The following is a 121,497-nucleotide window of genomic DNA, read 5'->3' as shown; positions in this document are numbered from 1 at the left end:
CATTCAGCAATTAATACCAACATTTACAATTAATACCAACATTTACAATTAATACCAACATTTACAATTAATACCAACATTTTGCAATTAATATCAACATTTTGCAATTAATATCAACATTTTGCAATTAATACCAACATTTTGCAATTAATATCAACATTTTGCAATTAATACCAACATTTTGCAATTAATATCAACATTTGCAATTTATACCAATATTTTGCAATTAATACCAACATTTGCAATTAATACCAATATTTTGCAATTTATACCAACATTTACAATTAATACCAACATTTACAATTAATACCAACATTTTGCAATTAATACCAACATTTGCAATTAATACCAATATTTTGCAATTTATACCAACATTTTGCAATTTATACCAATATTTTGCAATTTATACCAACATTTTGCAATTAATACCAACATTTTGCAATTTATACCAACATTTACAATTAATACCAACATTTACAATTAATACCAACATTTTGCAATTAATACCAACATTTACAATTAATACCAACATTTACAATTAATACCAACATTTTGCAATTAATACCAACATTTGCAATTAATACCAATATTTTGCAATTTATACCAACATTTTGCAATTTATACCAATATTTTGCATTTTTTACCAACATTTTGCAATTTATGTCAACATTTTGCAATTGATACCAACATTTACAATTTATACCTTTTGCAATTAATACCAACATTTTGCAATTAATACCAACATTTTGCAATTAATATCAACATTTTGCAATTAATATCAACATTTTGCAATTAATATCAACATTTTGCAATTTATACCAACATTTTGCAATTAATACCAATATTTTGCAATTTATACCAACATTTTGCAATTTATACCAACATTTTGCAATTAATACCAACATTTTGCAATTAATACCAATATTTTGCAATTTATACCAACATTTTGCAATTAATACCAATATTTTGCAATTTATACCAACATTTTGCAATTAATACTAACATTTACAATTAATACCAACATTTTGCAATTGATACCAACATTTACAATTAATACCAACATTTTGCAATTAATACCAACATTTTGCAATTAATACCAATATTTTGCACTTTATACCAACATTTTGCAATTAATATCAACATTTTGCAATTGATACCAACATTTACAATTTATACCTTATACCAACATTTTGCAATTAATACCAACATTTTGCAATTAATACCAATATTTTGCACTTTATACCAACATTTTGCAATTAATATCAACATTTTGCAATTTATACCAACATTTTGCAATTAATACCAACATTTACAATTTATACCAACATTTTGCAATGGATACCAAAATTTGAAATATTCAGCAAATTTTTCCTGTGTATTTGTTTGTATATTGATTTTCTTCTTTCCTTTCTACTCTTGTGCCCACAAAACAAAATGTGATCAATGGAAACTGTGTCGATAAGATATCCTTATGATTTGTATTTTACTGAAACGTGTATACGAGCCCAATCTTACTTCCAGATAAGCCGTATGACGGAATTTTATATCACATTCAAGAAAATTTTACCAGGTAAAAATAAGTTGTGATTTTTTCACTCATTTTTGACCAATCAGAAGTGAAAGTGAAAAATATCAATTTTCCCATAGCACAATTGCAGGCTTCATTAACAACTCATTTCCTAGATATATCATGTAATGGTAGGAAAGTCTCACTTTAATGTAGAGTGAAGAGGATGAAGAGGATGTACAGTGAAGAGGATGTAGAGTAAAGAGGATGTAAAGAGAAGAGGATGTAGAGTGAAGAGGATGTAGAGGATGTAGAGTGAAGAGGATGTAGAGTGAAGAGGATGTAGAGTAAAGAGGATGTAGAGTGAAGAGGATGCAGAGTAAAGAGGATATAGAGGATGTAGAGTGAAGAGGATGCAGAGTAAAGAGGATGTAGAGGATGTAGAGTGAAGAGGATGTAGAGTAAAGAGGATGTAGGGTGAAGAGGATGTAGAGTAAAAAGGATGTAGAGTAAAGAGGATGTAGAGTGAAGAGGATGTAGAGGATGTAGAGTAAAGAGGATGTAGAGTGAAGAGAATGTAGGGGATGTAGAGTGAAGAGGATGTAGAGTGAAGAGGATGTAGAGTAAAGAGGATATAGAGGATGTAGAGTGAAGAGGATGTAGAGTGAAGAGGATGTAGAGTAAAGAGGATATAGAGGATGTAGAGTGAAGAGGATGCAGAGTAAAGAGGATGTAGAGGAGGTAGAGTGAAGAGGATGTAGAGGATGTAGAGTGAAGAGGATGTAGAGGATGTAGAGTGAAGAGGATGTAGAGGATGTAGAGTAAAGAGGATGTAGAGTGAAGAGGATGCAGAGTAAAGAGGATATAGAGGATGTAGAGTGAAGAGGATGCAGAGTAAAGAGGATGTAGAGGATGTAGAGTGAAGAGGATGTAGAGTATGTAGAGTAAAGAGGATGTAGAGTGAAGAGGATGTAGAGTAAAAAGGATGTAGAGTAAAGAGGATGTAGAGTGAAGAGGATATAGAGGATGTAGAGTAAAGTGGATGTAGAGTGAAGAGGATGAAGAGGATGTAGAGGATGTAGAATGAAGAGGATGTAGAGTAAAGAGGATGTAGAGTAAAGAGGATGTAGAGGATGCAGAGTAAAGAGGATGTAGAGGATGTAGAGTGAAGACGATGTAGAGTGAAGACGATATAGAGGATGTAGAGTGAAGAGGATGTAGAAGAAGTAGAGTGAAGAGGATGCAGAGTAAAGAGGATGTAGAGTGAAGAGGATGCAGAGTAAAGAGGATGTAGAGGATGTAGAGTGAAGAGGATGTAGAGTGAAGAGGATGTAGAGGATGTAGAGTGAAGAGGATGTAGAGTAAAGAGGATGTAGAGTGAAGAGGATGAAGAGGATTTATAATAAAGAGGATGTAGAGGATGTAGAGTAAAGAGGATGTAGAGAGGATGTAGAGTGAAGAGGATGTAGAGGATGTAGAGTAAAGAGGATATAGAGTGAAGAGGATGTAGAGTGAAGAGGATGTAGAGTGAAGAGGATGTAGAGTGAAGAGGATGTAGAGGATGAAGAGTGAAGAGGATGAAGAGTAAAGAGGATATAGAGTGAAGAGGATGTAAAGAGAAGAGGATGTAGAGGATATAGAGTGAAGAGGATGTAGAGTAAAGAGGATGCAGAGGATGTAGAGTGAAGAGGATGTAGAGGATGTAGAGTAAACAGAATGTAGAGTGAAGAGGATGCAGAGGATGTAGAGTGAAGAGGATGTAGAGTGAAGAGGATGTATTGTAAAGAGGTTATAGAGTGAACAGGATGTAGAGTGAAGAGGATGTAGAGTGAAGAGGATGTAGAGTAAAGAGGATGCAGAGTAAAGAATATATAGAGGATGTAGAGTGAAGAGGATGCAGAGTAAAGAGGATGTAGAGTGAAGAGGATGTAGAGGATGTAGAGTAAAGAGGATGTAGAGTGAAGAGGATGTAGAGTAAAAAGGATGTAGAGTAAAGAGGATGTAGAGTAAAGAGGATGTAGAGTGAAGAGGATGTAGAAGATGTAGAGTAAAGAGGATGTAGAGTGAAGAGGATGTAGAGGATGTAGAGTGAAGAGGATGTAGAGGATGTAGAGTAAAGAGGATGTAGAGTAAAGAGGATGAAGAGGATTTATAATAAAGAGGATGTAGAGGATTTAGAGTGAAGAGGATGTAGAGGATGTAGAGTAAAGAGGATGTAGAGTAAAGAGGATGTAGAGAGGATGTAGAGTGAAGAGGATGTAGAGGATGTAGAGTAAAGAGGATATAGAGTGAAGAGGATGTAGAGTGAAGAGGATGTAGAGTGAAGAGGATATAGAGTGAAGAGGATGTAGAGGATGAAGAGTGAAGAGGATGAAGAGTGAAGAGGATGTAGAGTGAAGAGGATGTAGAGGATGTAGAGTAAAGAGGATATAGAGTGAAGAGGATATAGAGTGAAGAGGATGTAGAGTGAAGAGGATGTAGAGTAAAGAGGATGTAGAGTGAAGAGGATGTAGAGTGAAGAGGATGTAGAGGATGTAGAGTAAAGAGGATGTAGAGTAAAGAGGATGTAGAGGATGTAGAGTGAAGAGGATGTAGAGTGAAGAGGATGTAAAGAGGATGTAGAGGATGTAAAGAGGATGTAGAGGATGTAGAGTGAAGAGGATGAAGAGGATGTAGAGTGAAGAGGATGCAGAGTAAAGAGGATGTAGAGTGAAGAGGATGTAGAGTAAACAGTATGTAGAGTGAAGAGGATGCAGAGTAAAGATGATGTATGGTAAAGAGGATGTAGAGGATGTAGAGTGAAGAGGATGTAAAGAGAAGAGGATGTAGAGGATATAGAGTGAAGAGGATGTAGAGTAAAGAGGATGCAGAGGATGTAGAGTGAAGAGGATGTAGAGGATGTAGAGTAAACAGAATGTAGAGTGAAGAGGATACAGAGGATGTAGAGTGAAGAGGATGTAGAGTGAAGAGGATGTATTGTAAAGAGGTTATAGAGTGAACAGGATGTAGAGTGAAGAGGATGTAGAGTAAAGAGGATGTAGAGTGAAGAGGATGTAGAGTAAAGAGGATGCAGAGTAAAGAGGATATAGAGGATGTAGAGTGAAGAGGATGCAGAGTAAAGAGGATGTAGAGGATGTAGAGTGAAGAGGATGTAGAGGATGTAGAGTAAAGAGGATGTAGAGTGAAGAGGGTGTAGAGTAAAAAGGATGTAGAGTAAAGAGGATGTAGAGTAAAGAGGATGTAGAGTGAAGAGGATGTAGAGGATGTAGAGTAAAGAGGATGTAGAGTAAAGAGGATGAAGAGGATGTAGAGTAAAGAGGATGTAGAGGATGTAGAGTGAAGAGGATGTAGAGTAAAGAGGATGTAGAGTAAAGAGGATGTAGAGGATGCAGAGTAAAGAGGATGTAGAGGATGTAGAGTGAAGACGATGTAGAGTGAAGACGATGTAGAGGATGTAGAGTGAAGAGGATGTAGAAGAAGAAGAGTGAAAAGGATGCAGAGTAAAGAGGATGTAGAGGATGTAGAGTGAAGAGGATGCAGAGTAAAGAGGATGTAGAGGATGTAGAGTGAAGAGGATGCAGAGTAAAGAGGATGTAGAGTGAAGAGGATGTAGAGTGAAGAGGATATAGAGGATATAGAGTGAAGAGGATGTAGAGGATGTAGAGTAAAGAGGATTTAGAGTGAGGAGGGTATAGAGTGAAGAGGATGTAGAGTGAAGAGGATGTAGAGTGAAGAGGATGTAGAGTTAAGAGGATATAGAGTACTGTGGATTCATTTATTTTCGTTGGGTTCAATTTTCGTTGTTTCTACAAATTAGACAGTTTCGTGGACTCATAAATTCGTGGATTTTTGATTCTGTGGGAAAAAAATAAAAACGTTAGAATTTTCTCTTTTTGCTTCCAGTCAAATTTTTTTCTGTTTGTATTAAGGCTATGTTCACAGGAATTAACACTAATGACAAGAATAAAAGAACGTTTTTTTTTCAAGATGGCGTCCTGTGTTTTTATAACGCTGTTTACAACAGTCTCGCATTAATATCAAACCACAAATCAGTATATATCCTGGCGTGTAATCAATCGGTAATTATCAGAAACAATTGTTTTCAGTGGATAAACATTGTGTGCTGATCAGTCGGTGTACCGCAGTCATATGAAAACACCACGCGTATCGATGGGACCATGTGTGTAAACAGGTGTGTAAACAAGATCTGCATTATTAATAATTATTGTGAACCTGTAGTCGGATAGAAATACGGATCCAATCTTCAATCGACAGGATGGTCCGATCAAGCCTAGTGTCCACAGTGTCGCTAACGACTGCGATCCCATCATACTTAGCATCACAATGGGTACTTACCCTTTGTTATGTTTAATAATATATAATTATATATCGTTGACACCAATTTAGCGTATCCATGTCGAGCCTCAGACTACCCGACTCCCGACTAATTACGGGGCTTCTGTCATTACCGGTGGACGTTTCCGGTGTCGGCAAAGATTACTTGGTCAAATTTCAAAATTACTTTAGTAAGTAGTTCATATTTCGTTGTGTTTTTAAATTCGTGGATTTGCTCATCCACGAAAACAACGAAAATTGGACCCCCACGAAATAAAATGAATCCACAGTAAAGAGGATGTAGAGGATGTAGAGTAAAGAGGATGTAGAATGAAGAGGATGTAGAGTGAAGAGGATATAGAGTGAAGAGGATGTAGAGTAAAGAGGATGTAGAGGATGCAGAGTAAAGAGGATGTAGAGGATGTAGAGTGAAGAGGATGTAGAATGAAGAGGATGTAGAGTGTAGAGGATGTAGAGTAAAGAGGATGTAGAGGATGCAGAGTAAAGAGGATGTAGAGGATGTAGAGTGAAGAGGATGTAGAGGATGTAGAGTGAAGAGGATGCAGAGTAAAGAGGATGTAGAGTGAAGAGGATGTAGAGTAAACAGTATGTAGAGTGAAGAGGATGCAGAGTAAAGAGGATGTATGGTAAAGAGGATGTAGAGGATGTAGAGTGAAGAGGATGTAAAGAGAAGAGGATGTAGAGGATATAGAGTGAAGAGGATGTAGAGTAAAGAGGATGCAGAGGATGTAGAGTGAAGAGGATGTTGGGGATGTAGAGTAAACAGAATGTAGAGTGAAGAGGATGCAGAGGATGTAGAATGAAGAGGATGTAGAGTGAAGAGGATATAGAGTGAAGAGGATGTATTGTAAAGAGGTTATAGAGTGAACAGGATGTAGAGTGAACAGGATGTAGAGTAAAGAGAATGTAGAGGATGTAGAGTGAAGAGGATGTAGAGTGAAGAGGATGTAGAGTGAAGATGATGTAGAGGTTGTAGAGTGAAGAGGATGTAGAGGATGTAGAGTGAAGAGGATGTAGAGTGAAGAGGATGTAGAGGATGTAGAGTAAAGAGGATGTAGAATGAAGAGGATGTAGAGTGAAGAGGATGCAGAGTGAAGAGGATGTAGAGTAAAGAGGATGTAGAGGATGTAGAGTGAAGAGGATGTAGAGTAAAGAGGATGTAGAGATGTAGAGGATGTAGAGTGTAGAGTGAATGTAGAGGATGTAGAGTGAAGAGGATGTAGAGGAGGATGTAGAGAGGAGGATGTAGAGATGTAGAGTAAAGAGGATGTAGAGGATGTAGAGTGAAGAGGATGTAGAGTGAAGAGGATGTAGAGGATGTAGAGTGAAGAGGATGTAGAGGATGTAGAGTGAAGAGGATGTAGAGTAAAGAGGATGTAGAGTGAAGAGGATGTAGAGTGAAGAGGATGTAGAGTGAAGAGGATGTATTTTAAAGAGGTTATAGAGTGAACAGGATGTAGAGTGAAGAGGATGTAGAGTAAAGAGGATGTAGAGTGAAGAGGATGTAGAGGATGTAGAGTGAAGAGGATGTAGAGTGAAGAGGATGTAGAGTGAAGAGGATGTAGAGTGAAGAGGATGTAGAGTTAAGAGGATATAGAGTAAAGAGGATGTAGAGGATGTAGAGTAAAGAGGATGTAGAATGAAGAGGATGTAGAGTAAAGAGGATGTAGAGTGAAGAGGATGTAGAGTGAAGAGGATATAGAGTGAAGAGGATGTAGAGGATGTAGAGTAAAGAGGATGTAGAGTAAAGAGGATGTAGAATGAAGAGGATGTAGAGTGAAGAGGATGTAGAGTAAAGAGGATGTAGAGGATGCAGAGTAAAGAGGATGTAGAGGATGTAGAGTGAAGAGGATGTAGATGATGTAGAGTGAAGAGGATGCAGAGTAAAGAGGATGTAGAGTGTAGAGTGAAGAGGATGTAGAGTAAACAGTATGTAGAGTGAAGAGGATGCAGAGTAAAGAGGATGTATGGTAAAGAGGATGTAGAGGATGTAGAGTGAAGAGGATGTAAAGAGAAGAGGATGTAGAGGATATAGAGTGAAGAGGATGTAGAGTAAAGAGGATGCAGAGGATGTAGAGTGAAGAGGATGTAGGGGATGTAGAGTAAACAGAATGTAGAGTGAAGAGGATGCAGAGGATGTAGAGTGAAGAGGATGTAGAGTGAAGAGGATATAGAGTGAAGAGGATGCAGAGTAAAGAGGATGTATTGTAAAGAGGTTATAGAGTGAACAGTATGTAGAGTGAACAGGATGTAGAGTGAACAGGATGTAGAGTGAACAGGATGTAGAGTAAAGAGAATGTAGAGGATGTAGAGTGAAGAGGATGTAGAGGATGTAGAGTGAAGAGGATGTAGAGTAAAGAGGATGTAGAGTGAAGAGGATGCAGAGTAAAGAGGATGTAGAGTGAAGAGGATGCAGAGTAAAGAGGATGTAGAGGATGTAGAGTGAAGAGGATGTAGAGTAAAGAGGATGTAGAGTGAAGAGGATTTAGAGTAAAGAGGATGTAGAGTAAAGAGGATGTAGAGTGAAGAGGATGCAGAGTAAAGAGGATGTAGAGTGAAGAGGATTTAGAGTAAAGAGGATGTAGAGGATGTAGAGTGAAGAGGATGTAGAGGATGTAGAATAAAGAGGATATAGAGGATGTAGAGTAAAGAGGATGTAGAGTAAAGAGGATGTAGAGTAAAGAGGATGTAGAGGATGTAGAATGAAGAGGATGTAGAGTGAAGAGGATGTAGAGTGAAGAGGATGTAGAGTAAAGAGGATGTAGAGTGAAGAGGATGTAGAGTGAAGAGGATGTAGAGGATGTAGAGTGAAGAGGATGAAGAGTGAAGAGGATGTAGAGGATGTAGAGTAAAGAGGATGTAGAGTGAAGAGGATGTAGAGTAAAGAGGATGTAGAGTGAAGAGGATGTAGAGTAAAGAGGATGTAGAGGATGTAGAGTGAAGAGGATGTAGAGTGAAGAGGATGTAAAGAGAAGAGGATGTAGAGGATGAAGAGTGAAGAGGATGTAGAGTGAAGAGGATATAGAGTAAAGAGGATGTAGAGTAAACAGTTTACTTTAGAGAAAATCTGGCTGCAATCATACAAGTGTTTAAAAGAGTTGCATTTACTTACCTGATGTTAAATAATTAGATGAAGTGAGGCTCAGTTGTGATATATATGGCAGAGTAATGATGATAGAACACATGTGTCTGATGTCAAACTGTTATCAACTGTTAACTGTCATATTTTATGGAGTGGAAAATCTTTATTTTTTTTTATTTATTTTCTTGTTCTTGGCATGAAAAAAAAAACATTTTCAAGCTTACTCCATGAAATATAACAGTTACGGTCGTACTCTATGTTAGAATGTAATTGTGTTGGTTTCAATGCAGTAGGCTCATTATATTATAAACATATCAATTATTTTCGATATTTGATTTTTCCAGATCTGGAACAAATGGCTGTTGACCAGTACAATTGTGACGAAGAGATCAGCGGTGTTCCTATGCCTCATCTCAGTTTTGTTATAAGGTACTTACTCCAACCTTGTTACATCACTGAAAATACTGACATACCTTCATATGAGAGTTTAGTGGATCACAATAAAGCAAATGTGGTGTTCTTAGGTAGTGGTGCCGACCATCTTAGCGGGGTCCTGAAGAACTACAACGACAACACGGAGACGACTGAAGCATTCCCTTTGCCTGTGGTAGTAGGAATTACAAACACTGTGTTGGTTTTTGATGAATCCTATCAAGGGAGTGGTTCGATGAATTTTAGATTGGATACTAAAGATTGTCATCCGGGCTACACCAGATTGATTCCGATTCATCCGCCCACTTGGGAGAAAACTGGGCTTCGGTGGTCTGAAAATGGTGTTCCATGGTTAAAACATATTTCAATGGGGTGGCAACTTGAGAAAATGGTCCGTGCAGCAGCTGGATTCCAGTGTGATAGCCTCCCCGCCGACTCCATGGAATGGATCACACGTGAACGGAATTCATCCTGGCCACCTCCATCACTAATGCAATCCGCTATTCAGAACAGCTGCATAGTTGTATCCAAAGCGCATCCGAAAAGTCCGCTCAAAGACGTGGAATGGCAATTTGTATTCCATGACGCAGAACAATGTCTCATCACAAGCCTTTCAACATCCCAGAGATATTGTTTCAGAGTTTTTAAAGTACTGGTTGATACATATACAAAGAAACTGGCTACAAAATTGAAAACGGTTCACCTGAAATCTGTGATGTTTTATGCTTGTGAAAAGATAAGTGCCCTGACATGGGCAGAAAATTGTGGCGGATGTATCATGTATCTGATCAGCAAACTCCAATCCCATGTATCTGAAAAGTGTTTAATGAACTACTTTATTTGTGGCAACAATATGGTTGACCATTACTCTGATGAATCTCTGGAAGCTCTAGCACAATGCCTTTGCGACATAAGAACTTTCCCGATACCGACCGTGGTATTTCTAGCAGAATCACACGGAATCCATCAAACACACATGCTTCAGCCTGTGATAGACAATATTCCTACTTTTAAGCATGACAAGGACTTGGAAAAAACGAGGAAGGAAGCATTTGTACCAAGCATCATTTTACTGGCTAAATCATACCTCATGTGTAACTGCAAGAAAGTCGTAGGAAACATGTTTCAGTTGGCGTTTGAGGAGAGTCGGCTGTCAAGCATGAACAATTCATCTCAAATGCATAGACCTTCTTTTAAGGAATTTGTCTTGGATGTCTTAAGTAAGGAAAAGTTTACGACCAGGAGTGATTTTGCAAATATTCTAGATGAACAATTCAACTTAAACTTAAAGGCCTCGATACAACAATATCATGATGTTGTGACTGTCAGAGATATCGTTGAGCCGAACTATGCTGGACCAGTTGCAGACGTTCCAATAGACAAAGGTATCCTTCATTGTTCGCTCTCTCAGATGAAAACTCTGGATGACTTAGCATATCCTCTCTTTCAGGCTGGGAAATTTGTTGATGCCGCTACAATTCTCCGATACGGAATCGCAAAAGTCAAAAAAGCTAAATCTGAAATCATAGATGTTAGTGATATAGACGATCCCCAGACAAAAGCCAATGTTCAGAGACAGAATGCAGTGAAGATAGAGAAAGTTGAAAAGCAGCAACACATCATGTATTTCCATTTGACGATGTGTGGTTTTACCGCATAATAGTATGCCACCAATGAACTGTTGATGAACTTGGAAATTTTAGTTCATCTTAATTCCCATGAATGTTTTACATCTTTTTTATCAATTTCATTAAAAGTAAAAGTGAGATAGACTTTACTGTAATTAAAAAAAAATGAAATTTTGATAAAAAAATTAACCTGCACAAGCATAATATTTAATTGGTTTGTGCCATTAAGATAAGTGTTATGGTTCACTCCATTGTGAAGTATTTTCTGTATATCAATGCAGTGTTAAAGTATGTAAGATAAAGTATGGTACATATTTGTTATGAATATAAATACAGTCGATCTTCGTTATTTCAAACTTGAAGGCCCTGTTAGATTAGAATTATTTTATCACTGCTGCTGAATTTCATACTTATCATTGGAACTTACTTTAACAAATACTGGGATAACGAGAAGTTTTCCCAAAGTGATGCTGGCTTTGAGATAACGAGGATCGACATTACTTGGAAATAAACAATCAAAAATACACTTGTCAAACTCTGGTGGTCCTTCACCTTACAAGTGTCGCTGTCTAATTAATGTTAATGAATCTAGTCAGGATATTAACACTATGCAGACATACAAGCACAGATGATGAAAGCATCACTATATATAATCAAACAAGTTTTTTTTTATTGTTATAAATTATTGTCCTGGCTGTATATTTGTAGTTAAATAGCCACATTTTTATCACCACACTGTAGATTGTTTTATCTCACATTCTTACTGAGTGATGATAAAAAATGTGCAAGCAACTGTTCAACCCGAGAAATCTGCCATTAAAATAGAAACTTTTTGCATTTAGATTCAGTTTACTGGTTACTAGGAACAGAACCATGAACTAATGTTGTTTCCGACGTTAAAATAGAAACTTTTTGCATTTAGATTCAGTTTACTGGTTACTAGGAACAGAACCATGAACTAATGTTGTTTCCGACGTTAAAATAGAAACTTTTTGCATTTAGATTCAGTTTACTGGTTACTAGGAACAGAACCATGAACTAATGTTGTTTCCGACGTTAAAATAGAAACTTTTTGCATTTAGATTCAGTTTACTGGTTACTAGGAACAGAACCATGAACTAATGTTGTTTCTGACGTTAAAATAGAAACTTTTTGCATTTAGATTCAGTTTACTGGTTACTAGGAACAGAACCATGAACTAATGTTGTTTCCGACGTTAAAATAGAAACTTTTTGCATTTAGATTCAGTTTACTGGTTACTAGAAACAGAACCATGAACTAATGTTGTTTCCGACGTTAAAATAGAAACTTTTTGCATTTAGATTCAGTTTACTGGTTACTAGGAACAGAACCATGAACTAATGTTGTTTCCGACGTTAAAATAGAAACTTTTTGCATTTAGATTCAGTTTACTGGTTACTAGGAACAGAACCATGAACTAATGTTGTTTCCGACATTGGTGCCCCATCCCAAAATTTTAAAGAATTTTTATTGATTTTTTTTTACGGCTTTTAAGAATGTTTAATCATTGAAATGTTATGTTAAAAGTTTTATCAGCAAAAATCATAGAGAAAATTTGATTTGTATTTACATAGGTACAGATTTACTGGGTTTAAATTGTATAAACAACAGTGGAATCTATGAGACTGCTATTTTAATAGTGATCAGCACTGACGTCACAAAGACTACTCCCAATGTACTGGGATTTTATATATGTAACTACATCAAACTGCTTTAGTGTCTAGATTTATGCCGTGTTTCTTATTTTACGTTTTTATATCAATTCTCACTTTTTTAACACTGGGGCATCCTTGATACTCCAGGAGATACGATCACTATCACTATCTGCACCCCTGGAACCATCCTTAATACTCCAGGGATTATGCTCACTATCACTCTGTGTACCCCTGGAACCATCTTCGATACTCCAGGGGTTATGCTCACTATCACTCTCTGTACCCCTGGAACCATCTTCGATACTCCAGGGGTTATGCTCACTATCACTCTCTGTACCCCTGGAACCATCTTCGATATTCCAGGGGTTATGCTCACTATCACTCTCTGTACCCTTGAACCATCCTCGATACTACAGGGGTTACACTCACTATCACTCTCTGCACCCCTGGAACCATCTTCGATACTCCAGGGGTTATGCTCACTATCACTCTCTGTACCCCTGGAACCATCTTCGATACTCCAGGGGTTATGCTCACTATCACTCTCTGTACCCCTGGAACCATCTTCGATACTCCAGGGGTTATGCTCACTATCACTCTCTGTACCCCTGGAACCATCTTCGATATTCCAGGGGTGTCACTCTGTGTACCTCTGATAATAAGTAATTAAGAGTTGACACATTTCTTTCAGATGTGTTAACCTGTAAGTTAATTTTCTGATGTACCAAACTGACTTGTCTCTAACAGAAATTGTTTTAAGACAAGAAATTTATTTGATTTCTTTATCCCAGTGATTTTCATGATTTTTGTTTGTTTAATCTTTGAAATATCTAAACTACTATCATAGGTTATTTTGAACATCATTACGACATAATTCATGTCATATCCTGTTTACACATGGTCAGATCATACATGACACATCCTTGTAATCAGCTGATGGTTTGCTGTGTAATTTATACATCCATTACTCTCTATAGGCTTCATAATTCTCTGCAACTTCGTGTACTGGCTCTTAAGTTGGGTGCTGCTCTTTTGTAAAAGGAGAGTATCAGGCTGGTGTTGGCCAGTTTTTTTCCAGGGTCTCACATATCTACGTGGGGAGGGGAAAAATTTACAATAGTTTATATAGTTAAACTAGATTTTTGAGCATAAATTGTTTAATATTTTAAACAGGAATATTTAAGGAAAATTTTTTTTTAGACTTTACTGTAATTTTAATAGAAAAATTGAATTTTTTTTTTAGCATAACATGTTGGCTATTTCCCACTGGAAATAACTGTATAAGAATTATCAGTATAGGATGACAGTTTTGATGGAATGCATGTCTTGACACTGTCTATATTCAATGTCACAATTTCTGTTTCATGACACTTGATAACTATCCTTTAACCTTTATATTCAATGTTGCTTATCTCAAGTGACCGTCAAGGCCGCTAATCTATTTGAATTTTATTTTCTTCTTTTAGCAAATAAAGCTGCTTTATAATCATATATATTTTTTGGGCTAAAATTTCATTGTTTTCCAAAAAAATATATGTATATTCATTTGCACTTGTTTTCATGGTTTACAAAATCCACTTGTACAATATCTCATGTCAACTCACCTGTTTATGATTTCTTGGAAATTGAAATTCCTTAATTTTACCCTCTTATCAAAATATTTGTGTTTGTCCAGTGTTAACGTGTTTGCTGTATTGACTAAATGTTGACTTTGGCGAAAGCAAAATACAGTGGAAGCATCCCTAAAAAGTAGTAATGAGAACATTTTGCTAAGGCTGATGCCAGTAAGCTTTCCGATAATTTATTGCACTTGTTAACCTGCCACCTTCTGGAATCGCTGTAAAGAATATAAAAATGTCCTTGTGACTGTCTTATTGATGTGTGAGTGTTGTTGTTGATATATTCTACTGTACTTGAGTAAATATGACTTTCTAACAATGTTGGAATAATGATTTGAATTACAAGGGAACATTAGTATTGTCAATATCAAATATTCAATTATATAAATAATCTAGATTATATTGACATCACTGTTCCCATCTCATTGAATAAGTTGCCAAGGTTTGGGTTTATTATAGGCTTTTGTGTCGTAACTGAGCAAAAGAGTATGGCATGACTGTTACTGAGGGTAGGAACTGTGGGATAAGGTTCTGAAAACGAGACAGGAAACTACATAAACGTCTTTATACCTGAAAACCTACATGAAGAAGATGTCTTTTACAAGTTGCCTAAACATTATCTATTTATCAAACATGTAAGGAGGTAAGGGACTATTATGGTTGATATGGTAACCTGGAGGTAAGAGATTGTTCTGGTTGGTATGGTAACCTGGAGGTAAGAGATTGTTCTGGTTGGTATGATTACCTGGAGGTAAGAGATTGTTCTGGTTGGTATGGTAACCTGGAGGTAAGAGATTGTTCTGGTTGGTATGGTAACCTGGAGATAAGAGATTGTTCTGGTTGGTATGGTAACCTGGAGGTAAGAGATTGTTCTGGTTGATATTGTAACCTGGAGGTAAGAGATTGTTCTGGTTGGTATGGTAACCTGGAGGTAAGAGATTGTTCTGGTTGGTATGGTAACCTGGAGGTAAGAGATTGTTCTGGTTGGTATGGTTACCTGGAGGTAAGAGATTGTTCTGGTTGGTATGGTAACCTGGAGGTAAGAGATTGTTCTGGTTGGTATGGTAACCTGGAGATAAGAGATTGTTCTGGTTGGTATGGTTACCTGGAGGTAAGAGATTGTTCTGGTTGGTATGGTTACCTGTATGGCTTTTGTTTTCTCTTTTCCAAAGACATTGATACATTGAATGTAAATTGAAAATGTTCCCACAAAACGCACATTTTCTCAAGGATTATGAAAATATCACAAAATATTTTAGCCATTCATAATATGATTTGATATTATACAAAACAATATACATATGCCATATTATCAAGGCAAGGTATATTTGTACAGGTGTGGTCTAGCTTTTAGAGTAAACTTTGTGCTTTGTGAGAAAATATGCTTTTATCAATGCTGTTTCAGGTCTTATACAACGATTATAAAATAAATCATATTTTTGTAATTATTTTTCTATAATACATGTTTCTATGATGAAAACAAAAAATTTGATATCATTATACACCATTTCATGTGATAAAATGTTTATTGTTAATTCAATTATGATTATATTTTTGTAATCCAATTTTTTTATTTTTTGTTGTTAATCAATGTGTATCACTACTTTGCATTTCATTGTGATAGGTCAGCAAACTTCATAGAAATCTAGTCCCGTGTATAAGTCCCATTTGGGGCCTCATTTTTAATTGATTTGAATTTCAGCCATATTTTTTTCATGTGACATTTCTTTCTGGATACTTCCACTAAACTTGTGGATGTCCACATCATCTAGATCAAAACCTGAATTCAATAAATCTAGGTCAGTAATAAGAACAAGAGAAACATTTACCTGAATACCACTGACAATGTACAAGGATAATAAGACCAGGTGTTCCATAAGAATATGCATCGTATGCTTCATCAACGACTCAGGCCATGTAGATATAGGTAAATCCTAACTGATACAGGTAAATCTAGGTATATTTACTGATACAGGTAAATCTAGGTAAATCCTTACTGATACATGCAATAGCTTATAAACTTATCAAATTTTGTGCCATTTAAACTCATTCTGAATATTCTAAAATACAAAATATGGAACAAGGGAAGTTTAAGATCTCTTGTGTGATCAGTTCAACGATTGGCTTCTTGACTTCTGAAGAAATTGAGTTTATTTGTCTTTATTAAAATTTTGTTATGAAAACAAATTATTTGAGTAATGCAAATTATAAATTCAGACATCATATTTAAGATCTCAAAGGACTAGGGTGGTTCTATTCTCAATCCTACTTTGTTTACTCAACACTTAAGCTTTTGTCTACATTTATTCATAAATCATTATTAATCAGCATTGTTAATTATTCTACATTAATTTAGTTGATATCCATGTACTAAGTCTCTCCTTCTTTATTCAGTGATCATACTTATGGATCAGGATTTTTGTAACAGCTTTACGTTTTGCTGAGTAAATGTTGATAAAAAAAATGTTACAACACAATTTGTTTTGATATTCTACAGTTTGTATAGATATATATAGAATCATGTACATACACAAATACGTCTTTAAATGAAGTGGAATCTTAAAATCGGAATATCGACGTATACATGGTATAAGGAAAGCACAGGAAGGGACACCAACCTTGTCCATACTATTGAAGACAATGGGAATTTAGTTTGTGTTGGTTTCATTGTATTCTTAGTTATTATATCAAAATATGAAATTTATGTTCGGTACCTTAATTTGATGACGTGTTGTAAAAATGTTGATATCAGAATGGTGAGTCCACTAATTGAAACAGGAGAACAATTTGACATCAGATAGGTGTTTTTATAACTGAATAATACATTTGGTTTGTATGATATTTGATAATAATGGTCATTGTACATATGCTACACGTACCCTCAAATTGCGGAATTTATTCTTTGAAAAATAAATGCCACTACTTCTAGCTCAAATGTGAGGAATATTTTGCACACAGTACGCACAGCATGTTATTCAACCAACTGGAGTTTCTTTTTACTTGTCCCCCGTTACCAAAAATAAATAGAAAGTTAATCCTTCAACAATTATATACATATATGGGCCAGCCGCTGAGCCCTTAAAGGATAGCCAATGAAAAACAGAGAAAATGGGGAAATTCTATGACAAAATGGGGAAATTCTCTGACAAAATGAGGAAATTCTGTGACAAAATGAGGAAATTTTCTGACAAAATGAGGAAATTCTGTGACAAAATGAGGAAATTCTCTGACAAAATGATGACATTCTCTGACAAAATGAGGAAATTTTGTGACAAAATTAGGAAATTCTCTGACAAAATGAGGAAATTCTCTGACAAAATGAGGAAATTTTGTGACAAAATGAGGAAATTCTCTGACAAAATTAGGAAATTCTGTGACGAAATGAGGAAATTCTGTGACAAAATCAGGAAATTCTGTGACAAAATGAGGAAATTCTCTGACAAAATGGTGAAATTCTCTGACAAAATAAGGAAATTCTGTGACAAAATGAGAAAATTCTCTGACAAAATGAGGAAATTTTCTGACAAAATGAGGAAATTCTGTGACAAAATGAGGAAATTCTCTGACAAAATGATGACATTCTCTGACAAAATGAGGAAATTTTGTGACAAAATTAGGAAATTCTCTGACAAAATGAGGAAATTCTCTGACAAAATGAGGAAATTTTGTGACAAAATGAGGAAATTCTCTGACAAAATTAGGAAATTCTGTGACGAAATGAGGAAATTCTGTGACAAAATCAGGAAATTCTGTGACAAAATGAGGAAATTCTCTGACAAAATGGTGAAATTCTCTGACAAAATAAGGAAATTCTGTGACAAAATGAGAAAATTCTCTGACAAAATGAGGAAATTTTGTGACAAAATGAGGAAATTCTCTGACAAAATGAGGAAATTTTGTGACAAAATGAGGAAATTCTCTGACAAAATGAGGAAATTTTGTGACAAAATGAGGAAATTCTCTGACAAAATGAGGAAATTTTGTGACAAAATGAGGAAATTCTCTGACAAAATGAGGAAATTCTGTGACAAAATGAGGAAATTCTCTAACAAAATGGGGAAATTCTGTGACAAAATGAGGAAATTCTCTGACAAAATGGGGAAATTCTCTGACAAAATGAGGAAATTCTGTGACAAAATTCTGTGACAAAATGGGGAAATTCTCTGACAAAATGAGGAAATTTTCTGATAAAATGAGGAAATTCTCTGACAAAATGGGGAAATTCTGTGACAAATTTAGGAAATTCTCTGACAAAATGAGGAAATTCTCTGACAAAATGAGGAAATTCTCTGACAAACTGAGGAAATTCTGTGACAAAATGGGGAAATTCTGTGACACCGATTGTGTTGACACTTCTCAACATTTTCCCACTCTTTGCCATGATTCCACTTCGTGACAAAATTTTATAACAGTGGTAATTATTTCATTAATACTAACATGTTAACCGTTGAACCTGCTTTCTTGGATTATTTTTTAAGAATTACTTGGTAAAACAACTGTTTCAGACTCTAATATGCACCATTGTGTATAATTTTAAAATCACTTGTCAGAAAATTCTGGGTATAGCTGTGAAATATTTGATTTCTGTCTTGGTGTCCCTTTAAATGTAGAATACATATAACAATGCATCAGACAACTCGTTAAGTTCCAGCCATCATCCGCCTGAGATACAAGTATACAGAAAAACACACTTTAAACTGAACTTTTAAGTATGTTACACTATAGGACTGAACAAGATTTGTTATCATTTTATCACATGTTCTGTTTAATATCTGTCAAGTTTTTTTACGACTACACCTGGCCCCTGGGATCATGAAACGGACTCATATCTAAGACTGAAATTTGGACTCAAGATTTTAGTTTTATCATGATACCCAATCTAAGTCTATTTTAAGACTTGAGTCAGAAAACTTTAAAGTTAAGTGCAAACATATGTTTGTTTCATGGTCCTAGGGCCTGACATTAATCAAGAGAGTACTGGCGAACTGCTGCTCACAGGTAAGATTGTTTTTTTTTTTTATTATTTGTTTGGGACTTTGCCGCAAGAGTTAGCAGCCAGTATCATTTTTAGACCACCTTCATTATACATACGGTGGACTTTTCAAATCACCCTAGGTCTGTGTTATATCCGTCCATTCCTTCATCTGCCTGCCTGTTCTGAAACAATTCTCGTTATTACTATTCACAGAACAAAGTAAATAATCATTCCAAAATTTCTTCCTAAAGTTTCTCTTGGATCTTAGTTGCGAGTGTTCAATTTTGAGACTAACCAGAAAATTAGAATGACTGACAGGCAGCCATATTGGATAAGAAAGTTGTTACTGACGTTTTCCAAGAAGTCATGTTGGAATCATTCCCTTCTCTTCTTAAGAATCGATCCCACAATCAAATATGCACAATCAGGAACCGAATAGCATATGCGATAGCAAGGATTGTTTAAACAAATATTTTGAGAAGTTAGAGAGTTCTCCTTGGTCCTCAGTTGTATATGATTGATTTGATTGATATTCAAGTCACCCTTCACTCTATTTATGAAATTTGAAAAAGATCAACCAAGTGCTTCTCAAAATATTAATCTACACAATCATAGCTATCGCTGTTTCTGGAAATCACTGGATAGACATTTCTCAAACTATATGTGTATGTAGATTCTAATTGTTGGTATTTTGACTGTGAGGTCAATTTGAAAGAAGAGGAGGAGGTAAAGATTCCATCTTATAAAGACATAATCAAGGTCATGCAATCAAGGTCATGCAATGGTGGTTGCCAAGATCACCTAGGATCGTTTATCTGCAGTAGGATTGCTTTGAAGTAGTCAGTGGCTACCGTAACAGCCATTGAAACACCGAAAAGAGGTACATCCATGCTGTCACAAGCGATTCCTGGTTAACCATCTTTCTCAAGAACACAACGGGACGATCCCTGATCTCAGCATTACAAGAAAGACATCCTGACCCGAGAAGGGAATGAAGACTGCGAGACATACCTCGGATCTTTACCTGATGATACAAATCTGATGTTCTATATGCTGAGCACATGGAAATCAAACGAATCAGAAAGATTTTATAAATGACTAGCGATATTCTAACACCAGAGGTATTTACAATAAGGGATAAAATGATCACCTGTACAAAGGTTCTTAGTGTGCTTGTTACTAAATATGGGCTTATTGTCACAGAAGTGGGATGATTTTTTTAGGCACTTTTTGTAATGCTAAAATCAAACACCCTGAAGATCAGAGTATAATGAACTATCAGTGTCATGAACTCCACATATCTCATTACATATCATTTCTAATGTACAGTAACATTTACAACAAGGATTTAAAACACATCATATTTTAGCATTATTTGCTTTATATCCGAGGATGATACAGGCCCTCTGGTCCTATTGTACTGTCGATGAAATTTACAATTCAACCAATATATGATGTTTTTGTTGTGTAATTTTATTCAAAGATAATTTAATTATCACAAAATAGGTACAAAATATAGTTGTATTATGATTTCAACAAATGCATCCACAACAGGTTACTTGATAGCTGGTATATGCATGTAATGATGTAAGCAGATGCAGCATAAATTTGATAAGGATCAAAGATCTTCATTGAAAACAACCTCTTTAACTACAGCACAACAATCAAGAGGCATAAGGGGCCTGCAATGCTCTCCTGGCTAATTCAGTCATTCATTCATTTAACAAAGAATTTCAAATATGACAAATAATTTCCGAAATACTTTCCAGTTGGGTTACAGCCTTGTGATCAAACAGAAATCATATTCACTATTCATAAAATTCCTTGTAAGGAAGGAGGATGTTCAAGAATGTACATTTCCCCAATTTGGTTCCATCCTTCAAGCACCTCTAGGGATGGAGATCCATTTCTAAATCCAATTTTAGCAAATTAATCCTAATCATAGTATAATTGTTTTTATGACACTGCTGAGAAATCTAAAGAACTAAAGAATTCATTTTATCACAGAGTATCAGCACAGAAGAGAGCCTCTAAGATGTATTGGGTATTCTGACTGCAAGAAAATCATATCTTTGGGATATTAGAACAGAATAAGTTTGTGTATTTTGTATCTGAAAAGGAGAAACTCACATATTGGGAGTATCTGAACTCAGAAGACACACAATTACCAGATAGTTATAGATTCTGTAAGGAATTACAGGAAACTGTGTAATATTGGAGGTAGGAGGTGTTGCATCCAAAATGAAGAAACTCACATCTTTGGGGGTATCTGACAAGTAAAATAACCCTAATGTATCATACATTTAGGAAGGAGGAGAGAGTTTTGCATATTTAGGTATTGGGTTCTTCAAAATCCAAAATGGCTGCCTGTTGGCCATTTTGTTTCACATTTAATGCGATAACAAGTAGAGGGTATTGCATATTAGTTATTAGATTCTTCTGCAGTCAAAATCCAAAATGGCTGTCTGTTGGCCATTTTGTTTCACAATCAATGTGATAACAATCTTTAGATATTAAAATCCAAAATGGCTGCCTGTTGGCCATTTTGTTTCACAATCAATGTGATAACACTCTTTAGATATCAAAATCCAAAATGGCTGCCTGTTGGCCATTTTGTTTCACATTTAATGCGATAACAAGTAGAGGGTATTGCATATTAGTTATTAGATTCTTCTGCAGTCAAAATCCAAAATGGCTGCCTGTTGGCCATTTTGTTTCACAATCAATGTGATAACAATCTTTAGATATTAAAATCCAAAATGGCTGCCTGTTGGCCATTTTGTTTCACAATCAATGTGATAACACTCTTTAGATATCAAAACCCAAAATGGCTGCCTGTTGGCCATTTTGTTTCACAATCAATGTGATAACACTCTTTAGATATCAAAATCCAAAATGGCTAAGTGTCAGTTGTTTCTCACCGATTAGAATCAAAATTGAGCAGACAAATCTATAGGGATCTTTCACTCACTTTTACATTTACACATTCACTTATCACCCAGTTACAACCAGTCTATTTGAAAATGTTCATTCATTTGTCCAAAAGCCAATAATTATTGAAATGAAGAGACAATGAATTAAGTTATTCAAAGTTTTTCATTTTTCAGTTGACTGGAAATTATTGACACTCTCTTTTGTGTGTGTATACACATTTTCCTTTTATTTTATTTCACGATTTTCAAATTTCAATTCTTAAAAATATTTTTCAAAAATACATCAATCATATCAATGTTCATTCAAGGATTTCTAATGTCTACAAAGAATTTGTGTATCTTAGTATCATGATACAAAGCAAAAGTGAAGTAGGCAACAGAAAGCACACTATCAACTACGTTATTATTGCCGTCATCTTGATCATTCCTAATTGACGCCCTCTGCCTGGAAGTTGTTTAATTTGGTGGTGATATGGTTTTCCTGGCGAGAGCTAGATCACCAGAATTACATTTCACTTGTGTTTATGAACTGGTGTCAATGTCTACATGCATAACAGATATTTTCAGAGATTTTTTATCGTTGTAGAAAAGTTCATTGGGGATTTAATTTTGTTATAAAATCCTTTGAGAATATTGCTTACTATACAGGATTATGGGGCTAAGAAAATAATTTTTAACAGACAAAACAAGCCATGGCCACTTCTAATACAATCAGAAGCCATTAACCCATATATACCACAGTTAAACAGAAAACTCATTAAATACTATTTTCCTACTTCAGGAAACCCTCATTCCTACTCTGAAGTGACCCAAGACCAAGCCCCCATCCCTGAACGTGTTGCAGATTAAATCTCCATTCTGGTTTTCAGTAATATGTACTGCTGCTGTCCAGGTATGGAGACCTGGTACTCTCACTTGGAATACTATTTCGTTTGGCTTCTGCCATCTGGGCTCTTTCAGTGAGTCCCATTTGTGTTAATGAATTCACAAGTTTTGTGTAGGCATGTCTAGTGTTAATGATCTCACACAAGTTTTCAAACTCTGGTATGAGATCCTGGAATATCCAAAGCTGATTCAGACGATTGTATACGATAAACAACTGATTGAAAACCCTTAAAGCATTACTGTCCGTGTAATCATCTTCATCTTCATCGGTAAATGGCTGTCTGTTGTTGGGGAAATACTGACGCTGACCTTGAGTGTTACCAAGTGCAAATCGTTGTCGTTTCTCACGATAACGGTCCAAATTGTACAAGAGAAATGGCAGACATTTTTGGGTGTGGTATGTGTTATAAAGATGAGCGGCCATATCCGAGCAGAAACGACAAAGTTTATGTGCCATTACCGCAGGAATGAGTGTGCCAACTAGTGTTTGGGCTACATCCTTACCCACCAGTTCCTCTAGTGCCACTGGCTGCATGTTCATGCTGAGATCAGCACAGAGGGTGGTGTGAAGCTGTTGATCAACGTTGAGATAGAACCACCATTGATTCTCCACGGGACAGCCATCGGTAGCTTGTGTGAGGAAAGCCGTAAAAGGGAGAGCATCCTCACAAGTACTTATAGCCAAACGTTCCTCGTATGCCTCCTGTAGTAGCTCCAAAGCCTGCTTGTAAGAATATGTATGGATGTTGTATTTGGCGATGTCAATAGAGATAGGGACAAGGGCTTCTAATACAGATCTCCGTGCACTGTGATGTTCATGGAAAACATTGATATCATTCGTGACCAACGTAAGGATTCTTTCTGCATTATAGATACGGTTTTTCTGACCAATCTTTAATAGATTGCTCAATGGATCATTTCTCAAGGTCATTATCTTCTGCAGGATTTGTTTGTGCTGGTCCTCATCAAAATGATCTATAAGATTGTTTGTTGACAGGAAGTAGTCAGGCACATTTCTTTCTTGAATGCAAGTAAACAGAGCATCAAGCAAATAGAACACACAAGAACCTGGACGTGTCATCCAAATGTCACACGGCAACTGTTCACAAGCATAAAAGAATATGCTTTTGAGGTGGACTGATGTAATGAGGTCATCTTCAGTGAATTCCTGACTGCACAATGCCTTGAACACAAGGAAAATGTATCGCTGATCCTGGCTCAGTGCCTCTTGTGCAAGCAATTTCTCGGCAACACCAAAACAGGCATGGAATTCAATGTCTGGATTTTTACTCTTAGGATGTGGAAAACACTCAAAATGATATCCGCCAGAAACAATGTTATCTATGATTTTTTGGGGCGGCCAATTGGCTTTTCTATGGCGTGTCTTCCATTCTTCAGCAACAGCTGGCCAAAATGGTGCCACAATGGCCATGGAAATTTTGTTGAAAAAAGACACAAGGGAAGGGTTTTGGCTAGCACTGTAGTCTTTCTCCTCTTTACTCATGTTGAATGCTTTCTTGAAGTTTGAATGATGACTAGGGAGGTAACAGGTAACAGCTCCCGCACCTGAGGAGGACATCCCCCACTGACTGGGGTAACGGGTCAATAGTCGAGCATATCCCGGGTGGACATCTTTAGTCTCTATCAATGCATCCATCTCCCCGACATCACTGTGATCGCTGGGGTATGCAATACAGGTGTTTGGCATCACCAGCCCTGTTACATCTACCCATTCAGATCCTTTGTCATACTCAGTTCTCTCCCTTTCATTGAGATAAGGAGCATATAACCCTTCTGCTGCGTCCCCAATCAAAACCATAGATGACGATACATCAATCCCATAGTGTTTCCTAATGGTATTCAACTGGCCTTCTTCCATCATCATCTCGGCGTTTGCCACCATAGAGTCGGCACTCTGGAGAGTGGTTGCATTTGGAACAAACTTCTTCATTACGTAGGATAAATGGACAACTGGTATCTCACTCCAGGGGTCAAAGTAATTCTCCTCAAACATCTCCCGTTTAGAAGGATCTGGAATGATAAAGGATAAATTTATGATGATGGGATTAACTTATTCGGATTAATTTTGGAAAACTTGTTCCTCATGTATCTTTTCCCTTTCTTTTAAAATTGGAGACGGGGTCAATGGGTACAGTTTGTACAGTGGATATTCCATTATGTGGTGGAAAAAAAATAAAACAACATCGCTACTGTGGGGGGGACATAATCCCATGAGTGTGCTCTGTGGCACTGACGTCTGAGGTTCAATTCCCAGAAGGTTTGGGGTCACCTGCCGAACCATGTGGGTTTCCCAGGGTACTCCAGTTCCCTCGTACAGGAAGACCCCTTGCATGCTTACATCCAGGCCAACAAGAGTGCTTGATATTATTTTTAAAACTTGTTTCATAATTGTTGCGACCTAAATAAAGTTTATTTACTTATTATCAAATATCAGAATTATTTCACTGTCCAGGAGCATTGTACATTATCTTCTCAAGCTTGACACTCCTATACAAGGAACCATTCTCATCTCAAAACTAAGGCTGAAGTTTCAGATTTGTTTTTGCAAAATCAATATGCAGTTTGTTGTCTAGAAAAGTCCACATAACATACTGAAAATTGACATTGTAAACACCTTACCATCAAAGTTTGGTAGATTTGGTGAAGTCTGAAAGACATCCAACGATCTGAAGTTTTCATCATCGCTCTCAATATCATCGTCTGCAACAGAAAGACACATGTATGTCTATGAGTGATCTCCCTTTATCAAAATACACAAAATATTGTATAATGTATTTACCTCATATATGGCATGGTTTGTGAGATTTGTGATCCTCCAAAGAGATTTTGGCCTCCATAAAGATACGGCTGCATGAGGCAGTTATTTTAAGCAATATCTTGAATTAATTTCTATATACTTGAGTTATCTTTGAAAAAAATATTTCCTTGCTAATGACTGAAATCGATTTCATATCCACAGTTTATGCAAACCTGAGTCCCATTTACCCGAGGATGCTTCAGACCAAATTTGGATAAAATCCTGTCATTCATACTGAAAAAAAGGACTCGTGTGATGGATGTTTGGACATATCATCAATAAATGAGAGACAGCCTTCAACATCACACTTACCATTATGCAGTTGCTTGGCTAGATCTGATGGTCGGAGACTAACATAGTGGAACTCTCCTACATGACCCAGAAACAGGCAGTCAGACTTGTCCGTTTTGTCAGCAGGGGTCTGCTTATGTTCAATAACTGTCCAGTCTCGCTCTGTATCATGATGAATGACCTGTATATTTCTTTTCGTCACCTGAAAATTAATTTGATGACTATATTGAAGTCAGCACAATCAAAACCTGAAGACAGGAATCTGAACTTGAATGTTAAAACAAAACAGCTTTATCAAAAATCAGAAAACACAGGCCCTGGTATCTCGTGAACAATGTACACATTTACCCCACAATCACCAATCAATATATACTGAAAATCCATTGGTTGAATTTGAGACATATTGATTCATTGAACAATAATGAAAAGCAATTTCAACCAATCACGCTCCTTCTTTACTTTGTCAACTGATTTCCTAAAAGAGAGGTTTATATTTTACAATAGTATTCACTACTCTCATGTAAATTAGCTACCTGTTAGGTTAATCAGACAATCATAAAGTATAAAGTTTTAACCAATCAGATCTAGAGTTTAATGTTGTATCACCATAGTAACCAATAAGTATATTCTACATATGACTAAAGTAAGAGGCATGATTAGGTAAACCAATGAAATCAAATAGCTCAAGAATGAAAGGAATTTTGCTGAACACCTGTGTATAGTGACAGGTTACCACAGCAACCAAAATTCCACGGCAACTGATTTTCTGCAAGATGTCTCCATTGAATTAGCTATAATCTCAAAACACTACTAAAAATCTTCATATAATTAAGACATTTTTCTAAACAATTTCAACCAATCAAAATCACCCCTGTGTGTTATTTATGAAAATTGTCTTCAAGTTGGTAATATCAATATAACACAACCAGTAGAAGTATTCGTTTGTAGTCTTCTTAAGGTTATAATTTGTGTAACAAAGGTATAAATAGATTGTAGAAAAAAAGTTACCGACACACAAGATAACCACAATATACTGGTATTGTAGTAAATTAGGCTATAATGCTTTGTTTAACACTCAGTCATAGATGTGCAAGGGTCTGTACCTCATTTGTCCCTGTTTAGTACCAGCCCACTGTTAATGAGTAGAATCAGACTGTCACAAAGCTAAAATTGACCACAGAACATTAGTTTCATTTTAATCTGTTTACCATCTTGTCACAAAACTTTTGACCTTAATATACGTAGGATTATAGTACAGCTGAAAAAAGTTGGTTCTCACCATCTCATACACTATGTAGGCCAGTGCTAGTTTGATTCACACTAGTCATTTGTCTGATGAAGGTGACCGTGTAGTCATCAAAACGTCAAACTTTAATCTGTTACTGGTTGTGTTATAAGAACTTTCATTCTATTCCGGTATGTTGTTGTGGTAAGTGATCAGAAAATATTTTCGATACATTAAGACACAATTTCTTAATGACTTTCTAAATTTGAATGAAAATCAGTTGACATTTACAAAGTTACAGTCATTTCTCACAAAACCCATGTTAAGTGACTTGTTACCATAACATCCACACTGGTAACCATAACAACCAAACAGTTTCAGATGAGAATGATGCTTTACACATATCTAAACTTTAGTGACTAGGATTTGGGTAAACCTTAAAGTGTTATTAATTTTACAACTAGACCAATGTCGAGGAAGGGCCCCGCATAATACCTACCCCTTATGATTGAGTTTCTTAATATTAAGAAATGTATGGACAGGTGTCAAGTATTGAAAGCAACTTCATCAAAATCCAATGAAAATGGACAGATATATGGATCGACGGACAGGGAAACGGACGGACAGACAGACGGACAGGGTGAACATTGAACTCGAATGAGGGGCTTATGTACCAAGTATCACAAAGCAAGTTTTAAAGAAATCCCAAATCATTCCTTCAGAAGATATTCTCTGTAAAACATTCAGCCAATCAGATTGCAGCAGCCTCATTAAATATGCGCGGAATTTGGCGAACATCGAACTTGAGCAAGGGACTTATGTACCAAGTATCATAAGCAAGTTTCATCGAAATCTCATCATTCCTTCTCAAGATATCGTGCGGAAAGCGAAACGGACAGACAGACAGACAGACAGACGGACAGATGGACAAGGTGATTACTATAGGGCACCCGCATCGCAATGCGGGGCCCTAACTAAACACAAAATTGATAGGCTAGCCTATGGCTTGGGTGGTCATCAGAATATTATTCCTTCATAATCGTGAACACCTAATACACGGAGAAGGCCTAGTCGTGAATGGGTCACGGGAATTTTCGTCCTGCGAATTTTCGTACTACTATTATATGATATAGAATAGAATTATTAGAATTTATAGAATAGGTTATGTGTGTATGTTGTGTGTATAAAGTGTATCTGGTTTTTAGACCTTCCAGCAGACGATGTTGTTTACTTATTAATTTTGCGATCGTAAAATAACAATAAGATCACCAGTCTTGATTTGTAAACACAGTTTACAGTGTAGATATGTCATCTAAACTCATAATCACAACTGTACCAGGCTAGGTAATTAGCACCTCTGTGGCTTGAAAAAACAAAAGTGACACCTGTGAGGCAACATGCCTGTCGGCTAACAACTAACATGTACCAGTACTTGGGTAAAAACCAGTCAAATAATTGTATAAACTTCTAAAATATCAAATTTTTATTATCAACACAGCGGAGGGTGTTATAATTGGTTGTTGACACCCTATCTATATATATCCATAGTGCTATGAAAATTCCCCTCGGACGAAAATTCTTCGGTACGAAAATTCCCGATACCTCGTGAATGTATGCATAGTCTTGCACAAACGCGATTTCCCGACGTCAGAAATTGTTGATCATACTTAAAGATAGTCAAATTAGTCCAAAACCACACCCAATTTTATTTTGTTTCTTTGAAACGACGATTCACTGTTCGACTACTTTCACGACTACTGGTGAGACCCAGTGAAGTACGTGCCAATCTATGTTGCCCAAGCGATCGTCACTTTCCGAAGAGTTATTTTCCTCCTCACTGGATACATCATCTTGTAATTCCGGTTCAAATCGGTAGGGCTGGATTCGTCTTCAGAAATATCATCCACACCATAATCAGACTCCTCAAAACAAATGCTCAAATCGCTCTCAGTTGCGGTGTCATTGTCACTGTCAGTCATGTTGACTGCCATTTCTGTTGAACTTATGACGTCACGAGTAGAAGCGTCTCGATTCCGCGGAAATGACGATTATGCTGATTAGGTCTGAGCGGACAGGTGAAAATCAACAACTTTGAGCTTTACTAACTCGACACTGGGGCGACAGAATTTGACGGGGTTTTCGTTATTATTTTTTTTACGGCATTCTTAACATTACATCTAAATATAAAATTACACTCAGGGTACACTTTAAGGATCTGCCCAGCAATTTAAAATTTATCGGATGGTAATTGCTATAACATCAGAACAGTATTACCTAAAACACAAATGTTACCTGTGACACCAATGTTACCTGTGACAAAAATGTTACCTAAAACACAATTGTTACCTGTGACACCAATGTTACCTGTGACACAAATGTTACCTCTGACACAAATTTTACCTCTGACACAAATATTACTTTTGATACAAATGTACCTGTGACACAAATGTTACCTTTGACACATATGCTACCTATAACACAAATGCTACCTATAACACAAATGTTACCTGTATCACAAATGTTGCCTCTGACACAAATATTACTTTTGACACAAATGTAACCTTTGACACAATTGTTACCTGTGACACAAACATTACCTGTGACACAAATGTTACCTGTGACACAAATGTTACCTGTGATACAAATGTTACTTTAGACACAAATGTAACCTTTGACACAAATGTAACCTGCGACAAAAATGTTACCTCTGACACAAGTGTTACCTATAACACAATTGTTTCCTGTGACACAAACGGTACATGCGTTGTAAATGGTACCTGTGACACAAATGTTACCTGTGACACTAACATTACATGCGTTACAATTGTTACATATAACACAATTGTTACCTGTGATATCGCCTGGAGTACCATATGATCACCCCACTCTCCATCCTGACTCATCCTTGTGAGATATTCATCCCAAGTTTCCCCATCTAAAAATAGTGCATAGGGGGTACCATCCTCACTTTTAGGGTTTTCTCGTAGGTAGTTAAGGCACTCAAATCTTAGAGATCTTGGACTAAAGGAGAAATCTTTTTTTAGCTCTAGCTGATCCACAATGGCAGCAAACATGCAATTTCCATCAGGAATCACATTACGAATTTCGAATCCTTCATTTCCTGCCGTGAGGATCATTTCTCTCAGGAACTTCATAAAGCTTCCTTCGCAGTCCCTCCTACCACACCCTGTAGGTAAAAATAATCAGGTGATAATCAGTAGGGAAACATCAACATTGGTTGGGATATATTTGAACATCATTATAAATTGCTGTTAAAGTCGACAATATTTGTTTTTACATTGGCTAAAATTTTTGCACTTTTACCACAAGCTTGAATCAAAAAGTTATTTTTTTTAAAGAAAAATATTGAAACAAATTGCAGTATTCTCTCTCTCTTTTTTTTGTGATTTAATTAAATCCTAGAAAATAACAAAATAAAATACCCCTCAAAAATTTAACAGCAGTTTAATTTATTCACATACTAATTACTTTCTTGATAAAAGATAAATTGATCGGTATGTGGTCAAAATATCATCATATTAAAAAGATTTATAGAACAACTACCTGAGCAAGCATGAGCAAAATCTTTTCTATTCTGCTTTCCAGATCGCTTTTGTGAAACCCCAGAAGACTTAGTTCCTCTCCCTGTCTTACCACCAGCATCTGATAATTCTGCAGAATTAAATGCCCTGTCTTCATGCACAGGTATGACAGATTCATCAACTTAAAAAAGAAACAAAAAAAAAACTTAATTCTATTAACAATACCTCATTTTATGTTAATCTATCAATATATCTGATGATAAAATTTACCAAATATTCATTTTTCTTATTTGCGAAACATTATATCATCCTTTACTAATCCCAGTGTCAACACAATTTACCGCTATGGATGAGGTCAGGATATTACAGTACAATGAAAAATTTGAAGTATGTGTTGGTCTAGCAACAGAATATTAATGGGCTGGCTTATTATCAGCCATGGGCTTATTACAGGATAAATATTGATCAGGGGTATATAACTTTGATATTGTCACAATAGCGAATCATCTTATCACTCATGCAGTAGATATAATTTCCTACGTCTCTTCATCAGCCCGTCTTTGGTGCTAACCTAATAAAGTAAGCCTCCTTTAATGATATCACTGTACAAATACAATGTCATGGCTACATTTCAGAGCATTGTCTTCAGGTTATTAATGACAATAGAATAAAGTTCTTAGAACACAACCAGTAGAAGATTATAGTGTGACGTTTCTATGACTACACGGTCACCTTCATCTTATAACACAACCCGTAGAAGATTAGGGTGTGATGTTTCAATGACTACATGGTCACCTTCATCTTATAACACAACCAGTAGAAGATTAGGGTGTGATGTTTCTATGACTACACGGTAACCTTCATCTTATAACACAACCAGTAGAAGATTAGGGTGTGATGTTTCTATGACTACACGGTAACCTTCATCTTATAACACAACCAGTAGAAGATTAGGGTGTGATGTTTCAATGACTACATGGTCACCTTCATCTTATAACACAACCAGTAGAAGATTAGGGTGTGATGTTTCTATGACTACATGGTCACCTTCATCTTATAACACAACCAGTAGAAGATTAGAGTGTGATGTTTCTATGACTACACGGTAACCTTCATCTTATAACACAACCCGTAGAAGATTATAGTGTGACGTTTCTATGACTACACGGTCACCTTCATCTTATAACACAACCCGTAGAAGATTAGGGTGTGATGTTTCAATGACTATATGGTCACCTTCATCTTATAACACAACCCGTAGAAGATTAGGGTGTGATGTTTCAATGACTATATGGTCACCTTCATCTTATAACACAACCAGTAGAAGATTAGGGTGTGATCTTTCTATGACTACACGGTAACCTTCATCTTATAACACAACCAGTAGAAGATTATAGTGTGACGTTTCTATGACTACACGGTCACCTTCATCTTATAACACAACCCGTAGAAGATTAGGGTGTGATGTTTCAATGACTATATGGTCACCTTCATCTTATAACACAACCCGGTTAGGGTGTGATGTTTACTATATGGTCACCTTCATCTTATAACACAACCAGTAGAAGATTAGGGTGTGATGTTTCTATGACTACACGGTAACCTTCATCTTATAACACAACCAGTAGAAGATTATAGTGTGACGTTTCTATGACTACACGGTCACCTTCATCTTATAACACAACCCGTAGAAGATTAGGGTGTGATGTTTCAATGACTATATGGTCACCTTCATCTTATAACACAACCCGTAGAAGATTAGGGTGTGATGTTTCAATGACTATATGGTCACCTTCATCTTATAACACAACCAGTAGAAGATTAGGGTGTGATGTTTCTATGACTACACGGTAACCTTCATCTTATTACACAACCAGTAGAAGATTATAGTGTGACGTTTCTATGACTACACGGTCACCTTCATATTATAACACAACCCGTAGAAGATTAGGGTGTGATGTTTCTATGACTACACGGTCACCTTCATATTATAACACAACCAGTAGAAGATTAGAGTGTGACGTTTCAATGACTACACGGTCACCTTCATCTTATAACACAACCCGTAGAAGATTATAGTGTGATGTTTCAATGATTACACGGTCACCTTCATCTTATAACACAACCCGTAGAAGATTATAGTGTGATGTTTCAATGATTACACGGTCACCTTCATCTTATAACTCAACCAGTAGAAGATTATAGTGTGACGTTTCTATGACTACACGGTCACCTTCATATTATAACACAACCCGTAGAAGATTAGGGTGTGATGTTTCTTACACGGTCACCTTCATATTATAACACAACAAGTATAAGATTAGAGTGTGACGTTTCAATGACTACACGGTCACCTTCATCTTATAACACAACCCGTAGAAGATTATAGTGTGATGTTTCAATGATTACACGGTCACCTTCATCTTATAACACAACCCGTAGAAGATTATAGTGTGATGTTTCAATGATTACACGGTCACCTTCATCATATAACACAACCAGTAGAAGATTATAGTGTGACGTTTCAATGAATACACGGTCACCTTCATCTTATAACACAACCAGTAGAAGATTAGGGTGTGATGTTTCAATGACTACATGGTCACATTCATCTTATAACACAACCAGTAGAAGATTAGGGTGTGATGTTTCAATGACTACATGGTCACCTTCATCTTATAACACAACCAGTAGAAGATTAGGGTGTGATGTTTAAATGACTACACGGTCACCTTCATCTTATAACACAACCAGTAGAAGATTATAGTGTGACGTTTCAATGAATACACGGTCACCTTCATCTTATAACACAACCAGTAGAAGATTAGGGTGTGATGTTTAAATGACTACATGGTCACCTTCATCTTATAACACAACCAGTAGAAGATTAGGGTGTGATGTTTAAATGACTACATGGTCACCTTCATCTTATAACACAACCAGTAGAAGATTAGGGTGTGATGTTTAAATGACTACATGGTCACCTTCATCTTATAACACAACCAGTAGAAGATTAGGGTGTGATGTTTCTATGACTACATGGTCACCTTCATCTTATAACACAACCAGTAGAAGATTAGGGTGTGATGTTTCTATGACTACATGGTCACCTTCATCCTATAACACAACCAGTAGAAAATTAGAGTATGACGTTTCCATGACTACAGGGTCACCTACATCTTATAACACAACCCGTAGAAGATTAGGGTGTGATGTTTCTATGACTACATGGTGACCTACATCTTATAACACAACCAGTAGAAGATTAGGGTGTGATGTTTCTATGACTACATGGTGACCTACATCTTATAACACAACCAGTAGAAGATTAGGGTGTGATGTTTCAATGACTACATGGTGACCTACATCTTATAACACAACCAGTAGAAGATTAGGGTGTGATGTTTCAATGACTACATGGTGACCTACATCTTATAACACAACCAGTAGAAGATTAGGGTGTGATGTTTCTATGACTACATGGTCACCTTCATCTTATAACACAACCAGTAGAAGATTAGGGTGTGATGTTTCTATGACTACATGGTGACCTACATCAGACAAAGGACCAGCATGAAGGAGAGAGAGTTTAAGAGAATTTCCCTGATTTGAATTTACCCCTCCTGTGGTTTGGGGACAGAAGGATTTTAAAGAATTCATTCTATTTCCCCTATTTAGCCTTTCTCCACATGCCCCTGGGGGCCTGAAACCAACCATTCATACAAGTCCCATTCATTCAAGGATACTTCTGATAAAAGGCTGTACAGAATCCAAACATCCCTGCTGCAAGACCTTAAGGCCATAATAGTGGACTTAAAGCCTATAAGATAATCAACAGATTCACTTAAGAATGCTTCAGACCAAATTTAGACAAAACCAATCATTCCTACTGAAGAAGGACTTCCTTACCACCCCGCCCCAGTGTATCTAGTGTTTTATCTTACCATTAAAATTCTGGGATCCAGAATTCTGGAAAGTGTTTGTTCTTCCTGTCTGACCATTAAAGTTACTTCCATAGCGTCTAACAGGGTTAGATTCAGGATGAGAAATGCCAGGATTCTTTTCCCGCGAAGGGTTAGTAAAATGTTCATATGATCCTAATCCGGAAAAATCTCCACTGGAAAAGTCATTTGGTATTCCTGCTGAAAAGTTGTCTAGAATTGCCATGTTAGAATCGTCAGGTTCCCGATTTGAGAGTGAATGTGGTATGCTTTCCTTCACATCATGAGGCTTGGTATCGCTTGAACGCACTGTTGAATCACCACTTGAATTTTCCTCAGAACCAAAAGCTGTATCTCCTTCCCCAACAATCAGAATGTCACGATAGCGGATCTGTTGAGTGAAACGAGTAGTGCCATGTCCCTCTTGCTGCTGAGTCACCTGTCCAGGTTCTGCTATTCTAACAACGGCCATTCGCATTCCTGACCTGTGTGCAGATTGAGTCTTCTGCAACTGTTTGAGACCCATTAACCCTCCTAACACTGAATCTAAAAGATGCTTCTGTTCATTGTATTCTGAAACATCAATGAAAGTAAAATTCATGCCTATCTTTCATTTTTAAAAAAAAACCAATTTGCATAGATGTGACAAAATACATGAGAAAATTACAAAACACAATTTTTTTTCTATCTGCCTTTCCAAGTTATCAGTGAAACTGAATGCTGAAACATTTAACCGAGGGCAATAACTCTGTAATTAAGGGGTTGTGGGCTCTGATTTGGGTACACTGCACATGGTCTTAGCATGACCAGTGTATACAGTACGTTTCATGTAGCTTACTTAACTGTTTGAAAAGTTATGCTCTGGACACTTAAGGACAGATGGAAAGAAAGATGGCCTAACAAAGTGACAAATGTATGCTCCAGTGAAATATTCATTTATTATACATGTGACATTGTTCATAGACATTTGACATATTTTTTATTAATCATGTAATATTGTTTAATAGACATGTGACATTGTTTAATAGTCATGTGACATTGTTTATTAGTCATGTGACATTGTTTATTTGTCATGTGACTTTGTTTATTAGTCATGTGACATTGTTTATTTGACATGTGACATTGTTTATTTGTCTTGTGACATTGTTTATTTGACATGTGACATTGTTTAATAGTCATGTGACATTGTTTATTTGTCATGTGACATTGTTTATTAGTTGTATGCCATATTGTTTATTATATTGTTTTTAGATGTATTACATTGTTTTAGTTGAATAACATACTGTTTATTTAGCTGTATAACATATTATCCATTATTTGTGTGACATGCTGTTTTTAGTCATATGACATAGTTTTTTATAGTCATATGACATAATGTTTTAGTATCCTGTATTGTTATTACTAACCTTTCAATCCTAGATTATCATACTCCACTTCCTCTAAATCATCATCAATGTCATTTTCATCCACGAAATTCATCAAGGTCTGATTAGAACTGCCCTCTGCTGATGATAAATTTGACAAGGCAGTTGATGACCTTGATGTTGCGATATTCGTTTGATTCTTTTTAAGATCTGTTTTTTCTGATTTGTCAGAGCTGCTGGTCATTTCCCTCTTCTTTAATATTTCAGTCTCCTCGTCAACATTATGTACACAAGAATCTTCTAAAAGTTTGTTTTCTTTCTGATATGTGACTGATCTACCCAATATCTCTTTCCTTTCTGAGACTCCGTTATCTAGTGTAGATACAGTTTCCTCAGGGTTGACATCTGTAGTTTTGTCAGTCAAGTTAAGATTAACATACTCCAGATTTCCTTGAGTGGATGTTTCAGTCAGTGTTGATATTTTTGCTTGCTTACCTATATTTGGTTGTTGCTGACTGTTTCTTGGCACTATTAGTTTTTCAGATCTATTTACTGTCGCTAGACTATCACCTTGATCTGCGGTACTGAGCTTGTCACCTTGATCTGCGGTACTGAGCTTGTCACCTTGATCTGCGGTACTGAGCTTGTCACCTTGATCTGCGGTACTGAGCTTGTCACCTTGATCTGCGGTACTGAGCTTGTCACCTTGATCTGCGGTACTGAGCTTGTCACCTTGATCTGTGGTACTGAGCTTGTCACCTTGATCTGTGGTACTGAGCTTGTCACCTTGTCCTTTACTGCTGAGCTTGTCACCTTGACCTGTGGTGATGAGTGTGTCACCTTGACCTGTGGTGCTGAGCTTGTCATCTTCACTTGAGGTCATTGTTTCTTTCTTGTTATCATGACCTCTATCTGCTATGGTCTGTATTTTCACAGAATGACTCATGTCCATTGTTGTGGCATGTGAATCCATGTGACCATTATTGTGTGATGTCCTTAATTTCTGCCCTTGACCACTGTCGAAAGTCTCTCCATTCTGACCTCTGATACCTTTTTCTTGACTTTCTGTTTCTAAAGAATCTACAGCTGTCTTATCCAACCTTTTTGAATCTAACAACTTTGCACCTGTCACCTTTGACATATTATTTGCATATACAGCATCAGTTAGGCCATCTGTACTTTTTGAGTCAACGACTTCCTGTATTAATACTGGTGAGTTAACTTCACTGTGATTTTCATATGAAATGATACCTTCATCGTCTATTGGAGTGGTATTTTCCTCAACACCTACAAACAAAAGTCAACATAGAAAGCTAAATTGTAATATCTAAACAATTAAATAGCATATTCACAATGTATAGCCTATTTAAATGACACTGGGTATGTTAGCAAATGCCTCATACTTTCTTTTAAAGATAATATACATACAGCAGATTGAAGTTCTCACAGGAGAGTGGTATCCCTTGGGTACCACAGGGAAGAGTTGTCTCGCCTTGAATCATATTTGCATACAAACTTATCACAAGGGAGATTTTCTCCTTTATATGTTATTATGCATTATTGTCAGTATATGCTCTGGAGGAGATGTATCCCTTGATCTTTTTCTACTCATAAACTGATAAAGGGAAGATTTGTCTCCCCTGACATGTTTTTAAAAATTACTGACACTCTATGCACAGACTGAGTTGTCTTCCCTTGAAATATAATGGCCAATAAACTTATCACAGGAAAGATTTTTCTCCCTTGATATATCATCATACATTACTGACACTCTATGGACTTAGAGAGCTCTATCCCTTGAGCTTTATTTACTGACAAACTTATCAAAGGGACAATTTGTCTCCCCTGATATGTTGTCATACATTACTGACATGCTACACACAAGGAAAAGTATGCTTCCTTTAAAGCTGTAACCAAAACCATAATGAGAAACAAATCTCATTCATACAGTTGTCTCCCCCTACTTTACAGCATGAAACTCACTTTTAAATACTGTATAATAATTTACAATGTGACAGTTGTCTCCCCTTTGGTTGGTAACCAAATACTTACTCATACTAAATAATAGTTTACACAGTGGACAGTTATCTCCCCTTGACTTTTTGGTATCGTTCCCCATAAAGAGCAGCTTTTCTTGCATCTCTGCACAGGAAACACACAACACCTAAAACAAGATAAATAACAACATGAGAAAATCAGACAACTTCTTTTCCTTTGTAAATGTACTTTATCATTTAACAACAATTATGAAACAGACTATACCGACATTATATCAGTCAATCCTGTTGGCCCAGATGGATGCCTGATGGAATAGATTTTAATGTCAAAGCAAATCAGACAAATTAGGAATCAAACCTCAGTATTCTAATTTTCTATATTAAATGTTATCTATCATCCTGTTCTCCTGTGTAACAAGGACTTCTCAAAATGTACCCTCAACCCATTTACACTGATAGAAAAGATGCCAGCAACAAACGTTCAGGATATCGTCAGTGAATATGAAACCGATTTAGCCAATTTCATCACTTTTAAACCCCCTATTAGTTTCAACCCCCACCCCCATGATTTTAAATCATCATTGGCTGACACTACCAAAAGTTTTAAATATGCTCATTAGTTTGTGAGGGGATGTTTCTCTGTATATCACTTTTCATGTATCAGATCACCTGACGTTATGAAGACTACAATTAGCAGAAAACTAAGTTTTAAATTCATAATGAATCACTGTGGTAGTGTCCCCAACTCACCTTATTTTGTTCATACCACCTGCTTAAATTGGGGAAAATAAATTTCTTTTCTTTTGATCCATATTTTATTTTAAACTTTCACAATCAATTGTTGGATCTGATACAGTCAAAAAATTGTTCAAACTAAAGTAATAGATCTATGTTAGAATTCATTATTCCTCATAAAGTATTATCCTTGATGACCCGTTTAAAACACCCTGACCTCGAAAGTAAAGGGTTACGACTAGAAACTTGATAATTTAAGGTTAACAACACTGCTATGGTACATAACGATATCCATATAATGGATATGTCCAACCACATGAGTTTTCCCTGGGTACTCTGGTTCCCTCCCAGTTAGATCCCTTCCACACTTCCATCTGGGTTAACAAGAGTATCAAAATAAAATAAGGTGGAAAAACTTGTTTCATAAATGTTGTGAAATAAAATAAAATTTGAATATCAATCTTCCTCTTTATAGTTCGGTTGGTTTTTCTGTATGAAGTGTGATTGTATTATAATTTATAGATGTCTGAGGATGGGATTGAAGTATGGTGAAGGGATGCACCTCCCTTAGAATTTTGGTTTTGAGAAAATCCCAGATCACCCAATAACTAATACTAATTTCTTGTTTTTAAAATCAGATTTTTAAAATTTTCTTTTCAAGTTTTTGTTCTCATAGATCTTGCAAATAGTATTTAGTGGTGAGTGTAATATGATGCTGATGATAAAGATCACTAATGGTTTTAAATTACTGAGAATCTTCCTGACTCGGCTTCATCAAATGTTTTACATATTTACCTTGTTACACACACTACAGGAGTGTTGATCCTGTTCCACAAGGTTTGCTGCACCACAAACTTTACATGTGTCCATGCTGGTCTTTGGAGTAAGGTACAGCTGTTTAGTAGTGAAGACAGTCTCCGGTAAATCAGTTGCTATTGACCTCTGTGACCCCATCAACCTCTGACCCTAGTAGGGCCAGGAAATAGAAATATTCAAACAACCATATTTCTGTAAAGAAAGAAATGCAAAAATAATATCTATTCATTATCAGGCTGTGGCTATGTCCTTATCTTTACAATAATCTTAACTTTCAACTTTTATTTTGATTCTATCACCTCCAGGATAACAATGCATTTATTAGTCAGCAAAGTTTCCATTTTGCTTTGTGATGATTTAATAGAATTAGCAAGATGTTTTGATGTTTAAAATTGACAAACAATCAACAATATTGCTGCCAAAGTCATAAGTGTTTAAAATGTTCTCATCAAAATAGCTGATTTCAGTTTCCATGATACAAAAATTGTTTGCTCATGTTGTACTAGAAGTTATACTTAGTGAAGAGATCAGCCTCATAACTGACTGAAGGTATGGAGTAACTGTCTGGCAGACATGTGTATATACTTTGTATATAAATTTTATCGGGACTTTCACATTTGCTATTGATAACAACTACATGTATACTGAGATGTTGTTATTTATTGCTAGATGTACAAGGGTATAATTGTAGTAATTCTCTTTCAGAGTATCATGGTGGGGACAAGTAATCAATTTCTGTTGGGGAAATCATCCGAAGTTGTGCATTTGTAAAAATAAAACAAAAAACATGTATTGTTTACTGTAAGACCCTGCCGTATTTTATTCCCGTTAGAATGGTAACATTACATATCTTAACTGCAACTGATTCATATCATTTGTAAAGGAAAACAACAGTAATGTTAACTTAAATATTCCAAAGTGAAACCGAAAGTAGGTAGTTGTTCAACATCCTCGTCTTATTTCAATAAATAGAAACACTATCAATGGGAAGAATTCAGTCTCAGTTAAACGGAAATATGCTATTTGAATTGTGACAACACATGGACAACCTTAACCCTTAGTCTGAGGTCCGACATATATATCCTGTACACATTTTCCTCAGTTTGCGGAATGTATTTATTTTTGTAATCAAACTTAAAGTAACTCGACCGGTCAAGTCAAATCATACTTACATTACATGTGAGTCATTTTGATGCTGATATGACAAAACACCAACATGACCCTCCATGATTGTCGTCCACTTGTTATACGGCCGTAGGCAAAAACTCAGAGAATACTATGACAAACATTTTTACCAGTCATGAAGAAATTTCCTTGTTGGAAAACCTAACTAGGGGACATAACTCTTACCTTCTGTTCACTTCGGGGACGTCTCAAAACCAAATTTATGTGTTGATCAATGTTTTGGTTTCGGAATGTATTTTATTTCAATAGATTAAATTGTGAATCATTACATATGTATGATAGATCAATATTTTTTTTTACCTCATTTTTTTCTGTGAATGACAAGTCAAAATTCAAGTAGGCATACAAGGAATAGATAAAACACTTGCACATTAAGACATTTTTATCTCAGTATTTTGCACTTCATGCAAGACGTACATTGTATCTCATCTATATTGAACATTTTTAACCATTACTATGGTGATCTGATCCTATTTTGTCGTTCTGTATACAGTTACTATGGTGATTTGATCCTATTCTGTCGTTCTGTATACAGTTGCTATGGTGATCTGATCCTATTCAGTTGTTCTGTATACAGTTGCTATGGTGATCTGATCCTATTCTGTCGTTCTGTATACAGTTGCTATGGTGATTTGATCCTATTCTGTCTTCTGTATACAGTTGCTATGGTGGTTTGATCCCATTCTGTCATTCTGTGTGTAACAGAGGTTATTAATTATTTCAGTGCCTCTGCTAGGAATCGACCCCGGTGTAGTATGGTAAAGTGAAGCCCATTGTGAAATGAACCCCCTCTCTCCCCCATAGTAAAGGGAAGCCACTTAATATTTTGTTTTCAATTGCTGTTTCTTCACTTAATTTTTATCAGTTTACTTAATTATGTTCCTCAATACATAAAAAAAAAAAAAAAAAACAGGGTGGAGAAATTTCAGGGTGGGATGGGGTAGGAGGGGTTCACTTCACCATGGCCATGACTACTTTCTTATTAAATTTTTTTCACCAATTGTTTGCAGCTCATCCTGATTCAATCATATAAACACATATATAACAAAAAATAGGTCTGTGGTGGGGAAATTTAGGGCCAATCATCTATCCCTCTTCAGCATAAATGGGACTTCACTTATTTTCATAAAGAACAGAAAATGTCAGAAAGGTACACGACACTTAAAAAATGACCTTCAGTTTAGGAAATGTGGCCCCCTCCCGCCCGAAATCCTGGGTAGTGGTAGTCAACAATTCATCTTCTTAGACAACATGACATGACTATCAGGAACTTCTACGGAAGTGTTGTGTCTGCCGGTGAAAAGCAGTCTGATACACAGCCACGACTTGCATTTTCTTAACCGTACAAGAAACAGGAAGACGATATACCTGCTGTATCGCACACAATGTCGGTCATAAGACGAGCTTAAGTGATCTGGCCCCACTTGTATAAAACATCTCAACTTGAGATTTCCTCAAGTCGAGATTTTCCTCAGCTGATATCTCCTCAAAAACGGCTTGTATAAAATTTTCTCAAGGAACAGGAGGAAGTCATCTGCTAGGATGTCCGGAAATTCCTTGCGGAATTTTCATACAAGATATTAGCTGAGGAAAATATGGGCTTGAGGAAATCTGAAATTGAGATATGTTATACAAGTGGGGCCTGATCTCTTCATTTTCATAACTGTATTTTTTACTGTCTTGCTCACTTGTTCTCTACTTTGTTTTCTGCTCTTTGGTGTTTCTCATATGACTCTCTCGTAATAAATAAATTATCCCAGATATTGTCACATCGAAAGATTGTTCATCAACGTCTAGGTAGAGTGAATTTTAACATTTAAACTGTACTTTACAAGTCTTTACAATGTACTTGTTTATTGATCCCTGAAGTGCAGTGAAGTTCTGCATATATGAGTGATGCACAAATCATTGTAATTGATTGAAAATTAAAAACAAAACAAAACAAAAAACAACATTGAATTTTCTCTATTTTTTATTAGTTGTCCCTCAAAATAAAAAATGTCCAATTTGCAGACCCATGACAAGAAATAGAAATAAAATATCCTCCAACAGAGTAACAAGTATACTTGAACTCATAACTCATGCTAACAGGTACCATAATCGATATTTTCAATTTTCACCAAAAACAACAATTTTCAGATTACTATAATATCTTGACCAAACACCTTCAATGCCTTTCTTTTCATATTTTCCCTCTCCTCTAGATCTCTTCTTCAATCCTCTTGCATGGCATTTCCAATCACTCAAATTTAGCTATTATGCAAATAGATTTCTTTATTAATGATTTAAAGTTGAGATATAAACACAACAGATCCATGCACAAATGTGTGATATATACAAATAGGCATCCTAAATATTCCAGGGATTACGATCACTTTCCCTTTCTGCACCCATGTAACATGTCATGACAAAATTGCAGGCACAAGTAAAGTAATTTTATTGGTTCCAGGCAAAAACATCTGACCAATCACAGACTGCTACACTCTTTATGAAGATTACAAAGGAGAGAATACCGTTGTGTGACCTCAAGATTCCTTTGATGTACATCAAAGAATCAAAACTAGTCTTTTCTCCTTGTCCATAACATGCTTACAGGGAACCTTACATTTTCCGATGAAATGTTTCAGGGGTGCAGAGAGCGGAACTGGAGCATCCAGGATAACAAATAGGAGGAGATCACCATAATGTTTACTATTACAGGACACTATCATCACATTGCATGAGTTTTGCTTTTTAATTCTGCAAATGTCAGGGGAGAACTTGTGACAAAATTTATCTTACACAGTATGATTATATGAGATCCAGAACCCCAGTTATCAGTACCTGCCTGACAGAGGAATGGTGAAAATAGTGGAAAACGATACAAAAGTTTCTGTACACTGCAAGAAATGATTTCAAATTTCAGTTAAAATAAAACATATTTTTCTCTTTATTTCCCTTGTTAAAATGAAAATAACAAATAGCGAAAATGATGTTTAAATATTTTATCATATTCAAACATTGAATATAAAAAATGTTTAAGAGCCGTTATATAACTTTAACCTGTTTGCCATTACAAGTAAATGATTGGAAAGTGCTTCTCGTATTCCTACCTGGTGTTTGTACATTTAAGTTATCTCCATTCTGCCAGGCAGAAAATTGCCTTATCATAGATAAATATATCTAACTCTATAAATAAGCATATTCTGTAAATTTTATTCACATCATATGTCTTCCCACCTTATATACATACAAAAATACACATTCAACATTAAAAGGAAAATACAGTTAAAAAAAGGGGTTTTTTTTCTGACGGAAAAGAAAGACAGAAATCATGAACCTTTTCTCAATGTTTTTTTTACACTTGTAAGAACTTGTCTTTCGCATTTTTCATTTCCCAAAATATCACACTATCACATTTGTAGAGGCACAACAATTCAATGTTTGATTAGAGACTGCCAGCAGACTTAGAAAATTAGCTTACATTGATATTGATATGAAAAGTTTAAAATCCTAACAACCCGTCTTTGAAAAATTATATAGTCCTGGGCATCTGGTTTGCTATTCTTTGAAACTGTGTATAGATATAATAGTTAGTATATGGTGTTAATATCAGTCGGTAATATAGAGATAAAGGTTAGTATTTATAAATGTGATCTTGTCTACTGAGAGGACAAAAGAACATAATAACAGATACAAAGTCTGTTTAATAAATGCCTATCTAACAGATCTAGATAACAAATCAACTAGAAACCCAGGACTGACTCTATAAAATCATACCAACTTCTCAATCAGATATCATAGCCCATAATCCAAGGTGAAGCAGTCTAAATTACAGGTAGAGTTCTTAGCCTACCAAGAAAAAAAATTAAAAAACAAACAAACAAATCCTTGAAATTCTTGAAAACAATTTTCTTTTTACATTAATGTAATTTCCTCTGTAACTATTACATCAGTTCATATCACATATCTGTTTCTTGTTCCTCACTTCAATCTAGTCATTTTTTGCCAAAGAATCACATATCACAATATATTTTTTTCCATAATTTTTTTTTTCTTCTGTCTCCTCCACAGCATTATACAACTTCATCCATTACCAGGTCAATCTCCTCCCCCTCCTCGGCGTGTGTGTAAAATGAAGCATGAAGCATGATAACAAAAAATGAGGCACCTGAAAAGAATGCACACCATTTTTATAACTTCAGATAATCAGAAATATTTTATGAATTTACACCCAAACCAGCTAAAAATAATAACAAAAAAAGAAGAGGTTAAAAATAAAGTGTGCATTCTGGGTGACATTTCATATATCAAATTTACAATGCTATTTCTCAGAAATATTTGAGTAAACCAACATCTTAAAAATATGCTAAAAGAATGTGGGACATGATTTAGTTTCACATGATGAACATTTACAGTTTGACACCTTGCCAGAGAAACCAGAGGAACACCGAATATTTTTGGTTGACAAATTTGATTTTTGACCAAAGACTTAAAAATGTAAAATCCTTTTAAATGTCAATTGAAAAATCATAGAAAAGATGTTCTTATATCATTCGCAAAAAAAAAGTGACATTTCAATTATTACTCGATCACCAACCTGCAGAAGATGATAATTTAGCATTTTGTGCTTGTGTTTCGCCTTTTTCATACATACCAATTATCCAGAAAACAGCGGACCCAGCACCAGCCAACCAGAAAATGGGGAAAGAACACAAACCCACTGCTGCGTATTGCTGTGAAACACTGAGCTCTTTACCTACAATATAGAAATTTGTGGTGAAAATCAATGAGTGACCTTATCATTGGACAACAAAATATTGTTTTTTATTTACCTACAGTTGATATACTTTTTTCAGCAAGGAAACTTACATCATTATGGTATGTTAATTATTTTTCTTCTCCAAAGAATTAATATGGATTGTCATCAGAAAAATGTGCCAAAAAATGGTTATCATTTTGAATACGAAAGTATATATTAAAATTGTATAACAGTATGGAAGGAGATCATAATTATTTTTACCCATAATTGAAAGCTTCTTCTCCTGGTTCTTAATGTTAATGATGTAGCATGCTCCTAGACATGCTGCAATGGCAACCAGTAATAAAGGGGAGGTAAGTCTGTAAAAGAAAATGACATGCCTATAGAGGTAAACCGCATGTGCACTTATAAATTAATATCTATATCAAAAGCATTTTGATCATGTACAGGCAAAATCAGACATCAATGCAGATCATTTTTAAGTTTTGTCCATACAAGGAAAAAAAAATAAAAAATCATATTTTCTTTGATTAGAAATTCACAATACAATCCCTGAGAGACCTCAGAGGTTTATTTCACCAGTTTGAGAAAAGGCAGTTTTGTCTCATTTTGTGAAGAAAATTTGTAAATTGGTAAGGAAATATTCATGAATAGAACGCAAATTTTGTGATTATGACTTAACTGTAAATAGCTTCAATGGGGGAATGGGGACCCATTAACAGCCCAAATATCCATCACAAGAAAGCCTGATCTTATCCCGACATTTCAATTTCAATGAATTGATGTATGTTGTTTTATTGTTTATTACACATATAATAAGTGATGTTACAACAAGTGTGAAAAAAAATTAAAACACTTATCCTATAAATTACCCTATACATTTAGAATTATATAATATGATGCATGTATAAGCACAACATACAGTTCTAGATTGTCAATCATCTTTTAAAACCCAAAATTCTTTATCGTGTTTAAAAAATGTGTTAAACATTTTAAAAGTGGTTGATTCATTTGATTTATGTAAAAGAAAAGAAAATTAATCTAGGTTGTTTAAATTGTGTTACTTTATATTTACATAGATGCAAATATTGGGTAAACATTGACCAACTGACCATGATAATTATTCATGTTTGAATTATCAGGGGTAGAGGGAACCCTGTGTGATAGAGGCTTATTCTACTGCTGATCTCCTTCAATCCTACTTTTTCATACAGAAAGCTTTGCTGAAGTGAAGGCAAAATGCAAAACTCTAAATACTTACACACAAAATAGGACCAGTCCAAGGAAGACAAAAAGATAATTGCTTTGAAAATGTTCAATATTTTTCATAACTCTTTTAGGAACTGGTGCTACAGACTTGGGGACCTTGAATTTGCTGGTATTGATGAACTCTCCCCATGGCTTGATGCCTTCACGAGTTCTCGCAAGCCACTCTCTTGCTGATGCATTTGACAATGTCAGTGACATGATTCTGAAATGGAAATCAAATTTCATATTTATTTATGCATTCAAGTTTGTCTGTTCATGATCGTAATTGTCACTTATTAAACAGTGAATTATATTTCTGAACAACAAACATTACTTGGAATTTGATCATGAAATTGGGCAAAGTAATAGTACAACAGTTTTATTTCTTAATTGTCTATACCTGGTAATCATAGCTAAAATTAAATATGAACAGGATGCCGAATGGGCTGGTATCGGTCAGATGGATATAAAAGCAATACAAAAGTTCCTCAGAACTGTATGTGTCGTCTGCATAAAGTGTCACAGTCACCCAGAAATCGAACTGGATGTGCAACATGCAACATTCAGCAATAAAGTTGTAATACCAAATTTTATTGCTAAATCTTGAAGCATAAACGGAAAACTGCACAAAGCAATATTCCTGAGAAATTTCCAAGTTCAAAGGGACATATCACTGCCAAGAAGGGTTACAGACTGTCAAGAAGCGAACTCGGTGCATAACTTTTGACAAAGAACTCATATACAAAATTACACTCGAAGCATAACCAAGAAAATTCCAGAAAACAATATTCCCAAAGAATTGTACAAAAAACTATATTCTCGAAGAATTATTGAAGAGGCATAACTCTCCAAAGAAGGGTCACAGACAGCCAAGAATCAAAACTAATATGTACCCTTCCAACAAGAAGACATATACCAAATTTTATTTCTATAAATCAAAGCATAACCAAAGAAAGTCCAGTAAACAATATTCCCAGAGAATTTTCTAAGTTCAAAGGGGCATTACTCCACCAAGAAGGGTCACGTACAGCCAGAAATCGAACTTAATCTGTACCCTTCCAACAAAAAGCCATATACTAAATTTCATTTTTATAACTCAAAGCATAAATAAAAAAGTCGGGAAAACTTTTGTATGGACGCTGCTGCTGCCACCACCGCGTGACGACAAAGAAAGTGATCCCTAATTGTCCATCAGCTCTGCAGGCTACACAAAAAATGGTCCAATAATTTGTTTTCATGGTATCATGGTCTGTACATCAAATTTTTTTTGTATAATGCTTGTATTCCAGTATAAGATTATAACTAAGACTGATTGCTTTCGAAACTTGTTTTTCAGAAGAGTTTTTTGATTGTTTAACAAATCTGACCCCTGTGAACTTTTGATGAGATTTTTGATTTGAGGAAACTCTGTAGCATTCAATCTCATTATCAGGCAACTGTATCAGTACCTTGTATCTTCTGATACTTTAGAAGATTCTCAAAGGTTTTTAACAGATTTAACCCCTTTGACCTTGATAAAAAGTCAAGGCCATAGATATGATAAAGGTTTAGATCAGTCCATCCCAGGAACAGTTCAGCTACCCTGGCCACCTCCATATACCTCTCTATAAAAAGATGTTTATTAAAAAAAAGTTGACAGATGGACAACAGATACTTCTCCTGAGCTGATAAAATCTACAAGTACAGTAGACTGCAGCCAACGATTACAAAGAAAACTTTTAAATTGTTGCTTTACACTAAATGAGCCATGAACAAAATGAAGGATAGAACCCTGGGGACTCTAATTTCTTATTTCTAATAGTTTTGATATATGATAAGTTCTTTAATATAATGCATTTTCAATGTGAAGTACTCAATCCATCTGTCCATATCTATAGCATGCATGTTTAACTACGAAGCGCCCATTAGGTGAAATCTTACCTATTCTTCACTGCAGACATATTATCAGCAAATCTAGATACAAGAAACACCAAATATGGACAAATATTTTTTATCTGTTGTTAACCATTATCTCAATGAATAAGTATTGTTATCCAAACATCAGATTGAAATTGTATCGTATAAGATCAATCATAGCTGTCAAGGACATATTATACATTTGTATGTCCCTGAAGCGATCGTCTAACTTTTTTCACTAAATACTATTTTTTTATCTGAATTGTATTGACTGTGGTGTGTGTAAAAGTTGTCATTGAATTTGATGTTGATTTCCTTATTCTCAACAATGTTCTGAAAAGCCTCCCTATTTTAAGGGAAATCTCACAAGTATGCTATAATTGTAGTTGATAACAATTTCATTGACGCTGTCTTAAAGTCTCTGTATCCAGGCTTGATATTAACATACAACATAGAATGTACATATCAAATGTCACACATTATGTTCTTGATCAGCCAATGCATATAATTCAAATGTCCTAATAAAACAATTATTGCATTTACGACGTGAAATGGCAGACTATTCCAAAGCTAAAGTTAACCCATGAAAAAAATCATCTTTAAAAATCTAACAGTATTTTAATGAATCACAGCTGTTCCCTACTGAATAAGTAAACAAAATATATATATCTGACATCTGATATTGCTTGACAGATAAGTCATTAACTTAATGATTAAGTGTGCTGTCCCAGGTATTTATTCAAATTTTAACTTAAATTTTTAAACTAGCATCTTACCCTCTTCTCTTGTGCGGTTGCTGAGACTCCGGAACGTTGATATCCCCTTCAAGACTGCTAAGGTCTATCTTTTCCATAACAGTTTCAACTGCAATTCATCTCATCATGTGTACGTGGTGAGAGTGACGAGTTTCTACCCATATATCGATGACGTACATCACACTTCCGGTACGAAGATCTTTGTATTTATTTTCTGACTCATGTTACACTTCTGCTTTTTCAACTGATCAGTGCCAGATTAGAATATTTTCTGCAACAGAAGTTGTACTGAGGTGAGTGTATCATCAAATCTATTGTAAAACGTAAATTACAATTAATTGAACTAACGGAAAAATCACTTTGCATGTTTCATTATGGAGTGCGGATTTACAGATATCAGCTGATTACAGCTTTTACTATACAACGTTAACATTATATGATTATAACGGAAATCATTATGCTAAAGGTGCTATGCAAACATGCGTTTTGCATCCTAGTGCAACCGCGACAAAGACAAAAGATAAAATCGAAGACAGATACAAAAGTAATAATCGGAATAATATGTAATAATATGTATGATATGTATCCTTGGCGCGTTAGTTTCGGACCCCTTAATAACAATTTTACGCTAGCTACATTATGTCAACGATTTATTCAAATATGTTCATATTATAAGATTTATTTAAAAACTAAAAAATATATATATTCACAAATCTGACCTCTAGTTCGTTCAGCTGAAATGATCGACAAGTGTATCGGACATGTGACTGCACTTCCATTTCTGACATCTCAGAGACGCTTAAGATAGCTTACAATGACTCAGAAGTGCTCATGTATTACATAAAATCATTATGTGAACGGAAATGACATTCTGATGCCGAAAAAAATAAAGATAAAATAATGGTGCGAAAATGGTGAATATCTGTGTTGATGTGTGCACCTTTTCTGGTTAGAGATTCAAGTTTTCTTTCTATTTTCTTGGTTAACTTCTTTTTTAAAACAGAAATTGTTTAAATAGATTTAATTTTTCATTGGTCGGTCTACAATTGGTTAGTTACTTGAAATCAGAAACAAGTCATCAAAAGTGATAATTTAAAAATCACCTCTTTTTTAATATAAGATGTGCATGTTTGAACTATCGTAGCCAAAAAAATGCAAGAAAGTGTGACCTATTTTTCACAATCAATTTTTATTCACTTGGCAAATGATAACAAAACACTGGCATTGGAAGATGGATTGATTGGTTATTTCATCATATCTGGGAGTATGTTTGACATGTGAAAAAACACACAGATTTGCCAATGAAATATTAACACAGCATATTTTATGGTGAATAGTTTCAATCACTATTTTCTTATTCTTTCTGGAAGCATGACATGTTACACAATCAAAATTATCCTGGTGCGAGGTCACGTAGGTCAATAGTGCATCCGATACGTCTCAATAAAATGGCTGTTATGAAATACATAATGGTCCAAATGTATTATACCGATGGCTCCGTTTTAGCTGGAATTATTACTTGTACTATAATATCGAAGTAATCAAAACGTAAATAAAAATTTGAAATCTGAATAATAATGAAAATGGAATACATAAGCACAAAAGAAAAGAGAAAAAAAAATAAAAAAGAAAGAAATAGGCCTAAATGAGGCAAAAGCACAAATGAAAGAAAGATGGTGAACCATACCACTGTGCAAAAGGTTTGTTTATTGTACATCAATATTGGGCAAGGATATGTCAGTTGAAAATTGTTGATAAATAGGTCACTTTCACTTAAGCAGTTGAAATGATTATATTAGACCAGTTGAACCTGCAAGAAAATCACCAGGTTCAGATCAGGACCAAGGCTAGACTGCAGAATATTTAGAATGTGCAGATTGAGAGGTCCAGCCATACCTGTCCAAAACTAACTTTAATACAGGCACATATTTGGATGGTATTTGGTTTTTAGTTCATTGTTTTATGCTTAACAGGAATTTCAGAAACTGTGCATTTTGAGCTTTATATACATATATCAGTTCTAATATCCAGTACACGTGGGTTTGTGTACCATACAGTAATTTCAGATTATGTCATCTTAACTGATTCAACTTGAAAGCAACTATAATCAGACCCTTCAGACCAACATATATTCACAATCTAGATAATTTGATTTGTTAAATAATGTAGCTCAGTAAATATTGGATATTTTGTGTATTTTTTTCAGATTGATTTGTAGAGTTCCAGTCTACCAATACACATGTTTGATTCAAAGGATGGCTTCTGCAGAAGAACAAGCTGAAGACTTCTCTTTGATAGATGCTATCCACTCTAAATACAATGATGATGATAATGCCCATCACTTCAAAGTCTACATTTCCTCCAACGCCCCAGGCAAGAAAGGTACATGTTTCAGTATATCTGATTAGAATGAAAAAAGCCTTTCAGTAAATCAGTTTGGAGCTCAATGGCTCCTGAATAACAGATTTAAAATATATTCCTTCCAGTTATTTACTTTCTTTTTGTTTTTGGCCAGTTTAATACTATAGATATTATGTTGAAACAGATAGCGGAAGTCTTGTGGTTCCACCTATTCTTGTTTTGGACAACAATAAAGTGACATGTTCAGGACCAAGTGACATAATCGCATCACTGTGTGGCCATGTTACAGAACTTGATCTGACAAACAACTTAATCACTTGCTGGAAAGAGGTACAGTACACGGTGATTAGCTGAAAAAGAAATGCAGTTTTCAACTGGAAAGGGAATAAAATGCAGTGAAAGTTTTACCTTTAGGAAGCAAAGCTCAAAGTTGTTTGGTGGTGGTGATAAATCCTTTTGATTATGTATTCAGTATTGGATACTAGTATTGATTTTTTCTTCTCCCCTCAAATAATTGTCAGATATTATTTCTTTATTAACTTCAGATGTACATGTACTTAGTAAAGTATGACATGATAAGTATTTGGTACTATTGATTCTGGAATTATATGTGTTATGAACTTCTCAAGTCACTACCAAAAATATTTGCTGTATGAAATTGTAAATTGTCCTTCATTTCAACCAAACACATACAAGAATTGATAACACTAGATTGTGTGGTTTTCAAGAAGAAGACATCAAAGACTAAGAAGATATGCATGATTGTTGATTTGCTTTAATTTCTTACAGATTTTGTCTATGATTTCATATATGCCACGACTACACACAGTAAATCTAACTTCCAATGCCCTGACTACGCGCTCTCTAGCAGGACTGGATGTACCGGAACAGACATTCAAAAACATTACTCTTCTCATTTTGAACAACACACAGACCACATGGTCATCTCTCAGTACATTACTGAAGATATTTCCCAGGTAATGTTCACCTCAACAGTCCCAAAAGAAAACCACAATTTTAACTTGATTTGAACGTGTACTTATTTGATGCAATCAAATTTTAATCAATATCAATTTAGAAAAAAGTTAGTAGTTTGATGGATTTGTGCATTTGAAATAATATCTATATCAACAACATACAGAAACATCGAGAAGCAATGTTATGTTTTAGCACAAAATCTTTAGTACAAAGAGTGCTAAAATAAGACCACCACTAAAAGATGTGTATTTACAGTATATTGTACTCAGGACTACTACAATTGGTATACAGTGTTGTTTTGTTTCCATCTGTTATAAAATGAGATACATTTTGTTCCATATATCCAGTCATCTACCATGCCTGGTAATAAGCCCACCAATATTGATTTAAATTTTGAGAGAAAATGTCAACAAATTGCAAGTTATCCTGAAATAAGCTCACTGCCCTACTACGAATCTGGCACTGGTGTGTGATAGCCCTTAGGGCCGAATATTCTTGTTTGAGATTTGTTAACCTGTGTTAATCCTTTTCAGTTTGACTGAACTCCATCTAAGCCTGAATAACTACACCTCTATAGATGTGGACAACCTTGAGTCTTATCCAAGTCTTCAAAAACTATTTATCAACAAACATGTCATTTCACGATGGTCAGAAATTTCCAAATTGGGCCATTTATTTCCTCACCTGGAGGCTCTCATCACAATTGAGTCAGACCTAGCGGACATGATTTTGGATTGTCCCGAGGCATCAATAGTGTTTCCATGTCTTAAATGTCTACATATCAGTTCCACTAAATTACAGAACTGGGAACATATAGAAGAACTCCGAAAAATTCCAAAATTGTGTGAAATACGAATGAAAAATATTCCCTTTTTGGAGGTAAGTTACAATAGGGTGATTCGGGGGCTGTTATATATGTCAGTAGATGATAAGATACATAAATGCTGTAAGTATGAATACAGCACAAGTAGTTCAACTGGTATTGTTTATTAAATTCTCAGGACATGGAGACTGTAATACTGATTATTCAAAATACTTTTAAAATTTTACCTGACAACAGTATGGGACTACTTACAAGTAAGTTGCACAGCACAGTTTGTCATATTTCATATAAATATTACACAGGAGATGATCTAATTGCAGTGTTTAATAATCAGAATTTTTTTTAAACAAGTTAACCACTTAGATCAGTATTTCACACAGGCACTTGGCACAAATTCCTAACCTAGAGTCCATATATATTTATTATGTTACTATATGATACATATATATGGACTGTGGGTCGGAACTTTGTGCCAAGTCCCTGTGGTATTACATGTACTTAAACATTCCCTGCACGAAGGGAGATAACTCTTCATTATCATCACCTATGGATTCTTTGTGTAGTGTATGTGAAACTATTTCCAGGAATATAACGAAAAAGTAAGGCGCCAGATGATCATTGCTCGCTTGCCAAATATCACTCACCTTAACGGCAGTCCAATAAACGAAGTGGAACGTGAAGATGCTGAAAGGGCCTTTATAAGGTTCTTCATGGACAAAGAGAACCAACCCAGGAGGTACAAGTCTAGATCTCTATATACTAGGTCCCATATCATTTCTTTCCTAATGAATCCTTTATATTTATACTAGGAAATTATTTATCATCATGGTCATGGCCATTCCTTATTACAAAGAGGGTGAGGGTACAGGTCGTCTTACTAGCCACGTGGGAATTTTCCTTTAGTCAAGTGGTAGAGTGGCCAGCTGGAGACTGAAGCTTGCTAGTTTGAATCCCATCAGTAGGAGGGTGTTATTTGGTACTCTAAAGGTATGAGATATATCAGGCTGAGATGCTTCCTTGGAGATGTTGAACCTGTGTTGTTGATGTCTTCTGGGTCAAAGACTTTGTCTTGGAGGGAGTAGTGTAGAAGTTGAGAGTACAGGTCACCTTACTATCTTTGACTAGGGAGAATTTCCCTTAAGTCAATTGGTAGAGTGTCCAGCTAGAGACTTAGGGGTTGTTAGTTCGATTCCCTATCGTTGCAGGGTGATTTTCATCAATCTGTAGTTATATGGTGATAGTGTAATGAGGTTTGATATGATCACTTCATGTTTGATGAGTGATAAGTATATGATATCACCGTATACTCCAGAAATATTAGCAGTATAACGTTTTGATGTAAAATGACATTATACCAATGCAAAAAAATAACATGGACAAATTTTACTTATTTCTCATTACAGATATCATGAACTTGGAGAAACCTATGGTACGCTGGATCCACTTGCTGATGTTGATTTCTCTGTAAAGAAAACCCGCAGGGTCACCATCAAAAGTGACGAAGACGAAAAGTCACAAGAAATGGAGATAAACATTACACAAACAGTGCGAGAATTAAAAAAGTTCCTTCAAAATTTTGCTGGCCTTCCGTCCCACAAATTCCGTCTGTTTTTCCATGCAATAGTTGATGGGGTACCACTAAATTCCTCTGAGCTGATATTCCCAGACAAAGTTTTACATTCTCTGAACATAAATGATGGCGATTGCTTTATCATAATTCCAAAATGTTTTTGAATGTTGATGATTTTATCAAATAATGCAATTTTCCATTTTTCACTTGGGGCAAATAATGATACGAAATGGTGAAGTTGATGAAATCTGTGTCTGATATATTTCACTGAGAGAAATGATATCCTTGAACACATGAAGAAGTGATATTCTGGAGAATAATTCATTGAATTTCAAGAAATACTATAGAGATAAACCTCAATACAGCACCCACCTCTGATTACATGCTATAAATGTGAATTTTTAATTTCATGCAATCAACGTTTAGTGCATTATCACTTTTTGCCAAATTCATGCAATGATTTAATTTATGCATCAGTAGTTACAATTGCTATATACATGAATAAACATTATACAGAAGAGACAATTACTGTGATACTTTCAGGTAAAAAATTCAAAAATTACATGACCGCTAATATATGTAACTTTTCAATGAAATATATTGTCTGTTTTTGATTAACTGGAATTGAAATACATGTATTGTTTCCAGTTTATTCAAATTTGAAATTAAAACAAAACAAAACTATATAAATATACAGATTTTAACGCTATCGATGTGCAGGGATGAATTTATGGCTGTGTAAAATTTGTTTGTTTGATGTCACATGAAGGTGCTAAACAGATCACACCAACTTAAATAATATGTTGGTAAGAATGTGTTCAATTTTAGAGTGAATTTGGTCAGGTGTGTTTTGAAATCGGAATGTGAAAAAGGTAGGTTTGTGATTGTTTTTGTATTAATGAATGACTTTCATATTGATTTCTATTATTTCAGTGTTTTGAAGTAAAAAAAACCTGTTAAGTACCTGTTATACTTTTTAGTAATGTAAATCATTATATTTTTACATATGTCTGAAATTGTCAGTTTTGCAGGATGATAAGGATTAGCAGCTTTTTACTACAGATCATACTATAACATCAGTAACACATCTCACCCACCTGAGGACTAAAGTTTTGTTCAGGAGTACCATCTATTGAATTTAATTGATAAATTTCTTAAAAGTAACAGACAGGAAATTGACCCATCAATGGAAAACCATGGATAGAAATGATGTGGTTTTGAAGACCGGGGGTCCAATAGTAGATGTTTTTACTGGAATAGCCCTGTTTTGATGAACAATACATGTGGATGTGGAAGTGTTCAACTGGTCATCGCAATACAGAATCTCTTTTTGTGTGGTAGAAACAGGTCACAAAAACTTGATAAATTGGTGTGTGGTATCTCTTTCTTGTTAGTTATCTTTAAAAAGCTACAAACACACTCACTATGCCCTTGTTTTTGTAACTTTAAATATCTCTACATAGTCTACACAGGGACCTGTCCTAGTCTGTATAAATGTTATGAGAATCTTTAGAGGGAGTGATCAACATTTGTTATAGTCAACACAGGGACATATCCTAGTCTGTATAAATATTATGAGTGTCTTTAGAGGCAGTGATCAACATTTGTTATAGTCAACACAGGGACCTGTGCTGGTCTATATAAATATTATGAGTGTCTTTAGAGGGAGTGAACAACATTTGTTATAGTCAACACAGGGACCTGTGCTGGTCTGTATATATATTATGAGTGTCTTTAGAGGCAGTGATCAACATTTGTTATAGTCAACACAGGGACCTGTGCTGGTCTTTATAAATATTATGAGTGTCTTTAGAGGGAGTGAACAACATTTGTTATAGTCAACAGTGGGACCTGTGCTGGTCTGTATAAATATTATGAGTGTCTTTAGAGGGAGTGAACAACATTTGTTATAGTCAACACAGGGACCTGTGGTCTATATAAATATTATGAGTGTCTTTAAACAACATTTGTTATAGTCAACAGTGGGACCTGTGCTGGTCTTTATAAATATTATGAGTGTCTTTAGAGGGAGTGAACAACATTTGTTATAGTCAACAGTGGGACCTGTGCTGGTCTATATAAATATTATGAGTGTCTTTAGAGGGAGTGAACAACATTTGTTATAGTCAACAGTGGGACCTGTGCTGGTCTATATAAATATTATGAGTGTCTTTAGAGGGAGTGAACAACATTTGTTATAGTCAACACAGGGACCTGTGCTGGTCTATATAAATATTATGAGTGTCTTCAGAGGCAGTGATCAACATTTGTTATAGTCAACACAGGGACATATCCTAGTCTGTATAAATATTATGAGAATCTTTAGAGGGAGTGATCAGCATTTGTTATGTTCTACACAGGGACCTGTGCTGGTCTATATAAATATTATGAGTGTCTTTAGAGGGAGAGATCAACATTTGTTAAAAGTTTTAACTATAAACAACTGTATACAGTAACCATTCATTAACACATACACAAATGTCTTGCTTTGTCAAGGACAAATTTAAAACACAAACTTTACAATTGACAGATATTTATGTTGATTTGCAGGTATCATCAGTAACAATGGAATGAAATAACGGCCAATTAATTGTGACATCAGACAAACTGACTTTCGGCGTCATAGGGTTACAGTATACATGTCCATACACTTTTATCTTCCTGTGTTTTATATCACAATTGATATAACCACCTCCCCATTGTTTAGTTGTTACAGGTACAATAATTGGCATCACTAAAATTATATCATTAGACTTTAAATACAGAGTCATGTGGTTTAGGTGTAATAACGGGTTATACAGGACATCCAGAAACATTCCATATTGATCAGAAATGGTTCATATCGCTATAGACTAACAAAGTTTCAGGTCACTGTGATTCAGAATATACCTTTCATATTTTTTATATGAACTCATGAAATGACGTTGCGGTATGATATTGTGAAATGACATATAATAGACATACTGATTATATAGTTATCTTTTCTATCCGCTGATAAGCCCGCCCATATTTAACAGTCTGTATGAAAGAATAAAAAATATGCTAAGTAAAATAAATCCTTTCTCAGGACTGATGGGCGATACATAGTAATTGTCTGATATACAACTGTTGTTGATCTCCTATTTATTTTTGGGACTCAAATGTTTGAATCCTAGACACACGCTTTTCCTGTGGGACCCACACAAATTTTGAGAACCTACTATAAATTAAAAAAAAATTATCAAAATTTTGAAAATGGCACTCTGGATTTACTGGAAGCAAAAATGAGCCTACAAAAATTCCAGATCAAAGAAAATGAAATGTGATGAGTAAATTTTTTTTTCCAGGACTGATATGGACTATACATTGTCTTTGCATGATATTTAACATTCATTGTTCATTCCACCATATAGAGTAGTTACATTGGTTTATGATGTTTTCTGACAGTCAAAGGAAACAGGTATATATGTATGCTTCAGTTTCAATACTTGTATTACACTAGCTATTGCTTCTAATATTACTTTAATACAAATATCAATATAATGCAAAAATTTCAATGCAAGAGAACCTTAATGTTAAAATAGCGCTACAATAACAAATTTTTTCATAACGTTATTCTGAAGTTAATTTTTCATTTTTCAAAATCATTATTCTGAAATCAGAATTTAATGTTAATTAACCCTTTCAGCGCCGTAGGCGAATAAAGTCGATAAGCAGACAGGCCGCCATAGGCGACTGAAATCGACAACTTTTGCCATTGTTTTCGGATATTTTTCTGAGCTGAGCTGTACATTGTGAGAGATATTTGGCGCTGAAAGGGTTAACAGTGAAAAAAGTTAACATTAAAATGACTTTATAATGATGGGTTTTTTTAAACACTGAAATAACGTCAGAAAATTGACTGTGTATATGTAAAAATAATTTTGCTTTGTTCTTAATTAAAATGTATGTGTATCATAACACTGTAAATGCAACTTCATCAATCAGATAAATCAACCTCATAAACCTTGAGTTGTTTGTGCTGCTCACTCCACACAAAAAAAATGTGATAGAATTCTAATTTTTTATTATTTGATTATTAAAATTACATTATAATTTCTTTTTGAATGCTGTTGGAAAGATGAACAGGAAAGATGTCCCTGATAGACTGATCTGGTTATTTTTAGCATGGTTGTGATGATTCTAGTGTGATATGTTAATTTTTAAAATGAATATTAAAATATGTGAAAAGATTTTAATTTATCAGTCGTTTATTCAATGTCTGTTATATTTCATATGAGAGACCTTCTGGGTAATGTGTTCCATGTAAAAGTTATTTAATGTCAAACAAGCTTTTGCCTGGTAAATATATTACTTTTACATTGTCAATAAAAGGAAGATTATTTAATTGTTACACAGGTGCAAAATCATAGTCCTGTAGTGCCCCAATATGTGTCAATCCTCATTATCTGGAATGATAGTCCACCATTCTCCAAATGCAGGCTTCATCAGCCAATTTATAGAGACAGTATAGAAAACTTAACATGAATTTACAAGATACATTGACCCATTTAATAGTAGGCCTACTTGAAATACACTCTTAAAAGTTGATCTGTCAAACCAATTTTAAATCCATTCAGTCAAATATGTAAGTAGCCAAAGGACATGAATGCTGTCTTATTCTTCAGAAAAGGGTTGAGAAAGGATTACTGGGCATGTAAAATCCTGTATATGATGCCCTCTTGAAAATGCTTAATTTGGAAAAAAATTGGTAATTTATCCTGGAACAATGTACCTCATATTGTTTTTAAAACTTTTAATTGAATATAGACCTGTGGTTTTATAAAGCGTTAATTCAGACAAGCTTTATTGCCCTCAAACTCTAAGTATTTATTGCAAAATTACATGATTTAATCCTGGGTTCTTGTTAGTGACAGATAGGATGTTGTGTCACCGTATATATACTCTAGTTTATCCAGTGATAAGCCCATGCTTGATGATAATTAAAGCCCATTCATGTAATTGAAATGCTACATTATTGCCAATCTGTTGTTATGTTTTAGCTCCTAGGCTTACAATAGGATAAAAACAACAAAGTCATTTGTCTTTAGGTTGCTAAGCTACACATATGTATTAACATTGATTCTGTTTGTAGTTTGGAGGATTTACTTATTTTTCTGTATATTTTTAACTATATATATCTAAACATGCATAGATATTCAAACAAATTTTGAAATATATTTATTCATCTTAAATAAACAGAAGTTTTGTTTGTAATTAGAAATGTCATTCCACAAACAAATCACTGATATTTATTCAGGCAGGTGTTGAGGTCACCAATTACATACATTACTGATAATGCACGTTTCCTAATTAGTGACAAGTTTGTTATAAATCCTATGGAGATCTTTTAAGTATCTGTCCACAGACAATGTCAAATGACAGTACATCATCTAATTTGTTAATTAATTAAAAGTTAATGAAAATAGCAACTATACATTAGTCATGTATGTCTCTCCATGTTTCCTAAAAATAGATTGATTTCAAAATGTTTTACAAAAAGTTACTTCCAAATACTGATGTGGTTTGTAATGAGAAATCTACATGTAGAACATTTCAATAATTTGGTCAAGGTTGTTTGATTTTTAGCTCACCTGGCCCAAAGGGCCAAGTGAGATAATGCCATAGCGCTGCGTCCGTCGTCCGTCTGTCTGACGTCCCTCAACTTTACATTTGAACAATTTCTTCTGAAATACCGAAAGGCGTAGAGTTATCATATTTGGCTGGAAGGTTCCTTTGATGAAGCCAAACAAAGTTTGCAAGAAATGACCTTGACCCATATTCAAGGTCACAGAGGTCAAATGTGTTATAACCTTTAAACGACTTCTTCCAAAATACCAGAAGGCCTAGAATCATTATATTTGGCTGGAAGGTTCCTTTGATGAAGCCAAACAAAGGTTGCAAAAATAAATTACCTTGACCCATATCCGAGGTCACAGAGGTCAAATGTGTTAAAACATTTAAACAACTTTCCAAAATACCAGAAGGCCTGGAATTATTATATTTGGCTGGATAGTTCCTTTGATGAAGCCCAACAAAGTTTGCGAAAAAAAAAAAAACCTTCACCCATATTCATGGTCACAGAGGTCAAATGTGTTAAAAACTTTAAGCGACTTCTTTCAAAATACAGGAAGGCCTAGAATCATTATATTAGGCTAATATGTTCCTCTTATGGTGTCCTACAAAGTTTGCTAAAAGAAATTACCTTGACCCATATTCAAGGTCACTGAGGTCAAATGTGTTAAAAAGTTTTAAACAATTTCTTCTGAAATATCGAAAAGCCTAGAACCATTATATTTGGCCAGTATGTTCCTTTTATGAAGTCCAAGAAAGTAAAAGAAATGACCTTGACCCATTGTCAAGGTCACAGGGGTCAAATGTGTTAAACGTGGAACATATGCCCAGATATAGTAATGTTGGTCATAAAGATCCAGGTGAGCGATACAAGCCCTCTGGGCCTCTTGTTAACTTAATGTTAAATGATTGGCAAGTACAACAAATTGTACATAGCCAAACAATGTAATACACATATTGCTTAATTGGGATCAATTAGCATCATGCTGTCACACATGTTATTCACAGAGAGTTAAAATTCAGAACTTGTGACAATCCAAATCTACTTTTCACCTTTGTTCGAATGACGTGTTTCATTTTTCTTTTCCGAATCAATAGTAACAGGGTAGATAGAGAAAAAAGTCTCGACACTCGAGATTCTTTACTTAAAACTTTATATCTTTAATCCATGATGATTTAATCAAAGATATCTTTACTGAAGCAATTCAATCTGAGTTGTTTTTTCTTGTTCTAGATGTTGAAGCTTGAAACAGTACTGCATGGTATGATGTATTGAAACTTTGATGACTGTAACAAGTCTTTTTCCGATACACAATAACAACCTTAAAGACATTTATTTGTTATTTGAAAAAAAAATTATATTTGATTCTTGATTTCATGCTTGTATATAAATCAGTATACATCTGTACATGTAACAGCATTTTATAGATCATTTCCAAAGCTAACAGAACCATCACATGAACATATTCATACAACATACAACATACATATACAAATATACAGTACATTTTACCCCTACATGTCAAATTCTCTCTTTAGTCTCTTTAGTGTTACAGATGAAAATCATAACGAAGAAATTAGGGTGTGATTCATTCAAGTGAAAAAACTTTCATTCATGTTTAAAACTTAAAAACAATTTTAATCAAATATATTTCCGAAGCAATGCCTCTACCAAATTGTTGAAGTTTTCTGAAATCTTGAAACAGAGGTCAGAGGTCATGTTTCATCAATTTTCTTTTCAGAGTATATTTTGTTTTTCGACCTGTCCCTCCTCAAAAATAGTAAGGAACACAATCCCTAAAAAACAATCTTACAGTATTCCAATAATTGATGACACAGTGACAATGTAGGATTTCTAAGCTGTACACGCATGTTAAGATGAGTAGAATTCATCTCTGACAGTCAAACAGTATTAATGTACTTCATTTAGATCGCTTTAAAACTTGATTACCTCCCCTTATTTTGGACAATTTTTTACTGTTGTATATTAAAATATTTCTTTACTTAGTTTAGTTGATAAAAAAAAAACAAAAATTTTTTTCTATCATATTTGATTTTAAAAATTGTTCATTCTCTGAAATTTATTAATACAATGAATAAAATTTTATTGAATGAAAATTATTTCTCTAAAATGATTGACTTACCTGTACACTAATATAAACCAGGTGCAATTTAAACTGGATACTGAGGAGTTTTCATCCTCATTAAATTCTTACCCTTTTTGTCCATGAACAGGGATGGTGAATTGAAGATGGGAATGGATTTTTTTAAGGTAAACCTTTTATATGAAATGAACATGAGGCAAATTTGTGTATAATGATACAAGGGTGAAAATAAATTGGGATGAAAATATACTGTATACATTATATGCTACCATATGTAAATGATATCTTTGTAAATTGGGCAAACTTGACGCTCTTGAAGACAACAACCTTCACAGTATGACACAGGGCAAATTATTAACAATCCTATAGTCCCATATCTCTACACCTGTACAATATCTACTCTATTATTGAAAATCAACAAAGGGCTTTAACTCTGCAAAATCTCAGGCAAAGTCATTATTATTACTTTTATCACTGTCATTTTCAAAACACCATGCAGTGATTTCTGAGGAACTTTTAAAGTCCAGGAAGATTTTAGCTTCTTGTACCAAGATGTTTCTAAACTATAGCAATAAAGGTATGATGTGAGAGTGTTGATAAAGATCTTTCATTCAGATGGTCGTATCTTGTATTGTATCACAGCTAGAATACACAACATCCATGAACTGTAACAGCTGCACACCAGGTAATCTTATGTACACTTATATAACTTACAACAAGTGTCAAGACTTCTTATGACACAAGTTCAAGATGTTGAAATTCTTCAAATTATTAATCTTCTAAGGCTTCTTGCAGATGAAAATTTCTGTATCTGATAAAAGTTTTCTAAGTTCATCTGTTGTTTCAAACACCACACAGCTGAAACAGTTCTTCCATTCTATCAGCGGCATTCTGTGCCCGGTCATCACAACCGAGATAGCCCCATATTCTTGAGAGATTCCTGTAGGCATACGGTGCAGAAATTGAGTCGCATACTTCCTGTAGATCACTGACATACTCCTGAAACAGTTCTGTCTGTCCGTTGTAGTGATAGCTATTGAATAACTGCACCAGAAAATTGTTCAGATACATCTTTAACTGATGTTGTCTTGTGAAGTCCAAACTGTTAAGTTGTGGACTCCTTTGATCACTATCGTCCATTTGTCCAACTTCTGATGAAGAATTACTGTGTTTGGTGATTTCAGCAATCTTGCGTTTCGTCAGACTTACAGAAGCACGAAGGTAATGAGAAGATAACTCATAGTACTGCATGTTGACAAGATGAGTTGCCAGGGAATGTAAAAAAGTCAGCTCTGGATCAGATTCATCTTCAGCTGCTGCTTTTGAAGCACAACTGTTCTCCATTAAAGAAAACGGGACTTGAATCTTATCCAATTCACCTTCTTCATCATTGCCAAGAATCTCTTTGATGGTTTTTCCAGGCAACCTTTCAGTCAGCGCAGTCACTGTAGAAGTACCATGTGTCATGTCCAAAACAAGACAAAGCCAAAACTGTTGGAAGAAATGTAGTTCGGACAAAATCTGGTGTATGAATTCAAAAATGTTCCCCACACACCACTCATCAGCAGACCCTGGTTTAGCTTCGCCCGCACTCTTCATGTCCTGGTATGCTTCCATTATTATGTCTGCAGCGGGCTGTAACATCATGTACTTGACATAATTGATCGCATTTTTCAGAGTTGTTGGTATGAACACTTCGGCAAAGGACTTTTGTAGGTCTCTGTGCTTGGTGAAAGCTGGGATGTCATTGATGATTGGATCCGACATCCAACTACTGCTCAATCCGTGGGCCTCAGCTAGCAAGATGATAGAAGTTACTGGAAACTGACGAACAGCTTCAAGGTGAGTGACCATTCTCTGAAGTACATCATCACTTAAATGATCTATCATGTTATTGCTGGGGATGAAGTAGTGCGGCAGTTTCTTTGTTCGTAAGCAGTGCAAAAGACGGTCCATCAGATAAAACATGGCAGCACCTGGATTCAGTCGCCACTGGCTTCGTGGGACGACCTCGCTTGCATAGAAAAAGATCATCTTCAGATAGTTTGTACTCAGAAATGGCGTTTGTCTCGTGTGAAAATCTACCAGGACTTTGAAGATGTGGAAGCAGTACCGCTGACATTTTGTCATGTTTCTTCTGGCCAGCAACTTCTCTGCCTTCGCAAAGCTGATTTGAAATTCCAACTGCGGACTGTCACTGTGAGGATGAGAGCCTGTTGTTACCAGGAATCCAGCATCAATAATGCTTTGGATAAATTCAGGTTTCGGCCATCCACTTGGTCGCTCTCGTTTTTTCCACTCAAATGCACAGTCAGGCCAAAATTTGGCTTCTAAGGCATATTCTACAGCAACATTTTCTTCTACAAAATCTGGTAGCTGGTAACTGCCAATATCTTTTCTGACATTTGATGTGTCCAGAAAAGCATTTGGCATGTATGTAATCATCACTTGACCTCTACTGTTAACATCGGAGGTTTTGATTGGTTGATGGAGGCGTAAATACCCAGGATGCAATCCAACAGTTTCCATGACAAAGTTTTTTAAGGAACTTTTTTCATCTGAACGGTGCTCCATAACATGATAATATGGGTTCAAAATTAAGAGATGCGGACTGATTTCATGTAAATTTGCAGTAGCAATCTTATTGCTCCGTAGGGAATATCCAATCTGAAGGGGCGATTTATCCTGTAACGAGACTGCAAATTTCTCCACAATGCTTCCCACTGCAATGGCGATGGTGCTTGACCTAGGATGGCTATTAATAGATGCCATTTTATCATCCCACATCTGGGCATCCTGAACATCCAAGTATTTGCTGTTCAGGACGCTCTTCAGGACGTAGGACAAATGACTAATAGGAGTGCCACTAAGCTCATCAACCGCCTTATCATCAGCAAAATAGTCACTTGGGCTACCTGCAGAATAAACATCAAAAATTTATATTACTAAAACAGGCATCATTAATATTCCTATCATTGATAGTCCTTTAGATTTCATATGAAATTAAGACTATCAAGATAAGCGGGTACTGTTTTGCAGGTAATTTAAATTTTAAATATTTGTACAGAAAAAAACAATCCATATTGATTAATCAATTACTTAATATCCTAATTGATGGTTGTTATCCATTCAAAAGACAGCAAGGAAGTAATGATCTTCCACCTTTCAACGACTTTAAAGACAAAAATATCAAATTGTTTTGTATTTTATCAAAACATTAATTGAAATATACCACTAAAACATATCTGACTTTACTAGCAACAAATGCCTCACTTAATTCTTGAGAAACAAAAATTGGATTAAATTTATCAGTTTCCATTAACTGAATAAAACCAATTATTTATTACTTCTGTAACGATTCCCAATACTAACATTAATACCTGGTAGTTGAAATTTTACTTACCATGTCTCATGACAGGGGCATCCATTCCAGACACTCGAATTGATTCATCAGAATGTTGATCAGCTTTGGTCTGGTGAAGTCTTTGCCGGGCTCCTGTTAATACCAAGGTTGATTTTGTGCATGATTCAGAATCTATTAGTTTAATTTTTTCTTTTTTTTTGTATTAAATATTAAGATGGAATCTTTCAAGTATACAACTTACATAGTTTATATAAAATGTCTTGAACATCAAAGCCACATAAAATATTGAAAATGTAAATGTTATTTGAATCTTTTCCGTTTAAAGATTGTAGAATACAGACACCAGACATGTTAAATTGAGTCATAATTAGTGTCTGCCATGGTTTTAACTATCAGTGAAAACACTCTCAACAGGTCACTACAATAATTCTACATTATGGAAGCATTATAGTTCAACCAAATGTAAGAAGACTTTAAAGATGAGGTTTGTATGTGAATCAATCCAACCACCTAATGCATCTTTTTGACAATTTTTGCCCTCTTTAAAAATTTAAGAATGCTTTGATAAGATATTATAAATTCTATTATACTCACTGACAAACCAGGTGTCTTCCCAGTTCTTGGGGCGCAGGCTTATATAGTGGTAGTCATCCATGTGCCCGAGGAACAAGTCCTGTGTTGGGTCAGATTTCACCCCAGTTGGTTGAATTGTGATCTGGTTGTGCTGATCTGACCCTATCGCACTGATGATGTTGATCTGTCGCTTAATTACCTCTGATATTCCTCTAAAGGAATGAAACACAACACATTCAGGATTAAATTTCAACCAAGAACATTGATTTTCACAAAAAAATAAAAACAAAAGATACGAAATTATCATTTCTTATAATTATGCTTCTAACAATGAATATACAAATAAACTTTGAGTGTGAAATATAATCAATGAGAAATACCCAGTATATTTCAAAAATTATCTCAGTTTCAAAGAGAGAACACATCTTCAGCTATCCAAGTATTTCATTCACTACATCCATTGTCATACAAAAAGAGCCATGCACTTCTTGCTCTGAGCAAAAGACAACAATATCAAGATTTTGAACAATACTCTGCAAAATGAAATTTTGTAAAAAAAAAATTTAAAAACCTCTTAAATGCATTATAAATTTTATTTGTTTTACAACAACTGCAAAACAAGCTTTAAGCTTATATTAGTTGCTCTTGTTGGCTAGGATGGAAGCGTGCGGGGGTCTTATGTGGGAGGAAACTGGAAAGCCATGTGGTCAGGCAGGTCACCACATACCTTTCCACATAAGCTCTGGGAAATGAACCCCAGACGGCTTGGTGAAAGGCAAGTGCATTGTCACTGCGCCACCCGACCACCCTTTACTGTATCTTCTTGTCTTCTCCTTATTCATGAATTCATATATACAAAATGCAGTGAATAGATCAAAATCAAATGTCCACAGATATTGTTATTCATCTAAATTTCAGAAAAATATATGAAGATATATAATATCGTCATAATCCAAGATGGCCACCAGACAGCCATTTTGATTTTCCTAAATGTACCATACACCACTGGGGACTCAGCGGAACTTAGATATGAAATCTGACAATGATACGGCTCTACTTGTACAGAAATAACAATAGTAAGCTAATAGTATCAAAATCCAAGATGGCCACCGGACAGCCATTTTAATTTTCCTAAATGTATCATACACCACTGGGGACAATGATTCAGCTCTACTTGTACAGAAATAACAATAGCAAGCTAATAATATCAAAATCCAAGATGGCCACCGGACAGCCATTTTGATTTTCCTAAATGTATCATACACCACTGGGGACAATGATTCAGCTCTACTTGTACAGAAATAACAATAGCAAGCTAATAATATCAAAATCCAAGATGGCCACCGGACAGCCATTTTGATTTTCCTAAATGTATCATACACCACTGGGGACAATGATTCAGCTCTACTTGTACAGAAATAACAATAGCAAGCTAATAATATCAAAATCCAAGATGGCCTCATTTCAGACATTTTGCTTTTTGTTCACTTCCAAAATGGACAAAGCACAACAAGGCACCATGGAGAACCTATTACATACAGGTATGAAATTTGAGAATGATCCATCAAGAACATCTTCAGAAATAGCCACAACAATGTATAACTTTCAAAATCTATGATCAGTCCAAAAAATAGTTATACCACACAACTATATGACAATGTGGAACCTATGCACAGTGTATAAAATTTGGGAATAATTTATTCAGTAATTTTATAGACAGATAAAAAAGGAACTGGTTAAGAATGGACAGCGGATGATGAACTACAGACAAAGTGTTTTTAAGAACTTATTAAAAAAAAGGATCTGTTAAAGGACGGACAGCAGATGATGAACTACAGACAAAGTGTTTTTAGAACTGATTAAAAAAAAGGGAAAAAATCACACCATCAACAAAAATTTCAGAAATTTTACACAGTAAATTTTTACCTCAGAGCCATTTCGTCTCCCCACTCTCCATCTTTTTCCATGCGAGATAGGTAGTCTTCCCATTTCTCAGTAGGAAGGAACATCTGCATATGTGTTCCATCCTCGCTGCAAGGATTATCCCTCAAGTACTGAATAACATTTTCTCTAAGTTTCCCAGCTGTCATCGTCAGATCCCCCCGCATACGGAGCTGATCGACAATTGCTCTGAACATACAGTTTCCATCCGGGAGGACATCTTGTATGTCAAAGCCAGCACTCTCAGCTAGCTTTTCCATGTTGTCAAACATCTTCGATGCACGACAGTTTTGACAGTTTCCACACCCTAATAAACAAATATGAAGAATTTCAGTAATATCAGTAATCATATTTCACGAACTACTGCATATTAAGAGTGAAAATACCAGTTGTGTCTGTGGCGAACATATCACAACTCACATCTTTACATCACAATTTTTTCTTGAAGTTCCCAGCATACCTTGATTAAATTCATTTCAAATATTTAAATTTTATTATTCAACAAGTTCTACGGCAGGTATCACAGTCTTTCAGCTTTTCAACAGATGATGCTTGTGTGTTTCGACAATTAAATTTGTTTGAACAAATTCAAACTCCCCCGCTTAAACTACAAGCATTTATTTTTCACAGATACAGTGGTGCTTGCACAGTGTTGAAAAAGCAAAGGTGATGGATTGTTTTATGTCCTAAAACTATCAGAGTCTGTAATAACAGATTTGTGATTTATCTAAACAATATACTGAAGCTTGCTTCTATATGACAAATACATGGCATTTACAGAAAGCTATTAAACAGCACATCAATATTGAAATTATAAAAGAGCTGGATGTCATATAAACTTATTTTTACAGTAATTATTTTTGCTCTTTTTCAAATATCATAAATATATAGTCAAACACTTCAATAACAATGCTAAATATAAAACATATCTCTATTAACACACTAACAAAGATAATATATGAAATTATTAAAATGATATATGACATAAAAAAATTGTTAAGTGATAGTGTTTGAGTTTTCATGGTAATTCCCAGAAGTTTTTGTCACAAGAGTGTATAATCATGAGTACATATGCACATGCATGTAAACAGATATGAGCCAAAGTTTCATCCTTCTAATCATGACCGAACATAAATAAACATGTACGTCCCTTTCCTGTTGTTTATTTCATGAGAAGAATTCAACCTAGTCCAAATTGATAAACAATTTTAATCAAACAAGACAGCGTATGAACAGGCATGGCAAGAAACTGCATTCCACAATGCAAATAATTAATTCTTTTTCCCAGATTTTCCCAGAAATTTCCAGAATCAGGGTTATCAAAGAGAGAGTGAAGGCACAATTAATAAGTCTAGGTCATAATTGCCAACAAAGGTAATGCAAGAAGACTTCAAAGGTGAGGTTTGTTTGTGAGTCAATCCCAGCAATGATCAGGCATAAAATGACATTTCAGTCATGCTCTATATTTATACTAAAATAAATCAAAAGTCAATTCTCTTTTTCAGACAGATTTTTCCCTGCAAATATTATTTTTAATTTACCGGTAACCTAGTTACTTGATTAGAAATTTCTTTTAAAGGTAAAATGAAATAGTGAAAGCAAAGAAAAATGATTTAAAACTTTATTTTTTAAGTCAAATGAAATTAAAATTTCAAACCAAACAAATACTTACCATTACATTGTGAATAAATAGTAGAAGTGGAAGAATAACTCCTACTATACTCCCCTGTTTAAAGTAATTCAATCCCTCATTAACATTGTTTTCTCTTTTTCTTGTTTTTTTATTTTCAAACATTTTTCTTGAAAATTTAGAATTGAGAATCATGCAGTAATCAACAGGTATGGTTTCTTCTTATTTTTGTCTTTATTATTTCCAAAATATATTCTTTGGCAATTTAAAATTGAGAATCATGCAGGGTTAAAAAGAAAAAGCAATTAATTCTAAAATTACGTAAAATTTATCAAAAACAAATCCGCAATCTCATAATGCAGATTAATTTATCAAAAACGAATCTTTAATCTCATAATGCAGATTAATTTATCAAAAACAAATCTTTAATCTCATAATGCAGATTAATTTATCAAAAACGAATCTTTAATCTCATAATGCAGATTAATTTATCAAAAACGAATCCACAATCTCATAATGCAGATTAATTTATCAAAAACGAATCTTTAATCTCATAATGCAGATTAATTTATCAAGCTGCATGGGGATGTGCTTGTTTACATATACAGCAAATATTTTTTCAAATTTTGCAATAACTAGAGCTACTTAAAAACAGCTGATTGGCTTTGATTACAAGTAGCATGATAATAATAAGATATAATCTTCCTGTGGATTAAACACCGACATGTGCAACTATTAAAAAACCAATCCTGATAATTTCTTTTCAATTTTCCTTTTTTTTCCTAATTTATTTTTTCAAAAATGAATGCAAATAAACTCTTTCTGATTAAACTTTTTCAGAAAAGTTCAAAGTTGTTTCATCTATTTGTGATGTCTATTTTTTGTTATTACCATCACTTAGTTTACAGATGGAATATTGTTTAAATGTATAAGTCTTTGTATATATTACAAGGAAACATTTCACTACAAAAAATTTCATGCTGTATAACTCTTTTGTGTTTTGGTGAGGGCGAAGTTAGCGAACTGTTCGCACAGAATACTGAACTCCTTGTGTATCAACAACAATTTTGAATAACTAAATAGGATCTCTCAAAATCAATTATGAAATATGTGTTTACCTGCGTCTACATTCAGATTTACCAAAACAAGTCTTAGAACTTTACATTTTACACAGCCTGTGGTGATACCAGGTAAAATGAAAAATTCAGGCCAAATTTCATAAATCTCATTCATGAAGGAGAAACAAATGTAAGATTCTGTTTATCCCATAACTAAGATAATTTAGCAAAATTTGAGAACAGCATTTCATTCATCTGGTACTATACCTAACTTTAAAATATTCTCTGTATTTATCTATTTCTTTACTGACATAACAAGGATGTAAAATACTAAGATATTATGACAACACCATATGTACATTAAGAAACTTTAGTCAATGTGACAGATCAATCATATCACACATGTATCAAGGAAGTAAGGCAATGAATTTTATTAAGAAACAAGATATATTACGGAAGCACCACTGAACTCCATTTCAACCTCTAATCATACCAAGTATTGGGAACAATACTAGATCATAGAAATTCTACACACACACACCCGTTGACTCTCTAAGATCTAGTTTAAAATGGAAAATGCAATATTATCCAATACATTAGATTTATATACATTTTTAAGATAAAATGTAAATGTTCCACCCTCTGTCTTTCCAAATTTATATGTGTTCAACACTTTTATACATGTTTGCTGGTCGATTGTCCTTAGAACAATCAGAGTAATTTTGAGGCAAGGCCTCCTTAACGTAGCTTGTGGATACCTTACTGAACAACATAAGAGAGGCCCTTCATATCACATCCAAAGCAATTTCTGTAAACTGTCTTGCCCAAGGATACAACCATGTAAGCACTGAGATTGGTCTGTTTTTCAACTTTTAGAGAAACACAAACTGTGACAGGTTGGAAGCATTGAACCACACACCTCACACAGATTCTAACCAACTGAACTGTCATGGCCACTATTTTGATACAAAAAAATCAACCTATGAATACATAGCTCTTAAAGGCAAAGGAAAATTTTACATCAAATAATGCTTTTTTGATTGAAAAAAAATATAAATTGCTATTTCAAAATGTAAAACATCAGTGCAAATCGATTACAGTGTTAAGTTTTATGTTATTTTCATTTTGAAATAAGAATTACCTTTGTTTATTAGGACTGTTTTACGAGTGGTCTGTAAATTTCTTGCTGTATCCTTTGAAGGTAAAGGGTTTCCATGGTGACAAGTCTCTGAATACTCATGTGAGCTGTTAGGTCTTCTATTAGGTAACTCTGCTGAGTAACTCTCTATTCCATTAGAATCTCCATATGATATTTCTCTAGAGAAAGTGTTCTGAAAAGGATCTACTTCTTGGTTACCTCCCCTTTCTGGAATTTCAATTCTACTTTCTGATTGTGGGGGAAACATTTCTCTCGGCATGTTTGCATCTGTTTCAAAACTTAAGTAATTCCTAGAGTCTTGTCTCTGACCATCTGTATATTGTCCACTTGACATAGGTCTGCTATAGATATGACTTTCAAAAGTGTGATTTTCAAGATCATGACCTTCAAAAGTGTCCTGCCCAGCTCTATCCTTCACCTCAAAGTGTGTTTCATTGTAATGTAGAAAAGATTCATGTCCGTCATCATCATCATTATAAATCAGAAGGTTTGTTTCCATCAAATTACCAGAATTATCTAACAGACAAACGTCTTCCTCACTAAAGTTTTGTTCTGACAAAAAATCTAATTCTCCATCAGAAATTCCAAATTCACTAGCTGAAATATCCTGTCTGTCAATTTTGTGATGGCTTGGTATTTCAAAATTTCCTTTCACTGCTCTGGGAGGTTTCATTGGTCCATTTTTTCCTGATTTGTCTGCAGCATGCTGAGGAAGCTGCTCTAAATTACTTACATTTGTCATTTTCCTACTTAGCAATTCAGAGTTATTGCCCTTCATACTTGTAGAGGAAAAATGTCCCCTATTTGGTCCCTTCCATGTCAAATCATTCCGAAAGCTTTCAGTTTCATCCTCTTCATCACTCCGAGTTTCTGTAATACAGGTTTTCTCTCCATCCACTGAAACTCGCGATTCAAGACGTTTTGGTGTGGAAACTGATGAACAGTCCCACAACGATTTCAGAAAGTCAAGACCAATGTCACCTGGCTTTTTTCGCCAGAATCGTAAATTTGACACTTTTGAAGCATTAGCCTCAGGCAAAATGGCATTTTCTTGAGAAAGTATACAAGACTCTCTATGTTCGCTACCCATATCCATATCTGAACCATAGACAGGCAAAGTGTCTGCCTCAAGGTCTCTCAAGGTAATCTGAACATCACCTGTTGCCATATTTCTTGTGATACATTGTCATCTCATTTCTGGAAATTTTCATTTATTCATTTGTAGAATCTGTTGTTATGTAATACACAACAATTCTGTTGTTTTGTGGTTACACTGCTGATTATCTCCCTTCCTCAAAATGAAAGAGGTCAGAGATACTGCAAGATCTCACCTGGAAAGGAAGATATTTTCCCTAATGATACAACCTGAAAAGGAAAAGAAAACAATAGAATTTAATTTTAGCTGATGATTATGTGTATCATAAAAGTCAATAACAAAATAAGTGCATATGATATATGATTATATATGATAAAAAGATAAATAGAAATGGTTATTCATGTGAATTCAAGATTTAGAAAGGGCTCCCTGTGTAAATACAACTTATCACAACCATCCATGACCATATTACAATCCTACGACAAATAATAAATAGAGAGACTTTCATCCTGCTTTTGACACTGTGCCTAAGTATAGCAAACTGTTCTATAAATTGGAGTTATCTGGCATTAAAGTTCCTATCCATCTGTGTTGAAAACACTTCCTCACAACAAGATACATGAAGATTGTTTTAAATGGAATGGATATGAGTTGAGTCTAGGTTTCCCCATGGACTGATTTGTTTCTGAAATACTGGAGACTGTAAAATCCAATACTGGAGATTATACAACAATATCCACTTTCCCTATAGCAAAAGACTTAGCACACCAGGCTGAAACATATGAAATGAAATTCAACAAGTAGAAGTGTAACATCCTAAGCATCTACTTCTACACAACACCATCCTTCAGACAGGCACCTCAGAACCCATTCCTAAGTGTAACAATATCCAAAGACCTTATATGGAGTACACACATTAGCCACATAGCAAAGAATGCCAATTCAACACATGGCTTTCTCAAACGGAACATTCCAAGTTGTCCACCAATTGGTACTACCTAAATCCCGATGGCCCGGCTTATCATACCTGAAGAGGGATATCAACAAATCCTTCAAACACAAAGCACCCAGATTTACGTCAGGTGACTATACTGCAAGGGACACAGGACTTGTGATACAGATCTTAACCTTTGACCTATTGAGAGGTGGCATCACATCAGGCTTGTTCACTTATACAAAATCGTTTTTGACAGGTCTTGGTCATCAATAACAGCAGCAAACTCCAACTACATTGTACCAGCGTGTTAAACAGATCAATGCAGGGAAACCAGGGGTTCTAGACTGCTGCACCTTTTGTAAGACTTTAGTGAGGTCACTGGTTTGGACATCTATTTCAACATATGTCACATGGGGATCATACACAATTTATAGAATCTCAGGGATCAATCTAGGATTATCTTACTACTGGAATTTGGTTGTTTCAACTTGCAGCTGAAATTCCACTCTTATGGAAATTTTCCCTTGAATGTTACATTATATTCCCTTATTTTACATCAAATATTGATTTACTCTTGAATATCCCCTATTTCAGCACATATTACATTTCGATCAATTCAGTTTTAGAGTTTTTGAGTAGAATTTGATGGATTAGGCACATTGTATATTTTCTGTTTTAAAAAGAATCTTACATTATTCCAAAGTTGTTTGAACAGTCAATCACAAAATGCTGGAAAACTATCAATCGTTTTCAGCCCAAGAAACGTGCTCCTATGGTCCTTATTTTCTCCTGGTCACATCAGGATACTTTCCCACCTATCCTAGATTGATCCCTATACATTAATTGAAAGTGGACACAAGAGTTCGTTTCAAATGATAAAATATATGCGATAAGTCTGGCTTGGAGCTTATGCTATTATCCATCTCACATATATATCAATTTAAATACATAATTTTCAAAGAATGTGTGTTTAGGTTGAAACAATGATGAATCATTATTTGAAACCAACCCTACTTTCGTTTTGTAATTAATGCAACTTCCTCAATACTAAATTAAAAGACGTGCTGATAACCATTCGATTGTCAGCTAACTTCCTTATTCTATCAATTAAAACCATCAGTATTTAATTATAAATAAAGTACTTACCTTTCACACTTTTGAGAAAACCACTTCAATAACAATTCGGCTTTACCGAGTTTTCTTTTTCCCATCCGGTTACTGTACTTGATGCTATTTATAACTTACGGAAACTTCACAATCATGCTCAATTGACCGCTTGTATACTATTTGACTGGATTACCTACCTTAGCGCAAATTTTCTCCGCTAGATCGCGCTCTTCAAAACATGAAGGTTGCACAAACACGAACTATTTTAATCACTGGGCCGATTTACTCAGTCTCAGAAATAGGTATGGCTAAAACAAGATACCTTAATATGATATATGTTTGTATATAAGACGTTAATTCAGGTATGTGTAATAATTGATATTTGAAATATAAGAAGCTGTAAACAAGTCATTTCAACTTGAAAATAGTGAAATGTTTTGCTATTTAGCATTTAATTGGCTGTACATATAATAACTGAGAATATTAGACTTTTTATAGGAAACATCTCCTGATCTTCATATAGTTTTAGATATGGATATAGAGGCATTAGTTTTGCCTGTGTCCATTATCTACTTATTACTTATTACTATTACTTAAGGCGCAACGTATCGATAACATTTTCATACAAAAACCTACATCTAGGTCTATATGTACATAGATAATTTATGTATATGACCTATTTTTAATGACTTTTCACATTCAAGCTCATATAAACGAAAAACAACTATAAAATTACAATAACGACGAACTTAAACACAAGTCAGTATAGCCATTTGTGTTCAGTCAGATAATTATACAGGGACACCAGAATAAAATGCTTTCAAATGTTTCTGACGACAGAACGTGCTCAAAATCAGAAAAAAAAAACTGTTTATTACAAGATTATGCTGTGGCATTTTCAGACCACTCAGCTGTCAAACTCATCATCGCTGCGATAGAGTGAGATGACGGGAAGTAACTCTGAGAGATAAGAATAATGCTGAAATTGGGAGACCTGCATGTTTGATCAAATGAATATACAGCCGTACTTTATCCAATACAACGTACAATTTACATGTATTTTTTTAATTAAAAAACAACATAAAGCATTCACTTTTCATATCAAATCTCTACCAGTTTCGCAACGTAAACTGAAAACTTCTGCCGTTTAATTTTCCAATGAAGTAGGTGAGATATAGCTCCTTACAAACAGGGAGCAATTGTTAGAATTCTTTGTCACTTAAGTTTGCCCTGTAAATATACAATCCTTCACAGGTTATCTATACAGATCTAAAAGAGTTCTAAAAATCGGAAGTGTGTTCCCTATTTTGAAGGAACGGAAACATCCTTGCACGTGCTTGTAATATGCTTGTAATATGCTAAAAGTCAAGTTTGTGTTTTGGCGAGGACGTTTACATCGTCGATACTCCAAGTGTTACGCTTACTATCGCCCCCTGCACCCCTGGAAATTTAAAGCCAAAATTGAAGGTTCCATGTGCGACATTTTGTGGAAAAAAAGAGAGAGCTAATTTTGCCTTTTTGATCAGACGATCTCGAGGCCGTATGACGATATTGGTTTTCATGTTTGGTGTCGTTACTCTGTAATCAGAAAGGACCATATCGGTGTGTGATTGGTAATTTTTCCCAAAACAGGCTCTAAACCATTCAAAGTTACATTACTTGTGCTTTCAGTTTTACCAGGAAACTATTCAGAGTTGCAGAGAGCGAAAAAGATCAAAACCACTGAATTATTGAGGATGGGACGTAAAACGGAAAATCCTATCAATTAAAAACGATATTATACAACTACCAGGATTTAGGATTACACGGGACATACTTTTTTAATTGATTTTTTCCTCGTCTAAGCACGGATTTGGTTTGTTTTGTTTTACATTTCCTCACACAATTAAGAACACTTCCATATGCACGGTTGGACGTCCGCGTTCCCACAATCGTCCGCTTATCCTTTGTTAACACTACTTCTCGGGAGTGCGCTTGGAGTATCTTTCTCAAATCGCTATGTAGATTCCCCTCCGTCTGTAGCTTTGCAATTTCAAGGACTGAATAATTACAAAAAACATTGATAGATATGATAGAAAATGTCCATCTTGGATTCTGATTGGAAATACTTGATGTCACTATTAATACAGAAGATCGGGAATCCATTCGCTAATTTCACACGCGTTCTATTTTTGGTCCATCAGGAAAAATGGTCTGCAAACGAATTTACACACATGTATCTCATTTTACGACAAATTATCAATTAAATATAGTGTTTTAAGTTTTATTCGTGTTGTTTTTGAGACGGAAAGATAATTTATTGACTCTATTTAAAAGATGTTTGATGAATTGTTTTGGGGTATCAGTTGTACGTTCCAGTTCGTCCTGTTTTTGCAAGTTCATCATTTTGTGACGGATTTGAAAAAAAAATATGACGATGGATAGGGAACCATATTGGATTTGGACTCTAGAAGATTCTTCCAGTTATTTCTTCCGAGGCACTGAATGGACAATTAAAACTTCATCTATATCAGTCCGGAATGCGAGTTTTCCGGAATATCAGCGTCCGGGTTATCAAGGAACCACTGAATATTATTCCGGGTTTAATTTATCGATGAGATATGCATGCGATTAAATCACCTATCAATTTAACAACTAAAAGAAGGGAGACAATCTGCTGTGATCACCTTGGGACCTCATACATGTATAGCAACAGTGACATTAATACCCGGGACAAGGCAAATGGATCGGAAGCGATTTTTTTGTGCCCCCGGATCGAAAGACTTGAACGGCATGTGTGTTTCTTGTAACAAGATCTTTCCAGTGGTACCAAAATATTTCCTTGACCGTGACCTTTGACCTACATTTGAAAAAACATATCATCGGGTTCAGTACACTTATGGATTTAGAAGCGTTCCAAAAATGATTTGTAATGTGAAATAGTTCATTAGAAAACACCATCACACACATTCGATTCAATTAACTTTATTATTCTGTATGCAATAGCATGTAGGATTTCATATAATTACATATTATGACAAGACTTTGTACATGCATACATATACAAAAAAAAACATGAATAAGTCATAACCCACTATCTCATTAATGACAAACAATCTCAACAGGAGGCGGGCTAATAAAATACCATCAGTCAACAATACTCTACTTGTACCGATATAGAAATTGATGTGAACTGTTTTACCTCATAACTTTGTGAAAAGAGTAAGGAAATCAATATACAACCCTGTATTAATTTCACATTCATATTACATCTAAACATAAAAGATGTATTTAGTATCTCTTGTATGCAATAATAACTTTCTACACCAAAGTTTTTTTTTTTTTTTTTTATACATTATTGCTAGAAAACAGTTGAATCAATTCTAAAACAGATGGTCGACGATTTAATGGCTTGATATATAACGACACAATTTCTGAATTGCTGGACTGTACATGTGAAAGTATCAAACGAGTTTCGTCCTGAACTTCAATTTTGTCACGCAGCGTGTACAATCGTTGAGTGATAGAGAGACTATGATACCCGTATCTCCCAGTCTCAACATTAAGTGTAAGGTCATGAAACGTATACTTAGAGAATATGTTATCTTTAAAGTTAGTGGTTTATTGAGATAGGACTTTGTATCAAACTGATCTACTATATATTTATATGAAATACACTTTACAATGTGTGTGATATCAGCAGTTGACCTCAGGTGTTTGTATGTACAAACACTTCCCACTAAACCCGAAAACTTGAAGTTTCGGAGATGGGACGTCGACACCGATGATCCGGGGTAACAACATTCAAAATTTTAAAAAAGAATAAAAAACTTTTCATTTTTTCCATAAGTTCCTCTCCTCTCATATTGAATACATATACAGTATACTGTACAGAATTAATTTAAATTGTCAAGTTTGAATATTACATATTGTATATAGGAGGTTGAGACAATGTAACTATCACCACATGTCAAAAGTCTTATCATATCATTTAGGTCTCCGATTAGATTTTTACATATATATATCTATATATATATACTTATATATATGTGTGCGTGTTGGTGGCGGTCCCAGACTATAGGCAAGCTCGATTTGTGCTAAACGACGGTGTACATATATGAACGCCTATTGAACGACACACGACGGCGTTCGACGTCAGCAAATGAATGATTCCGTCTCACATTCCAGCAGGATAATGCTATTACTTAAAAATATTGTAACCCTGGTAAAATACTAGCCGCAATATGCCACTCGACTAGGGACAACTTTTCTTTAGCTCGATTGGTTGAGTGTCAAACTAGTAAGCCAGGGTCCCGGGTTCGATTCCTAGCGAAGGCATTGGAATAAATAATGACCTCTGTTATAATATTAAACATTAAACATCTCAAAATCATCTTCAGACTTTATCCTACGTTTCTTTATCCCCGTGAGTATATATAGGGGAATATATATATGATGGCCATCAGAAAAGTATATAGGGGAAGGTTTATATTTAACGATAGCAATGACCAGCATCAAGAGATTAACGCAATTATAATTTAGAATTGATACCTGGTCTGGCACATCCCCATGGACTTATTTTCCTTGTTACATCTTTGAAACTGTTGAGATCCCCACCCATAACGATATATAGCAATGCTGGGGATCACGAGATAACCACATTCACAATGTAAGAAGTGGCCCCAACTATCTGGATTTATTTTCTGGATGGTTTCCTTCAAACAGTTGTAATTCCCATCCTATAACCATATATAGAGTTGGCATCAAGGGACATTATTTCTGGATCATATTTTTGATATAGTTGAGATACCAACCTGATAACCATTTAAACTCTTACTGGAAACCAAAAGAGAAACACAGTAATGATAATAAAAATTTACCAATTGGTTTTGCCCCATCAAAGAAATTAAAGAAACTGGGCTTTGGAAATATTTGAAATACCCAACCTAAAGGCATGTATAACAATGCTGGGCTTTAAGATCCAGGTAAGTGATACAGGCCCTATGTACCTGTTGTTTTATGTACACATTCTATAAAGCTGGTGCTTTTTGCTACATGTAATGTAATCAGTGAAAATTTTTATACAGAGTGACTATTTTTTTCTCTGTTTTGTATTAAAATGAGCCAAAGACTGATTCCTGTGAATCAATGTTGAGCCAAGACTTTTATAATTGTTATCAGTAAACTGCCTGCAGTTACACTATACAAGACTGAAAGGATTTGTGCCTGCCAGGATGACAGACCCAGGCCAGTTTCATTTCAGAGCAGGTATCTTTCAGAGTGGAACTAACTGGTCTTTGGCCTTTTACATAAAGTGTAAAGGGAGGTAAGTGTGTGGCACAAAGTATGGGTATTATGGAGTTTGACTTCCAAGAAAAATAGAGAACATTTTAAAGTAAAACAACACTGCAGTATAGGATTATTATAAGTCCCCCTTACCTCTAATATTCCAGAAAATTACACCAGATACTATTCCGATAGTCATCATAAATGTATCCCCCTTATTATGTATCAGATTATTGTCCCCTAAATACTATTCTGATAGCCATCATAAATGTATCCCCCTTATTATGTATCAGATTATTGTCCCCTAAATACTATTCCGATAGCCATCATAAATGTACCCGAGCAAGATTCATTGCCCCACCTGGGTACTGCCTACAGGTATTATGTAACACCTGACCAGGTAATAGGTTAATTGGACACCTGTATAAGTATCCCTGGTATCTGTGGCTAACTGACCAACAACCGAATAATAAACAGGATAACAGATAAAGTTATAGCATTGATCTCAAGGAGGGATACAATTACTATAAGGGGGATACTTTTCTGGTAGGCAAAAATATCTCCGTATAATTTTATGATGGGGGGGGGAGGGTATCCTGGTTCTTTTATGATAGGGGATACAAATATGATATGACATCGGGTGGACAAGCATACATGCGGTTATTTATTTATTTTTTTAATAAATTAGAGTTATTCAACCCTCGGCCATTCAATGCCTTGGTTATCCGCTGCAAAACAAGCGCTCTTTCACTGGAGAACAGACTAACAAATCAAGCTGGCCTGAACTCAGCTGGCCTTGAACCCCACTGGTGCCTCGAGAAAACCCACAGAAAATCTGGGTCATTTCTGCGTTTTGGTGACAGGGCCTTCACACACTGCAACCCGAGCAGTTCGTAACGCCGCTCTTGTGTTTACAGTATCGTGAGGACCTAGAAAAACCGTTAACCAGCTAAGTGAACATCCTATAGTGAATCTTCCGCTAGAAAGCTAGAAAGCGTTATGACAGCGCTGCGAATAGTTCAACAGGGTTTGCGAAACCCTGCATTATCTGTATACGGTGCACGGATTCATCCGATCGCCGCAGTTACTGCAAACAGAGATGGATACTCCCCGTTTCTGACAAGGACATTTACGCACACGTCATCAGAGAACGGACATCACCAGTCTCCAAAATGGTGGAAATCGGCTGCTGTCGTCGGTGTTACGGCTGGACTTGTTGGTAGGCTTTCTAGAAATGTCATGATATGCATCTGTCTAGTTACCGGCCACAGTGATACTTTAGTACATCAGTCCGCCACCAGGCACATATTAACCCACTGAGAAGATTTGGCCTGAAGCATCCTTTGGGGAAGAAGAATAAATATGTAAAAATTATGAGTCACAACCCCTAGGGAGCTAAGTGATTTTTTTAAAATCCTACACCACATGTAAGAATGATTTTGTTCAAATTTGGTCTGAAGCATCATTTGGTGAAGGGGGCATAAATTTGTGCTTGCCAATGGTGGGTCTTTGCCATCTAGGGTGGGAGGGGAGGGGCCAAAAGCAGAAAAAGCACATTCTTTAAAATCCTACTCCTTTGAATTCTGTAGGAATGGTTGGATTTTGTCCAAATATGGTCAGAAGCATTATTGTGAAATGAGCATGAGTTTTGTAAACAATGGGTCTCAGGTCCCTGGGATGGAAGAGGCATGGCCATATAGGCCAAATTCTTTAAAATCCTTTTCTTCTGTAACAATTTCATTTGAAGCGATACTGATTTCACTGACCCCTAGATACAGAGGGTTTTGGCCAAATAGGAAAATAGATATGGGGATGTAGGGTAAAATCCTCTCGTACAATGCAGAACAATCCAACAAAGCATCACCTATACAGCTCTAAGTTAAATTCCTCAAACTTAACACTCCAGCTCTTTTTATACGAAACGCCAATGGGCAAATGGATCCTCGTGTGCATGATTTTAAGGATAGACGTAAACATTTGGAAATTAATTAGGGTAAGCACTGTAAAAAAACCCTCAAGTGGTGTTACATGGAGTGACTGAATAAAGACCTCTTGAAGTAAGAGGTCATAATTAAATTACATGGTATCAAACAGACAAACAGTAGCAACGGTTCGAGCTAATTAATACATCATAGGTTAACGGGTTGAAATCGACACCATTATCTTAACATGTCAACACGTACATAAATCAAATGTTCAAAACAATACCGTTGAATTAAGACATAAAGACAAATACTGCAAAAGCAGAAATATTTGTTTATTAACCATACTGAGTATGTAAATGAAATTCTTAAAGTTTGAGTGGAGCAAATAAGACAGAAATTATATTCTCTTTGGTTGCAAATTTTCTCATAGGTGGCATGACTATATTTGCATGTCCAGTTTATGATAATACCAATTCACAATAGACAATTTTTCATCGGTATGTGTACGATATGTAGGATTGTTTCTCTAAAAGACTTAATGTATACTGGGTCATTGTTATTACATCCACATTGTAAGTCGGGGAACAGATGACGATGGTGATGGTGTGGTTGCTTACGATAAATGAAATGTGTCAACCCCATGGCTAGATGTCCACAAATACAAGTCTATTCATTATACAAATGTGAAATTTTTCCCTATGAGAAAGTTACCAAGTGGCTAAAAGAAATGCCATTTTTCTCTGAATGTACATAACTAATATTTTGAAATTTAAAATGAACAACAGTACTGTTCATGACCAAGCTTGCTATCTTTTATAGTGACAAACAGTTTTTGTTTACGTTTGATATTTCTAAAACAAAACAAATGTTTAGGTTATTTACAAGTGCAAAGTCCCCCTAAATTTTACTCCAACAATGTTTAAGGATACATGGTGAGAAACTGATGATAGGCTCCTTGTAGCCCCTTGTAGCCCCTTAACTTCCCGAAGGCAATTAATCCGATGCTGACTGTCATGTTTTCAAAGTTCATGTTTTTATAACATTTAGCATTTTTACGTAAATCTACATGGACAGCAGTATAAAAAGCAAATTTTTTTTATGAAAATCCATGATAAAATCACGCACACTTATTTTTCCTTTTCCAAATTGAAGCAAACAAAACATAACACTCTCCACTAAGGAGTTACAAAATGTTAAAAAAGTGCACATGTTAGATAAGACAGAAATGTTCATATGTTGGTGACAATGTAAACATTTGTATTTTACATCAATGGAAACTGCCATGTTTGAAAGCTACGTACATATATATGTAGGTCAACCAAGCGAAGGAACGAAGTTTGGAGTTTTAAGTGTAGTGAGAGCACACTTAATGGGTTCATTTAGTGATTATACTTTAAGTACACATATTTGTCATTAGGTTTTAAGCTATAAGAGGTTTTTTATTCCAGAATAATCACCAAAGACAGGTATAGCACTTGGGAAATAAGTTTCATTAACAAAATAATATACATGTATGAAATGTTCTTCCATCAATTATGTATCAATAGTCTGTAGTTATCTATATTTGATTAATGACAAACTGATACTGCATTATTTTGTGTGAAAATTGTTACCACACTTTTCTTAAAATATCTGTTAATTTAAACTGAGATCTACTTGTCATGAAAAAATCAACTGCACATACTGTAATTGAACAGAAAAAACACATTTCTGCTAAGAGTTCCGACACCTGGAATCAAACCGGGACTCCAGAGTGATAATCCATGATTTTACTGAGCATAAGAAGTATGACCTGTCAGCTTAGTGACACAGACCATATATATTCAACACTGTATGTACAAACCACATGAACTGGCTCCTAACTGTCATCTGTTTCTGTTGCTCCACTATAAACGAGGTCCTACCTTAAAATTATGAAAATGACATTCATAAATGAGTTTCTGTTGTACTAGTAAATAGATAATTTGTCAATGGAAGCTAAGGTCAGTTCTGCCTCTGGTGTATGAAGTTATGGCATCATACTTGTAAAACATTAATCTGTGCAAAGATGTAGAATTGGACCAAATGTCAAGTTATTGTAACATTGACTCAAAGAAAAGTTAGATCAGAGGTCAAAGGTTAGAACTAAATTCACACATGTTGTCAGTTGACACAAGAAGAAATTGTTAAGAATCAAGAGTTTAACTTGCAAATATTATAAGTCTCTAAACATATACCGGGTTATCTTGAATTGACATGCTTTTTTTATGTACATACTTTGGGAACAAAGATAAAAACCTACTCGATGGAGATAAAACATTAGATACCATTAAAGTTAAAATTGTGGATGATCAGGTTGTGTCTGTTGGTGAACCAGCTCTCAATCATGCTCAGACTTGTTCGGGTAGTTTTAGATATCTCTGCTCTGTGTTCACCTGATCGGTCACATCCTGATTATAATAAACCATTGTTTATAAAATTGTAACAGTGTGGCAAGGTCACATCAGACCAAAAACTAGCTCGTAAAAGATCACTTCATTTTTAGGAGCAATATGATTTATATAAGGAAAATTTGTCCCTGCTTAAATTGTGAAAATAGTATAAACTGCAAGGCTTGAAGGAAAATACTTTATGTAGGTTTCTAAAATATATAAAAAAAAAATCCTACTTTTTTCAAAAATTATTTTGTTAAAGCCATAGTATTATTATTTTGTTTGTTTAAGTAAAATGGGATTTAATTTAACCACTGATAATTTAGGTCTTCACTTTCAGGGTAAAAAAGTCTGATTATCAAATTTATCAGTATATCATTAACCTGCAATGTTTTAGTTATTGAATGAGGTTTTAAATTGCTCCTGAAATAGGTTTACCTATGTATTAAACAAATCACAATTATTCTGTAACATTTAAAATCTACTTGTTATATATATATATACATATGTGTACATTCACTGTTATCTTGTACCACATATTGCTCCAGTGACCTTTTATGTTGGTCGGTTGACAGTTTTTTTGTCTCCGCCTCCTTTCGTGTCCAGACCTTGTCTTGCAGACAAACATGAGTGTTCTGGCAAAGTTAGAGGGGGTGACCTGCATCCCCCTGAGAGGGATGGAATGTTTGATAATACTAGTTTTAGAAGACAGCTCTAGAGTCTAATAATGTCTTATCCTGACTGTTGAAACTTGTCCAGAATCTGAAATATTGCGACGTTTCTGATGAAGCCATGGTTTGTGTTAAGGTAATTTTGAAATCCATCAAATGCCTTAAAAATAATTGTATAGCCTAACATTATCCCTAAACCCCTGGGCTGGCGTTATCACGCCTACTTATCGAAAGCCACAGAGGGATCTTCAGCATATGAGAGTGGACAGTTCTCCTATGGGCACATTTTATGACTATCAGCAACCTGTTCATATACATCCTAAAGATATGTAAACATAGCATGGGGCCTTGAAGTGTTGCTTGTAATTTAAAACATTATCTCGTACATGTAACCGGCCCATTGTTTCATGCTATCATTTCTGTAATTCAGAAAGTTGATTTGACATCTGGCGGGGCAGGTGGGGGCAGGGCTGGAAGTGGGAATTTGGCAGAAATTGTGCTTTAAAATCCTACTTTTTCATAACATCTCAGCATATTTCAACCCAATTCGGTTTGAAACATCATAATTCAAAGGGTTGGACAATCCTTTAAATTTGCTGAATCATCATTATGGACGGGCAGTGATTTCATCTTTATCACCACCCCTTCACTTCTTGGTTACAAGTTTGAGGCCTATTTGGGGCAGTCACCACCACCCAAACCTGGCACATGATCCTGGCTGTTAATATGGTGTTAATATAGGATATTATCAAAGTACTGTAGGTACTAAGAACACAAACAACAGAAAAGATTTTATCATTTGTGTTTGATGTAAATGTTAAACAAAATAATAAGTCCGCAAATCAATTAAAACAGGACAAATGTAATAGTCACTGGGATAAAAGTAAGTAACTTTAAACCATGAACACATACTTGAATATTGCATCAAATATTCATTATTACACAGAGACTTAATATTGTTTATACATTAACACTTGCTTAGACTATTGTGATGTGGTGATGTAGGCAATTGTTTTGATTACAGTAAACAGAGTGGATGGAACTTTCATTAATGTAGAAAATTTCTATTTGAAAAGAAATAGGCAAAGTTATTTTCTACCAAATAACCGTAACGTAGAAATAAGTAATCAAAGGTAATAGTTTAATTAACGATAGTTTATTGTCATCAAACAACAAAAAGATTGGTTACAATATCTTGTGAATATTAATGCACATTTTCTTTTCAGAACCAAACACATATTTATAAATGGAAATATTCTTCATTGGAAAACATCACTAAATAGGTAAACAAGGAGAAAAGATCAGAAGAAGAAAAGGATAAAGGCAACAAAAATATGAGCTCATAAATGGCATTTACAAAGCCACTGAAAAATATTAAATCCACCTGATTCAAATAATAAAAGTCATTCAGACCATAGCCGTTAATGGTCATCTGACAATCGTTGTATGGATGGACAAATCACAGCATTTGCAGATGGTTGTCTGACAAATCTGATGAATTCCCATGATGATATTTCAGACTACATTTGGTTGATATCCATACAAGCATTTAGTAAGAAGCGTCTTGAAGAAAAATCGTTCACTAAATTTCCCATTTGGGGCCCCACCCCCAGATCACTAGAGGTTGAATCAACTTTCTGAATCTAAGAAATGATAACCCACCTGCAATAATGTTTTAGACCCAATTTGGTTGAAATATACCCAGGCATTAAGAAGGAATCGGGTTTTGAAGCAAAATATTGCCTAATTTCCCCTTGTGGGAGCCCACCCCCCAGTCCTTATGGGTCAGATCAATTTTCTGGATGAAAGAAATGATAAACCACCTGCAATAATGTTTCAGACTCAATTTGGTTGAAATCCATTCGAGCATGAACGAATATTAGCGTTAGCAAAATCATCAACTAAATGTCCCATAAGGGGCCCGCCCTCAGGTCCTCAGGGGTTGAATCAGTTTCCTGAATTTAAGAAATGATAAACCACCTGCAACAATGTTTTAGATCAAATATGGTTGAAATTTACCGAGGCATGAAGATTGAGTAGTGTTTTGAAGCAAAAATTGTTGCCAGATTTCCCCCATTTAAATTTTGAAGCTAATTTCAGCACCTCCCCCTTGCAAACAACATGTAGGTAATATGTAAATTTTGATATTGTATTCCGTATTTGCCATTGTAGGTGCAACACTGTTAGCCAAGTCCCAATTGGATCCGCAGTTAGCTGCATCATCCGAGGAGCGTGAGGCAGGATCTCTGGTTCCAGGTCTACCAACCTACACTTTGGCAGATGTTAGTAAGCGGAAGACAAAGGATACAAGGATCTGGATGACCTACAAAAATGGAGTTTATGATGTCACCGAATTTGTATCTAATCATCCTGGTGGCAGTAAGATTCTTCTCGCAGCAGGTGGCTCAATGGACCCTTTCTGGAACATGTATGCTGTACACAAGAACAAAGAAGTATTTGCAATGCTTGAAGAACTTCGTATAGGGAATATCACTGAGGTTCCAAAGGAGGAGGAGCGTGATGCAAACAATCCTTATGCGAATGATCCAAAGCGACACCCTGCCTTGAGGCCAAGTTCATCGACTCCTTTCAATGCGGAGCCTCCTCTTCAGCTCCTTCCAGACAATTACCTCACACCAAATGACCTGTTCTTTGTGCGCAATCATCTCCCTGTTCCGGATGTAGATCCAAAAACTTACAAGTTAGAAGTTGGAATCGACGGCGCGTCACGAAAAAAGAACATCAATCTTAATGAATTAAAGAAAAACTTCCAGAAAAAATCTGTGGCTTCAATTGTACAATGTGCTGGTAACCGACGGAGTGAAATGGTGAAGATCAAATCAGTGAAGGGGTTGAACTGGGGAGCAGCAGCCATTAGTAATGCTGAGTGGGCGGGGGTATGTCTTGATGATATCCTAAGGTATTCTGGGATTGATATAGACACTGTTGATTGTGATCACATTATTTTTGATGGTTTGGATCATGACCCTACAGGTTCAACATACGGAGCATCGATCCCAATTGAACTTGCCAGACGTCTTAAGAAGGATATAATAGTAGCTTACGAAATGAACGGAGAGGATATTCCTCGGGACCATGGCTATCCAGTACGAATCATTCTTCCTGGAATTGTGGGAGCAAGACAGGTGAAATGGTTGTGTAAAATTACACTATCAAAAAAGGAAAGTGATTGCCACTGGCAACAAAAAGATTACAAAGGATTCCATGCGTCAATCGATTGGCACAATGTGGATTTCAGTACTGTTCCTGCAATTCAGGAACTTCCTGTCAACAGTGCCATCTGTGAGCCTGTAAATGGAGCAACTCTCGAAGACGGTTCGACAGAAGTGACAGTCAAAGGTTATGCATGGAGTGGGGGTGGTCGCGGCATCGTAAGAGTAGACGTAACAACAGATGGAGGAAAGACGTGGCATTCTGCAGAGCTGAAACATCCGGATCAACCACTGTACAAGACATATGCATGGACGCTGTGGGAAGCTACTGTTCCACTGCCAGCAGATAAGAAGGATGTTGACATTCAATGCAAGGCTGTTGATTCCTCCTATAATGTACAGCCCGACAATGTTGATGGGATCTGGAATCTGAGGGGTGTCCTTAGTAATGCCTGGTTCAAGGTCAATGTCAAAGTCCCAGGAGAGGAGCCACCGGCACAAAAGAAAAAGAGTTCTTGGTGGTAATGATCTGGCATAAACCACAAAGGTACACAACAGAGGTTAAACTAAAAAGAACATAGTATTAAGGTCACTGTTCAAAGGTCAAACCACAAAGGTCAATATATATATGGCCTAACTGTATAGGTTAATCCAAAGCGAGCCAACTTGAGTCAAACTACAAAGGTCAGTCTAATGAGGTCAGATCAAGAAAATTACTTTAGAAAGAACAAACTATTCGCTACACAAAGAAAAAACCACAAAGGTCAATCAAATGAGGTCAAACAACAAAGGTCAGTTTGTAGAGGTCAAACCATAGATATTGAAGCATGAATATTGAAATTAAAACATGTTATAAGTCATTGTGTCTGTGTTAGATGAAATTAAGCAGTTCAAAGTTGAGGGTAGGTGAAAGGTCAAACCAAAGAGACAAAATATGTAGGTGAGGTAAAGAATGTTTAACATAAATTACAAACGTGACAATGAAATCATGTATACATTTCAAAGGTGAAAGTATAGGAAGCTGGCCAACCCAAAAATCTGTTAAATTTTATACAAGTCAAACGGGACAAAGTGTGTATGTCAAAAAACGAAAAAAAATAGTCAGATCAAACAATATATGTTCAAGGTAGATCCTAACCATCATCTATATCAGCCCAAGAGAATAGTTCTGTCCTACCATGCATCATACTATAGAGGTTAAAATTATAACTGGGCACATTATTGGAAGTAAGAAACCATAGCCATTGTTTGTGTTTAGTTTGAATTTAGCAATATTATGGGAATTTCTTCTATTAATCATTGTAACACAAAGGTACAAAATAGCAATTAAGTATTTTTTGACGAGACTCCTCAGTACGAGCAAGATTCTTTCACACATGCAGCAGAGCATACAAGAAGATCATATCTAAATTACATGTCTTTTTAACACATAAATTTGTTTCCACAGTGAAACCTCTGAGTTAACTTTGATGGTTTAAACCTTAAAATATCTGTTTTTCTGTGGCTTGGTGAGGTTGAATTTTGTAAATTTTACAGTAATGTTTACTGTAATTTTAAAATCCAAAATAATTATTTCTGATATTTTTATTTTAATGTGAATTTTAATGAATATTACAAGACTACATTGTATGTGATAACTTTCCTCTTTTTATATTTTAAGGTTCAATATCAAAGCGACACATGGCTTGTTAGCGGAATTATGTGAGTGGCCTGACTGATATTGATGATCATTTCATCATCAGCAAAGATCTCGTAATTGATCTGGATCTTGTGATTGACTCAGATTTTGTGATCGTCTCGGATCTTATGATCGACTCAGATATTATGATTGAGTCGGATCTTATGTTTGACTCAGATTTCGTGATTGACTCAGATTTGGTGATTGACCCAGATGTTGTTATATGTCTATGATAACAGTTGAATACACCTTATAGGCACAAGTATTCACAACTTTGGAATGCCTTTCAATTGATCATTATGGTTGTTTGTTGCTGGATTTCTTTTCTTTTTTTTCTTCTTTGTTTTATCGTTCATAAATACCTTTAAATAGGAATGACAAGTTGTATAGTGTATCTTAAAAGAAAATTGATACAAATTTAATAAGATATCTTTCTTTAATTAAGTAGTATTTTGATTTATCATAAGCAGATATAAACAGCTTTTACTTAGTCGTGTAATCAAAGAAACATATTTAATTTGGAATTGATTTACTTGTGAGCAGTCAAGCAGTATTTTGATATAAAGAAATCTTATTTGATTTGAAAAGTAAGTTTATTTAGGGTAAAATTATGTTGGTTTATTAAATATAAAACAGTATTATTTTTTTTCTTTCAAAACAGACATCTATAATCTAACTATGTTACAATATGTATAAGTAATTCTGTAATTTAGTTGACTTTTCATGTTGATTGAATTTTGATCATGTGAATTAAGTGTTATGGTTTTGAATGAATTTATTTTTATCTGAACAGTATTGTGATTTCTGTTATCCATTAGTAATATACATGTACATCTGTATACATTGTATCAAAAGATGGGCTACATCAAAGCTGTACAAGTACTACATGTATATGGTGTAGTTTACTGTTGATTTACATCCTAATGTATGAACAGGTGACACATTAGTAATGCACTCGCCTTTCACCAAGCCATCAGGGGTTTTCTCCAGGTACTTCGGTTTCCTTCCACAGTAAGACCCCTCCCTGTGGGCTTATATCTGGGCCAACAAGGGTGATAGATATAAGCTGAAAGCTTGTTTCGCAATTGTTGTAAAATAAATAAAGTGTATATTATATTATATATGAACACCCAGGGCCATGGCTGGTTTGGTTGATGAAGAAAAGCTGGAGTTCCTGAAGAAAATCCACAAAACTGTACCTGGCAACATGTTGTGTGCAAATAAAGAATTTTCAAAAAAGATTTTGCAAGAATCGGTACTCTGTGTGAATTTGTCATTTGTTAAAGTTTTAACATCTCATAGTTTTTATATATGTTTATTGTATTGATGATGTGTAAGGATATTCAAATTCCATCTACAATTTTTGTTTCAAGTCGTGTGATTCAGTAACCAAATTTTCAAGGAAATTTGCCAAAAGTCTCATCCCATGTGCGTGTAACAAGAGCAAATGAACAAATTCAAACTTAAATTGATATAAATTAAAGTTACCACAGTATTGGTATTATTGATTGAACATTTCAGTTTAATCAAGTGTAATGTTGTTATGACTTTCATCAGTACCCATGGTAATTGATCGAACTAATCGAAAATGAAAAATTTTCCATTTCTAAACTGTATGATTTCATATTAATATCTAATTTTTTAAAAGCTTTTTGATAACAGTGAAATATTTTCCTCAAATTTAGATGAGGAGAAATTTAAAATAAAAAAAATACATTTATGATCAATAAAAGTTCCAATATTTCATTGCATGCCCAACCACGTGGGTTTTCCCCTTCCTTCCCCCACCCCCCGACTAGAGTTATTAGTATAAGTTGTTATAAATTGTTTCACAATTGTTGTAAAATAAATAAAGTTTAATATGAAATTTGATTATATAAACAACTTAGCTTATTGTAACTTAATGTCAGAAAGAACTAGAGGTCAAGTTCACTTAATTTTCAATAAATGAGGTAATGTTTCATTAACAATAGGGTTGAGTGGGAGGTCAGGGTCCTCTCTAACTAAACTTGAGTGATATTATTTTTTATAACGATGATGGCTTTATCAATCATCATGTATCTTGTAAAGTGAAAGGTTGAAATGCCAAGAACAGCAGTATTTTTTCTGACATTTAATGAAGAGATATGATGTCATATTGTTGTATGTATATATTAATACTAGAATTACGTTTTCAGATGAACATCAAGTTGAAGGTTTTCAAATTTGAATTTAATCTCATGTGCATTATAATATGTAGTATGGGTTGGTAAAATTACTGAAAATTATATTCAAAGTTGAATACAGTGGTTTAATCAAGTGATCAAATCATTTTACAAAGATAATGTTTTAGAATTTTTGATTGGTGTATCTGCTCAGAATATCTGTTAGATGAATGAATTGCTGCTAAAATAATGAATAAAGAAATGTTTGAAAAATGTATTGCTTCTTATGAGTGGTTTGTTAGTATTAAAACTGATAAAAATATCGAAACATTCCCTTTTAAAATTTGCTTTCATTTCTATTCTATTCTTATATATATTCACGTTGTAAAAAATTTTTTTATATTTATTTCATAATATTTAATTTATAATGTTAACTTTATAATATTTATTTTATATTTATTTTCTGACAATTATTTTCAATAATTATTTTATAATATTTATTTAATAATATTTACTTTGTAATATTCACTTTATAATATCTATTTTATATTTATTTTATAATATTTACTTGATGATATTCTCTACGACTTTGTTACGTACACAATAATTATGTAGTATTCTGTCCTTGGTTACATTTTCTTTATTGAAACTATCGTCCTGGAAGGACACAACTATGAATATGTCGGTGTTCTGTAGGCCAAGTCTAAGAAATCTATTACAGTTATCTCCCTTCTTTCACGAAATCCACACCCGGAAGTTGGAACTGATTACATGCCGATATTATTAGGCCTATATAGTCAAGGCTATTAAGATTTAATAGTCTTAAAGGCATTCCATTTATTTTCATCTGACCTGTTTTTATTTTATAACTACTACAAAATAACAACAATAGCGTGTCAACTTTATAAATTTAAACTCAAAATCAATGCATTTTGAATATACACGAAGTTCTAAGAAAAAAGTATATTTCATATTAAAAAGACAGATAAAAAGCCTTTAAATGATATTGGTACAAATATTCATCTTTGATCGATGTTTAGAATTTTTAGCATTATACTTAGGGCATTGTAACACAACTAACGTAGGAAGACAATTTTTGTCTTACTAGGCCCTGTTCGGGTCTCGAACTCGCGATCTTCGCCACCAAATCTGCTAGCCAAAAAATTACAGACTTCTATTTTAGGTCATCTGACCAGATGACCTATAGTCATCATGCTTCGTCCGTCGTCGTCCGCCGTGCGCCGTGCGCCGTCCGCCGTGCGCCGTCCGTAAACTTTTCATTCAAACGACTTCTTCTCAAATACTAGAAGGTCTAGGGGGCTAATACTTGGCACAGAGGATACTGGCATGGAGCTCTACCAAGTTTGTTCAAATGAATGACCTTGACCCACTTTAAAGGTCACAGGGGTCAAATATGTTAAAATCTTTAAACAACTTCTTCTCATTAACCAAAAGGCTCAGAGTGTAGATATTGGGCCTGTGACATGCTGGGATGAAGTGCTACTAAGTTTGTTCAAGTGAATGACCTTGACCCACGTTCAAGGTCACAGGGGCCAAATATGTTAAAATATTTAAATAACTTCTTCTCAAATACTAGAAGGCCTAGGGGGCTAATACTTGGCCCATAGCATGCTGGCATGGAGCCCTACAAAGTTTGTTCAAATGAATGACCTTGGCCCACTTTCAAGGTCACAGGGGTCAAATATGTTAAAATATACAAAGGACTTCATCTCAATAAGCAAAAGTCTATGAGTGCCGATATTGGGTCTGTAGCATGCTGGGAGGAAAGGCTACCAAGTTTATTCAAATGAATGACCTCGACCCACTTTCAAGGTCACAGGGGTCAAATATGTTAAAATATACAAACGACTTCTTCTCAACAAGCAAAAGTCCATGAGTGCTGATATTGGGCCTGTAAGATGCTTGGAGGAGAGGCTACCAAGTTTGTTCAAATGAATGACCTCAACCCACTTTCTAGGTTTGGCTTGCTTTTTATCAGATGACCGTTAAGGCCCATGGGCCTCTTGTTTTCAAATTCTAGACTGCCTTACAAGTATACAACCACGACTTCCTCAAAAAAAACTTCTTGAAGTTGTTCTTGTAGTTCTCGACATGGTCATTGTGACAAATCGTCTTAGTACATGAAATGAACACCTTACAGATCGCAATGTACATACAACACACATCAAACTCAATTCTATAAGGAACAAGAGGCCAAGAGCCTCGTAGATCTCTGTATGTATATCTCAATGCAGTAGAAACAATAATAAAATTCAACTTAATAGGTTTAGAATAATAAGCAGATGTTTTAATGTTGATCTACTTTCGACATCAAAATGGTGTCAGAGTATCAAGCAGGGACGTCCCTGTATCAAGTCAGTGTATCAAGGAAACAGCTGTATGATGTACCATCACTGACGAGTCCTAGAAGTACGAAACAGCTTTATGATGTAGCATCATTGACGAGTCGCAGGACAAAACAGCTGTATGATGTAACATCACTGACGAGTCGTAGAAGGACGAAACAGCTGTATGATGTACTATCACTGACGAGTCGTAGAAGGACGAAACCGCTGTATGATGTAACATCAGTGACGAGTCCTAGAAGGACGAAACAACTGTATGATGTACCATCTCTGACGAGTCGTAGAAGGACGAAACCGTTGTATGATGTACCATCATTGACGAGTCGTAGGACAAAACAGCAGTATGATGTAAAATCAGTGACGAGTCCTAGAAGGACGAAACAGCTGTATGATGTACCATCTCTGATGAGTCACAGAAGGACGTTATCATGGAAGAGGACATTGTTGTTAAATGGGAAACCGGAAAACACATAACCGACATCACTCCACAAGCTAACTTAAAGTACAGGTAACCCCTTATCCCTCTGCTTCCAACTTTGATCTCATACCTTGACGAGAGTATAAAACGTGTACATAGGGTCTCCTGCTGCGACCGCACGTGACACAAGTTTGTAAGGTGTTATCTACCTGTAAACATATTTCACACATTAGTACTCAAAGGGTGTGAAATGAGATAATTTGATTAATGAACTAATCTGTTTGATAATAACTTGTGTATGTTGCATGTATAAGGAGAATGTATTTAAAAGAAGTGTAATTACGGAAATATTTATCGAAGTCCTTGATATAATTTATCATGTTAGTAAGTAAATAAAATCACTAAAAATTAATAAATAAACAACAACAAAAATGCCGACTTAATGTAACGAATGCGCAATATCAATTTCATTACGATATACATAATCATATAATTGAAAATACTTAAAATGATTAAACAAGCAGACATCAACGTTGAAGATGATGTGACCCGATTGATTATAAGTAAAGGCGTTGTTTCTTCTGTCAGGTAGTTTTATTATGTACAAGCAGAGTCTGTCATATGTGTGAGAGATGGTGTTCCCTTCTCCAAAGCTCCCCAACCTTCTCTGCAAAACCCCAAAATCTGTCGTCTATTTAACACCCTGCTAAAATGACCGTTGATCACCACCACTTAACTAATGTATCTTGAATCATGAATCTACGCTGATGTTAGTTAAATCATTGCTGACCAATACAATCCATAAATCAATACATACTAACTTTACATAGGAATAGGTACATAGATAATACGTATATAGAAATAGATACACATACAAATATATACTGCGTAATGAGATGAAATCATCCTGGTTAGTTTGTTATCCTACTTCACCTATATTTAGTGTTTACTGCCTCGCTACATCTACATAAATCTTATTAACTAAAGATACACGTTAGGGCTGGCAATAGATATATTAATTATAGATCAACAGTAAATTTATAATTAAAATGAAACCAATAGTTTTGTTTCTGCTATAATTTGTTATAATGTGATAGAACACCATTTCCCTGTAAGCCATCTTGCTACAGTAATTTATAGATATTTTCAATTTATACATTTCTGTACTTATGGACCGTAGCGCTATATAGAATTTCTGTCACGAAACACTTAGATCAAATTGCTCAACTATACTCAGAAACTGTAAGCAGAGGTAACTCGCTTCGTTACCCTTGAGTCGTCTGATTGGCGTCAGTAAATCTCACTAATAAATAATGCTTTGGGTACCTGTTGTTATCTATGTGTCATCTTCATACCCTATAACAGAATATTTTGATTTGAAATTTTACTTTTTTGAAATTTTGCATTCAATTGAGATACAATTTTTTTGCGGAAATTTTACCGCAAAGATTTTGATTCAAATATCTGCAGACTTGAACATCCCTTCATTAAGTCTATACAGAATAGGATATTAATGATAATACATATTGTAAATATATACATGTTTTCATTCTGTAAATGTTTTCCATTTGAAAATGTTATAACTTGGTTTTCATCCCTTGTTCTGAGGTTGACCATTAAGGTTGATGTTAAATGTATAAATCTATCATTCATAATTCATACTGAGGTTAGGTTGTGTATTTTCTGAGGGCATCGGTACACCATCGGCCCCTCGACATCGGACACAGCGCCAGCCTCAGTCATGGTGTAGGTGTGTTGCAGATGACAAAATTCCTATCTCGCGCGCTTAATTCCAACAAGATCGATTAAGGTTTACTGACTGTTTCTATCTTTTATTAATGCCATATATTTTAAAGTTATTTTTGTAAGGATTGACATTTTTCTTTACATTTCCGAACGACATAAACTATAATCTCGTTTTGTAGCGTTCGCAACTTGGACAAGTAGTTCTTACATTTTATTTGATATCTTTGCGCAAGCCTAATCACCGTACGTAAATATAGAAAATTATTAACATTGGGTTGGGCTTACTTCATCTAGAGAGAATGCAACGCAAGTGTATATATAACGAATATAACATGCCCCTCATTACAACGTTTCAGCGCCTACAATTTATAAGACAAACATTTCTGAATAAAATCTATCAACCTGATTAAACGTTTCCGCTCCGTTTTGAAATGTTTTGACATTCTATCAAAATTTATGTCGGTCTATGAACGGCAGACTGATTTCGATGTCGATATAACCTCAGAATGGTTCGAGCTGTACAGAGTAATATTAAGATCTGATTTAAATGAGATGGAAGGTTTGTTGTCTTTATAACACAGACAGCAGAATATTCTTGTTCAACGAACTATCGACAGATCGTAAAAAAGGCAAATCGACAAATAGAGTAATCTTCTTGCAATGGTACCTTCAGCTAGGAAACTGCATGAACATTGAAAAACACAGTGTCAATGTTCTTTTTCTAAGACATTAAAAGTAACTTAAACAGCTGCTCAAGACTTCAGTCGCTGACCGTTTCCCCAAACGAGACTTCAGTCGCTGACCGTTTCCCCAAACGAGACTTCAGTCGCTGACCGTTTCCCCAAACGAGACTTCGGTCGCTGACCGTTTCCCCAAACGAGACTTCAGTCGCTGACCGTTTCCCCAATATGACTCATTACTACGTTTCCAACGCAGAGACGTGACCGTTTCCCCATATACACATGATAACCGGCATTTGAGGTTTCCCCAATAGACTATTTTGACCGTACCAACAAATTTGAAAGTCTACACACAGCTTGTGTTTGTATATTTCCTTTCATAAGAAACTAACAATTTTAAGGTAATTGAATTATACAGTTTCCCAGTAAACTTCAGTCGCTGACCGTTTCCCCAACCGAGACTTCGGTCTGTGACCTTGTCCGCAACCGAGACTTCAGTCGCTGACCGTTTCCCCAAACGAGACTTCGGTCGCTGACAGTTTCCCAGACGAGACTTCGGTCGCTGACCGTTTCCCCAAACACCTTCGGTGTGACAGTTTCCCAGACGAGACTTCGGTCGCTGACCATTTCCCAAACGAGACTTCGGTCGCTGACCGTTTCCCCAAACGAGACTTCGGTCGCTGACCATTTCCCAAACGAGACTTCGGTCGCTGACCGTTTCCCCAAACGAGACTTCGGTCGCTGACAGTTTCCCCAAACGAGACTTCGGTCGCTGACAGTTTCCCAGACGAGACTTCGGTCGCTGACCGTTTCCCCAAACGAGACTTCGGTCGCTGACCGTTTCCCCAAACGAGACTTCGGTCGCTGACAGTTTCCCAGACGAGACTTCGGTCGCTGACCGTTTCCCCAAACGAGACTTCGGTCGCTGACAGTTTCCCAGACGAGACTTCGGTCGCTGACCATTTCCCAAACGAGACTTCGGTCGCTGACCGTTTCCCCAAACGAGACTTCGGTCGCTGACAGTTTCCCAGACGAGACTTCGGTCGCTGACCGTTTCCCCAAACGAGACTTCGGTCGCTGACAGTTTCCCAGACGAGACTTCGGTCGCTGACCGTTTCCCCAAATGAGACTTCGGTCGCTGACCGTTTCCCCAAACGAGACTTCGGTCGCTGACCGTTTCCCCAAACGAGACTTCGGTCGCTGACAGTTTCCCAGACGAGACTTCGGTCGCTGACCGTTTCCCCAAACGAGACTTCGGTCGCTGACAGTTTCCCAGACGAGACTTCGGTCGCTGTAACTGTATACTGTAATATGACTCATTACTACGCCAACGCAGAGACGTATATATCACATGATATATATATACGTCTCTGGCCAACGTAACCGGCATATGAGGTAATAGAATATTTTGACAATACCAACAAATTTGAAAGAATCTACACACAGCTTGTGTTTGTATATTTCCTTTCATAAGAAACTAACAATTTTAAGGTAATTGAATTATAAGTAAGTAAACATCTACATTATACGTGTACATACGTGTGTGAATCATTTCCTCCACACAAAGGATGGACCAGTTTCTAACAATCTATTGAAAATATTTGAAGCAAAACACCTGACGGTGTGATGGGTTGTATACTAATGAGCGTTACCAGTGACCAGATTTATTGTGTACATCAAAGCCTGTTTTAAACAGAAATTACTGTCCAGACAATAAGCAGTGCTTTGAAATACTAAAATTCTGCTGTAACAAATACAACAAAAATACAAGTTATAAGAATCATGTCATTTGTTCTCTATCGGCCGTACCAATGAATAGTTCATCGTCTGCTAATACATGTACATTTCGCTCATTCGCTCACATTCGCTCACTCGTTCACACATTCGTTCACATTCGCTAACTCGTTCAATCATTCGCTTACTCGTTCACCCATTCGCTCATATTCGCTCACTCGTTCACACATTCGTTCACATTCGCTTACTCGTTCACACATTCGTTCATATTCACTTACTCGTTCACTCATTCACTCATTCGCTCATTTGTTCACACATTCGTTCACATTCGCTTACTCGTTCACTCATTCGCTCATTTGTTCACACATTCGTTCACATTCGCTTACTCGTTCACACATTCGTTCACATTCGCTAACTCGTTCACCCATTCGCTCATATTCGCTCACTCGTTCACACATTCGTTCACATTCGCTTACTCGTTCACACGTTCGTTCACACATTCGTTCACATTCGCTTACTCGTTCACACATTCGTTCATATTCACTTACTCGTTCACTCATTCACTCATTCGCTCATTTGTTCACACATTCGTTCACATTCGCTTACTCGTTCACTCGTTCGCTTACTCGTTCACACATTCGTTCATATTCACTTACTCGTTCACTCATTCGCTCATTTGTTCACACATTCGTTCACATTCGCTTACTCGTTCACACATTCGTTCACATTCACTTACTCGTTCACTCATTCACTCATTCGCTCATTTGTTCACACATTCGTTCACATTCGCTTACTCGTTCACTCATTCGCTCACTTGTTCACACATTCGTTCACATTCGCTTACTCGTTCACTCGTTCGCTCACTCGTTCGTTGAACTGAATAGCTATAACTTCATTGATTAATGCATATGATCAACTTTAGCGTTCGTACGATTGCTAAAAGCAATATATTTTCTTTTAATTATCTACGTATTGTTTTCATTAATTCATTTATGCATTGACTCATTCATTCATTCACTCATATTCCCCAGTTTCCCAACTCTGCTACTGTAGATGACAGTTTAGCGGATGTCAGGTCTGATCTCTAATCCCCGAGGTTTAATCAGTGATACCTGTCTTACCCGAGTCCTACATACCTGGTATACCTATATCAGTAAGGTGATCCCCGATTGTCGGACACAATCGACAGCTGTAACATCAGCTTTTCAAAGTTTACGACCCCGAATACAAAAGTACAACATTTAAAAACAACTTCATTCCACATTCATTCTCTGAGGTGCATGTAACGACAACTCAATAGGACGCTCGACGTACCTGATTAAATAGCTTGTAAACATACTTAAGTGTATGATACCGTCACGTTTTGACATTTTCGATAGAATCTCCTCGGGTTTCTTATCCTCTCTAAACATGGATGCACAAAGAAAGGCTGACCATGTTATCATGGCTACTGATCTCAGATTGTGTCGATAATCAAAATGGTTATGTCAAAGGAACGCATTTCTGTGACTCTCAGATACAAACAAAACACATGTGGATAAATGAGTTTTTAAAATAACTCAGGTTTTCTTAAACTCTTCACCATTAAATACCGTGGTAGTGTCTATCAGTGGAGGTGAGGTTGAGGAGGGGGTCGGGAGGGGGTCAGGAGGGGGTCGCTGCTTCATTATAACTAATGGAGGTATATTTCCTATACCCCACACTATATTATCCCATTCTGTTCAAACCCTATACGTTCAGCTTTTAACGTCTTCAAAGTTATTAAAACATGGAAATTACAGACATTTTATTTAAAACAAGGCGATGCTGGATAAGGAAACTAAGTAAATCATTGTCGTCCATCTTGTTTTTGATGTCTCCCCAGTTTCTGTCCTTGTCGTCCATCTTGTTTTTGATGTCTCCCCAGTTTCAATCCTTGTCGTCCATCTTGTTTTGTATGTCTCCCCAGTTTCTGCCCGTGTCGTCCATCTTGTATTTGATGTCTTCCCAGTTTCTGTCCTTGTCCTCCATCTTGTTTTTGATGTCTCCCCAGTTTCTTTCCTTGTCGTCCATCTTGTTTTGTATGTCTCCCCAGTTTCTGTCCCTGTCTTCCATCTTGTTTTTGATGTCTCTCCAGTTTTTGTCATTGTCCTCCATCTTGTTTTTGATGTCTCCCCAGTTTCTGTCCCTGTCTTCCATCTTGTTTTTGATGTCTCCCCAGTTTCTGTCCTTGTCATCCATCTTGTTTTTGATGTCTCCCCAGTTTCTGTCCTTGTCGTCCCTCTTGTTTTTGATGTCTCCCCAGTTTCAATCCTTGTCGTCCATCTTGTTTTGTATGTCTCCCCAGTTTCTGCCCGTGTCGTCCATCTTGTATTTGATGTCTTCCCAGTTTCTGTCCTTGTCCTCCATCTTGTTTTTGATGTCTCCCCAGTTTCTTTCCTTCTCGTCCATCTTGTTTTGTATGTCTCCCCAGTTTCTGTCCCTGTCTTCCATCTTGTTTTTGATGTTTCTCCAGTTTTTGTCATTGTCCTCCATCTTGTTTTTGATGTCTCCCCTGTTTCTGTCCTTGTCGTCCATCTTGTTTTGTATGTCTCCCCAGTTTCTGTCCCTGTCTTCCATCTTGTTTTTGATGTCTCCCCAGTTTTTGTCATTGTCTTCCCTCTTGTTTTTGATGTCTCCCCAGTTTCTGTCCTTGTCGTCCATCTTGTTTTGTATGTCTCCCCAGTTTCTGTCCCTGTCTTCCATCTTGTTTTTGATGTCTACCCAGTTTTTGTCATTGTCGTCCATCTTGTTTTTGATGTCTCCCCCGTTTCTGTCCTTGTCGTCCATCTTGTTTTTGATGTTTCCCCAGTTTCTGTCCTTATCCTCCATCTTGTATTCTGATATTTCCTCAGTTAATGTCCTTGTCCTCCATCTTGTTTTTAATGTTTCCCAAGTTTCTGTCCTTGTCTTCCACCTTGTATGTGATGTCTCCCCTGTTTCTGTCCTTGTCGTCCATCTTGTTTTGTATGTCTCCCCAGTTTCTGTCCCTGTCTTCCATCTTGTTTTTGATGTCTCCCCAGTTTTTGTCATTGTCGTCCATCTTGTTTTTGATGTCTCCCCAGTTTCTGTCCTTGTCGTCCATCTTGTTTTGTATGTCTCCCCAGTTTCTGTCCCTGTCTTCCATCTTGTTTTTGATGTCTACCCAGTTTTTGTCATTGTCGTCCATCTTGTTTTTGATGTCTCCCCCGTTTCTGTCCTTGTCGTCCATCTTGTTTTTGATGTTTCCCCAGTTTCTGTCCTTATCCTCCATCTTGTATTCTGATATTTCCTCAGTTAATGTCCTTGTCCTCCATCTTGTTTTTAATGTTTCCCAAGTTTCTGTCCTTGTCTTCCACCTTGTATGTGATGTCTCCCCAGCTTCTGTCCTTGTCCTCCATCTTGTTTTTGATGTCTCCCCAGTTTTTGTCCTTGTCCTCCATCTTGTTTTTGATGTCTCCCCAGTTTCTGTCCTTGTCCTCCATCTTGTTTTTGATGTCTCCCCAGTTTCTGTCCTTGTCATCCATATCCATCTTGTTTTTGATGTCTCCCCAGTTTCTGTTGTTTTCTTTCCTTCGCCTTTTGTGTTTCATCATACGCTGTATCTCTGAGATTTCCTGTATTTAAGGGTTTTTTTTTGTCGTTCAGAAATGCTCTTGAATCTTTGCAAAGAATTCAACATCAGTTTGTTGATCTTCTTTCGTCCAAATGCATTAAACACGTATGGGCGGTAATGGCGGTAATTGGCAGGTCTAAAAATAAAAACATGTTAAGGTCAAGAGGTCAGGTCGTGTAGTTTATACTTGTCCCTGATCACTACATGTACTTAAGTCAAAATAGAGAGATCAATAGATTTGATACATGTATATTTATTATAACATGGGTAAATATATTAAATAAATGTACACAATTCCGTCTCCTCATACTTTGTACGATCCTGTTCAGTCACGTGTTACTGAATGAATTTCGGATAATAACATAACTATATTAAATAAAAAATTAAAACGAAATTGTCAGATTCTGGGAAACTGTCATTCGCACAGAGTTGGAGAAAAACCCAGAACACCTTTTTATAGAATTTCTATAATGAAGTTAGTTAAAGCTAACTGGTACAGTGACAGGTAACTAGGGGTCCCGCTATGTGACTAGAAATCCTGACCATGTAACATGAAAAGCAATCCATAGCAAGCCAATTTTGTAAGGAAGCATTGTATGAGGTTTGAGTAAATTTGAGTTATTGCAGGGAAACTGACTTTTCGACCTTCACAACTGTAAAGCAATCCCAGGTAAACACTATCAGTAAGGAAGTACTGTATAAAGTTTGGGTCAGATTTGCAACGCCAAGTCTGGGTTTCAAACGGGAACTGGCTTCCTATTTATAGCAACAGCGACCTTGACCTTTAATCTTGGGAGATGAAAAGTTACATACTCCAAGCAAGCACTTCCTTCAAGGAGGTTTGGCAAAACATGAGTGCCATTGGCTCAACAGAATTTGAGATACTGTGCAGAAACAAAAAACGGACAGACAGACTGACAAGCTGATTGCTATAGGACACCCGCATCTCGATGTAAAGCCCTAATCAGTACTAACAAGTGGTTAGTGAAGAATTTAATTGATTTATGGTCAAATGTTCGAAAAGTTCCCGAAAACACTGTTACACACAAACGTATCGGTTGTGCATATAACAAGAAACTCGTAAGGAGATTTGGTCACAATTTTTTTTCTGAATGGTGACAGAAAGAATCTTAAACTTGTAACGTTACAGCCGATAGAGTCACATTCAGTCCACCATAGCGTTCGCTAACGTTAAATGTATATATTTTAAGGTCACCATTAGCAATAGAAGAACAGGTGAAAATCGTACACCTTACGAGTCAATATCTCGGTATTTGGCCGGTCGATTTTGATGCGGTTTCAACCTTTTAGATTTTCGATCATAAACAGCAGTACAATGTCCTTTGTCGCTGACTTTAAGATTGTCAGGGAAGGAATGCACCTCATCTGTTGGCATGAAATGCAGATATAAACGTGATTCTACTTTACCGCCTGAACGACGGAAAACATTTTTTAAATTCATACTGGAGTTTAGAAATTTATGAAAAGAAAAGCTTGTTTTGTGATTGTGGAAAAGACTTCCAAAATGAAGTCACGGCCACCCCCTTTTTCAGTAATATCCTTGAAAATTTCTCTTTCCAAGCACGAAGTCCGAAAATGTCAAACACCAGAAGATAGTTCCAGATAATTTAAGTACTTTTTCCACATTTTTATTATTGTTTTTGTTGCTTGGCAGTTTTAAGGTCTTCACATCTCATTCCTGTTATTCAGAAAAAAAAATAAACACAATTTGTGAACATTTATTTTTTCCTATTAGTTTATCGAAATAAATTTGTAATTACATAATTTCATTCATTGACATTTTTCTTGGAAAATCGGAAAACGCATTACCTACACCAACCCACCCACATACTACCTTTAAGTCCAGGTTACCTCTACCCCACCTGCTGACATCCGTTTGATGTCGTACCTTGACAAATGTACAAAGTGAAATTTGAGGTTAATACCGTGACGGCATGTAACACATATGTATTTGGTGTTGTTTACTTGTAAACAAATTTTACGCCAACAATGCAAGTCTTCTAAAAGAACGGATTAAACTGAAAAAAAATCTTCATTTTCAACTTGACTTGGAATTCTATTACTGTTCTTGGTCGAGCCTATCCCTTCAATGGTAACTACCATAGCCGTTGTGGTTGTGACGTCACAGCAAATTTTATGCTAATTACAAAAGAATGGCAAAACGATTATAAAACGACATGTGAAAATGGAACACTTTACACGCTCATATTTCGGTATTGGGCCGGTCGATTTTGATGCGGTTTTCAAACTTTTTTTTTTAAGTTTTGAATTATATAGAATAGTTATACACTCATGTCACTCATTCATGTATGTTCACTTTAAGACATCTGTGGTCAATATAACTGAATACTGTTATTCGTTATTTAGAGAAAACATATTCATTTGATTATAAATCAAAGCATCTTGTTGTGGATTATCCAAAATCGATATTTTTGTCTCCCATGTAAAGAGGTTGATCTGAGTTGAGACTTTATGATAAATTTAAGTTTTTCATAAATACCGTCATTTTTCTTATTATTAGCAATTTGATTTAAACTTTATTTTATTTTGGCAGTGGCATTTCATTCAAAGCACGTTATACAAAAAGGATTCAGAAAGAAGTTATAAACTTATGTTAATCTGTCTCCTTAGAAGTAACAAGCAGGCAGCGACTGATCGAATTTGGGAAAGGGAAAGTGATAACAGTTTAGGAGAGGGAAATAAAGTAAGGAAAGTGGATAGAATGAGTAATATAGTATGTATACATTATGTAAGATCGACAAATACAATATGATAAGGAATGCAAGTTCATCCATAGTAACATATGGGTATCTTAATAAATTGTTAATTATACATGTAGTACTACAAACTGCTGTACTATTAGTTAATACAGATATACAAAAACTCATGAAAGTAAAAAGTTTCGCGTATATGAAAGGAGTACAGTAGTGTTGGCAGTAACTCTTCCTAGTGCTCAAATCGTTTAGTCTTTAATATGAAAGTTTGGACACTAACAAATATAGCTTCATTTTCTGCAAATGATAAAAATGTATCGCCAAAAAGAAGTACGTCTACAGATTCAATAGGAAGAAGATGAGAAAGAAAAAGATGTCTACATCTGTTATGATTAGAACAAGATAAAAAGAAATGTTCGGTTGTTTCGTTTCCCATACCACAATCACAAATAGAACTATCAACTAGATTTTTACTGAAAATGTGGCCCTTAAGTGAACTACATTGCATTCGTAGTCTGGAATGATAAATTTGTCCTAGTCTAGAACCAACATAGAAATATCCTGGAATATTGGAATTAAGGCCATTTAAGTAATTCTTCAGAGTATAAAGAGATGGGTTTTCTTTAACACGCACAGGTAGGGAATTCCAAAGATTTACAGCCGACGGAAGAAAAGAGTCTTTGTATAGCTGTGTTCTACATGTAACTGAACGGAAGTTCGCTGCGTCTCTAGTGTTATGGTTATGCAGGTCGGATTGACGAGGTGGAAGGAGGTCAGTAAGGAATGACGGCGATAAACCGTGAACTATTTTATGAAACTGGATAATTTTACTATGTTTGCGTCTGGCGGAAAGACTAACCCCACCAGTTTCTTTATAAAGTCTTTTTATACTTGTAAGCTTGGTTTCCCCAGTTACTATTCTAGCCGCTTCTAGTTGAATACTTTCTATCACATTTGACTGGTTTGTCGTTATATTATTCCAGACGATATTGGCGTTTTTTGATGGGTTAAATTTAACAAGCCATAAATCAGACCAATCCTGAATTTTGGCAAGATTTTCATTAAGAATATTTGCACAGATATCTGGCACATCAACAATGAGATATAAAGACGTATTATCGGCAAATAGTTTAATAATTACATTAATATTGTCAACTATATCCTTAATAAAAATTAGAAAGAGAAGCGGACCTAGAATAGAGCCCTGGGGACCACCAGCTTTAACTTCTGTCCATTCTGAAGATCTACCATTTATAACCACTCGCTGTTTACGATTTAATAAGCAATTTTCGAACGATATAAGCAACTGACCGTTAATTCCAAAGTTAAACAGCTTACGCAATAGACCCCGGTGGCCTTGCTTATGTCAAAAAAGACCATCCGTATTTCTTTCCCTCTATCAAGTGCGGAATAAATATCATTAGTCATAGATAATAACTGGTTGACAGTGGAATCACCTGACCGGAAACCAGACTGACATGGAGTTAACAGAGAATGATCAACAACGAAATTGTAAATATATCTAAAAACACATCTTTCCATTACCTTTCCAACGATGGATAAAAGTGAAATAGGACGATAGTTACTAAGTTGTGAACGGTCTCCTTTTTTATGGACAGGCGTAACGTTTACCTGTTTCCATAACCGTGGGAAATGACCAAGAGAAATAGAAAGATTAAAGATTTTTTCAAGAGGAACACTGATGATTCTAACTGCCTCTGTAAGTAAACGTGGATTAATTAGGTCAGGACCAATAGCTTTAGAAGAATCAAGGACTGATATAACATCTATAATATCCTGCAAGGAAATAATAATATTAGAAATTTCAAAATTATTATTCTTTATAAATGGGGGTAGAACTGCATTTGAGTCGTCTACAATTGATTGGGAATTAAAAAACCATTAAAAGCACTAGCCTTATCAGCATCATCAGACAGAACTATGTTACTTTCCGATATAGGAGGAATAAAATATTTTTTGTCAGAGTTTGACATGAAACTGTTTACTATTTTCCACCACTGTTTAGAACTAAGATACTTTTTACTATCAAGATTTTTGCAAAGTTTCTCGAAATAATAGATTTTTGCCCATCTTACTGCATTTACACATTTATTTTGAATTCGTTTAAAGTTTGACCAATCCGTGTCAAGCGCTGTACGCTTAGCTATACGGTGCAACTTTTTACGTTTACGAATCAGCTTCCGAATTTCATTAGACATCCACGGAGGGTTTTTAGATCTAACGGTTATCATTTTACTGAGAATACACTGTTTAGTGGCGTTAATAACAACACTGTTAAAGTTTTCTACACATTTATTGACATCGTTAATATCGATAATGTCGTCCCAGTTAATATTGTCGAGTTTTTGTCTAAGAAATGTAGTCCCCTAAGTCAAACAACCAAATACTCCTTTTAAAGCTTACCGTTTTGTTTTCTCAAGATTAAATGACGCATAAACCGGACAATGATACCTTAACGGCTGGTCAAGAAAGCTTTCACCAACCTAACAATTTCCAATCAATGACGAGTTGCTCGTGCAGACTATATCTATTAGGGACGACGTTGTTTCAGTATAAAAAGTTGGTTCATTTACTAGCTGGGATAAGTTAAAATTTGTGAGTAATGTCCGTAAATGTACATTAGTATGGCTCTGAACGAGTAAATTATCGTTAAAATCACCAGTGATTATAATAAAATTTATACCAGTATTAAATGCTAGATCGATAGAATGGCATATATGATCCCATGCCGATACCGGGGAGTTCGGGGGCCTATAAAATGTACTATAAATATTATAAATATTACCAATGACAACTTGTAGCCAAACGCATTCGACTGCGCGAACTTCCATATCAGTTCGACGAGAAGTTAAAATATTGTCATTCACATAGACTGAAACGCCGCCACCTAATCGCCCAGGCCTAAAGTAGGAAAAAGGCTCAGAGAAACCAGGAAAGCTAAGTTCGTTCATATCGTCACTTGGGCTCAGCCAAGTTTCGGTAAACGATATGATGTCGTTATTGTATAATTCACCAAAAAGGACATTGACCTTGTTTTAAACTTTGGACGTTAAGATGAACAAAAGAAAACTTCTTATGATCGAGTTCATTACTACTTTCATATGAACACGACGATTCAGAAGACAAGTCGGGATAAGACCCAGGTCCTGGATTAGTTTCAATGTCACCAGAAAGTAGTAAAGATAATTCAGTAAAGACTAAGATACATAACATCACAAGAGAAAATACCAACACACTGCACTTCGATTGGGACGCGACTTTTTACCAACATAACACAATTATATATATATCGTGGGCATTAACATAAATTGTAACAAATACAGTTAAGAATAATATGTCAAGAGCAAGAGAATCATTTAAGTTGAGATACCCTTTGGTACTGGATGTGAGAGAATGGTAAAATAGACCAATCCGAGCACGGTAGAGACCAAGACAATCAGGCATTTATGTCACACCTATCGGTAGGTGCTGGAATTGTTTACGTGCTCTGATGGGACGTACAAATACATAGTTTACCACTAAATGACGTTTAGATTTCCTTATTATAATACAGAACAGGTTTGATGGAAAAACCATTGAAGAATTAAAGACAAAGATAAAAGAACAGACACATAGGATAGCTGAGGAGAAAGGATAGCTGTTCATATAGAGTTAAAATAAAGAGGTGATGACAGAGGTTAGCAGAATAATATTTTAAGTTAAACTAAATCGCTTGAAACACTAATGATATATATATGTATATATATAAACTGTATTTGATTGATCAAGCTTATTACTTCACATGCTACCAGCGTAAGCAGATCGGACGGGCAACTCTTTATATGATAAGAGATGATAATATCTTCTTTATAGAGATGAATATTTGAATGCAACTTCGAAAATGACTCGTTATAATTGTGTTTAATAAGCGTTCAATCAAATACCGAGTAATTCAGATATGCACTAAAACTAAATATTTAAAACAAGGTATATATGTATACGATACACGTTCTTTACACCAGAAGTAAGCTAATTTTGTAAAACACCGTGTCTGGCCGACCCAACCACTAGCACAGGCTAATCCATCTGTAGGTAGAGATAGGGTGTCAGACAGATGTTATCATACCAAAAATAGTCAGCTTTTCCAATGCATGCATAATTATTGATAGATTAGTCTAAATAAATGTTTTATATACAATTATCAGTACGAAGGTTCAGGACGATTTTCAAAATATTAATATATACAAAAGTAGATAATTACAATGTAACATGAACAAATGTAGTTCCACTATACCCTATGATATGGACTCGTCATGCAGACATGCATGCGTACTGAATATGTAAATACCCAAAACAGTCATAGTATTTACATAATATGCAAATTACTCGCGGCCACCGATTATTGGTTACCGACAGACGAAGCGAATAGATGATGGTAGTTCATTGTAAAAATATTCTTCTAATAGGATTTTGAGTCGAACTTAATGGAGATAGACAAGATTAACGGATTCCATATCAAAAGTTTAGTTTAGGAAGCGGCATATTTTAACTTATGCTGATAATTTCATAAGCGAAAATAGCTGGAATAAAGGTACAATAATCAAGTCATCGAGCAACTGGACATCTATGAGCTCTATTGGGTGTTGACGAGCTACAGTACATATGTGCTGGAGAACAACACGACTTGTTTATCTAGCCAAGAATTAGCTGATGGTATAAAAACATCTTATCTGACCGACTCAGCCAATAACACAGATTATTCCATATATGTAGTGATAGATAGGGTGTCAGGCAAGTGACATCATACCATAATCAATTACCAATGAGAAGAAAAAAAATACAGGAAAATAATTAAGTTCACCAAAGAGATATAAGGATGTCAATTCAAAAGTAATATTAATTATGATGCACATACCAATATACGCGCGAATAAAGATATACATCGGCCAACGGGTGTGCATGTGCACGCGCACCAATGTACCAAGAGCTATCAGGTAGTGTATACATATGCAAGTTTCTCATGGTCATTGGCTAACGACCGATAGAACCTGACAACCGATTTATAGAACTATTCAGGTAAACACAGGTAATAGGTCGGTTTAATGTAAAAAAAATAGCAAAAGAAATAATTACCAAAACGTTACGTTCGATCATTAAAATTTTCAAAATCAACCAACTAAGCACTGGCCAAATCTGTACTGCATTAGTAGTGTGTATAGCTAACAAGCTATGTGTGTTGTTTTAGAGAAGCCAAGATTCGGCTGATCTTATAAAAACACCTCACCTGACTGACCCAACCAACAACACGGACTATTCCATCTGGAATCATCGATGGATAGGTGTCTGGCAGATGAAACCTTACTAAAACACAACTTTCAGACAATGATAATATTGGAAGCCGAGTCTAAAATAAGGGGCTTATGATACGAATACTTAACTGACCTCCGAAGATTTCTTCCGTAATAAATTAGTCTAAGAATTGAGAAACTTCTTGTACCTGCACACGCGGTGACATGGAGTAGCCCAGTGAGTGAATGGGTACACATACATACACGTGAGCGACAATGGAATACGGAGCAATTCAAACTTGTTTACGTGCAATGCAAATTTAAATTGCTTGCTAACATTTCATTGGCCATTCAAACGTAAACAGACACGCCCACAAAAGACAGCACTTTTTTGGGCAAGCAAAATATGAATAAATAAATAGCTTTTAAAAATGTAACAGAACTTCGTACATGTACAAAGAAGTTAATTTGTATACGAGTGAAACGTAAGAAAGATTAGCACGAAATAGCAAACACAAATGGCTGTATTGTGTAAATTATATACAATACACTTGTGTCAGATTCATTCATGAGGAGAGGGTGCAGATACATGACCAAACGGGACAGGATCAGACACAGTGCGGACTTGACAAACACGCGAGGATTTGTCTTTAATCATTCATTACTTTTCCGTTCGTTGTCCAGGACTGGAGAATTTTATGCGACTTAGCCAGGTCATGCGCATGAAAGGACAGTTCATTTCTGTGTTTGGTGAGATCCCCGTTAATGGACACATGGGCAAAGCGAGGACAGTCACGAAAAGCCTTACTAGTTTTCAAAAGCCGAAACTTAGCATCCACTGATTTCAGGCGCGCGATGATCTGGCGTGGTCTAGAAGTCTGGTGACTGCCCTGCTGACTGGATTTACCAACACGATTGGAACGCTCCACATCGGCAGGATTTAAGTCCGCCCAAGCAGCAGTAACAGCCGCCACGAGTTTGGCTGTGGTATCCTCATCTTTGTCCTCCTGGATCCCAGAGAACCTGACAAGCGACCTCCTACCATACTGCTCCACATCATCGATCATCAGACGAAGATCGCGGTTTTCGCACTCCAGTGATTCAACATGAGCAAGTATGGGTGTTATACGTTTGCTGACCTCAGCTTCCACAAGCTCATTAATTTCTTCTCGGAAGGAAATTTTCAAGGCCTAAACGACACGATTGATATCCTCATCAGAAAGTCTAAATCCACCTACAGCAGGCTGTCCCGGTGAATACAAGGGCTGAGAAGGGCTCATATAATTATAAGGACTAACCTGGGCCACTCCATACTGACTTGAGGGTAAATGAGACATATTCATGCGAGTGGGCGAGAATACACCAGCAAAGGAATCGTCAGAAGATAATAATGAAGATGACGATGAAGAAGTATAGTGTTTATATTTTTTATTCTCACGGTGGATTGGTGAGTTTGCCGACGACGATGAATTTACACGGTGTCGCTTGTCTCGCTGAGAAGAGACGGAGCGATTCATGTATCAGTATTAAGCAAGTCAGATATAATCCACAAGTAAGCGTATACAGGTAGCGATTGGAGAAGCAGCATATGTAACGTGAAGATAAAATGAAGTCACAATCATGAATACAATAAGGAATACTCGAGAAGCCAGTGCAGGACCGTCGTACTCATCGCTACAGAATGACATCAACAATGATAGGCACGTGAAACATACACGTCCGTACAATGCGGGTGTGCATGAGAATAAGAGACGGGTATTGCAGCGGTATAGGTTCACATATACACAATTTCATATGATGTAAGTCATAATTAGTGTTTCCATGTCACGCACAGCTTTCTACTGACCTCAGTATATCCTTAAACAGTCATTTAAATGAAATTTAGCGGGAGTCGACCAGAATGGCTGCTCACCCATCAAGGGCCGTAACTTGTTATTAGCAATTTGTATGATGACGTAGATGTATCGTTATTGGCTAATCGGTGAACAACAAGGTAAGTGGTATTATAATGACCGAATAGTGGCATATCATTGAAAGTGATAGCTAAATATTGGAGCCAACCGTGCAAGGGGATATATGCCTGCTGCATTCAAGTTCTTTATTACCTTCAGTCAATTGACTCATTAGATACAGGAAAGTAACAACATAAAACATTTATAACAATATATACAGGATTACAGACAATACAGACCCGGAGAGAGCAAACTATTGGCTCAATTGATTTTTTAAAACGTAAGCAGTTTTGATATATTTAGACATTTTGTTGTTTCTTTTGTGGGTGTTTTTCATTACAAAGTTCTATTAGTTTAAACATACCAGGTTTTTTATATTACTTTTTAAAAATTCTTTTCTCAGGTCCGCATAACAAGGACATTTCAATAAAAAAAGGAAACTCATCCTCTTTGTCATCTAAATCACAAATGATACACACTAGTTAATTTCTCCGTATATTTTGAATTAGGAGATGAATGTCTGATTTTTTGTAATTTCTTTCAAATATTCCCAAGGTATTGGTTTTGCATGTTAGGGACTGAACTCTATAGAAAAAATCTAACTTTTTTTGTCTTCAGCTTAGGAGACTTGATGAAGCCAAAATGAATCTGCTGCCCCAGTTGTAACATTTCGGATTTTGTATTTCACTTTTCACCATATGTTCTTCTTTCTGTCTATGCTTTATTTTTCCGCCGTTGATGTCCTTGGTTACATCCATCCTCATACAGCATTGTCTGTTGGCAGGGTCAATAACCGCCGTAAATGGTAGATAGCAGTTCAGCGAGGTCAATATATTTACTTGATGATAACCCAACTATGATAAATACGTCCTTGTCTGATAACGAGGACGATTATAGACTATGTCTTTATTTGTAGTTCCCATATATTCATAGATGAAATAAAATCCACGTGCGATCCAGTGATTAAAGTATGTTGCATCTACAGGCAGTACTGTACGGTGGTACATTTAGGGCATTTACAGTATTATTTTTTACATTGATTATCTCGTACAAATGTATAGTAAGAGTGTGAAATCAGTTGTTTCGTGAAATCACTGAAACTTTCAGTGAATTCGTGAAATTCCTAATTCACTTAGTAATTTCACGAAATCATTAAAATCTTAAGGAATTTCCTGTAATTACTGGAATGATGTTTCAGTGATTTCACGAAATCCCTGGATGTTCTTTGCGTTAGATTACAGCAAAACAAAATGTATTTAAAATGTTTTCATGTACATAATTCATTACTCATACATACCAGTAATGTACAACACAACTATCATGATGATTAAACAATGGACAAGTTAAAACAGGCTTGCTTATTTTTAAGTTTGTAATCGTCCCAAATGAATGTTGTATAATGTAGATAATACACTCCCCACATTGTATCTGTAAACACATTGCTTATGTTGACAAGTTTGACTACTGTAGCACCTACTATTAAAAAGTATGTTATTTGTGTACTTTATTCATTACTCGTACATCGTCCCTATCGAAAGCTGTATAATGCAGATAATGTCCACCCTACAATGTCTGTATACACATTACTTATTTGGACAAGTAAGGCTATTGTGTCACCTACTATTACAAAGTCTCTTTGCTATATAGCACTTGCACCTGTTTGTCTGACACTCTTTCTTGCCTTTGATGCAATCACAAGAAAAGAATCCCTGTCCACCAGAAGCTGTAGATTTAAGAGCCTGACGAAGTGTGGTTGTACTGTCATCATAGTCATCCAATAGTCCCTGTGGACAGAGATCGAACTGATTCCTGGCATACTTAGCTTTCAAAACACCAGCTTTCACCGCAATGCTATAAATGTCATTTTCATCCCAATCAACAATTACTCCAAGGGTATTTCTTGGGTCTCCTCTACCTCTGTCCACCATGGGAACGGGCACGACAACATTATCTCCAACTTCATCCGTCTTTATGTCAATACGGGAGCGCTTCACCGTCCTTTCTCTCTGGACAAGCTGAGCCGCTAGTGCTTTTTTACGCGGATGGGAGATATCTTAAAGCCGTCTGTCAAGAGATGAAAAGTACGTAGGGCATTCTTTGGTGACTTCCTCTATTTGATCCGTTTTTCAACGTCGCCACACTGAAGAACTGCGTACTTCTTCAGTATATACTAGTGATGACGTGACTTGGTGGTGGAAGTTTGACCACAGGACCTTGTAATGACAATAATACGCAATTACATAACTGCCTAACTGCACTTAATCCTCATTCAGAATTGTTCATCATCGTCAGGTATAAACGTTCGGTCGTTTATCAGTTAGCAATTATGCAATTAACCGCTCAGTTGCACTTGATCCTCATTAAGTAGCTTGCAAAGCCTTGTAATTAATATTCAAATGGAGATCACAGCAATTAGGGTAATTCAGCCTGCCTTACTTAATTGCTAGATCACAAGCCTTGTCATTCATGTTTAAATTGAGATCAAAGGAGTTAAAAGGATTTTGCTGAAACCAAGTTTAATAATCTAAATGTAACATATGTTAAACCAAGTTTAATAAAAGTGTTCAGTGAACTTCTGTGTCACAATACATCACTATTTTCTTCCAGTAATTGAAGGAAATCCCTGAAGATTTTAGTGATTTCGTGATTAAGTGAAATAGGGATTTCACGAATTCCCCGATACTGGCCAATCAAAAGCTACGCGCTCGCTGAACATGTTACTGGCGTATCAAACGATACACGATTCCTGGATATATTACAGGCCTATAAGACACTATATTCTCTCTGGGCCTATCAAACACTACAAACTCACTGGTCATGTTTTGCTCTGTCAAAACCTGCACACTCACTTGCCATGTTACTGGCCTATGAAATTATACGTACTCGCTGGACATGTTACTGACCTATCAAACACTACACTATCACTGGACATGTTACTGACCTATCAAACACTACACTGTCACTGGATATGTTACTGACCAATCAAACACTACACTGTCACTGGATATGTAATTGGCCTATCAAACACTACACTGTCACTGGATATGTTACTGACCTATCAAACACTACACTATCACTGGACACGTTACTGGCCTATCAAACACTACACTATCACTGGATACGTTATTGGCCTATCAAACACTACACTGTCACTGGATATGTTACTGACCTATCAAACACTACACTATCACTGGACATGTTATTGGCCTATCAAACACTACACTGTCACTGGACACGTTACTGACCTATCAAACACTACACTGTCACTGGACATGCTACTGACCTATCAAACACTACACTGTCAATTGCCATGTTACTGGCCTATGAAATTATACGTACACGCTGGACATGTTACTGACCTATCAAACTCTACACTGTCACTGGACATGTTATTGGCCTATCAAACACTACACTGTCACTGGACACGTTACTGGCCTATCAAACACTACACTGTCACTGGACATGTTACTGGCCTATCAAACACTACACTATCACTGGACACGTTATTGGCCTATCAAACACTACACTGTCACTGGATATGTTACTGGCCTATCAAACACTACACTATCACTGGACATGTTATTGGCCTATCAAACACTACACTGTCACTGGACACGTTTCTGGACTATCAAACACTACACTGTCACTGGACATGTTACTGACCTATCAAACACTACATTGTCACTGGACATGTAACTGGCCTATCAAACGCTACATTGTCACTGGACATGTTACTGGCCTATCAAACTCTACACTGTCACTGGACATGTTGCTGGCCTATCAAACACTTCACTGTCACTGGATATGTTACTGACCTATCAAACACTACACTGTCACTTGACATGTTACTGACCTATCAAACAATGCACTGTCCCTGGACATGTTTCTAACCTATCAAACGCTGCATAGAAAGATATTGTTAGAAGATCTGAAACCGTCCACTGTGTGACTAAATGGGTAACTTGGCCCTAGTACTGTCATCGAGCAACATCGCCTTATGCATGTAGTCATGGCAATGTTTTCGGGAGCTAACAGACGCCATGGAATAATGAAAGACAGAACAAATGGATATGTACTAAACAACCAGCTTATATCAACTTCATTTCGTTAAAAAAAAAAACACCTAACTAAAAGAAGCAATATGCGGGGGATGAAATCCCCAAAGCGATTGAGTTTCTTGTTGTCAACATCTTCGTCGAGTTTGGTGGTAAGATTTTATAACAGACTATTGACATACCTATGGGAACTAAATTCGTCCCTCTGTTAGGTGACTTGTTTTTGTTTTCATAAGAGGCTGAATTCATTGAAGAGCTCATTAAAACAGGTCACAACGACCTTGCAAAGTCGCCTGTTCAATTTCGCTTTCAGATATAACAATGGCATTTTGTCCTTAAAATAACAATTCGTATGAAGTTGAGTTATTGAAAGACATATCGGCTCTTATTTCTTTATCAATTGAATTTGCCCAGATATCTTTTATCTCAGTTTTCAACCAACGTTTTTTCACATTTGGTAGGCGTATTCAACATGACTCAATGGGATGATGCTGCTTAGGTCATCTATCATTGCCAAAAAGCACCACGCTGACAACACGCGACCTTGACCGACTCCTCGCAGGATTGGGTACTGATCACTACGTCTCCCGTCGTGCAAAGCAGTAGAAAAAACATCACTGAAAGAGCCGTACAGAAGTCGCCAACATTTGCCATTGATGCCCAGGCGGTACAATTTAAACATAAGCCCACGGATCCAAACGCTGTTGAACGCCTTTTGGTTATCCAAAACAGCGGCAAACACTTTCGTTTTTTTCCAGATAGTACGCGATGGATCCTTTCACGGCAAGTAAAGCGGTGATACTACCACATTGTTCGCGGAAGCCCTGCTGTATCGGGTGAGGAAATACAGTACTTTTGTGGGATAAAAGGAAAAGGTTATACAGTATTTTTTCAAACAGTTTCTGTAACACAGATGTAAGTGTTATGTCGCTATAGTTGTTCATATCAAGTCGATCGCGCTTTCCTCCCTTGAACAGGGTTATGACAACACCACTTTAAAATGGTTTGGGTACATTTCGAAATTTAACATCCCATTATATAAATCGACTATGGCATCTATCACACGGCGAATTTGATAGGTTCCGTCACGACAGAATCGTGACCACTAGCCTTTCCATTTTTCATGTCCATAACATTGCGTTTAAGTTCGTTTGAGGCTATGGGGTAGCTACATATATTGTCTATATTGGAGAAGCTAGCAGTGTGAATGGATTCATCACATCCGTCTACGTATTCCTTGAAACTGTTGCTAAAGTGGAGTTGATATTTTGGCATGATTTTTTGAACCAAATCCGTTAGACAAATGAGCATTGGAATCATCTATTATTATGACAACACCATTTTCTGCGTATCGATCATAAATATCGCACAGAAGTTCTAAGCTTTCAGAAGAAGTTTGATGACGACATTAGAACTCCAAATATATAAATATATATGCCACATGCGCGTACACATAGCCCAATTATTCGAACATCTCCCTCCTGGAGTTGGGGTGTAGCTTTAATACCTTTCCTCCACACGAGCGCGACGGCTCCGTACCCACTACCTTTACGTTTCGATGGGTCAATGTTTATTCGAGCATCAGATCTGCCGTAAGCGTGAAAACTATTGTCGATACTGTGCAAGAAGTCTAAATGCTCTGGCATCAACCAATGTTCACAGACAAAAGCCACATCAACCTTATCCAGTGCTTTTAAGTAGGGTGTGCCGAACATAATACCGCGTATGTTCCAACTGTAAATCCGCTTAATAAGGTATACGCTTACACGTAAAAGGAAGGTCCTTATCTTAGTAGCCATCAGAGTCCGCCTCGTTTCCTTCACCTCGAGGGTCCTCATAGCTGAGGTCACGATTATTACGTCTGTGTGACCATTCCTCCCGATATCGATCATCGGCTTTCCCATCAAAGCGACTGTTATATCATAGCAAGAAATCCATTTGGCTAGAACGACTTTTCCACTGCTCGCTGGTAGTCTTGAGCTGCCACATTTATACGAGCTGTGTATGTTGGATCAGAACCATTCCAATACTTCAGAAGTCTAACAAATGTGACCTTCACGCCATACCTCGTTGCATACGTTGATATCGAGTTTACGGCGTCTATTGATGATCCATTTGCTTTAATCCTCGACATCAGCAGGTGCTTTACTTTTGGTTTTCGCGTGACACCTTGAAACACATATTTTATTTCTTCAGGGGTTCGGTTATCAATATTTTTACTTTTCTTATCCATCATTTTTTTCTGTCGTTGGTGCTTTTGTAGAAGATGGCGTAGTTCGCCTTACCGCTTTTTGCTGCGACCTGTCGTTCACCCAAGGACATAGAGGCCCGGTCGTGTTGCCAATGCTATAGGATACATGTGGTCTTGGAGGATCGCTATCGCTCTTACCAGATAGAGGCTCTTCCGATGATTCAACATTCTTTCTCGGGCGCAACTTCAGCTCTCGTTTTAACGCTGTTATCTGCTTTTCCTTGAACTTAAGTTCGCTTTGCAGTTCCGAGACTGCACACTTAAGACTATTTATTTCCCGTCGGCGTTCAACTGTTAAGAATGACACACTTTCCATAATCTTATTTCTCATACTGACAATGAGCCGCATTATATCAGCGAATTGGTTGACTCCATCACTAACGATGTCTGTCTGACTACGAAATAGTGAGTTGTCATTGTTACCGTTCAGTGACGCGTTGGCTTTACCTCCTTTGATTGGCGTACCAATTTTACCACATCTTCAATAACGGTTATGTCATCCATGTTGTCACCAGGGGTTGTGTGCCTATAACACAGGGTATTTCGGATGTCATTTACATCGACACTACGTATTGGCATAGCTGGTATATATCTTCTAGATATTTTTTAATGGCCGACGAGCTCTCTCCGATTGTTCTCCTAACAAGTATGCCTACAGGAGTTTCGATCCGTTTAGTCAGTGGCATATCGTATAGCGATTGCCTCACAAATGAAAGTCAATTGTCCCTTTATACAGACTATTCATTTTTTGAACTTATCTTTATCGAGTCCACCAACAAGCTTTGTAGGGAGTGCATAGATACTGTTGTCTATTTGTGTTGCATCGCCTTTGTCGGACAGACCGTCCTGTTGCAATTGTGGTAAGTCCTTCGCCGGCGTACTCATTTGAGATGAATTGTACAATACAAACGCTTGGTGAAATATGTATCCTTGTTAAAGTACAGCAGTATTTATCCATTATTAGGCAGTACGATTCATTCCCCGTGATTGACAGCGACCTGTCAAACATGTACCCGATAGAGCATGACGAACCGTCGATCGTAGGTATATCACAGGTGAATCATCAATTATCACAAGTAAAGTTCAGTTTTAGCAAAATGCAACATATTTGTAGACCGAAAGTCTCTTTATTGCACCGCATAAACAGCGAAGTGCATCATTCGTAAAATAGAGTTGTAGTGGTTTACTAATATGACGCAGTACGGTTTATCCACCGTCTGTAAGGGTCGAACCGAAGTAGAGCATGACGAAACATCGATCGTGGGTTCGATGAGTTCGATTTCACGTACAGGTAAACATGTGTACATGCATATATATATGTAAAGCCAATGGTAAAAATGAGTTTAAAAAAAGAAAGTACAAATTTAGTCTTAGTTAATTAGTTAACTTCATGCATGATCAAATTTGGCAAGAATTATAAATAAATAAGAAATAAAAAAATAAAAAGAAAA

At 35.9% G+C, this 121,497-nt stretch overlaps 5 protein-coding genes across 6 annotated transcripts; 2 read left to right on the top strand and 3 right to left on the bottom strand.

The window, feature by feature from the left end:
- Nucleotides 1–20,727: 20,727 nt before the first annotated feature.
- LOC132557086 (uncharacterized) lies at nucleotides 20,728–41,037 on the bottom strand. The gene is made up of 10 exons (XM_060221572.1): nucleotides 40,995–41,037; nucleotides 39,802–40,014; nucleotides 38,327–38,438; nucleotides 36,317–37,561; nucleotides 34,914–35,483; nucleotides 30,992–31,150; nucleotides 30,277–30,614; nucleotides 26,224–26,404; nucleotides 25,734–25,814; nucleotides 20,728–25,124 (listed from the first exon to the last, which is right to left on the bottom strand). The coding sequence occupies exons 2-10, from the start codon at nucleotides 39,958–39,960 to the stop codon at nucleotides 23,074–23,076; spliced, it is 4,896 nt and encodes a 1,631-aa protein (XP_060077555.1). The 5' UTR covers nucleotides 39,961–40,014; nucleotides 40,995–41,037; the 3' UTR covers nucleotides 20,728–23,073.
- A 1,924-nt stretch (nucleotides 41,038–42,961) lies between these two features.
- Nucleotides 42,962–49,772, bottom strand: LOC132557077 (prenylated Rab acceptor protein 1-like). The gene is made up of 5 exons (XM_060221563.1): nucleotides 49,669–49,772; nucleotides 47,010–47,219; nucleotides 46,010–46,107; nucleotides 45,644–45,745; nucleotides 42,962–45,157 (listed from the first exon to the last, which is right to left on the bottom strand). The coding sequence occupies exons 1-5, from the start codon at nucleotides 49,743–49,745 to the stop codon at nucleotides 45,063–45,065; spliced, it is 582 nt and encodes a 193-aa protein (XP_060077546.1). The 5' UTR covers nucleotides 49,746–49,772; the 3' UTR covers nucleotides 42,962–45,062.
- Nucleotides 49,773–49,860: 88 nt separating this feature from the next.
- Nucleotides 49,861–55,948, top strand: LOC132557076 (tubulin-specific chaperone cofactor E-like protein). The gene is made up of 7 exons (XM_060221562.1): nucleotides 49,861–49,940; nucleotides 51,866–52,029; nucleotides 52,193–52,338; nucleotides 52,798–52,985; nucleotides 53,520–53,865; nucleotides 54,394–54,545; nucleotides 55,213–55,948. The coding sequence occupies exons 2-7, from the start codon at nucleotides 51,903–51,905 to the stop codon at nucleotides 55,541–55,543; spliced, it is 1,290 nt and encodes a 429-aa protein (XP_060077545.1). The 5' UTR covers nucleotides 49,861–49,940; nucleotides 51,866–51,902; the 3' UTR covers nucleotides 55,544–55,948.
- A 6,160-nt stretch (nucleotides 55,949–62,108) lies between these two features.
- On the bottom strand, nucleotides 62,109–74,159 carry LOC132557089 (uncharacterized). The gene is made up of 5 exons (XM_060221576.1): nucleotides 72,784–74,159; nucleotides 68,940–69,261; nucleotides 67,035–67,225; nucleotides 66,480–66,572; nucleotides 62,109–65,991 (listed from the first exon to the last, which is right to left on the bottom strand). The coding sequence occupies exons 1-5, from the start codon at nucleotides 73,967–73,969 to the stop codon at nucleotides 63,920–63,922; spliced, it is 3,864 nt and encodes a 1,287-aa protein (XP_060077559.1). The 5' UTR covers nucleotides 73,970–74,159; the 3' UTR covers nucleotides 62,109–63,919.
- A 7,919-nt stretch (nucleotides 74,160–82,078) lies between these two features.
- Nucleotides 82,079–93,485, top strand: LOC132557090 (sulfite oxidase-like). Of its 2 annotated transcripts, none has more exons than XM_060221577.1 (3): nucleotides 82,079–82,425; nucleotides 88,386–89,907; nucleotides 91,047–93,485. In XM_060221577.1, the coding sequence occupies exons 1-3, from the start codon at nucleotides 82,206–82,208 to the stop codon at nucleotides 91,102–91,104; spliced, it is 1,800 nt and encodes a 599-aa protein (XP_060077560.1). In that variant the 5' UTR covers nucleotides 82,079–82,205; the 3' UTR covers nucleotides 91,105–93,485. The 2 variants fall into 2 exon arrangements, with proteins under 2 accessions (XP_060077560.1, XP_060077561.1); XM_060221578.1 differs by having other exon boundaries at nucleotides 88,386–89,933.
- The last annotated feature ends 28,012 nt before the right edge of the window (nucleotides 93,486–121,497 follow it).

This window comes from Ylistrum balloti, unplaced genomic scaffold (assembly GCF_031769215.1).
Source record: "Ylistrum balloti isolate Yb309-2 unplaced genomic scaffold, AGI_CSIRO_Ybal_v1 Utg370622, whole genome shotgun sequence".
Classification (NCBI taxonomy): Eukaryota; Metazoa; Mollusca; class Bivalvia; order Pectinida; family Pectinidae; genus Ylistrum; species Ylistrum balloti.
The sequence above is the reverse complement of the archived record's forward strand: the minus strand, read 5'-3'. Positions and strand labels throughout refer to the sequence as shown.

Excerpts from the sequence above, each read along its gene's own strand:
- LOC132557086 (XM_060221572.1), bottom strand. The coding sequence starts at position 39,960 with ATGGGGTCACAGAGGTCAATAGCAACTGATTTACCGGAGACTGTCTTC. Across the intron at positions 37,562-38,326 it reads TAAACTATTATTTAGTATGA|GTGTTGAGGAAAATACCACT; the intron begins GTAAGTATTTGG and ends TTTTGTTTGTAG. Across the intron at positions 26,405-30,276 it reads TACTCCAGGCGATATCACAG|GTGACGAAAAGAAATATACA; the intron begins GTAACAATTGTG and ends ATTAATTTTCAG.
- LOC132557090 (XM_060221577.1), top strand. The coding sequence starts at position 82,206 with ATGACAGCGCTGCGAATAGTTCAACAGGGTTTGCGAAACCCTGCATTA. Across the intron at positions 82,426-88,385 it reads TGTTACGGCTGGACTTGTTG|GTGCAACACTGTTAGCCAAG; the intron begins GTAGGCTTTCTA and ends TTGCCATTGTAG. Across the intron at positions 89,908-91,046 it reads AAGAAAAAGAGTTCTTGGTG|GTTCAATATCAAAGCGACAC; the intron begins GTAATGATCTGG and ends TTATATTTTAAG.
- LOC132557089 (XM_060221576.1), bottom strand. The coding sequence starts at position 73,969 with ATGGCAACAGGTGATGTTCAGATTACCTTGAGAGACCTTGAGGCAGAC. Across the intron at positions 67,226-68,939 it reads GGAGACGAAATGGCTCTGAG|AGGAATATCAGAGGTAATTA; the intron begins GTAAAAATTTAC and ends TCATTCCTTTAG. Across the intron at positions 66,573-67,034 it reads GGAAGACACCTGGTTTGTCA|GAGCCCGGCAAAGACTTCAC; the intron begins GTGAGTATAATA and ends TGGTATTAACAG.
- LOC132557077 (XM_060221563.1), bottom strand. The coding sequence starts at position 49,745 with ATGGAAAAGATAGACCTTAGCAGTCTTGAAGGGGATATCAACGTTCCG. Across the intron at positions 46,108-47,009 it reads GGACTGGTCCTATTTTGTGT|ACTTACCTCCCCTTTATTAC; the intron begins GTAAGTATTTAG and ends TTTCTTTTACAG. Across the intron at positions 45,746-46,009 it reads GAAGAAGCTTTCAATTATGG|GTAAAGAGCTCAGTGTTTCA; the intron begins GTAAAAATAATT and ends TCTATATTGTAG.
- LOC132557076 (XM_060221562.1), top strand. The coding sequence starts at position 51,903 with ATGGCTTCTGCAGAAGAACAAGCTGAAGACTTCTCTTTGATAGATGCT. Across the intron at positions 52,339-52,797 it reads TAATCACTTGCTGGAAAGAG|ATTTTGTCTATGATTTCATA; the intron begins GTACAGTACACG and ends AATTTCTTACAG. Across the intron at positions 54,546-55,212 it reads AAAGAGAACCAACCCAGGAG|ATATCATGAACTTGGAGAAA; the intron begins GTACAAGTCTAG and ends TTCTCATTACAG.